The sequence below is a fragment of the Entelurus aequoreus genome, linkage group LG04 (assembly GCF_033978785.1).
Source record: "Entelurus aequoreus isolate RoL-2023_Sb linkage group LG04, RoL_Eaeq_v1.1, whole genome shotgun sequence".
Taxonomy (NCBI): domain Eukaryota; kingdom Metazoa; phylum Chordata; class Actinopteri; order Syngnathiformes; family Syngnathidae; genus Entelurus; species Entelurus aequoreus.
This window is the reverse complement of record NC_084734.1, coordinates 70,028,419-70,172,597: the sequence shown is the minus strand read 5'-3', so window position 1 is coordinate 70,172,597 and position 144,179 is coordinate 70,028,419. Positions and strand designations below refer to the sequence as shown.

General features: G+C 39.7%; 1 pseudogene; it reads right to left on the bottom strand.

Annotated features, from left to right (window-relative positions):
• Positions 1-49,374: 49,374 nt before the first annotated feature.
• Positions 49,375-115,697, bottom strand: LOC133649221 (transcriptional activator protein Pur-alpha-like; annotated as a pseudogene).
• Positions 115,698-144,179: the final 28,482 nt, after the last annotated feature.

The following is a 144,179-nucleotide window of genomic DNA, read 5'->3' as shown; positions in this document are numbered from 1 at the left end:
AAAGTCTATCCTATCCTATTAATAACCTACTTTCTGTGTATGCATGCAAAATGTTTGTCTGTGAAGGCGTTTTCAGATTGCAAATGAAACCAAGCCCCAAACCTTTCCAAAAGAATCAATTTATCTTTTCAAAATATACACTGTTAAATATATATCTTGAAGACGAACATCACCGCCATTTCTTTTGCCAGACTTCATAAACATTACGTATATTTCCCCGGTCACCTCATTAGGTACACCTGCGCACCTGAGACAGGCTCTGCATAAAATGCTCTTAGCAGCATTTATGCCACTGCATGCATGTTTTTTGTTAAGATTTTGCACAAAAACCCCCCCCCAAAACATAAAAGAATGAGCTTTTTGTGTTTTTGTATTACTCCAAAACATGCATCTAATACAGTGGTTCTTAACCTGGGTTCGATCAAACCCTAGGGGTTCGGTGAGTCGGCCTCAGGGGTTCGGCGGAGGTCAAAACATACCCGACTCATCGTGTAAATACAAACTTCTCCCTATCGGCGTATTACGGATACGGCAACAGCTGACTGATTTGCAGGTGTGTAATTTGTTGTGAGTTTATGCAATGTGTTGGTTTTGTTGTTTGAACAAGGTGATGTTCATGCACGGTTCATTTTATGCACCAGTAATAAAACATGGTAACACTTTAGTATGGGGAACATTTCACCATTAATTAGTTGCTTATTAACATGCAAATTAGTAACATATTGGCTCTTAACTAGTCATTATTAAGTACCTATTAATGCCTTATTCGGCATGGCCTTATTATAACCCGAACCCTCTAACCTTGACCCTAACCCTAACCAAATATCTCTAAATTAAGTCTTTATTACTTAGAATATGTTCCTCTAGTGTCCAAAAAAATCTAAATTAAGTCATTGTTTTTTAGAATATGTTCCCCATACTAAAGTGTTACCAAAAACATATAACTTTGTCTTGAATTTGAAAAAAAACAACATTTTATTTTTCACTAAAGAAGGGTTCGGTGAATGCGCATATGAAACTAGTGGGGTTCGGTACCTCCAGCAAAGTTAAGAACCACTGATCTAATATATTTTTGGTTTGGGTCAAATTTTTTTTTTAAATTTTCACACAGTTAAAAAGAAAAGCCAGAAAATAGCCCTGCCAATAAAGTTTATTTTTCAGGAAGTTGGCAACCCTAATTGAGCCCCCAGAGCACACAAGCATTTCATCCCAGATCTTGTGATGGGTTGGCGAGGCCAAATGTCAATGACTCCACAGTCTGAAACAATCTGTTTTCCGAAAGCAAAAACTTTCCAAAAGTTGGACCTGTTACAGGAAACACTGCTAAAAATAACTCATATCGCTTCAACATATTAAAGTGTACAGGTCACTGGTTAGTTTGCGTCTAACTACAAGAGAAAGAAGATATTTGACCTTCTCAATGGATCGCAACCTTCCTGTTAACCTTTATGTTGGAAATGTCATCAAATTTGAGGGTTGCAGATTGACAAAGGTCAATAAATGGTTTGACAGGTGTGTCTGACAGTGTGCAGCTCGTTGATGGAGGATAATATACCAGTAAACCTTTTTTTAGGAACAAACCTGAGAATGTCAGATTCAAACGAACATATGAGACATGGTGTGTTTATACAAATAGCCAGAAGATGGCAGCATTGTACTTTTTCAAAATGAGCCCAAACTGATGTCTCACAGGCTTAGTGCGTTGTGATTTCTTTAGAGCAAAAGCTGGTATATCTGCAAAAGGGGTCACAATAAGTTTTACGTCCCTTTCTCACATTAACACACAACTTTAAAGCTGATGAGCATTTTAGCAGTCAAGCAAGTGGGCATTTTGCACTAATGCACAAAAGAGAAGACACATTGTATGTGCAGTAATTACCTTGTACCCAAATAAAACCCTGTGGCCTCTTAAATCCAAACAACTGCAATACATCAGAAATAAATCATTCTACGTTGAGGGCCGGCACAGGTACATTTTCCAGACAAGTGCAGGTAAACATCTACGGCCAGATGGAGGATGTGCAGGATGAGTTAGGTACAGCGCGGCTTCAGGGAGAGCAGATAAGAGCTGGGCCGGCGCCTCATGAACTCCTCGACTAATGATGCCGCGTTTGATTGGTGCCCTGTGTTCCATCAGCCGCGCCACAGAGCGAAGTATCTTGGTGCGGAGTTATCTCCCCGAGCCAGCTGGAGCACCGTGGCAGAGATAGAAAGTGAGGAGGGAGAACAGTGGACAGGGAGGAGAGGAGAGGGATGACATGAACAAAACCCTTTTTGTACGAAGTTTTTATCATCTGTTTGAGTGGTGGCAGGAGGTTGCTCATACCTGCTGGCGCATACAACAAAATAGCATTTCTTTAATGTCCTCTATCTATCCTCTACTTTTATTTTAATGTTGTTGTTGTTGAGAACTCAAGCTAAACCCCAACACGATTGTGGTGTATGAAATAATGGGAGGAGGAGGGGGTGGGGGGGATGCTTGGATCTTGAGTACAGTAGTTCTTCAACTTACCAGTTTAACTGGTTATGTGATGGTGCTCTTAACTCACATCACTTGTATATCAAATCAACATATCCCTTTTAGATTAATTGAAATATATTGAATCGGTTCTTGGCTCCCCCACAAAACCGAACATTTTTAACCTGTAACACACTACATTGCCAAAAGTATTTGGCCACCTGCCTTGACTCACATATGAACTTGAAGTACCATCCCATTCCTAACCCATAGGGTTCAATATGATGTCGGTCCATCTTTTGAAGCTATTACAGCTTCAACTCTTCTGGGAAGGCTGTCCACAAGGTTGCGGGGTGTGTTTATAGGAATTTTCGACTATTCTTCCAAAATTGTGAGGTCACAGGCTGATGTTGGTCAAGAAGGCCTGGCTCTCAGTGTCCGTTCTAATTCATCCCAAATGTGTTCTATCGGGTTCAGGTCAGGACTCTGTGCAGGCCAGTCAAGTTCATCCACACCAGACTCTGTCATCCATGTCTTTATGGACCTTGCTTTGTGCACTGGTGCACAGTCATGTTGGAAGAGGAAGGGGCCCGCTCCAAACTGTTCCCACAAGGTTGGGAGCATGGAAATGTCCAAAATGTTTTGGTAATCTGGAGCATTCAAAGTTCCTTTGACTGGAACTAAGGGGCCAAGTCCAACTCCTGAAAAACAACCCCACACCATAATTCCTCCTCCACCAAATTTCACACTCCGCACAATTCAGTCTGAAAGGTACCGTTCTCCTGGAAACCTCCAAACCCAGACTCGTCCATCAGTTTGCCGGTGGAAAAGTGTGAATCATCACTCCAGAAAACGCGTCTCCACTGCTCTAGAGTCCAGTGGCGACGTGCTTTACACCACTGCATCCGACACTTTGCATTGGACTTGGTGATGTATGGCTTAGATGCAGCTGCTAGGCCATGGAAACCATTCCATGAAGCTCTCTGCGTACTGTACGTGGGCTAATTGGAAGGGCACATTAAGTTTGGAGCTCTGTAGCAACTGAAAGTCGGCGACCTCTTTGCACTATGCGCTTAAGCATCCGCTGACCCCTCTCTGTCAGTTTACGTGGCCTACCACTTCGTGGCTGAGTTGCTGTTTTTCCCAAACACTTCCATTCTCTTATAATAAAGCCGACAGTTGACTTTGGAATATTTAGGAGAGAGGAAATTTCACAACTAAATTTGTTGCACAGGTGGCATCCTGTGACAGTTCCACGCTGGAAATCACTGAGCTCCTGAGAGCGGTCCATTCTTTCACAAATGTTTGTAGAAACAGTCTCCATGCCTAAGTGCTTGATTTTATACACCTGTGGCCGGGCCAAGTGATTAGGACACTTGATTCTGATCATTTGGATGGGTGGCCAAATACTTTTGGCAATATTTTTTTAGCTGATGGATGACTTAAGGGGCTGATTAAAACAGATTTATTAGATGTGTTTTGGTGTTTTTTTTTGTTTTTTTTTTTAATGTTTGTTGTTTCTTATAGAATATATAATAGCATTGCTCCCATAGGAAGAAAAACCTATTGCAATAAAATATGCATTTTTTGTTTCTGCAACATTCCAGTGCACATGCACTGTTAGTGGCAGCATTTATGCAAACACCTAATTGATAACTGCACCAGTTATCAATTGCATACACAGTCTTAGTAGATCACACACAACACGTCCACTATTAGTACTTGCCATTCTATAGTTTGCATACGCTGTTTAGTAAGTGGTATTAGGATCTTAGCAGATCAGGCCCTTACTTTCCAGCTAGCGATTGGCGCCGCTATAGTGTAATATTTGAATATCCTAATATTGCACAATAACAACGTTCCTTTAGGACCAGATTAATTTAAAATTCTAATATATACAGGTAGTGGGTCCCCGCTCCATCTTCAACTGCATGGGTTTGGGATTCCTTGACGTGAAAAACATGAAAGACCCCTGGTTTAGATGATCAAAAATAGCCCTTTGCATGTTTTTTTTAAATGGTGCATCCATTATTTGAAAGTTTTTTTGACGACAGCTGGGGTCTACCGTACTTAAAATGAAGATATGTTCGGACGATACTACTATATTTTGTAAATATACATGTATACGGTAATATTGAGCTGAAGGCTGGTGGACCTTCCTTGTTGTGTTCCTGCAATATCTGACAAGCATCCTATTATTCTTGCTCTGGCGTGCATTAGTGCAAAGTTTGCATTCTAAGACCTGTGACCTTTGCATCTGTTCTATTTGAGGTAAAGAATCACCGGAAGCTAGAATATAGTGGCCAAATTTATGCGACTGCGGTCTCTGTTCTGCAGGCTATGTTCACGGATGTTCTGGCAGACACAAGTCACGTGACAGAACACCACACTGTAAAACATGAGCGTAAAAACTACGGCAAGCAATTGTTGAACAGCAACAGCAAAACACCTTAAAATTAAAATTGTGTTTATCACAGTAGTAAATGCAGTGGATTCCTGAAAAATAATTAGCAAAATATAACCTAAATTACTATGGTTGTAATACAGAGACCACGAATGACTTTACTGTGAACATATTGAAAACGTGTACAATGCGTTTGCAAATGCAATAATGTCACAAACATGCAAAAAAAGCACACCTTAATTGTTTTAGGGGTTTGTGTTAAAGCATTAGCCACGTTAACTTTTGGCTAGCAACATGTTCTCTTGTATTTCTGTGGCAAGTCGTTTCAGACTTTGAGTGGTTATGTCTAGGTGCTTCATTGTAAACTGCATCAAAATGAACCATGCTGTGTGCTTAAATGTGTTGGAACTAGTTGTAAGCAGCTATTTAACAAATATGGAGCATTTAAGGCTCTTTTTTAATAGCTCACTTAAAGGAACATGTTACGGAAGGCTATGTTGTGTGTTGTCCAGTGAAAGGTTGTACAAATACTTTCAAGTTAAAATCCTCATGTACCCCTCACATATCTCGGAAACACAGGCATTTTTCCGATACCAGTACTGGTGGAATGGCAGCACAGTGATTCAGTGGTTAACGCTTGTGCCTCACAGTGAGGAGGTCCTGGATTCGATTCCCGGGGCGAGAGTTCTCTCTGTGTGTAGATTGCATGTTCTCCCCGTGACTGCGTGGGTTCTGTCTGGGTACTCCAAAGACATGCACCTGGGGATAGGCTGATTCGCAACACTATCACTGGCCCTAATTACTTTTACAGTGAATTCCTGGCAACCACAGCTACCAGTATTTTACCAAAAATTCCATACATACAGGTATTTTTTTGGTAAACAAGTTAACAAAATATAATTTTTTTCATAGTAATTTACCTTAAGCAAAATCAGTTATAACCTGTAAAATTAACAGATTCAACATCAACATACTGTGATGTCCTATACATGGTGACTGGATATTTTACGATGATTTATTGGCAACCACATCTGCCGCTAATTTACCGTAAATTGTGCAGGATTTTTTTTTTTTTTTTACTGCTCCCCTTTAAAATAGCACACAATTGTGACGGACTAAAAATGAAATTATGGCCTTTTTGAGGGAGGTGTGTATTCTTGGAGACAGATCAATTTAATGGTCGAGTGGGTGCCAAAGGCGCTCCCTGAGAAGTCTTTACTTTATATTGAACTTATCTTTAAAAAAAACTGTCCAGAAACCACAAAATTAGAAACCCTAACCCTGTTAATATGACCAAAAGTCCCACCCCACAGAGAATGGTCTTTAATACTAATTCAGAAGCAAATTTGGGCCCCAGAAGTCTGATTCATCCTTTTTCTACCACCCCTCCAGCTGGCTGCCAGTGAATCCATTAAGAGCTTAATCTCTAATTTGGCTCTTTCTCACAGTTTGGGATGGATGAAAAATGGAATTTATGGCAGTAGCCATGCATGATCACTCATGTAGTGTCAATAATGTGTTGGTTTTAAATGCCAGCAATCAGTTATAGTACTAATTCTGATGCTCCATTTCTCTTTTCTAACTTTTTGAAAACTGTAAATACTGAGAATAAAACATAAAAGATGACTTATAAACTTGTTTTTAAAGTAGTAAAGAGTTTGTTGTGGTCAACCGCATCTTTTACAAGTCACTCAGTCTTTTATGTGGTTTGTAGTCAGTCATGTATCTTATGCAAGCATGCACCACATTAATATTTCATTATAAAAGGAGGCCTTAAATCTGAATATTTTTGGATACTAAAAGTCTTATTTTTTAATGTTAAATTGTATTAATGTATTTCCTGTTTTAAATGCAAAAAAAGTGCAATTTTAACAAATTATTAATTTGTTGAAAAGAACTGGCATCTTGCATGCATCAATGCATTTCATTTATTTAAAAAGTCAATGTCCTCACTATAGACTAATTTTCTAATTTTTTGGCATTTATTATTATTTATGTTTTGAGACATTCATAAGCCAACAGTGGGAAACAAAATCATTTGTGAGTCAGGTATATTTACTGAATTAAATGCTTGGACATCTTTCATGTAGTTAATGGATTTGACAAATCCCATTTAAAGCAACTCCGAATAGCTGATCGAAATAATCGAAAAAACACTTTTGGAAAGAATAATTGGTTTCGTGAGAAAGCATTGTCGGCGCATCATGTCAGCTTGTGTTTCTTAGCCTTTAAAAGGAGACATCAATAGAGAGGTTGACTTGAAGTGTCGCGGTTAGCACTTACGGGCTTTTAGAGTCGGAGAGGCTACGGAGGCATCCGCTGAGGAGACAAAAATCAAATTTCTATGAGGATGAAAACAAGTGTCTTAAATAACATAACATAAGCAGCACCCCAGGAGTTGTGGGCCATATATGAATAAGATCACATTGGGCGCCTCTTAATCCTATTTTTTCTTGGAATTGTCCGAAGTTTTCCTCCTATACGCGCCCCAGCATACACATGCAATGACACACACATGAAAAGGAATCAGTACCGGTATTTCTTTCATGTGCAAGAAGTTGCCTCATGCATAATTTTTTTATCAAACAAATACAAGCTGGCCAATAACAGATTTGTTTAAGGAAAGAAGGAGAAGAAAAGAAACTGAGATCATTTGTGTCTCGTATATTTGTGGCATCATCCCATGCGCTACGCAGTTCAAAGTGAAAAACAGGAAGTGTTTAATGCGTTTTGCAATCATTGGTAATCAAATACAAACCCCGTTTTCATATGAGTTGGGAAATTGTGTTAAATGTAAATATAAACGGAATACAATTATTTGCAAATCCTTTTCAACCCATATTCAATTGAATGCATTACAAAGACAAGATATTTGATGTTCAAACTCATAAACTTTATTTTTTTTTTCAAATAATAATTAACTTAGAATTTCATGGCTGCAACACGTGCCAAAGTAGTTGGAAAAGGGCATGTTCACCACTGTGTTACATGGCCTTTCCTTTTAACAACACTCAGTAAACATTTGGGAACTGAGGAGACACATTTTTAAGCTTATCAGGTGGAATTATTTCCCAATCTTGCTTGATGTACAGCTTAAGTTGTTCAACAGTCCGGGGGTCTCCGTTGTGGTATTTTAGGCTTCATAATGCGCCACACATTTTCAATGGGAGACAGGTCTGGACTACAGGCAGGCCAGTCTAGTACCCGCACTATTTTACTATGAAGCCACGTTGATGTAACACGTGGCTTGGCATTGTCTTGCTGAAATAAGCAGGGGCGTCCATGGTAACGTTGCTTGGATGGCAACATATGTTGCTCCAAAACCTGTATGTACCTTTCAGCATTAATGGCGGCTTTACAGATGTGTAAGTTACCCATGTCTTGGACACTAATACACCCCCATACCATCACAGATGCTGGCTTTTCAACTTTGTGCCTATAACAATCCGGATGGTTCTTTTCCTCTTTGGTCCGGAGGACACGATGTCCACAGTTTCCAAAATATCTTCTTTCTCTTGTAGTTAGACGAAAACTAACCAGTGACCTGTACACCTAGTTCAAATTAAAGTTAAAGTACCAATAATTGTCAAACACACACTAGGTGTGGTGAAATGTGTCCTCTGCATTTGACCCATACCCTTGTTCACCCCCTGGGAGGTGAGGGGAGCAGTGGGCAGCAGCTGTGCCGTGCCCGGTAATCATTTTTGGTGACACTTTAATACATTGAAGCGATATCAGTTATTTTTAGCTGTGTTTCCTGTAACAAGTCCAACTTTTGGAAAGTTTTTGCTTTCGGAAACAGATTGTTTCAAACCGTGGAGTCATTGGCATTTGGCCTCGCCAACCCATCACAAGATCTGGGATCAAATGCTTGTGTGCTCTGGGGGCTCATTTAGGGTTGCCAGCCTAAAATCTTATTTTTCATCAGCTAGCTGATGAAAAACAAGATTGTTTTTGTTATTTTCATTGTAAGTGGCCAAAATCACTTATATTAGAAAATAATTAGAACAGGTTACTTTAATGCTGTTTGCGTGGGACAGCATTGGTTAAGGGAAATCCCAAAGGCAGAAGAAAACAGACCACTGTCTTTACTTGAGATGTTGTGTTCATTTTCGTTTTTTTAGCCAGCATGAAAAATCAGGCGTTAATAATTAAGATTATCATATAAAAAATCTGTGAAATATACAGCTTCATGTATTTAATTGAAAGTAATGAATATGAAAAATAGAATGATCCTTAACCTACGTTAATTATGACTGTAAACTTAAAATTATTGTTTTATTTGATGGCCTTCGTGCCCTGACATTTGGCCTTTGTGCCCTCAAAAGGTTGATGACACCAAAGGCCAAGTTGCCTTGCCCCCAAAATGAAGAAATTCCAGGCCTGGCCGTTTGAAATGGTCTATATATTCTCAATGAAACATCAAAGTGTTGGTGCTGCTCGCTTACGGATACTTGCTCACGTCATTTATTGAACAGGCGTCAACTTGCGGTCCACACTTATCTCTTATGTGTGACTGCCATCTTGTTACGGCTCAGGCTCCTGCCGCCTCTCTGCTGCAGGAAATCTGAAATCAACACACCTGACGCTGAGCAGGATTCCGCCTCCTTCATAAGCCAGCGCGTCTTGCGTTCCAGTGCCAGAACGTAGCTACCTGTCTCATTATTGTGAGCCTACACGTCTCTAGCTCTATGTGCATTCGCTCTCTCTGTGTTCACCCTCCTCTGTGCTCATCGTTTTGTGTCCTGTGTCGTCATCCCACAGCGTCCCCCCATTTCGAGTTGTGTGTCTCGTCTCTCCGAATTCCCTCTGGCTCCCTTCCCCGATCTCGACCTCTCGCCTGGACACGGACCTTGACGCCTCGCTCCTGCCTTTGACCTTTCGCCTGCCCACGGACCTCTGAGCTTGCCTTGCCCTCCCTAGACTTCTGCATCTCGCTCAACACGCACCTTCAACAACTCCCGGTAACACTCAGTTAAACACAACACATAGTCAAACCATACTTTTTTGAATTAATTACACACTCCACTTCATTGTGTTTAATAAACACGTCTCATACTATTGATGCCCCTGTCTCAGTGCCGTCTCCTTCTCCATCGTACTGTTTGATTGATTGATTGAGACTTTTATTAGTAGGTTGCACCGTAAAGTACATATTCCGTACAATTGACCACTAAATGGTAACACCCGAATAAGTTTTTCAACTTGTTTAAGTCGAGGTCCACTTAAATTGATTCATGATACAGATATATACTATCATATATACTATCATCATAATACAGTCATCACACAAGATAATCACATTGAATTATTTACATTATTTACAATCAGGGGTGTGGAGGGAGGGGGGGTGGGTGGGGGGGGGGGGATATGGACATCAAGTAGTGGACATAGAGAGAGAGAGAGAGAGAGAGATCAGAAGGCATAAGAAAAATAATCTGCATTTGATTGTTTACATTTGATTATTAGCAATCCGGGGAGGGTGTTAGTTTAGGGTTGTAGCTGCCTGGAGGTGAACTTTTATTGCGGTTTTGAAGGAGGATAGAGATGCCCTTTCTTTTATACCTGTTGGGAGCGCATTCCACATTGATGTGGCATAGAAAGAGAATGAGTTAAGACCTTTGTTAGTTCGGAATCTGGGTTTAACGTGGTTAGTGGAGCACCCCCTGGTGTTGTGGTTATGGCGGTCATTTACGTTAAGGAAGTAGTTTGACATGTACTTCGGTATCAGGGAGGTGTAGCGGATTTTATAGACTAGGCTCAGTGCAAGTTGTTTAACTCTGTCCTCCACCTTGAGCCAGCCCACTTTAGAGAAGTGGGTAGGAGTGAGGTGGGATCTGGGGTGGAGGTCTAGAAGTAACCTGACTAGCTTGTTCTGAGATGTTTGGAGTTTAGATTTGAGGGTTTTGGAGGTGCTAGGGTACCAGGAGGTGCATGCGTAATCGAAAAAGGGTTGAACGAGAGTTCCCGCCAGAATCCTCAAGGTGCTTTTGTTGACCAGAGAGGAAATTCTGTAGAGAAATCTCGTTCGTTGGTTAACCTTTTTGATTACCTTGGTTTCCATTTTATCACAGGAAAGGTTAGCCTCTAGAATGGAACCTAGGTAGGTGACCTCATCTGTCACACATCTACCGGTACATTGTGTGACACTAAGTGATTTACTTTGACTAAAATAGTTTCCCCCCCCATTAAAAACTCTTTAAGGTCAGAAAACTCGATTTAAATACTGTTTATAGACTAATTTTTTTGTGATGTCAAGGTTTTCTATGTATTTCTATGCATCATGCAATATTTAGTTACACCAGCAGAGGGCGCTTGGTGCCGTTGGTATCAGTAGCTGGCGCCGTAGAAGAAGTCTGTCAGTACGTGATATGAAAAGAAGCGGATGCATCAAGCTCCGGTTGTAACGCTGTGTTAATTGTTTTGCAGGTAAGCTTGTTTTGCATATAACACATACAAGCAGTAGTATAATTTATTCTCTACCTTTTAGAGTAAGCAATGTTAAGCTAAGGTCTGTTTTGTGAATGTTATGAGTTAAAAACGAGTCACATTCAGGGTATTTTCTAAGATGGCGGACGTTGGTCCGAGGGTAACCACGGTGACGAAGCAAAATACAGTTAGTTTTAGTTTAAGAGTAAGTTCACGACATAAATCCTCAGAGATACTTGAAAATAGGGTGTTAAATGCCATTTATGTTACAAGGACATGCTAAACGAACTTTTGAGTGTTGTATTGATCATAAGCACACCAGACACGTGTGTCAAAGCTGAACTATTGTTAGTGTGTGCTAAGGCAGTAGATTTACAGTCGCACATAGGACAGTAGATTGAGTACAAGTAATGATAAGATGACATAAATAAATACAATAAATACATATAATAAATACATAAAAATACAATCCATATATTATTAAAAAGTGATTAAGAGCATGATTCAAAGGTAGATAGAAATAGTAAAAAAAAGTTTTTGTGTATATATATATATGTATGTGTATACATAAATATATTTTTGGAATATTTGTAAAATTGTTCAACTCCAGACATTGTATTTTGTAGAAGAAGTCTGTCAGTACGTGATATGAAAAGAAGCAGATGCATCAAGCTCCGGTTGTAACGCTGTGTTAATTGTTTCGCAGCTTGATTCCGAAAAATAAATGTGTCGCACAACGAAAGAGTTGGCCCATCTTTCGAGCCGTGTAACAATTGCACCATGTGCCAAATAAACTTGCTTCGAGGTCAGTAAGCACAACCAAATTAACACGTATATTGATTTTTGAGAAAATGAAAAAATGATGTGCCTTATTGGCCGAAAAATACGGAACTGTACAATATTCAAGAAAGACGAAATGTCTTATTAAAACACATTATTTCTAGGGCCGCGGGCCACATCATTTCATTTGGCACTTCAGATTGACACTTGTGATTTTGATGCATATTTATATTTTTCCCAACATCTCTAATTGTACGACCCCCAAAGGCATACTTGCCAACCTTGAGACCTCCGATACCGGGAGGTGGGGGGCGGGGGGCGTGGTCGAGGGTGGGAAGGGGGCGTGGTTAAGGGCGTGGTTAATAGGGGAGTATATTTACAGCTAAAATTCACCAACTCAAGTATTTCATATATATATATATATATATATATATATATATATATATATATATATATATATATATATATATATATATATATATATATATATATATACTTGACTTTCAGTGAATTCTAGCTATATGTATATATGTATATATATTTATTTTATTATACATATAAATAAAATAAATACTTTAATTTCAGTGTTCCTGGGGCTATCCAGTAGATGGCAGTATTGTCCTGTTTAACTTCTCCTCCGTTCATGACTCGGCCACCGTGTTCAATGGAGAAGTCTGTTCTACAAAATGTACAGGCAACATAATTACATACCCCTTCCCCTTCGAACTGTCCTGGATGAACTGAAATTCTTGTTTCCATTCGTTTTGGAACTTGCAAGCGTATTTCTTCATCTTGCTCGTCGACGGCGTCGCCATGTCTGTAACTTCCTCAATCTTCTGCTTCGTCTCCTTGTTGTGTGCGCAGTTGTGCACTCTACTCTCTAAAAGCCGTAGATGTTATGACATCATTGGGCAGGCAAGCTGTTTATATTGTGGGAAAGCGGACGTGAGAACAGGCTGTCCCCACTCAGGTCCGCATTGAGCTGGAGGGGGCGTGGCCTCCAGCTCCGGCTGAATACCGGGTGTTTGTCGGGAGAACATTTCTGCCGGGAGGGTTGGCAAGTATGCCCAAAGGCATTCCAGTTACGAGGTTCGACTGTTCTTATCATCCAACAAGACTTCCCGACAGAACAATACTAGTTGTGATGTGTTGCTGCTGCACAGATATGAGTTGACACTTGTCCAGGAAACACCTAAAAAACACGTCTTCTGAAATACACACATTAATAAAAAAAACGTCATGCTGACTGCTTTAAAATAGCACAGCCAGCATGTGTGTGTGTGTGTGTGTGCACGGGTGCATTATCCGCCCGTTGAACGCCAGAAAGTTATCTCCACGCAGCCACCTGTTTATGTAAAGGGAGTCAACAAACATTATATGAATTTTAATAAGGCTCACCCTCGCAGTACACACTCGTACTGTTTAGCGCTGTAATCTAAATCCCTCGTTTGAAAAGCTGTGTGTCTGTAAAAGAGACAGGAGGAGATTAAAACTGCTACCTCTCGCTGGTCTTCAGGGTGACGTGCTGAGTGCGGATTTAGCGGCAGCGACTTTTGTATCAACACTGGATCGATCCCAGGATTAATTGGCCTGAGACTGTCTTATTATGACACCTACGAAGGAGCCAGTGTTTGCTGCAGCGGGCATCAAATACTTCAACATTTAGTGTGTGTTCGACAACCATTTTCAGGAAGGAAACAAAACTTTTAAAATGGGAAACGTGTAGAGAATTAAATGTGCTAATCCAGGGGATTAATACAATTGAGTTTGCAGGATTCTGGCAACAGTCTGTTTCTTTAAGATTTAGCCATTAAGCACCTGCTGCTGTCACACTCCACTTGCTCGACAGGAGATTGCCTGCCCGGTTTTAGAGGGCAACGCCTGAAAGCAGAAAATGACTTCCACGCTCAACGCACATACAAACACTTACTAGAGGACGTCAGGAAGTGGGATTCGGCACTTGTCTTTTGGCTTCATGAGTCCAATTACCAGACTCTGTGTGTGTGTGTGTGTGTATATATGTGTGTTTGTTTTGCTTTGGATGTGTGCAAATGCAGCAGTGCAGGCAGGTGGATCAGCGGGCCCTGGCAGTCGGATTTCATGCACCAAAGACTGCGCCGGATGATTGGCCCTGAGCTATTCAGGAAGCAATTCACAAACAAAGACAATTTCGAAGAACCGATTGTGTGCAAGTTAGCGGCAAAGGATGGTCCTTCCTCATCTTAACTTTCAACAAAGCTTCCAAGATTGATCGGAAGTCGAAACGGTACACCGGTTCTGATTAGCATTCATTGTCGATAACAACCTCGAGAGAAAACTTAAACACCTTACTCTACTATTATCTTTTTTCTGATGCATTGGTACTTTAACTTTTGCAAGCCCTACTTTTTGTTTGATTTAGTGTTCAAACATTAGTGCAACCAACTACTCCGTATTATTCTATTAACTTTCATAGGCACTGACTTTATAGTTTAGCACCTCTCTGTGTGCATTTTTTACTTTCCACCCACAATCTGAATGCTTCTGTATATATGTATATAATATAATATTTATTTCCTGTACATAACACGTTGAACATAAATCGTTCTCAGGACTGGACTGTGCACCTTACCTTCCTTTTGCACTATTTTTATTTTTATTTTTTTCCTATGTTTTTCATATTTTGTAGACTGTCGCACAGATACTGGAGTTGTTTTTAATCTCATTGTGCCTGTGTATAGTGACAATAAAAGGCATTCTATTCTTCTAGAATGGATTGTTCAAGCAAAGAATCCCACTTCTCAAAATAACCCACCACCGCGTCAAATATGTTATGATCTGTCAAGGCTGAAGTTAAAGTACCAATGATTGAGATTATCCTCTGCATTTGACCCATCACCCTCACCCCTTGGGAGGTGAGGGGAGCTGTGAGCAGCAGCAGTGGCCGCGCCCGGGAATAATTTTGGTGATTTAACCCCCAATTCCAACCCTTGATGCTGAGTGCCAAGCAGGGAGGTAATGGGTCCCATTTGTATAGTCTTTGGTATGACTTGGCCGGAGTTTGAACTCACGACCTACTGATCTCAGGGCGGACACTCTAACCACAAGGCCACTGAGCAGATACCACATTTTGGTATCAAAATATTGCTGTCGGTACAACGCTTGGTGTGACGTATGTGCAAATGTGACTATATAGTCGCTTACGTGCCCGGACGTAAACTATGCAGTGACGTAGCAAGTGGTGTCCCAATTCCTAGGGAAGATTACAAATCCACCCCGAGGGTCTAGTGGTAGTGGGTGAGTGCTAGTGGTAATGAGTGAGGGGGGTGTATTAGGATTGGGCCTTAGTGGTGTTTCTTTCCAACTATCCATTTTCTACCGCTTGTCCCTTTTGGGGTTCCGGGGAAATGGAGCCTATTCCAGCTGCACTTGGGCGGGAAGGCAGTGTACACCCTAGACAAGTCTCCACCTCATCGCAGGGCAAACACAGACTGTATGTCCGAATTAATTAAAACAGTAATGAGCTTTGAGTATGTACTTTTACTGATTTTTATTGTCTACGTATGATTATATGTATGTGTTGTACAAAACGAGTGAAACATAAATACAGTGTTGTTTTCCCCTATTTTTGCTGAAATCCTGTTCTTTTGTATGTCAAAGTTACAAGGAACCCCTAAAACACTGACCAGAAATTTAAAAAAGGCAAAAATCACAAAAAAAAGCTCGCGGAATCCTGAAGGGATAATAACTAATAATTTCCACCATAGTGTCATATATTGTTAATGTGTCCTTGAAAAGAAACAACACTATGCTAATACCACTTTTAAACCTTGTATATAACCTTTAACAAACAATCCATGTGTACAAAATCAAAACTAGTAATAATCTGACGTTGACGTAATTTGCATCTCCTTCAGACTTTTTCTCCATTTTAGGTATCCGTCCATCTCTGTGACTGATTTTTATGTGAGTAGTAGTGTTCCAGTAAAGTGTCAAACTAATGACTATGTGCTGCAACAAAGCCAAACAAGAAGCATTGCCCTCCACTGTCTCATCTAATTGATTAATCAAAAAGTCCCACACCGGATGCACAGTAAATTAAGTGTGAACATTGCATCCTGCCAACCACACATCCGCTTGCAAGGCCTAAGCAGCAGCAAAACCTATACAATCCTCAATGGCTGCTGAGGCAAGCAAGTGGACGAGGGGGCGGACATAATTTAAAGCGTCCCAGTTCTTCCTGTTACATCCGCTGTCATATCTTCATTGTTCTTTCTCTCTCTCCTCATGCTCATTTATCCATATCAATGGTCATTTGCATGCGTTTTGCGTTGTTTTCTGTGTGTGAAACCACACATTTTCTTTATGAAAAGTGTTTTTTGTTGGCATTTTTGGTTACTTCTTTTGAGAATAATTGTTTCGGTTTTCATACAAATTCAGTTTTCAACAGACCCATTGGAACAGATTGAGGAAAACCAAGGTACTACTGCAGGCTATTCAACTAAATTGTTTTAGGGGCCACATTTCTAGAAAACTAAGGACCAGGGATCAAACTTCTCCCTTCACTATTATTCTTATTTTGAGAACCAGCATTCTCTGTAGTAAACATTCTTTGGGTATATTTATTTTGTCCGAGTTACACATTTAAAAAAAAAGAAAGCCTTTTAATGCAAAACACAAGTGTCCAATGCCCTTGCTAAATTGGGCCCCTAAACAGAATTGTATACTATTTGACTCAAACTTGAATTTAATTAGATGCATATTTTGGACCTAATTAAGCGTTATACAGTGGAACCTCATTTTAGAAATGTATTGGTTCTTGAACATTGTTAGCAAACTGAAAAGTTTGTATATATTATATGATGTTTATAAACTCAGAAAATATGTCCCTGGAAACAAGAGGACTTTAAATATGACCAATGTTTGACCCTGTAACTACTTGGTATCGGATCGATACCCAAATTTGTGGTATCATCCAAAACTTATGTAAAGCAGTGAAACAACAGGAGAATAAGTGATTATTACATTTTAACAGAATTGTAAACGGGGCCTAAGGCCTAGTCTACATTAAGCCGGATAACTCATTCAGCAAAAAAATTATTTAGCTTAAGCCCCGTTTCAGCCACACTAAACCAGCATTTAAGGTTCACCTCCTTGGATATTTTTTTACACGAGTAAGTGCGCCGTCTATTTCTTGAATCTCCGGGTCTTAGCTTTGTATGGACTGATCGTTTACAAAATGAGTTTGGAGAGGAAGTGACGCCAGAAAGACCGCGCCCCACACAGGAAGTGACGTCCGAAAGAATGCGCCACAACCAGCTTCATAATAAACCGGTTTCGTAACTCGGAGCTAACCACTGGAAATATGGAGGCGAGTCATCCAGACATGCCCATGTTTCTCCTTCCGTCTGTTCAGATGCTTGTGGAAATCACACATGAATACCTTGAGAGAAAGCGATTGCAGCTATTTCGGATACAACACTTCTCAGACGGCAAAAGAACTTTCGAATGTCCAGGTCAGCTGTGATTCTACTTACCGAAAAACGTTGTCCATTTGTCGAAGGAGAGACAACGAGAATGCGGGCGATAAAAAAGGTAGCGTGTGCTTTGTATTACCTGGTCGTCGAGGGAAGACTAACTACGGAAAACGGCAAATGCTTTTGGACTGGCAAAGCAGACTGTATCAGTTATTGTCCGCCATGTATGTCGCAGACTCAACGTCTAGGTCCAGAGTATATAGAGTCACCAAAAACGAATGGCCAATGAAGGTGAAGGCAAAAGAGTGAGGAGTGTCCTGACCAGATATATAGATCCCTAGATTTATTTTTGTAAAATGTTCTTTATCACATTGTTTACTTTCACACGTCCATTAAAGATTTGATTCTGATGGCTCAGGTGTGATTCACTACAATAGGGCCCCACACCACACTGGATACCAGTTGACTGAAATACCACAACACTGGATATTGTTCAGATAAGTTACATTTAAGGACTTGCACACAAAGCAACACTGGAGATGACTATGACGTGTGCATTTTCCGCGAATGCGTACTAGGTCGCGTTGCGCCGGCGGGCGGACGGGGTTGAGGGGGTCTTAAACGACCATTGTGTGTGTTTGTGGACAAGGACAAGGTTAGGTGGGATTTACCGTGGATAACCTTATCCGGCTTAATGTAGAAGGGGCCTTGCTGCAAAAACCTTTATAGTCTCTGCCATGGTTTGAACTGAATACCACGGGCTGAATAGCCCTGCTGTATACTGTATACACTGTATTTAGGCCAGCAGGTGTTATCACTCGCCTCCTATTTTGCTTTGCCACTAGAAATGACCCATCTCCTAATTTTCATTCCAGGAATACCTCTGGTGACTCCATTTTCATTTATCCTCTTCATTTCTCTGCTCAACAGCATTTCCATTGCCTTTGGGGAGTTAAAGTAGTAATTAGTAGGCTGATGCATGAGCCTATTGTGTTGCCTTATGTAGTTAAGCAGCTATTCTGTGCAGCAACGCCTCGGCCAGTGAAGAAACACTTGGGTACGTCCTGTTCTGGCCACAGCTAAAAGGTATAATGACAGAAGCTCTTACTATGCGGTCTGAGTCACACCATCGCTGTCTTTCTGTCTGTCTGGCTCCTGATAAGTGCGTGGGGCTCTGTCGTTACATAAGAATCCTCACACTGATTCCTGCTGTATGCACGCTGTTCCAAGCGAGGGAGTGTTACCATGACGATGGCATTAGAAACCAATTTTACCTCAAACAACGCATGCCCGTATGTTTATGCCGTTACACTTTTCTTATTTTTGCATGCATGCAATGTGGATCGGGTCGAACTGTGGCAGAAAGATGTCTGGGAGATAGGAGGGCCACTAAGCAAGGGGATGGGTGAATCGGTTTTAGATTCGTCAGAGGAAAGATGCAAGATGAGATAAAAAGAAGTGAGGATGCAGGCATGGGAGATGAATTAGCAGGATGGAGGCACTTATCGTGGTTCCAGATGTTTCCAAATGATCCGGCGATAACTGCCCGCCCTCTAACTCTTTCTCTCCATGAGGATTCTGTTAGTTTGCCAACGCCGCAAGAAGCATCTTTTGACATGTGTGGGCTTGTGACTCTGGGAGCGCTGTTGCCTCTGAATGTGAGCACACATGTCTGATTAGCCATGTTTTTTCCTCAACAAACGCTACGGGGTGTGAGAGCATGTTTGACCCACAAATTTTATTTCCTGCAAATAAAATTTCACAGATGCTGCCCATACCTATGCTCCTTCAAAAGCTGTGCTACTGGCTGCAAAGCATTGCACTTTCCAAATACAACAATGAGATTCAGGTATTTCTTATGTATATATATCTATATATATATATATATATATATATATATATATATATATATATATATATATATATATATATATATATATATATATATATATATATATATATATATATATATATATATATATATATATATATATATATATATATATATATATATAAAGAAATACTTGAATTTCAGTGTTCACTTATTTACACATATAGTGAATTCTAGCTATAAATATACTCCTATTCTAGCTATAAATATACTCCCCCCCCCCCCACAATCTCCCGAATTCGGAGGTCTCAAGGTTGGCAAGTGCATGTCCCAGCAGCACATGGGCGTTAGGCGGGGTTACACACTGGCCAAGTCGCCACCTCATCACAGGGCCAACACAGATAGACAGACAACATTCTCACTCACATTCACACACTAGGGCGAATTTAGTGTTGCCAATCAACCTATCCCCAGGCGCATGTCTTTGGAGGTGGGAGTAAGCCGGAGTACCCGGAGGGAACCCACGCAGTCACGGGGAGAACATGCAAACTCCACACAGAAAGATACCGAGCCCAGGATCGAACCCAGGACCTTCGTATTGTGAGGCACACATACTAACCTTTATGTTAGTATGTTTTTTACCACCATGACTAGGGAAGGTTGTTTGAATTGTGTCATATAAGTTAATGCTTTGCTTCCGTGTCAAAGTACTTTTAAGGGTCATTGTTCGGATTAACTCACATTGGCCGCATGATGGCAGAAAATAAGTAACTGTCAGTAATTACCAGGTATTGAAGATTAATTTGGAAGCACAAGGGTGCAATTCTTTGTTGAATTCATGATGTCTCGCGGGCCAAATTAAAGAACCTGGCGGCCCGCATTTGGCCCGTGGGCTACAGTTCTGACACTACTGCTCTAGACCTTTGATCGCACACAGTAGCAAGTCCTCTCCCTTCCTGCAGATTATGCATGCTCAGACAACAACTCAGGTCAACAATATCAAAATAAATCTTGATGACTTTGTGGACGTGTTTGCCAAAAACCATAGCAACAGACAAATAAAGCTACTTGGAGGCCTGGTAATCAGATTCAGACTATAGATCCCTGTTGGGAAAGACCTGTTACATAAAGCAAAGACATGATTGTTTCTTTACTTGCTTTTATTTGCAACTGCCACGTCTGCTTTTCCCCAGTAACTGTTTTGTTTGCAATAAATGTACACCTTCTGCCAAATATAATTGTAAAATAAAACACAATTGGTGTGCAACTCAAAATGTTTACTGTTAATAATCAATCAATCAATGTTTATTTATATAGCCCTAAATCACAAGTGTCTCAAAGGGCTGCACAAGCCACAACGACATCCACGGTACAGAGCCCACATACGGGCAAGGAAAAACTCACCCCAGTGGGACGTCAATGTAAATGACTATGAGAAACCTTGGAGAGGACCGCATATGTGGGTAACACCCCCCACACCCCCCCTCTAGGGGAGACCGAAAGCAATGGATGTCGAGTGGGTCTGACATAATATTGTGAAAGTCCAGTCCACAGCGGATCCAACACATCAGCGAAAGTCCAGTCCATAGTGGGGCCAGCAGGAAACCATCCCGAACGGAGACGGGTCAGCAGCGTAGAGATGTCCCCAACCGATGCACAGGCTAGCGGTCCACCCCGGGTCCCGACTCTGGACAACCAGCACTTCATCCGTGGCCACCGGACCTGTGCAACTCCCCCTCCGTAAGGGAGAGGGGAGCAGAGGAGAAAAGAAAAGAAAAGAAACGGCAGATCAACTGGTCTAAAAAGGGAGTCTATTTAAAGGCTAGAGTATACAAATGAGTTTTAAGATGGGACTTAAATGCTTCTACTGAGGTAGCATCTCTAACTTTTACCGGGAGATGCACATTAGATCATTAGTAACATTAAGTATAACACAATAAACCAAAGCATATCACAAGGTGTTTTCTGAAGTCTTTCTGATGGTTTTCTACAGGCCGCTTTACTACAACAGTATAATACAATTCTGAAATTATGGCTTATAGTTTTGGTGTTTTCTTTAGGTGCCACTGCCTCTAATGGCTATAAGGATGACTAGATTAGGTGTTTTGAAAGTGCAAATTTAAATTGTTTTCATTTATTTTTATTTTTTCACTTTTGACTACTCCTGTCACCACAGCAAGTGGATCGCATGCATGCTTTTGGTAGTTTTTTACGCCGGATGCACATTCTAGTGCAAACCTGGCTGTGCAGCATCAAAGCAGACATTTAAAAAAGCATACATGATTTATTCAGCCCATGTGGCCACTTTACAGTGCTAAGCTTGGTTTTTGTTGCTCTTGTTGCACACAGGGATTGCACTTCAGAGACGTGTTTCACTCCTAGAGGCGAGGTGTCCTCATCGAGACAACAAACCGCTTCTGACTTCAGCTTTGACAGGGAATTATCTATCTATGCAAACATGCAACATAATTGCATGAAGTGGACTTGGACACATTAACTTTGAGCAGACGCATTTATGTATGTAGAAATATCACAGATTATGTTAAAACATTTTTGACAATTTAAACATGATCGTAATTAAAAAAAATATATATATATATATATATTTTGTTACTGTATTGCTGGGTATTGTGGCCAAACAGCTCAATTTTTGTTTCATCTGACCACAGAAATTTCCTCAAGAAAGTCTTATCATTGTCCATGTGATGTCAGATGAAACAAAAAATTAGCTGTTTGGCCACAATACCCAGCAATATGTTTGGAGGAGAAAAGGTGAGGCCTTTAATTCCAGGAACACCATTCCTACCTTCAAGCATGGTGGTGGTAGTTTTATGCTCTGGGCCTGTTTTGCTGACAATGGAACTGGTGCTTTACAGAGAGCAAATGGGACAATGAAAAAGGAGGATTACCTCCAAATTCTTCAGGACAACCTAAAATCATCAGCCCGAAGGTTGGGTCTTGGGCGCAGTTGGGTGTTCCAACAGGACAATGACCCTAAACACATGTCAAAAGTGGTAAAGGAATGGCAATCAGGCTAGAATATAGGTTTTAGAATGGCCTTCCCAAAGTCTTGACTTAAATGCGTGGACAATGCTGAAGAAACAAGTCCATGTCAGAAAACCAACAAATTTAGCTGAACTGCACCAATTTGGTCAAGAGGAGTGGTCACACATTTAACCATAAGCTTGCCATAAGCTTGTGGATGGCTACCAAAAGTGCCTTATTGCAGCGAAACTTCCCAAGGGACATGTAACCAAATATTAACATTGCTGTATGTATACTTTTGACCCTGCAGATTTGGTCACATTTTCAGTAGACCCATAATAAATTCATAAAAAGAAAACAACTTCATGAATGTTTTTTGTGACCAACAAGTATGTGCTCCAATCACTCTATCACAAAACAATAAGAGTTGTAGAAATTATTGGAAACTCAAGACAGCCATGACATTATGTTCTTTACAAGTGTATGTAAACTTTTGACCACAACTGTGTGTGTGCATATATATATATATATATATATATATATATATATATATATATATATATATATATATATATATATATATATATATATATATATATATATATATATATATATATATATATATATATATATACACACACACAGTACAGGCCAAATATTTGGACACACCTTCTCATTAAATGTGTTTTCTTTATTTTCATGACTATTTACATTGTAGATTGTCACTGAAGGTATCAAAACTATGAATGAACACATGTGGAGTTATGTACTTAACCAAAAAAAGGTGAAATAACTGAAAACATGTTTTGTATTCTAGTTTCTTCAAAATAGCCACCCTTTGCTCTGATTACTTTTTCGCACACTCTTGGCATTCTCTCGATGAGCTTCAAGGGGTAGTCACCTGAAATGGTTTTCACTTCACAGGTGTGCTTGGAACTCATTGAGAGAATGCCAAGAGTGTGGTATTAATTATCGAGGCTTATCGATTGGAGAAAAATTGGCTATCTTTCCACGATGTACGACACATACATTGACATATTTACATAATCGATGATGTCGAAAAAGTCATATCAAGAGGTAACAATTGGCCACCTGTGACTGCACCCTTAAACCAAAAATGATAGCGTCACCCCCTGACTCTAAAACAATCTTAAATAGTACAAGCAATGCATAGAGTCGGTTCATATCAGTTTGTGCGTCTTACATGGTAACAATGAAAACTGACGGATCGGAGAGTTGTAGTTTGACTTCCAGAGGAAGATCGAGGCAGAGGTTCTGGGAGAGAACAGTGAGTGTGTGGGTGTGTGTGTGGTCTTGCAGTTTTCAAGCTGTCATTCAAGCTTTAGAGGTTTATCTTTTGGAGGAAGGGCAGTAGGCTTAGCTGACTTTGCTATGGGGACGGCAGTTATCTGCATGCACACTCGCTGAGCATGTGACAGCAGGTATCCACTAGGGGGAAGAGATATGACACCGTGTCATTATGTGCACGACATCAAATATTCAAATATACACCTCTATAAGCTCTTGTTTTTATAGCCGCTGTTTTGCAACACACATACAACACACACACACACACACACACACACACACACACACACACACACACACACACACACACACACACACACACACACACACACACACACACACACACACACACACACACACACACACACACACACACACACACACACACACACATGTGCAGTGGACCTTAAGTGTAGATATAATAGAGCAGTCTATGTTCGTTTCGCCCAGTTATCTGTTTCCTTTCAATGCAGCACACTATCACTACATGAGAAGCTTGAAATTATGTGAAGTGAGGACATTTTCAAACAGTTTGTCAGCTTCCTTTTTCGTGCTGCACACACACACACACACACACACACACACACACACACACACACACACACACACACACACACACACACACACACACACACACACACACACACACACACACACACACACACACACACAACACACACACACACACACACACACACACACCTGAAGCCCATATGTTTGCAGCTGCATGGGTAAATCGTTTTGACAGTTGAACACAGATTAGAGGTCCCCAAGCGGTCTTCTCTGAGACAGAAAGGCAACTGAAATTGGGCATCTAGAAGAGATGACAACTCTGACACACGTTACAGCTGTACAGAAAAAAAAAAGCTCCACATTCACATTTCCAAAGCCCACCAAAAACAAATCCTTGTTTGAAATAATGCATTATGTATAATCTCTCTGAGAGAGTTCGTTGTGTGCATGAATCAATGAATGTGATGTATAAAAGGGTTAGGAAGGTGGCAACTTGTCCAGGGTGTCCTCCGCCTTCCGTCCGAATGCGGCTGGGATAGGCTCCAGCCACCCCTGCGACCCCGAGAGGGACAAGCGGTAGAAAATGGATGGATGGATAATGATCTTTTACATGTGGACAAAAAGTTCAATTTCCAGAAGTATTCAAAATTATTTTCATTACAGGCAAGTTACCATGATCCTTCAGAACACAGTTGTCAAACTCAAGACCCGAGGGCCAGATGTGACCTGCCGCATCATTTTAAATGGCCCTCTAAAGCTTGAAAATAATAGCCCAACTTAAAGGCCTACTGAAACCCACTACTACCGACCACGCAGTCTAAAAGTTTATACATCAATGATGAAATCTTAACATTGCAACACATGCCAATACGGCCGGGTTAGATTAGTAAAGTGCAATTTTAAATTTCCCACGAAATATCCTGCTGAAAACGTCTCGGTATGATGACGTTTGCGCGTGATGTCACGGATTGTAGCGGACATTTTGGGACACCATTGTGGCCAGCTATTAAGTCGTCTGTTTTCATCGCAAAATTCCACAGTATTCTGGACATCTGTGTTGGTGAATCTTTTGCAATTTGTTTAATGAACAATGCACAGCAAAGAAGAAAGCTGTAGGTGGGAAGCGGTGTATAAGCGGCCGGCTGCAGCAACACAAACACGTAGCCGGTGTTTCATTGTTTACATTCCCGAAATATGACAGTCAAGCTTTACCATTGCCCTGTGGAGAACTGGGACAACAGAGACTCTTACAAGGAAGACTTTGAGTTGGATACGCGCTACCGTGAGTACGCAGCTGCGGCTTCCAAACATTTGATCGCTTGCCCGTACGTGTGTGCCGCTATGTGCATGTCACGTACGTAACTTTGGGGAAATATATGTGCTGTATGAACTTTGCGGAGGTGAACGGTACTTTGGGCTGTGGGATTGAGTGTGTTGTGCGGGTGTTTAATTTGTATTGGCGGGTTATATGGACGGGAGGGGGAGGTGTTTGTTATGCGGGATTAATTTGTGGCATATTAAATATAAGCCTGGTTGTGTTGTGGCTAATAGAGTATATATATGTCTTGTGTTTATTTACTGTTTTAGTCATTCCCAGCTGAATATCAGATCCCACCCGCCTCTCACAGCATCTTCCCTATCTGAATTGCTTCCACTGCCCTCTAATCCTTCACTCTCACTTTCCTCATCCACGAATCTTTCATCCTCGCTCAAATTAATGGGGTAATCGTCGCTTTCTCGGCCCGAATCGCTCTCGCTGCTGCTGGCCATGATTGTAAACAATGTGCAGATGTGAGGAGCTCCACAACCTGTGACGTCACGCTACTTCCGGTACAGGCAAGGCTTTTTTATCAGCGACCAAAAGTTGCGGAATTTATCGTCGATGTTCTCTACTAAATCTTTTCAGCAAAAATATGGCAATATCGCGAAATGATCAAGTATGACACATAGAATGGACCTGCTATCCCCGTTTAAATAAGAAAATCTAATTTCAGTAGGCCTTTAAGAACTTTTATTTTTGGTTGATTTTGTCGGCGCCAGTGGACCAAAGCAGTAGCGTTTCGCCCCTAAGAAGACCCCATTTCCCATTAGGATCAATGCATAGCACTGTGGGCTCTGTACCGAGGATGTCGTTGTGGCTTGTACAGCCCTTTGAGACACTTGTGATTTAGGGCTATATAAATAAACATTGATTGATTGATTGATTGACTGTAAATTGTCAGAATCTACTGTCACGTACATACAAACTGACACGATAATACAACAGTGATTGAGTATGACTGATCTTTCCACAGTAGGAACCCACATATTTTACTCAAACTTTATATTTGCAGTCATTGCATTGTTTTTTCTTTATACAGTCATTTTGAGTTTGTTGCGTGGCTGGTTGCGTCAGTGTGGAACTGCAAACTATCAAGCTGGTGGCTATTTATTGCTACCACGCAAATTTACGATAGCTGACGTTAGCAATGTCATTTTGATTTGAGCATCGAATGGTACTTACTAGTCCAGCAGGTCCCCCACATCGGCGGTCCTTCCCATAGTTTCTCATTGTTCCCACTGGGCTAAGTTTTTTCTTGCCTGGTTGCGGGTTCAGATCAGAGGATGTCGTTGTGGTTTGTGAAGCCCTTTGAAGCAAAAGCGCTTCATAAATACATTTTGATTGATTGATTGATTTATCTTTTCTTAAGAAAATGTATTTGTTCTTTCCATTTTGACAGAAAATACATGTAATGCATGGATTTGCATATCTTTTAAATTTTAATGTGATTGTGGAGGGGGCGTGGTCGGCGCGCCTGCTGCAGGAGTGGGGTGTGTAAGGACCGGCCTCGAAGCACAGCTGGCAGGTGATTGGATTACCCAGCTGGGGATGATCATCCAATCACCTGCCATGCTTATCAGCAGCGGACGGGACCGAGACACACGAGTGGAGTTGGAGTTCAAGCCAGGCGCTCCGCACACGCCCGAAACCACGCAGAGAGACAGAGACGGAAGATCCGCCAACGAGAAGACTGAAAAGTCGCAGAAAAGTGTGCTGTCCTGGTGCGTGTGCACACAATAAAAAACATTGTTAAACCAGACTACCGGGCTCCCGTGAAAGTCTATTGGGATCAGGAGAACCCACAAGAGGGAAACCTCCACAGTGATATAATAATGTAAAAATATATATATTATCATACATTCCAAACATTATTTTGTTAAAATAAAAACAAGTATTTCAATATATGATTTCAAGCATGGTATGCATCAAATTGTACACAAAAAATGACAATAGATTTAAAGGTAAAACAAACCTGACAGCTCAGTCGCCAGAATTTTACAATAAAAAACAAATGTACCGTTTTTCCATTTACAGTATTACACTGTACAAACTTCAGCCCTTGATTTTATGGTGAACAATTGGCAGCTCAGGCCCAAGAATTTTACCCTAGATTAATAATGGTAGCATTTTTCGATTTACAGTAATAAACTGTAAAAACAACAACCGTAGATTTTACGGTAAAAACACATTTTACTGTTTTATTATTCACAATAATACGGCGTGGCGAAGTTGGGAGAGTGGCCGTGCCAGCAATCTGAGGGTTACTGGTTCAATCCCCACCTTCTACCATCCTAGTCACGTCCGTTGTGTCCTTTAGCAAGACACTTCACCCTTGCTCCTGATGGGCCTGGTTAGCGCCTTGCACGGCAGCTCCCGCCATCAGTGTGTGAATGTGTGAATGGGTGAATGTGGAAAATAGTGTCAAAGCGCTTTGAGTTCCTTAAAAAAGGTAGAAAAGCGCTATACAAGTACAACCCATTTACCATTTTACCATTTTAATAGACTTAAAAAAAACATAGATTTTACTGTAACGAACTGGCCAGAATTTTATCTTACAAAAAGCGTGCATCCGTTTTTCTATATATTTATTTACTGTAAAAAAATAGAGTAAATTTTATGATAACATTCTGGCGAATGGGCCGCCAGTTTTTTAACACAAATTCTGTACATTTTTGTTTTTACAGTATCTGTAAAAAAGTGTATAATCATCAAATGTATAGGCAATTGCTTAATAATATCATGAGGTCATTCCATTTATATTCATTCTCTTACGAGCATTCCTCTAAGGACAGCCATAACTGCGATGTGGCCCCAATGAAAACGAGTTTGACACCCCTGCAAAGTTTAGAATGCTGCAAAAGACTGCATTTAATCAACATGGTTTGATAGGATCACTATAGTGAATACATTGCAATGGTGGATATGTTACATTTGGGCATGGCAGTTGGCGACGTGACCTCAAAATGCAGAGACAGCAGGCAACGTGCAGTTAAAAAGTATTTTAATTTGGTACAACCAAGAGAGCACCAGCGTGCTCGAAGCAATGCACCACGTGTGAATACTGCACGGCAGAAGGTAAAGCAAAAGCAGGAGGCTAACAAGATAAGGTAACATAGTAGTGTTTGTTTACATGCAGCAAATAATAAACTAGATGAACAGCACTGGTTCATTGTTTCATAAGAAGCAACTAAGAAGACAACCAGGAACAGGTGTGTCTCCTGATTGTTAATCAGGAACATATGAGGGAACCAGCGCTCATGTTGTGGTTATCAATTATTTCTGAGGATGTCTTACTATGTAAAGCCTGTTACTTGATTCAAAATGTATGCATAGTCTAGATCAGATTTAGATAAATATGCTTTTGACTGTCGCTTTTGGAAACCATCTGATTGTAGAGTTAAGCTCACAATTTGACTTAAAGCCATGCATGTCTTGCATGTACAGTATAAAACCCACTCCTCCTGCCCAGGCACAAGGAAGATAATGTCACTTTGTATCATCTCAATCTTACATACGCCCTGCAAGCATTTTATAAAAGAAACACAGTGATGAAGCTGCCTCATCTTTTCCTGTTACACAGCTAAGGTCAAAGGCTGTCAGTGTGATGCCTTGCCCAAGGACATTTCCCATTCCTCAATGTAATTCTGGCTTTTGTCAAGTCAAAGCAGCAGCTACAGTGAAGAATGATAGCAGACCATAATATAGAATAGAATGTGTTTTATTGTCACTATTTTATTGTCAACTCCAGTGTCAGTGCAACAGTCTACAAAATATGCAAAACATAGAAAAAAAGGAAAAATAAATGTTATGTTATAATATGAAATGTTTAAAAATTATGTTTTTTATCCCTCAAGTCTATCCTCAATAAAATGGGCCGAATGCAGCACTACATCCAGGACTACGGGATGGGTATTGTTTATATTTTCACCGATACTGGTGTCATATCGCTACTTTATAAATTGTTGTGGTGATCAAACGGTACTTCATAAATAGAAAACATACACATTGTGTTTAAAAGTAAAACCTTAGTGTTTTTACAGATTTGTGTGACATACAAGTTTAACATATTTAGTTCAATGATGTCAAAAAAGATAAAACAATGTGATAAAACATTATACAAATAAAACTCACAAAGAGGTTTGTGAACGCACCTCGTGGGCCGTGATTACGATTGGCACATAATAAGAAGGTATTGCCCTGCTGTCGTGGTGACTGGCAAGTGCTACACCAAAATGGTTTTCCATGTTCAGGTTGGCAATAACGTTTAAAAAAAAAAATGTGTCACACTATGTGTGCTTCTGTTGGTACGCTAAATTCCTTACAAGATTTTACTTGCATAGTATCACCTGTATGTGGCTCAATCTGCATTATTTGAGCAAAACATGAGTCACTGATAGCAACTTCTCTTTTGGTTTGGTTACTAACGTTTGTGTCGACACTGGTGCCATTATGGAAACATGTGTCTGTACTCATTCCTACCCTGGACTTGTTGCCAGTCAATCACAGGCCACATACACTAACTATCAACCATTCACACCATCACTTTCCTTCCCACTTTCCTTGCATAGAAGTATAAGTGAACCACTATGCTATCAGTCACTCATATTTTGTATTTTAGAACAAATGTCCCTTGATTTGTATGTACAGTCACTAGAATTAGACATTTACTGTCTTGGTTACACTATGTACCACATCCTATTGCTTTTTTATCCTGCACTACCATGAGCTAATGCAACGGAATTTCGTTCTTATCTGTACTGCAAAGTTCAAATTTGAATGACAATAAAAGGAAGTATCTCTCTAAGTCTTTGTCTTCATCCATATCGAATATGTAATCGAGGGTTTCAGGAAGAGAGATGAGCAGTCAATCACAGATCTCATGACATTTGTGTTGTACATCAACACAAATGTTATTGGTTGGCCCAACACCTTTTGCAAATCACCCTGTCACAAACCATATGTATCATGCATGTTGATAAGGGCATGACTACTTGAAAAGAAGGTTGTAGTACTGCAAGAGATTAGAACAGCAAAACTCTGACCTTTTCACAGCAGGATGACACCCGGCACAGTCTTTCCAACATATGTCTCTTAAGGATCAATCTATTTGCTTCTCCGTGGGTTCAGGCTCTACAAAAAAGATATTAAATGACACAACGATTCTTTGGTAGAATGTTTTTTTTTCTAATTGCACCATCTCATTACTTGCTTTGTCAATGTTTTGACTATATTCCTCCAAAATTCAATCCTGCCGTTGGACCACAGGAACATTTGTGGCTTCAGAAGTAGTGCATTTCTGTCTCTTAAGGCACAACCTACCCTGATGTACCTCACTATCAGATATTATCAGACAACATGACATCCTAAGTACCATCACAGGATGATTGCATCCAACCTCCACCAAGCTTCAGTCGTTTGGAGAGCACGGCACACATCCCAACTCGTGCCCTCGCAGACACCAAACATCTTCTATGTGAACTTGTCCAAAACTCGAAGGTAGACCATCAATGTCGGCCCCTCCGCAGATCAGAACCAGTGTTGGGCCTTTCTGAAGGCTGTGCCGTACTGCAGCCTAAATCTGCGGCCCAGCTGACCAGACTGTACTACATGTACTGCATGAGTGCTCCAGACTACGTCCATCGGAAGAAATCCTTGACCTGGCCTTCCGTGACGCTGACACAGTGAAGTGGCTACAACGTTTGTAGTAGATGTCGTAAGTGTTTTATACGCTAGAAGAAGATCACAAATTATGAGGTAACTTTTCCTATGGCCAAAATAAGCTTTTTACGTTTTAAAAGTCAGGTGTCGATGATACAAAAGCAGTTCTTTTGAGGGCATAGGGACATTCAGTTTTCAACCAAAATTTGTGAGGGAAACATGCTTGTGGAGCTGCACAAAACCTTGACGTTTAAACCCATCATGCATAATATCTCAAGAGCAAGCATCAAATGACAACCGTTTGACCCATGGACCTATAGGTTGAATCTTTTTAGACTCAAAATAAATATGGCATCCAACAAGTACAACACGAAGCAGGCAATAAAACAGTGTCTAGTGTGTGCAGTTAATAATAAATCAGGTTGAGTCCTAGAAATGACCTATCCCACCTAAAAGTATAAACTAGTATATTCGAAAGAGTTTGTCTCACTATAGACCACGGCAAAGCAGGTGATCGAAGTTTATACGTAGGCACTGAATATATTTTATCTTTCCAACAAAGCCAATCTCTTCCACCATCTGCTGTCATTTCTTCGTCTCCTTCATTTTCCGACCTCTTCAGTCAAGCCTGTTTCCTCCCGGTCCCCTGCATTTCATCATCTCAGCTATCCCTTTTCTTATAAGTGGCCATCAGCTTTTTAACAAGACGCAAGAGGCCAGTAAGGCAAGCCTGGTTAAACGCTCTCTGCCCTCCCGTTTTTCCTCACTTGAGCGCGGTGGTGATGGAGTCTGATGTCTGGAAGCCTTATTTCCCCTGTGGGCACTCGAGCATATTGTAGGGCATTTGTAGTGCTTAGATGGCAGAGCAAGTGAACAGACCTCAGCCTAAGCCTTCCACAGAGTGCTTCTGTTTGTAAGCCTTCAGCCAACAAAGAGATGGAGGACCTGCTATGGATGATCAGTTTTCTGCCACACTGGGTGAGCTGTGGGCTACCGACGTTGGCTGCAGGGCAACCAGTCACTATCTGTCATTAACAAGAAATACTTTCAGGATCCTCTGTCGTTACCAAAATGCTTGTGGCTCAGTACTATGATCTGGGTCAAAAGAAAAAACAATGTGCACATTTTCCTTAAGTGTTTTAACTGGTCGACTTATCCAGGGTGTACACCGCCTTCTGCCCGAATGCAGCTGAGATAGCTGACGGTAAAAGATGAATGGATGAAGGGTTATAACTGGTAAGGTTGCTCAGTAATTAACATGGATAACAAAAAAAAAAATCCTATAGTGAGTGACCGTGTGAGTGTATTGCATGACAAAACTCAAATGTTCCAAAGCAAAAAGCTGTTGCACCAAACTCAACTTAACCGTATTGTGTGGCCAAAATGAGATTACTGTTCCTTTATTTCCCAACAGGCATCCAAAGTCAATATTGTTTGCAATTCAAACAGGAAAAAAACTGCAGCATTTCATTCAAACAAACAAGCAATGTGCTGTACAAACCACAAATTTAGCAGCTCCAGAATAGCTGTTCAAACAGATACGTCTGGGATGGCAGAAATTATGAACGAAAAGGTGTGATGAATCGCTTGAAAGCTTTATATTTACAGATAGCCTTCGGTAAAGCTCTGATGATTAACAGATCGTGTCATCCACTGTAACATGATGGAATAAACATAAACAAACAGTAACTCTGGAGCTGTCAGTTGACATGAGCTGAGGGAAATCCACAGAAAAACAACAAGAAAATATAGCTGTGAGAAAAAAAAAAAGTGCAACTAATTGACATGGACGTCCCAGAGTACTTTTGAAGAACAAAAACTGCTGCCTGAATTGAAGAAATTAAGACTCTGCAATTACAGAATCTTTAGCAGACTAAATATTACTTTTTTTTCTTAATAAATAGAGAATATTAAAACATTGTCATGCAAAGATATGAATACCATTAACTTGTACAACATGTAATGTACAGAAGCATTTATTCAGGTAAAAATATCACAGATTACATTACCACACATCTTTGACAATCAAAACATGATCGTAACATTCCACATTTTGTGTTATTAATGCGTGACACTGGTATTTATCTGGTATTTGGAGCCTATCCCAGCTACATTCGGGGGGAAGGCGGGGTACACCCTGGACAAGTCGGCACCTCATGGCAGAGCCAACACAGATAGACAGACAACATTCACACTCTAGGGCCAATTTAGTGTTGCCAATCGACCTATCCCCAGGTGCATGTCTTTGGAGGTGGGAGGAAGCCAATGTACCTGGGGAAAACAAGCAAACTCCACACTGGTTCATGAACCCCTGTGCCACCATGCTGCCCAGGTAATTAAGGTTTAAAAAAAATAATTTAGAAACGTTTGGCGGACCGTATTTTGCCCAAGTCTCCTCTATGCGATTGTTTAGGGTCACAACCACTAATGGAGCCACATGATCATTAAGGTTTTGGTAAATATTTGAAGGTCTTTTTTTTTGCCACTTAAATGTCATATAGAAAAGGTAAAATCATCAAAGTTAAGATTAAATCAATGTTGCTGTCAAAATATTTGATTACAAGGTTGTTTGGATAAAATTAACAATGTGTAACACAACCTACACCACCTTGCAAAAATACAAAATGGTTACTTCCTTCTGGTAGCAAAAAACCCAGCATGGAACACTTCACTGTATGGATGCGTTGATTGAAGAAAGGTCAAAATAATAAATGTATTTATGGCAGCATTGGTCATAAGTCTCACTTTTGCATCTCATAGCACATAACTGTGGTGCGTTCAATGATCCTTCATTAAAGTTTGAAACAAAGTGGTCACTAGTTTTTTAAAGACAGGGCAAGCTTAACCCCCAGTGGATGGGCTTTTAAAATAATTATACTCATGATAAAAATGGATTATGGTTATGGTATCAATTTATTTTGAACATGCATACATTTACAATACGATACATCATGTAACTTTCAAATTCTCATTTCTCTTTACAACATGTTTGAAAAGGAGGAAGAAGCAAGGCGCCTGGACGCCGAGATGAGCGGTCGCACCCTCTTTCGCTCCCGATCGGGAATCCAAACAACTGCTCGGATTATCCCACATTTCCTCCTTTTTCTACTGTGGATTACGGATTTATATTTTAAACCTCCTCGGATACTCTACCCTCTTGAAAATGAGAGTCGAGAACGCGAAATGGACATACACAGTGACTTTTATCTCCACGACAATATATCGGCGAAGCACCTTGGCTTCGGAGCTAACGTGTTAGCATCGTGCTTGTCTGCACATCGAGACAGAAGAAACATGCCCCTGACTGGAAGGATAGACAGAAAGTCAATAATACTACTATTACTTCTACTATCAGGAGACACTGAACTCAACCCTGGACCTGCAACAACACGGTTAATGTTGTCCCGACTGGCGAAGACTAGCAATGCTACTGCTAGCGTCGCCATCGAAGCTAACTCGGCTACCGGCTCGTCTCAGCTCAAGCTTACCTGTGCTCCTGCGGTCGGCGGCTCGGCGGAGGACTTCGCCCCGTTCATCGACACGGTCGGAGGCTCGGCGGCGGCGGTGGAGGACGACCCGGTCATCAGAGAAGGCAGCGACTCAGCGGCGGTGAACGACGCGGCGGCTGCGGTGGACGGCGACCCAGACATCGGTGATTGCGGGGAACTGCACGAGATGGCGGGGGTCCACGCGACCTCTCCCCGGTCCCGGACGGCCGAGGACGCGCCATACACAGGATTTAGAGGCGCCTTTACACAAACATTTTCGTTATTCTCTTTCTCTTTGTCTTCAAAAAAGCCCGCCAAAAGGAAACCCAACCCATCCCCCAGCAACCCTACCTGGCCTCCTCCTCCCTCTCCCTCCCCTCCCCCTTTGTCTCCCTCCCCTCCCCCTTTCTCTCCCTCCCCCTTCACCTGGAGGACGATCAATATGCCTCTCTCTCCTCTCTCTCCTTGCTCTTCAACTGCAACAGCAATAATAACCAACAATTTTTCTGGTCAGTACCACAACACAGCGGACTCTGATGCTCTTTTTGGTTCCAGTGGACTACACATCATCCACCTTAATGTGAACAGCCTCTCTGGAGCCAAACTCGACCAAATCAGAGAAATGTTCCTCAACACGAAGGTAAAAATCTTGTGTTTCTCTGAAACCAAATTTGATCAAAGTATTTCTGATTCAGAGATAGAAATACAAAACTTTTCGGTTATCAGAAAGGATAGGAATAAACACGGTGGGGGCGTTTGTATGTATATTCACCAGGATATTAAATACATAACTCGCACTGATCTTAACCACAATAACCTGGAATCTGTGTGGGCGGAAATCAAATTTAAAAATGCTAAGCCGGTACTAATAGGGACTGTTTATAGACCCCCTAATCAGAGTGATTTCTATGGGGCTTTGGAAGAATGCTTGGCGGGGACAGACAACATGGAGAAAATTATAACTGGGGATCTGAACACAGATATTCAACGCAAAGATGCGCCTGTCTTCAGATCCTTCAGCAAGTTTTGTAATCTCCACGGTCTTTCCCAGCTAATAGCGCTACCCACAAGGGTGTGTGATTCCACCCAATCAACCATAGATCTCATTCTCACTTCAGACCGGCCTAAAATAAAAAATAGTGGGGTCATGATCTGTGGTCTTAGCGACCACTATCTAACCTTCTGCACCCGTAAAATAGCTAAACCTAAAGCCAATGGCCACATAACAGCCCAATCCAGATCCCTCAAAAAATACTCCAATGACAATTTCAATTTAAAATTAGATGAGTGGGACTGGTCCCCTGTGCTCGCGAGCAACCTGGTCGATGTCGCTTGGGATCGCTTCAAAACGGCGTTCCTAAAGATACTAAATGACATGGCTCCCGTGAAAACAGTCAGGATCAAAGCCCGCTCGGAACCATGGATGAATCCGGACCTATTAGCTGCCATAAAAGACAGAGACAGGAAATACTCTGAATACCAAAAATGTAAAACAGAAGTAGATAAACAACCCAATAATATCAACCTCAAATTACTCCTTTCAACTCTCAAAAAGCAATGCAATAAATTAAGAAATAAGTCAACCAACCTGACTAAATCCTTTAAAAAAAATTACATTAACGACAAAATAGAGGAAAACACGAATAAGCCACGTGAGCTCTGGAAAATTCTCAACAACCAGCTTCCTGGTTGCAGCCAGAAACTTAAAACAAGACTCACCAACATCAGCATCAAGGAGGGTGACTCCCTCATTACAGACAAAATGGAGGTAGCTAGCAGACTTAACGCCTTTTTCACCAGCATAGCTGCAACTCTTGTCAACAAGCTGTCCCACCACTCTGGTCGCTTTGGTGTAGAACACATTAAAGCCTTCTACAGAAAGCTAGGAGTATCCAACAATGATTTCAAATTAGAAATGGTCACAGCTGATGAGGTGTTTAAAAAATTGAGCGCGCTCCACCCTAACAAGGCCACCGGTCTTGATAATATTCCCTCCAGATTCCTCAGGGACTCTGCCTCCATCATTGCCCCGATCATCACGCACATAATAAACCTATCAATTACACAAGGCCAAGTACCAAAAGATTTTAAGATAGCAAGAGTAACTCCCCTCTTTAAAAAAGGAAGCAAATTGGAACCTGGCAACTACCGACCTGTTTCTATTCTCAGCTCCATTTCGAAAGTAATGGAGAAAATAGTTTATGAACAGGTCGATAGTTACCTTGCCACTAATAAACTCATGTACAAATTCCAATCCGGCTTCAGAACTAACCACTCCACTGACACATGCCTTCTCTATCTGACCGACCACATCAAACATGAGGTGGACGCGGGCAAATACTGCGGCATGGTCATGCTGGACCTTCAGAAGGCCTTTGACACCGTTAACCACGCTATACTGTTGGATAAGCTCAGAGCAATCGGATTTAACAAAACCTCTTGGAGCTGGATGCAGTCTTACTTGGAGGGGAGGGAGCAGGTGGTAGAGGTGAACGGCACCGTGTCCCCCCCCCTCTCGGTGAACTGTGGAGTCCCCCAAGGCAGTATATTGGGACCTTTACTGTTCCTAATATACATAAACGACATGTCATCGGCATGTGACTGTGAATTGTTTTTGTTTGCGGATGACTCTGCCCTGCTGGTATCCGGCAAGGACAAGTCACAGGTGGAGAAAATCCTCAGTGCTGAGCTCTGTAGAACTTGCACCTGGCTCGCTGACAACAAGCTATCCATCCACTTGGGTAAAACAGAATCCATCCTGTTTGGGTCCCACATCAAACTTAAGAGAGTCAATCACTTCACCATAAAAGTAGGTGACAGTGTCATCACCAGGAAAGATGAGGTCACCTACCTAGGTTCCATTCTAGAGGCTAACCTTTCCTGTGATAAAATGGCAACCAAGGTAATCAAAAAGGTTAACCAACGAACGAGATTTCTCTACAGAATTTCCTCTCTGGTCAACAAAAGCACCTTGAGGATTCTGGCGGGAACTCTCGTTCAACCCTTTTTCGATTACGCATGCACCTCCTGGTACCCTAGCACCTCCAAAACCCTCAAATCTAAACTCCAAACATCTCAGAACAAGCTAGTCAGGTTACTTCTAGACCTCCACCCCAGATCCCACCTCACTCCTACCCACTTCTCTAAAGTGGGCTGGCTCAAGGTGGAGGACAGAGTTAAACAACTTGCACTGAGCCTAGTCTATAAAATCCGCTACACCTCCCTGATACCGAAGTACATGTCAAACTACTTCCTTAACGTAAATGACCGCCATAACCACAACACCAGGGGGTGCTCCACTAACCACGTTAAACCCAGATTCCGAACTAACAAAGGTCTTAACTCATTCTCTTTCTATGCCACATCAATGTGGAATGCGCTCCCAACAGGTATAAAAGAAAGGGCATCTCTATCCTCCTTCAAAACCGCTATAAAAGTTCACCTCCAGGCAGCTACAACCCTAAACTAACACCCTCCCCGGATTGCTAATAATCAAATGTAAACAATCAAATGCAGATTCTTTTTCTTATGCCTTCTGATCTCTCTCTCTCTCTCTCTCTCTCTCTCTCTCTCTCTCTATGTCCACTACTTGATGTCCATACCCCCCCCCCCCCACCCCACCCCCCCTCCACACTCCTGATTGTAAATAATGTAAATAATTCAATGTGATTATCTTGTGTGATGACTGTATTATGATGATAGTATATATGATAGTATATATCTGTATCATGAATCAATTTAAGTGGACCCCGACTTAAACAAGTTGAAAAACTTATTCGGGTGTTACCATTTAGTGGTCAATTGTACGGAATATGTACTTCACTGTGCAACCTACTAATAAAAGTCTCAATCAATCAATATCAAAGGCTTATTTAAATGGTAAATGGATTATACTTGTATAGCGCTTTTCTACCTTCAAAGTACTCAGAGCACTTTGACACTATTTCCACATTCATCCATTCACACACATTCACTTTCTGTTTACAATATGTAGCACATTTTACATCGATGAGTTCAAAATACAACAGGTCTCTTCATAAATGGTTAAGTCAGAAATAATTTACTTTATGAGATGAATAAAATCTTATTTTTACTAAGTATCATAATTCTTCCTTGTTTCTTGTTGTACATTCTGGGGTAAAAGGTAGGGATGATGTTTGATAAGAAATTATCGAGTTCGAGCCCATTATCGAATCCTCGTATCGAACCGATTCCAGATAGGTTGTTTTATATGGAAAAAAAACACACAATATTTGGTTTAACAAAAGCTCACTTTTATTTTATAAGAAAAAAATAAAATAAAATAAAATAAATAAATAAATATTGACTGTTGTTACCCCCCTAAAAAAATAAAATTAAATAAATAAATATTGACTGTTGTTACCTAAAGTATATTAAGTGGGATTTTTCAGAAAAAACAAATATATACAGTAACACAAAAACAACCTGTCTCTGTGATCACTATAGGTGTATAAATAATAATATAGTGTTAAATAAAATCAGTCCCTTGGGCACAAAACTGAAAATAATACAGCTCTCCAAAAAGTGCACTTCTGCTGCTATTGGAACATCCTTCTGGGGTCCATCAGTGTGGCCTCCTTCAGGAATGACTGTTCGTCCTTGTCCTGGAGGGAAAATGAGGGACAGACACAGCATAGAATTAGGGGGGAAATTAGCTAAATGTGAAGACTAGGGTGTCTGTTATTAAGTCTTTAGCATTAGTATGTGGAATTAAATGATGGAATGGATTAAGTAATGAAGTTAAACATTGTACTGATATGATCCACTTTAAGAGGTTGATCAAATTAATAGTGCTTACAAAGTACAAAGAAGAATTATGAGAAATACTTTCAACTTTATTGAAAATAAGATATTCTTCATCTCAGTATATTAATAATGACTGAATTAATTAATTACATATTACAAAACTGTTGTATATACTAATTCACAGATGTTATTTTATTATAAAAAGATCAGTAAATGATGTACCTATTTGTAAACGCTCTGAAGTGGGAAAGGGGTAGGAGTAAATAAGCTTTACTTCTTCCTACTCCTTTTCAGACATGATGTAAAGTGAAATGATATGAAACTGTTATGTGTTATGCTGTAAGTGTGTTCATGCACGAAATAAACTAAAGAAAGAAAGAAAGCACTAGTTTATTAGACAGACCTGCAAACTCTGGAGTGGTGTAGGCTACAATATAATGTTAACGTTATCAGACACATACAAAAAGGCTAACGTTAACGTTACTGTTAGCCACTGACTATGCTTAGGTAACATTAGTCTAGCTAACATTACTGCAGTCCTGGTTGACATAAGAGGTAATGTTATTTTAGCCTAAAGGCTACGAGCGAGCAGATATGGAAATTAACCGGCAACAGTTAACGTTAGTTACTCACCAGCACTCTCACTGGAATTGGCGCTGCAGCTTGAAGCAGAGGAAGAGGAGCGTGCTTCGTCATCTCTGTCGCTGCTTCTCCACAACACCTTTCTCGAACGTTCAGGTTATGTACGGCCTGAACATGTTTCATCATGCTTGTTGTGCTTCCCCCCTTACATGAGAGTGAAGCCTGGCAATAATTGCAGATAGCTGCTTCCTCTACGTATTTTTTTGTAAAATGAAGCCATGCCTTGGGGCGTTTTTTCCGGCTACTTCTTTTTTTTTAAACCTTTATTTATAAATTTCCATTACAAACAGACGAGAAACAAAAACAGTACAGAACAGTACAAAAACAGTACAAAATAGCGCCAGGGGGTTGTAAATTCAAAGTAACTAAAATACAATACAAAAAAGTATATATATAATAAACCTTGTTGCTGCTTCTGTACCTGCCGCCTAATGACTGAGCTACGTCATTTTCTGGGACGTGTCACAGGGCATTTCCTGTGAGACGGGATTCGTTCCCAGGGATTCGAATAAAGAACCAACTTTTTTTCTTTACTACAGTGGCCTCGATAATGGGAACCGGTTCTCAAAAAGGGATTCGAGTCCATGGAACCGGTTCTTTTTTTATCGAACAACTGGGAGAACCGGTTTCGAACATCATCCCTAGTAGAAGGTTCTAATTTGCTTTGTTCATAATTTTAGCTGCTTGCAAATGCACCAAATAGTTGAATTTCAGTATGTTTGATTCAATACATGAAGGGTTTGAGTGTTTTTTGTATCCAACATTATGTAATATTCTAACTGACCTCTTTTGTAACACGGTTAGTGAATGAAGCGTACTTTTGTAGTTATTTCCCCATATTTCTACACAACAACTTAGGTATGGGGCAGCATGGTGGAACAGGGTTTAGTGTTAGTGCGTGTGCCTCATAATGCGAAGGTACTGGGTTTGATCCGCATTCTCGTTGTCTTTCTGTGTGGAGTTAGCATGTTCTCCCACCTCCAAAAACATGCACCTGGTTGATTGGCACCTGTTTGCTTGGCAACACTAAATTGACCCTAGTGTGTGAATGTTGTTGGTCTATCTGTGTTGGCCCTGCGATGAGGTGCCAACTTGTCCAGGGTTTACCCTGCCTTCTGCCCGAGTCAAGTTGGGATAGGCTCCAGCACCCCCCGCGACCCCAGAAGGGACAAGCGGTAGCTAATGGATGGATGGATGGAACTTAGATATGGTAACACTAGCGAGCAGTAGAGAATATAGAGTGATTTTCGGTCTAGAATATATTTTTCTTTGTTCATTATAGAATTTTTATTGCCACCTTTTGTTGTATATGTTTTAATTGGTTTTCTTGTTCATTTTATCGTCTATTATTACACCCAAAAATGTCATTTCTTTCACCCTTGCAATGTGTACTACGTCTATTTGTTTGTTTGACTTTCACTTCTGCTGTTAACAAATATGAATATTTTAGTTATACAGAGATTCAAAGATAGTCTGTAATTGTCAAACCATATATTTAATTTGTTAATTTCTTCTGTTATTATTTGTGTTAGCTTTTGGGTGTTCTCTCCTGGCCAAAACACAGTTGTGTCGATGCAAATAATACAAACTTTAAGTCCCTTGTAACTTTACAAATGCTGTTTATATAAAGATTGAACAATTCTGGCCCCAGTATTGATCCCTGGGATACGCCACAAGATATTTTTAGGGCTGTTCACCTATTTTCATGTATTGTGTCCTTTTGGTTAAAGGCCTACTGAAATGATTTTTTTTTTATTTAAACCGGGATAGCAGATCCATTCTATGTGTCATACTTGATCATTTCGCGATATTGCCATATTTTTGCTGAAAGGATTTAGTAGAGAACAACAACGATAAAGTTCGCAACTTTTGGTCGCTGATAAAAAAAAGCCTTGTCCATACCGGAAGTAGCGTGACGTCACAGGAGGAAGGGCTGCTTACATTTTCCTATTGTTTACAATGCAGCGAGAGAGATTCGGACCGAGAAAGCGCCGATTACCCCATTAATTTGAGCGAGGATGAAAGATTTGTGGATGAGGAACGTGAGAGTGAAGGACTAGCGTGCAGTGCAGGACGTATCTTTTTTCGCTCTGACCGTAACTTAGGTACAAGGGCTCATTGGATTCCACACTTTGTCCTTTTTCTATTGTGGATCACGGATTTGTATTTTAAACCACCTCGGATACTATATCCTCTTGAAAATGAGAGTCGAGAACGCAAAATGGACATTCACAGTGACTTTTATCTCCACGACAATACATCGGCGAAACAATTTAGCTACAGAGCTAACGTGATAGCTTTGGGCTCAAATGCAGATAGAAACCAAATAAATAAACCCCTGACTGGAAGGATAGACAGAAGATCCACAATACTATTAAACCATGGACATGTAAATACACGGTTAATGCTTTCCAGCCTGTCGAAGCTTACAATGCTGTTGCTAACGACGCCATTGAAGCTAACTTAGCAACGGGACCTCACAGAGCTATGCTAAAAACCTTTAGCTCTCCACCTACGCCAGCCAGCCCTCATCTGCTCATCAACACCGGTGCTCACCTGCGTTCCAGCGATTGACGGAGTGACAAAGGACTCCACCCGATCACCGATGCGGTCGGCGGCCCGGAGACGGAGGAAGTCAAGGTGAGGTCGGCGGCTAGCGCGTCTACTATCCATCTCAAAATCCTCCTGGTTGTGTTGCTGTAGTCCGCCGCTAATACACCGATCACACCTACAGCTTTCTTCTTTGCAGTCTCCATTGTTCATTAAACAAATTGCAAAAGATTCACCAACACAGATGTCCACAATACTGTGGAATTTTGGGATGAAAACAGAGCTTTTTTGTATTGGATCCAATGGGGTCCGAATACTTCTGTTCTCTCAGTGACGTCACGCGCATACGTCATCATATCTAGACGTTTTCAACCGGACGTGTCGCGGGAAATTTAAAATTGCACTTTATAAGTTAACCCGGCCGTATTGGCATGTGTTGCAATGTTAAGATTTCATCATTGATATATAAACTATCAGACTGCGTGGTCGGTAGTAGTGGGTTTCAGTAGGCCTTCAAGTAGCTTCAAGACCAGCCCTCTTATTCCACATTGTTCCAATGTATTTATTAAGATATGATTAATTGTGCAAATGCTTTAGTTAGATCCATAAATACTGCAGCTGCACTCTGTTTACCATTTATTGCATTGGTAATTTCCACTGTTATTTTGATTAATGCCATTGATGATGAAATATTAGTGCTGTATCCATATTAGTTCTCTGCAAGTGTTTCACTTTTATGAATACATTTGTCCACACTGTTGTTGAATAATTTTTCAATGATTTTAGAAAATTGTGGAAGTAAGGAAACAGGTCTGTAGTTTGTATTTTGGCATTTGTCTGCAGTCCTGTAAATCTGTACAACCTTTGCCATTTTAATTTTGTTTGGGAATTTGAAATGATAGTTTACTGATATACGTTAAAGGCTAGGAAATTTTTTCAATAACTTTTTTTTATTGCTTTCATAACTATTCTGTGACAGTCAGATGAGGTCTTGGATTTGCATTTCTTTACAATTTTGATTATTTGCTCTTTTGACACATTATTGAGGAACATTGAGTTGGGATTTTCATCTATGGTGTCTCTCAAATATTTTTCTCGTTACACACATTTTTTCAGTCCGTTTGATTGTTTTTCTTTTTCTTACTACGTTGTCTCAATGGTTGTCATAAAGCATCATACAAGCATTGAAAAAAAATTACCATATGAATCAGCAACATCGTTTTCACTGTGTACATTGTCCCAACTTTGATCACTCAGATCATTCTTAAAAGCAGTCATACTTTCTTCTGTGCATATTATTCATGATGATAATGGATTAGATTTATATAGCAGGTTTTATTTAGACACTCAAAGTGCTTTGTCTTTGAAATGTCTTTTTGTCATTCATGTTCTTCTCCTGAAGTTTCCATCATTGATTGTGAAAATGGGTAGATGATCACTGATGTCAGATATTAGCAGACCACTTGTAGTATTATTATCAAAGTCATTAGTAAATATATTATTAACGAGCATGACACAGTGCCCTGTGATTCTGCTTGGCCTTGTGATCTTAGGATATAAACTCATGCTATACTTATTAGGGTTCAGGAGGTCAATGTTGAAGTCACCACATAAGAAAATTACTTAACTGATTTTAGTAAAGGTTGTCTTATTCAGGTTCTCAAACGTTTTGATGCTTGACTTAGGTGTTGTATATTTACAACTCATTAAAACAGTTTTGCTTTTTTCATGACATCTTCCAATGGTTATACATTGCAAATATTGTCAATAAAAAATGACCTGTTATTCACCTCTTAGTCCAAGTTTTTCATCGTATACACAGCTACTCCTCCGTTCTTGTTGCTTCTGTAGATGTAATGTGGTTCATATCCTTCCTGTTCAAAATATATCATGTTTTTTAATCATCAATCAATATATCTGAGAAAGCAATTACTGTGAAGGGAATGTTGAATTGGTCCAAAAAATATATTATGTTGGTGTAATTTGCATACAAGCTTCTATTGTTGAAATGAATTATTCACAGTTTGTTGTCGGCTTCAATGCTGTCATTATGTTGGTCATCTGTAAAAAAAATCAAAAAATCCTGATGTGGGAAAAATGGTCAATTTCAAATAATTTTTTTATGTTCAATGTTGCAAAAGGTTTCCAATTCCATATTGGATTGAGTGCTACTGGTGTTGTGCATCAAGGATGTGTGCAGTATTATGTTAGTCAACTCCTCCAATTTATCAGGTTATTTCCAAATACAAGGTGTCAGATGTATCTGTCCAATTCCTCTATACATTTCACCATCAAAACTTTTGCTTCCTTCGGTGAGCCATTTAATTTTACAAATATTTTACAGTTTGATACCCAGGTTGTTGTATTTTTCCTTGTTTCCTCAAGTGTGTTGTATTTTTTTGGCATTGTGAGCATTCTTTTTGGTTAGATGTTCTTTTATGTATACATTTGTCCCTTTCAGTTTTACGTCCTGTCCTCACAATTTAGTCTTTTCTGCTCACAAACCTCATTATGACAATTGTTTTTTCATTAGTTCTTTTGTGCAGCAGGTAACACGCCTCAATGCTCCGCTGGGCCAAAATGATTAATTTGCTTTGCAGATATGATGTTACCTGTTGCTCCATTGAGCCTTCATCTTGTTCACTGACACTGTTGTCCATTGCCGCAGCGCGCGTGTACAAGCGAGGTTTCAGTTCCAGCCCTATGATCACCATATGTTTGATGCGATAATATTGCTCCAGGTCATTCACCCGTTGCTCCACATCCAAGATCTGTCTATCATTCTCCTAATTTTGGAGCCACAGCAATTTGACTTTTGCCAGGAGATCGAGGAGCTGCTTTTGCTGTGCTCTGACAGCCGTCAACTTTTTGGCCAAGATGGTTGGGTGATTGTTTTATTTCTTCGATTTCTTAAGATGGTGGGTTCCTTTTTGGGGGCATGCTGGCACTGACCAGTCAGGTGTCGTGAGTCCGGTCCGACAGGAGCTAACACGGCTTTGCTCCACTTGCTTGCCTGGGCTTATCACTGTCCCGACAGCGTAGAAGTCCGTCCGTGATCCAAGACACACCAAAACTCCTGCAAGGGTCGTATTCCAAAGAAGCAATCAAGAGTGTCTATAATTCAAAATCGAGGTCAATATTACAGAAAAATATTGTTGTTTTACAAAAAGCACATACAACAGCGTGACAGTTTGACAGTGAGAAAGAGATAACTATTGCTTGTTTTCCGTCACGTGACTTCTCCCCAGTAGTGGAAAACAGTGGTGGTCAACCAAGCCAAGGTGGCTGTTGTGAAAAGAACTCTATCAATGTGCAGTGAAGTGAAGTGAATTATATTTATATAGCGCTTTTCTCTAGTGACTCAAAGCGCTTTACATTGTGAAACCCAATATCTAAGTTACATTTTTAAACCAGTGTGGGTGGTACTGGGAGCAGGTGGGTAAAGTGTCTTGCCCAAGGACACAACAGCAGTGACTAGGTTGGCAGAAGCAGGAATCAAACCTAGAACCCTCGAATTGCTGCAGTGTCTCATGCAGCATTTTAAGTGGGGTTACGAATTGTTTATTTTACTCCCGTTTGTTTTACGGTGTACCTCTTGCTTGGTGTACTTGCTCGCCCCGGTATTAGCTATTTGCTTGCCTAACAGAATTGCTATTTCAACATCCAGTGGACACATTTAGAACTGCAGTTTCTTTAACATAAAAATGCAGCTCACTTTTACACTTAAACCTGTTTGCGGGCCTAATCCAGCCCACGGGCCACACGTTTGACATCCCTTGTCTAGTTCTTGCCCTCCTCGCCTGTTGCGGAGGCGCCGGTCTGGCACCCACATTCCTCCTCCTCGTCTGCCAAGAATGTGGCCGTTTCATGGACGCCCTTTACGCCATTGGCAGCAATGCCCAGGATCTGGGGACCTTTACGGTGCACCGCTGCCGCTAGCATCCACCTCCTCGTTGGCCTTGGATGTGGCCGTTCCGTGGCTGCAGCGGCCTTTCAGATTTTGCTATTGTTCCACTTGGAATGTATTGATTTTTTTTAATATCACAATTATATAACTTTATCTTTGAACATAGATTGTGCTTGGATATGCATGGGTTTGTATCTGCTATTGTATCCTGAAAGAGACGCAGAGTCTAGCGTGTTTTGTGTCTGAGAGGCAGCTGCACTGTGAGACATTTAGCTTCAGCCTGTTCTCTGTGATTCCAGCAGTAGTCATTACATGGCCCAAAGCTGCCTCCGCACTGATTTAGAGAACAACCTAAATGGAAGGTAACGAGCCACATAGTTTTTCTCTGCTTACACCATGGCAGAGTAGGCCAGCAACCGCAGAGTTACTGTGCAGCAATCCAGATGATCCACCAAAACACAAAATTAATGGTTGTGGCTTGTAAATTGTGAATTCATTACTAGATTTTTGGTTTAACGTGCTTTTACAAATCCTACTTCCGAAGCTACCTGACATTCCCACAATTTCATCAGTATTTTACTTGAGGACAATTGAGTGAAAGGCCTACTGAAACCCACTACTACCGACCACGCAGTCTGATAGTTTATTTATCAATGATGAAATCTTAACATTGCAACACATGCCAATACGGCCGGGTTAACTTATAAAGTGCAATTTTAAATTTCCCGCGAAATATCCGGCTGAAAACGTCTCGGTATGATGACGTTTGCGCGTGACGTCACGGGTTGAAGCAGACATTTTGGAATAGCACAGTGGCCAGCTTAAGTCGTCTGTTTTCACCACATAATTCCACAGTATTCTGGACATCTGTGTTGGTAAATCTTTTGCAATTTGTTTAATGGACAATGAAGACTACAAAGAAAAAAGCTGTAGGTGGGATCGCTGTATTAGCGACTGGCTACAGCAAGACAACCAGGAGGACTTTGAGTTGGATAGCAGACGCGCTATCCGACGCTAGCCGCTGACCGCACCGATGATCGGGTCCTTCATCGAGCCGTCGATCGCTGGAACGCAGGTGAGCACGGGTGGTGATGAGCAGATGAGGGCTGGCGTAGGTGGAGAGCTAATGTTTTTAGCATAGCTCTGTCGAGGTCCCGTTGCTAAGTTAGCTTCAATGGCGTCGTTAGCAACAGCATTGCTAGGCTTCGCCAGGCTGGACAGCATTAACCGTGTGGTTACAGGTCCAGGGTTTGGTTCGGTGTATCCTGATAGTAGAAGTAATAATAGTATTGTTGATATTCTGTCTATCCTTCCAGTCAGGGGCTTATTTCTTCTGTTTCTATCCGCAGTTAAGCACGATGCTATCACGTTAGCTCCGAAGCTAAAGTGCTTCACCGATGTATTGTCGTGGAGATAAAAGTCACTGTGAATGTCCATTTCGCGTTCTCGACTCTCATTTTCAAGAGGATATAGTATCAGAGGTGGTTTAAAATACAAATCCGTGATCCACAATAGAAAAAGGAGAAAGTGTGCAATCCAATGAGCCCTTGTACCTAAGTTACGGTCAGAGCGAAAAAAGATACACCCTGGCGTCCTACACTGCACTCTAATCCTTCACTGTCACTTTCCTCATCCACAAATCTTTCATCCTCGATCAAATTAATGGGGTAATCGTCGCTTTCTCGGTCCGAATTGCTCTCGCTGCTGGTGTATACAATGTGCAAATGTGAGGAGCTCTTCAACCTGTGACGTCACGCTACTTCCGGTACAGGCAAGGCTTTTTTTTATCAGTGACCAAAAGTTGCGAACTGTATCCTCGATGTTCTCTACTAAATCCTTTCAGCAAAAATATGGCAATATCGCGAAATGATCAAGTATGACACATAGAATGGATCTGCTATCCCCGTTTGAATAAGAAAATCTCATTTCAGTAGGCCTTTAAGGTCTTTATACCCACAGGCACAATAAGTGGAAGACAAAATTTGGTGCCGCTGACTCTTAACAGTTTCTACTTTTCATGAAAGATATTTTCAAGAGTGTCTTTGGCAACATTTGTTAAGTCATTTATGAGGTCATTGATAAGGTGTTTGTGTGTTTGATGTCAGGGTATTTTAAGGTTTTCCAAGTAGATCTAAACATGTATCGTGACATCAACAAAACATTCATATACGTTTTCTGAAAAATTCAAAGAAAATAGGAATTTTCAAAGCTGGATGCTTTTTACATCTTATTTTATGTTTAATGTGTTCATCAATCATTTTTTTAAATTTTCCTTTTAAAGTGACTAATTGAATTTATGATGATAAATGTTTGCAATCCTTTTCAAATTCATCGTGTTCGATGGCTCAATTGGCTAGGTGGTGGATTGGGTGCAGCTTGGTTGGGGGATTTTGGCGTGTCTGTGGGTACTTTTTGTGCACATTGAGTGATGCTGCGGTGATGGTCAAAATTTGTATCAATAGTTTAGTGCGGGGGCAGCGCAAGCTTTTTGTTTGGAGTGGTTGCTGTGGCTCGGTTATTTGTGCGGTGGTGTGTTTGTGCAGGTTTAGATTGGGGAGTGGATAATCTTGTTTGCATGTTGGTGTTTGGGCTGGCTAGCAGACTGGAGCTAGTTGGTCCCCATGGTTTTGTCGGTGTGCAGTCGTTTTGATTTGGTGAGGTAGTGCTGGCTGTCGGGGGTTTGCAGCGGTTGTCTTTGGTGCCGTGTGGTGCGGGCGCCCGGGGCTGCTGAGTCCGGTACGAGGGGGTGGCCGCTATGGTGGTCCGTGGCGGCGCCTGCGCGTGGTGGTTGTTGGGGCTGACGGACTTGCCGGCTCGTTTTCGTTTGTCGTCATGTTAGTTGGATATCGGCCTGGGCCTACCCTCACGCTTTGACACTTATTCTTTCATGCCTGATGTCGTGCCATCATCTGGATGATCTGATTGTCGGGGGGTGTCCCTGGTGGGCCTTCCGTAAGGCTGCAGGGAGTATCTGGGCCCCTCGGGGTGGGTTGGGGTGTCCCGTCTTTCTGCCCACGTGTGCTGTCGTCCCTCGCTAGCTTGAGGGCTAGTTGTCTCCTGTTTCTCCCAGGCCTTGTCCTCAGCCGGGCGCATCGGTCTACGGCCTGCTGCTGGCCTGCCTGGCATCACGTTGGGCCTGCCTCCGTAGGGTTGGTGGTCCCTTATTCCCTTGGTACCGCACATGCTGTTTTGGGTTAGGCTTTCTGGGTGGCTGGGGTCGTACTTTGGCACCCACGCATACTGGGAGACAAATATATTGTACATGCAATCATACATGCGCACATACACACGTATATTTATACATGCACGCATACGTACATTTATACATACACACTAGAGATGCACGGATAGGCAATTATTTCATCCGCAACCGCATCACAAAAGTCGCCATCCACCCGCCATCCACCCGAACTAACATTTTATCAAAACCACAACCGCCCGCCACCAGCCACCCACCCGTTGTTATATATCTAATATAGACGATGCAAGGCATTAGTGAGGTTAGAAAGCTTTTGCCTGTTAAAGAAAGGAGACTGATCCAATGCAGCAGACATTCAATGCGTGCCACGCATTGATATCTCTTGGCCACGCATTAGAGGCTAAGAGATATTAATGCGTGATAATATTATTTATCATTATTATAATATTATTGTCATTTCCATTAAGAAAGTGTTGACTATTATTGTTATTTTTTTCCCCTGGTCTTTGGTATTCCCTTGTTTAGTTTGTCGCGTACCACGTTTGCTGCCGGCGTTGCCATCTTTTTCTTTTTTTCTTCTTCCTCTGTTGTGTTGTGTTGTGTTGTGGTGTGCTGTGTCACGCCAAATGTCTTCCCCCTACAAAAACATTTCCCCCCCCATTTACTTCCGTGGTCATGTTTCCTCTTACGTCATTGACAGCGATCGATAGCACTTCGGCTTTGACTGCCCGTCGCTGGAAGGATACTTCGTCTTTGACAGCTGCTGGAATCTGAAGAAATCGATTATTGGTTTTTTTTGTACAGGCGCGAAACAGGACAGTCGCGTGCCGGTTAAGGACCCCCGGCAACTTTGTGACTTTATTGGACGCAGCCCCGAAAGTAAATGGGGGGGTTTGTAGGGGGGAAGAAATTTGGCGTGACAGCTGCAGCAGTGCCTGATGAACAATCGCCTGTTTCAAAGAGTGCTGCTTGTTTTTCGTATGTGGGTAACAACATTTAACTATGTATATATGTTTCCGAATTGGTTCAACCGCCACCCGCCCGAATCTATTTAAAATCTATTTTTTTCGACATGCATCCGCCCGACCCGCGGATTATCCGCGGACTCTGCGGTTGTGTCCGCACACCGCGCATCTCTAATACACACACACACTTACATAAGTACATATGCGCATACATAAGGTTGATATATTCAGCTTAATTTGGGATCCTATTGTGCAAAACCTACATTTATTACTTGTTGTTACCTGTTTTTGTGTATTTGGAATCCCCATTAGTCCCCAAAATCCAAAATCAATGCATGGTGGAGATATTTAGTCACGTCAACAGATATTTCCATTTATGGCCAGTTTATCGTCAGAACTATATCGGATATGAGTTTTGGTCCATATCTCCCAACAGTTAGTGACAGTGTTAGCACAGTTTAGGGATGTTCTCTGTGTTTTAATTGAGATGGCATTGTGTTTATATGTATGAGTGCACATGTGTACTTTGTTTGAGTTTTAATAATGAAATTGTGATATTTAAGAAATGTTTTATTGCTACTATATTTTTACATTTAGTAGCACCAGTGCTACTAGGGATAAAGCTAGGTGTACAGCCCTGCTATCTGTACAAAATAACACAATAAATATGTATGATAACACCGTCCACATCAAAACAAGTTCATGCACATTTTGTCCAAGCCAGAAAAAGCTACAGTATGTTTCCTTTGACTGACTGCTGACCAATCCAGTGTGCCCCACCTCTCTCACCCAAAGTCAGCTGGAATAGGCTCCAGCTTACAGAATAGCGGTATAAAACAGAAATGATTGAAGTTTCAAAGTTGAAGCGGATTTATATATGAATTCTAACGGGAGAACAAGTTTGCAGAACACCATGAATGTAAACTAAATCCTTGTTTAATAACTTCTTAGTAGATACGGGGCATTGGCCCTTAAAAGACAGTATCTACATGCAGTATGGGACTGTCTGCAGTGGAAATTGGAATATAATTCACTGTAACCCCTAATGGCCTTCAAAAGTGAGTAAACCATTTGAAAAGCCCAAGGACATAAGATTATCCAATTTCTCCCCACAGACTCGTAGTTTGCTAGTCTGAACACATACATTTTATTGCATTCTTATTCAGGTCTTTCTTGAAGGTGCAATGATTTAGCTTTTTCAACTGGCTGGGGAATCTCAGCTTCTCTCTTTGTTTCCCCTCCAAGCCCTCTGATGCTTCATTACTCTTGAGTAGATTATGTCCACTGCTCCAGTTATGCTTTTCCCATTGACTGTAACTAATATTCCTTTGTCACTTTTGGGTTTTGTCCATGTGATAATTATTCTTGCTCATCACCAAAAACATCATAATGACCAATCCTATTGCCACTTTAATCGAAAAAATGACATGATTTTGCCTCATTTTAGGCCACTGCTCTGACATAGACCTTTTCTTGAAGTTTGCGCTGCTTCCTCTTCTCACCACATGATCGTCAAAGTCTACTGATTGTGGGGTTTTTTTTTTGGTCCCACCTCTGTAGACAAGACAGCCATCAGCCACTGAAAGGAAAAATCAAGGGAATAACCTTTGTGCTGTCCTTTATTCAGACTTCGGGTCTGCTTGTCGCTATGCCGCTTTAAAAACAAAACAAAACAAAACAAAACAACAAACACTTTTCCACCATAAAACTTAGATTGATGCCCAAACTTTAGCGTTGTAAATGTATTTATCTGACAGGTTGAACGCTGCAATTTTCTATTCACTGGTCTGCTGATCCCTATGTTGCTGTCAGTGTCATAACACAAACCTACAAGTACAGTATATTTATCACAGTTTTTACCTTTGATGTCTTTGTGTGTAAATTTTTTTCCCGATAAATCTTTAAAAACTTTGATCCAAACTACCTGTTTGACTTTGGAAAGCTCTTTGGTTCTGTGATGATATGTAGTACTGCACACTGGTCACTGCACTTTTGAGCTTTTGCTATTCAGATTCATGATTAGTTGAATACTTAAAGTCATTATATCTGCATCTTAATTACCATGGGTTGTATTTTGGTGATATCTCTTTTAAATTACTTTTAAATATGGCAACTATTGGACGATAGTCTGGTTTGACTGAGAAGGTGGGAAGGCCATATGTACAGTAGCTTTTCTCGGCCTAACAACTCCCAGGCATTCCTTCTCTATTCAAGCATATCTACATTTAGGGCCTGATTTACTTAGATCCAAATAATAAGTGGTAAATAGTAGGTTTTTTTTAAATCTTGAATTAATCGCGATTCTTATTTGTAACGATTCTTAATAAAAAAATATATATTTAAAAAAAACATAAATATCTCTCTCCCATATGTATATATCAATCAATCAATGTTTATTTATATAGCCCTAAATCACAAGTGTCTCAAAGGGCTGCACAAGCGACAACGACAACCTCGGTTCAGATCCCACATAAGGGCAAGGAAAAACTCACAACCCAGTGGGATGTCAATGTGAATGACTATGAGAAACCTTGGAGAGGATCGCAGATGTGGGTGACCCCCCCCCCCCCCCCCACCCCCCTCCTCTAGGGGAGACCGGAGGCAATGGACGTCGAGTGGGTCTAGCATAATATTGTGAAAGTCCAGTCCATAGTGGATCCAACATAATAGTGAGAGTCCAGTCCATAGTGGGGCCAGCTGTTATGGTTTGCAGAGGGGAGGTGACGGCTCAGACACCAGAGGGAAGTAATGTTCAATAATCTATTATATATATAGTCAATGTATATATAATAATAACAAACAATACTGCTAAACTATAGATTGGAGTGTGTGACCATAATACAAGAGTGTGTGGTGTAAGACTATGTGTGTAGTTAGCTGAAGTGTGTGTTACCAAGTGTTGACGAGAGCGAACCCGAAGGAACGAGGCAGTCCATGGGGCAGGCAGGTGATCCGGGGCGAGAGAGAGGCGTCAGAGTCCAGGGGCGAGCGAGGCAGTCGAGATCCAGGGCAACGGAAAACACTGCTGAAAGGAACAGATCAAGCCACTGAGAGGAAACAAGGATAGAGCATAAAGCTTGTCGCTTACGGTACACCATATGAGAACTAAGTTCCTGCGAGGATCCTTGGGTCCACTGGTCCTTATGCTACTTGTCTGATTAGACACAGGTGCGCAGATAGCAAATTGTCTCCAGGCGCGAGGAGGCACGCCCGCAGCGGAGAGAGAGCGCCTGTGGGCGTGGCCTGCGGTGCGCTCGTCAGGACGCAAAGATGAAGGTGCTCTGGCCGTGACACCAGCAGGAAACCATCCTGCGAGCGGTCCACCGACTCTGGACAGCCAGCACTTCATCCATGGCCACCGGACCTGTGCCCCCCTTCCACAAGGGAGAGGGGGGCAGAGCAGAAAAGAAAAGAAACGGCAGAACAACTGGTCTAAAAAGGGGGTCTATTTAAAGGCTAGACTATACAAATGAGTTTTAAGATGGGACTTAAATGCTTATATATATATATATATATATATATATATATATATATATATATATATATATATATATATATATATATATATATATATATACATACATACATATATATATAAATAAATAAATGGGTTATACTTGTATAGCGCTTTTCTACCTTCAAGGTACTCAAAGCGCTTTGACACTATTTCCACATTCACACACTGATGGCGGGAGCTGCCATGCAAGGCGCTAACCAGCAGCCATCAGAGGCAAAGGGTGAAGTGTCTTGCCCAAGGACACAACAGACGTGACTAGGAAGGTAGAAGGTGGGAATTGAACCCCAGTAACCAGCAACACTCCGATTGCTGGCACAGCCACTCTACCAACTTCGCCACACGTCCCTATATATATATATATATATATATATATATATATATATATATATATACATATATATATATATATATATATATATATATATATATATATATATATATATATATATATATATATATATATATATATATATATATATATATATATATATATATATATATATATATATATCAAAGGGCCGTTGCAATAATAATGCTTTAACTATAAGTTTCTTTAACAGCGATCATTTTTTTAAAGCGCGATTAACGTTTTTGACCCTTTGAGAAAAAGTGTAATGGCATCCAGTTACTGTTGAGCCACAAGCTCGAAAATACCCAGCAGAACTGCACAAAGAAAGGGGGACCTTATGGAAATCTCAGAAATAAAGCCATGGCAAGTCGTTCTCCGGACAAGACAAGACCATTTTACCTTAAATCGCCATGAGACGACGACATCACTGGAGTGAACGCTGCGGGCGGGCATTGCAGCTTATAGAGCAACGAGCTTCACGTCCGTGTTTGGATTACAGTTGAGTGCATTAATAACATACAAGGTAGATTGTCACTCGAACTGCTTGAGTAAGATGGACTACAAGCTCAGCATAAACAAAGACTGTAGAGAGGAAGTCTAAAGTCACTATTATCGGAGATTTTTGTCAATACATGTCAAGTCTTTTCTCATACCAATAACGCACGTTCGGTTGGCAGTTTCACTATAATAGCCTCTATGCGTCACATTCTGTCTAACCGACAAACAAACATTATGTTTTTATGTGTTATTTTGTGATATTTTACCTAAATAAATGTTTTTTGGCAGATTGAAAGAAAGTGTATTGTTATGGTAGCGGCGATATGAAGGAGGAAGGTGGTCTTTGAACAATCTCGTCTTCTTCTTCGCTACCACTGAGACTAGGTTTAATACTGCAGACATGCTTGCCACTGCCCTCTCTCGGGTAGAATTTTAGTAAACAAAACCAGTTTTATTTTAAGTAAAACTGAAATTTATCAGAGCTGTTTATTTTATGCAGGAATGTAGCGGGACAAGCGGTAGAAAATGGATAGATGGATGGATGTAGTTAATCATAGAACTGGCACGCAATGTTATTAAAAAGTATTGATTTTGAATACCAATCCACGGCAGCTTGCGTGTGCAGCTTGAGTGCGTCGTGATTTATGGTTAGTCTTTTTAATATTTTAGTCCTTTTAGTGTTTTTACAAACATTTTGCCCGAAGGATTGAGGACGCTTTTTGGGTTCGGTGTTTAGCTCACTGAGGGGTGCTGCTGCATCTGGTGGCCAGGTGGAGTCTATCCAGGTCGGAACCTCGAACTTCCTGGGTCCTTTCCGTCCGGGGTTCTGTAGATCCGGCGCCGAGGGCTACTGCTGTCGAGCGTCCTGAGCCCTGTTTGGTCCAGTGTCGTGACCTGCTTCTCCTGCCGACCTGTTGGGGACCACCGCATCGATCCATCTGGCTGACTCCGGAACCCTGGAGCCGACAGTCATTGTGGTTTCCTTACAGAAGGATCTGAAGTTAACTGAACTGATCACTTTGAGAGAATTTCAGGCTATTTTAAAGAATCGAGAAACTGTTTCTATTGGGCATTGTAAGTTGTTTTTTCTGAAACCTTTTGTACATTTCAGTTTCAGTTTATTTTGAACATGCATAAGATACAATGTAATGCATCACATATTTCCAGTTGTTTCATTACAGCACGTCCGAAAAGAAGTAGGAAGAAGCAGAGCTTGTTTAATCCTCTCCCTTTTTATATCATAACAATTTTATCCCATTTCCTTGTTCTCTGTTTGTAACAGAACAGTGAATAAATAAATAATAAATTAATGATATGCTATAAGTGAGTATAAGGTCTTAAGTGTTGTACGCACATACAACTGTATTAAAATAGATTTTCCTCTAAGGTTATAAATCACCTCGTTTGCTGAAAATAATTGTTGTACATTCTTGGATAGCAAGTTACAGTATAGTTTGCTTTGTACATAGTTTTAACTGTTTGCAAAAGCATCAAGTCGTTTAATTACAATATTTTTGATTCAATAAATAAAGGGTTTGTATGTTCTCTATATCCAACGCTTTGTATTATTCTAATTGATCTTTTCTGTAACACCGTTAGCAAATGGAGCACACATTTGTAGTTGTTTCCCCAATATTTTTGCACAATAACTCAGATATGCTAACACTAGTGAGCAGTAGAGAATATGGAGTGATGTGTTATAAAACAAAAAGAAAGAAGGAAGAAGATGTCAACGCTGTGCTGCGAATTCTTGTATAAATCGTCAGACCGTGAGAAACAGGGAACCGAGGATTACTTTTCACACGTAAGAGTGAACATTAAGGGTTTCTCCTTAATGTAACTGATCGTGCTCTTTTATATTACATTTCTACTGGGTTTTTTTTTTTACCCTAGTAATCATTAATAATTGTACACTTTGTCACCATACGATGATCAGAGCCTACAGAGTCGAATGTGCTGTAGGACTCTGCAATGAAGGGTGCGTCTTTCGGTCCAAGTCACGCATTGAAGTACCCTAGGATTATTCGGAAGTTTTGACCAGGCAAATGGTGGATCGCTGTTCTTAGGTCATCGTAGAACCTTTCCGTTTCATCAATCTGTGCCATGTTGGTGAGAGAGTACACACTCATGACCATTGTTACTGGGTTTCCCTCGAAAATCGGCACTAAGAATACTGTTGGTATGAGGTTGCACCCTACGCCTTTCGTGCTCGGGGGCTTACCGTGAGTCTCACGCCACCCGTTGCTGCTTGGGCATTACTACGCCATGCAGATGAGGTGATGAACGTGCACCCCTCCACTCTGCGATAGTTAATTGGCTGGTCCGTGTGCACTCTCCTATGCTCCTGGACTGCTAGGATTTCCACGTCCCTTTCCTCGTGCCAGTTCTTCCAACCTCGCCTCTTCCCTCACTGTGTTTGTGTTGTAGGTTGCCATAATACATGGTAGAGTGCATTGGACAGTGAGCTGTGATTAGACTGAACCCTCCTTCCCTGGAGTAAAGGGTTTGGGGTTGAGTTGTCATAATGCCATCCCGAGGGAGGACCAGCACCACCCTCCGCTGCGTGGCTCCTGCGGACTCCCGCTGCTTAAAGTATAGGATTATCGGTGTCTTGTGTCTCCATGGAAGCTATACATTGCACATTAATAATGACTGTGGGGCGCAGCTCCTCACAGCCATACTCTGGCCGTTTCAGGCTTAAAGCCTTCATCCGCCCTAACTGCACAGCTTCAGATGGTGTACGGTGCGGAACCAGGCGCAATACATGCCTGTGGTTTTGACCTTCTCCTAGATAGATAGCCTACTGTGGCGGAGCCCCATCTGCCCACTATTTACCCGTAGCTGGGCCAGTGGTTGATGGGCTGCTGCTGCAATGCAGTGAACCCCTACTGGTGCTGTTTCCGGTTGAAATAAGACATGAAAACACATGTTAAATAGACCCCCCTTTTAGACCGGTTGATCTGCCGTTTCTTTTCTGCTCTGCCCCCCTCTCCTTTGTGGAGAGGGGGGCACAGATTCGGTGACCACAGATGGGCGCTAGCTGTCCAAAGTCGGGACCCAGGGTGGACCACTCATCTGTGCATCAGTTGGGGACGTCTCTGCGCTGCTGACCTGTCTCCACTGAAGATGATCTCCTGCTGGCCCCACTATGGACTGGACTCTCACACTATTATGTTAGATCCACTATAGACTAGACTCTCCCATTATAATGCTAGATCCACTGGACGTCCATTGCACCGGTCGCCAGGGTTGGGGGTCCCCACATCTGCGGTCCACCCAAGGTTTCTCATTGTCATCCCATTGGGGTGGAGTTTTTCTTGCTCTGATGTGGGATCTGAGCCGAGGATGTCATTGTGGCTTGTGCAGCCCTTTGAGACACTCGTGATTTAGGGCTGTATAAGTAAACATTGATTGATTGATTGATTGATTGATGTTAGAAAAGAGACAGTCACCACCTCACTCACAGAGCTGCTGTTGGAGTTCTAATACCTGGTTTACAAGTTTCTCATATTTTCTTGTTTCTTTCCCTGAAAGAGATTGCTTAAATGTAAACATCTACAATATAATAATGTTAGATCTTAGTATCTTCATTACTTACTCTTGGTATTCCAGCGTTCGATGTTCACATTTACCATTTTTTTCTGCAATTTATTTATTTTTTTAAGTTTTTTAAGGGCCTCTGGTTGCAGGATCTCCAGCACCTCCTCTATCTGCCGAGAGTGGTGTTATAAAACAAAAAGAAAGAAAGAAGAAGATGTTAGAGAATTGTGCTCCGTATTCTTGTACAAATTGGCGGACCGTGAGAAACAGGGCACAGAGGATTACTTTTCACAAGTAAGAGTGAACATTTAGGGTTTCTCCTTAATGTAACTGATCGTGCTCTTTTATATTACTTTTTTTTACTGCTTTTTGTACCCCTGTAATCATTAATAATAGTACACTTTGTCACCATAAATCTGACACTAATTTGTGTCTTTAAATGTTTGTTTTAGCCTTTCTTCCGACAAAATATAAATATATCAAAACAGCCCATGCATACTTTGACTTTTTATTTTGTGGCTCTTGTTGAAAAAGTTGCAACACCCCTGTATAAACATATATTCCAAACATTTTTGTTAGAATTAATTTGCTTGTTTCCCTGACTTTTTTGCAAGCTGTGATGATGTTGATACATTTATGACAAACTTCAATCATTGTCCGACGGTTTTGAACACAGTAGCACCAGCTAAAAACACTTTAGGCTCTTATAAACAACTTTGTCTATAGATGAATGAAGCCATTTCCAACTTTAGGAGAAGCTGTCGGAAAAGCCACAAAATTAGAGGTTCATAGACTCTACTTTAAAGAAATAATAATGGAGCTAAATGAAATGATGAAAAGTGCTCGCTCAGCTTTCTTTTGAAATCTTGTTTTGCGTAATGAAAAAAACCCTAAAATCTTATTTGACGCTATTGAAAATCTTGTTCCACCTCCATTTCTTCAGGTGCCTGTGTACACACACATACTGAACTTGTTTGTGAACTAAGTGCAAGACATAAGGGCCAGTATTAGTCATCCCTTGGATAGTTTGTGCACTACACCAGCCCCTGTGTGCTCATCATGGTCTTCCTTTACTCCTGTCAGCCTACAGGAAGTTCAGGTTTTAGTGGGCAAAATGAAACCCACATCGAACCCTGTGGACATGGTTTGTTCTTAAATGTTTTTGATGTTGTTGGTCCTTGGGTGGTAAAATTGATAAACCTTTCACTTCAGTCTGGCTCGATCCCCAGCTTTTTTAAGCATGCTGTGGTGAATCCCATTCTTAAAAAACCTAATCTTGATACGGTGGAGCCTATAAAATACTGGCCCATATCAAAACTTCCCTTCTCTCTCTGGTAGCTAAGCAGCTAATCTCATTTTTGGAACAGCACAATTTGTATGATAACTACCAATCTGGCTTTAGGTCATTTCATTCCACCGAAACTGCTCTTTTGAAAGTTTCCAGTGACGTGATGATGGCGGCTGACTCTGGTCGCTAGACAGTTTTGGTTTTACTCAATTTGACATCTGCCTTTGATACTGTGGATCACAGTATACTAATATTTCGCCTCAAATCTGAGATGGGGTTTTCTGGTTTTCTGGTGATGTTCTCCAGAGGTTTACTTCTCATATAAATGTGTCCAACCTGTCATATGGTGTGGGCCAGGGTTCTGTTCTGGTGCCTGTTTTATTTTGTTGTATCTGATGCCTCTTGGGAGGTTGATCAGTAGTGTCAAAAATGTTTGTTATCATTTCTATGCAGATGATATTCAACTGTTATGCTCCTTCAATGATTCAGAGTTTAACTTTTTATCTGCGTATCCTGTATCAAAAACTGGTTGTCCTCAAATTTCCTCCAGAAACATTCTAACAAAACGGAAACTCTGATAATTGCTCCCAATAAAAAGATTCCCCTGATCAAGAACTCGCTTGGTGCTCTGGGTGCATCTGTTAAAAGCAGCCTCAGAAACCTTGGGGTTGTGTTTGATCAGTCAATGTCTTTGGAGGATCACTGTCGTCAACTGACCAAAAACGTTTTTTATCATCTCAGAAATATTTCTAAAGTGAGAAATTTGCTGTCAAAATTGGATCTCGAAATGATCATTCACTTGTTCATTTAATCTTGTATCGACTATTGCAATTCTTTTTTCACTCTTTTCAACAAGTCAACACTAAAGAGACTTCAGACGATACAAAATGCAGCTGCCAGACTTTTGACCGCTGCACCCAGAACAACCCATATCACCCCCATTTTGGTTGGGCTAGATTTGGCCCGCAGGTCTTGACTTTGACACCACTGCTTTAGATGAACAAGAACAATACTCCAGACGGAACTGTTTGGTCGTTTATGACAGTGAAGGTACAGATAAAGTGGTGATGGAAGTTAGTAAAAATAAGTTGAACATTAACGTGATAGCTTGAGACATCGACAGAAGCCATCACTTGAGATCCAAATTCAAACGGGACAAGCCAAGAAGAATCATCATCAAGTTTGCCCACTATAACATCGGCTAAGTTTTGTATTGTTTTTAAAACAAAACAACCACTAAGCCAACACATGGCACAGCATAAACGGGCAAACTCTTCAGGCCAAGACTCAACTGTCTAGTTGCACCTCAGGGAGAAACAACACTCCTTTGAGAACAAACATTTACAGATTGTGGACAGGGAGGACAGATGGTACGAAGAAGAAGTGAGGGAAGGTTGAAAATGTCAAGGTTGAAAAACCATCCCTGAACAGAGTAGGTGGTCTGCGACACCACCTGTCTCCCACATACAACACTGTCCTTTCAACCATTCCTAAAAGGCTCTGCAATTTAGCCTCCAATAAATAACAGGAGTTGGAAACATTCTGGTCACCTCCCGTGACCAGAATTCCATTTGTGCAGTTTGTTTACAACTGAATAGAGTGGATTCCGACTATTTTGGACTGGTAGTAGTCGATCCTCTGTGATCGTTCTGCCACCTCAATGCTAAAGAGGGGAATTTACACTTCAACTTCAACGTTGGCTTTGACAGTAGGATTGCTCGTTTGCATCAAAACAGTTATTTTTCTCACTCCAAAACCATCCTTGCCCAGGCACACCCTCCTGGTTTTTGGAGAGTAAATATTTTGGGTTTTGGCACCAACCGATGGACTAGATTACGAACTAATGAAGCCTTTTGGATGAGCGGCGATGTGTCTTCCAAGACAAACCAAGCAGTTCAGTTGCGAACGATTGAACACCCTGAGACATACTTATGGTAACGCGCATCAAATTCAAGTCTTCCTGGTAATTGTCTGTTCGTCCAAGTTTTCCGCAGGCCAAGGGTAAATTCACAAAAAAGGGTAAACATTACAAAGTGATCCATGTAGTGGCTCCGCAGCGAAACAAAATGGACAAGTGGTCTAGGTCAGTGGTCCCCAACCTTTTTGTAGCTGCGGACCGGTCAACGCTTTAAAATTTGTCCCACGGACCGGTGGGGGTGGAGGGGGGGGGGGTGGGGTGGGGGGGGGGGGCAATCAATCAATCATAAATAAATAAATAAATAAATAAATACAATCATGTGTGCTTACAGACTGTATCCCTGCAGACTGTATTGATCTATATTGACATATAATGTATATATTGTGTTTTTTATGTTGATTTCATAAAAAAAAATAAAAAAATAATATATATATTTTTTTTTACATAATTAAATACAATCATGTGTGCTTACGGACTGTATCCCTGCAGACTGCATTGATCTATATTGATATATAATGTATATATTGTGTTTTTTATGTTGATTTCATTAAAAAAAAAAAATACATATATATATATATATTTTTTTTTTACATAAATAAATACAATCATGTGTGCTTACGGACTGTATCCCTGCAGACTGCATGGATCTATATTGATATATAATGTATATATTGTGTTTTTTATGTTGATTTCATAAAAAAAAAAAAATATATATATATATATTTTTTAAATTTCTTGTGGCCCGGTGGTTGGGGACCACTGGTCTAGGTGGCGTCTGACATCAGTTTCCGCTTCTGCCCTGTCCAAGAGCACCTGATGCCTTTTATATGCCCTCATTCATTTAAAGTACAGCAGTCCAGTCTTTTGAAACACGTTGGCGATAATGGATTTCCGTTTCCATGCAGCAGCTCTATATGCTTTTTCGATAGCCAGGTCGAACGCCTTCAGCTTGAAAGTGACATTGTATCCATTTTGTTGCGTCTTTGCCATGACCGTTCGCCAATTTTATTGGTCTGCTGTGATGAGGCAACATTTATTGGAGGCATGTGAAACTCTTGAACCCTGAAAAACCCATTAATTAGCTGCATCTCTGTACAAAGCGCACGGTTCAAAGTGTAGGGTAATAACTTAAATTTGAATAAGTAGGTGATTATATGCTAAGTGCTGATGCCAGCAACTCATACAGTGGTTTGTAGAGATAAATACAGAATTTTCCAGAATTTACTGCAAGCTGCACCCACCAAATTTTAGAAGAAAAATTATTTTTTACATATATTAGCCAAACCGGACTATAAATCGCAGATATATAATGGTACGGAAGATTTTGTAAATATTTATTTACATACCTTAATTGTTTCCAAACGGTGCCTGTAACACAGCAGTAAGATGGCTGTACAAACATAACATAATTCATCGTCATGGAACGAGTAGCTGCGGAAGCTCGTTCTCCAACCAGCCAAACAGACTCAATAACTACACAGGGAAGTTTTGGTGATATTAAGAAACTGAAAAAATATACAATAACGACGCTAACTTGATTACACTGCAATAGCACGTACAAATATGCATGAAAACACTCCTACAGACATCATACGTGGGATGGTTAAGTAAGTATGAACTGTTGAAAATATACATGTTGCTTGGAGTCCATCCATTTTCTACCGCCTGTCCCTTTTGGGGTCGCGATGGATAAAAAAATAATTTCCAGCGAAAACGCTCTGGACGAATACTTGCGATTCAAGGCGCGAGACAGGAATTACATTGTCAACCCACAGCACCTGCAGTGAGCAAACTTTTCCAAAATATGGCATCTTAGCACAAACTATAACACCCTATTCAGTATGTCTGTCGGTATATTTTGAAAACTATTTGTTGAATATAAAACAGTATGACCGTTAGCGAAGAAAAATCCATAAATTAGCCGCACCGTTTTATAAGCCGCAGGGTTCAAAGCGTTGGGAAAAAAATAGCGGCTTATAGTCAGTAAAATACGGTACAGCCATTCTTAATTGTATTCCAATTCAGTGTATGTGTATCTGTATTGATCTGTTTCCTTGTTTTATTGTTTTTGAGGCAACAATTGCTCACCAGTCATTCTATATGTGTGGTGTTATTTGGATGTGATTAGGAGATAATGAAGAGCTGCCTGGTTCACAATAGAAAGCCAGGATGCACAATGCTCGCTCAAACAAATGTGCCACCCTCACTTTTTTTTCTTGCTGCCATAAGCTGACTTCAGGCGGTGTAGATCTATGCAGAGGTTATTTGTGGCAGACGGACTGTGTGGGGCCTTTGTTTCTCTAGTCTCTTTGTTTCTCAAAGAGGAAGGAAAGATTGCTCTTTGATCGCATACTTCACCGGCTTCATAGGAATACAGGGAGGACAAGTGAAAGGAAAGCAGAGGTGGGTAAAGGACAGGAGTTCATGATAGAGGCGAAAACAATCTATTGCTCGACTATGACATTTAATTGTTTTGTCACACAATCAGAATCAGAATCAGAATCAGAATCGTTTTATTGCCATTGTTTGAGAACGGGTTCACAAACTAGGAATTTTTCTTGGTGCAAACGTGCGACATAAAACACATATAACACATATTTGGTATAAAAAGAGCTGTGACTGAGCTATCAGATAGACTTAGAATGGATTCAAGGAATTCAAGGAGCTGCTGTTAGGAGTTATTGTTCATTTGCCTGATGGCCGAGGGGAAAAAACTGTTCAGGTGGCGGGAACTGTGGGTCTGGATGGAGCGTAGTCTCCTGCCTGAGGGGAGAGGGGAGAATAGTGTGTGTCCAGGGTGAGAAGAGTCAGCTGTGATCCGACCCACACGCCTCCTGGTCCTGGAGGAGAACAAGTCCTGGAGGGATGGGAGCTTGCAGCCAATCACCTTCTCAGCAGCACGTACGATGCGCTGCAGTCTATTCTTATCCTGGACTGTGGCGCCGGGGAACCACACTGTGATGGAGGAGGTCAGGATGGACTCTATGATGGCTGAGTAAAACTGCACCAGCATCTCGGTCGGCACCTTAAGTTTCCTCAGCTGCCGCAGGAAGTACATCCTCTGCTGGGCCTTCTTGATGAGGGAGCTGATGGTCAGCTCCCACTTGAGGTCCTGGGTGATGGTGGTGCCCAAGAAACGGAAGGAGTCCACAATGGGGACGGGGGTGGGAGAGTCAATCAGGGTGAGGGGGGATGGTGGGGCTGTGACTTTCCTGAAGTCCATGATCATCTCCACTGTTTTCTGGGCGTTCAACTCCAGGTTGTTGAGGCTGCACCAGGACGTCAGCCGGTCCACCTCTCTCCTGTAGGCGGACTCATCGCCATTCGAGATGAGCCCGATGAGGGTGGTGTCATCCGCAAACTTGAGCAGTTTTACGGATTGGTGACTGGAGGTGCAGCAGTTTGTATACAGGGAGAAGAGCCAGGGGGAGAGTACACAGCCCTGAGGAGTACCAGTGTTTGTGGTTCGACTGTCTGAGACAATCTTCCCCAGCCGTACGTGCTGTCTTCGGTCTGTCAGGAAGTCATTAATCCAACTGCAGAGGGAGTCGGGCACGCTGAGCTGGTAGAGCTTGTCTCGTAGCAGTCCAGGGAGGATGGTGTTGAAGGCAGAGCTGAAGTCCACAAGTCCTCCTTCATTACATAGGAAGCCTTATAGTATATGAAATTCAAAAATGTATTACATTTACAAAAACATTTTTCTTTTTTAAAATGTACTCTATGCATTGGTACTGTCTTTTGTTAAATTTGTGAAAAAACACAAGCACCTTTGTAAATATTTTATATTTTTCAATGTGTCCACCTGATGCTAACAGACGTGTGCAGCCGAAACCTATAAAAAAAATAAGAAAATAAAATTATATATATATATATATATATATATATATATATATATATATATATATATATATATATATATATATATATATATATATATATATATATATATATATATATATATATATATATATATATTTATATATATATATATATATATATATATATATATACGTTAGGTCAGGAAAAAACACAGAGACTATTTTCATCCCTACAAGCCTGTTTGCAGGTTCCCCTGATAAAATTCCCTGAAGAGCAGGCTTGTAGGGATGAAATAGCCTTTGTGTTTTTCCTGACCTAACGTATTTGCGCTCTACCCCGGTATTGAGCACTGTATAACGGATAAACCAGAGAAACCTTGATATATATATATATATATATATATATATATATATATATATATATATATATATATATATATATATATATATATATATATATATATATATATATATATATATATATATATATATATTTATATATATATATATATATATATATATATATATATATATATATATATATATATATATATATATATATATATATATATATATATATATATTAGGGCTGTCAAGTCATTATTTTTAATCAGATTGGTCACACTCTAAACTTGTGATTAATCATGATTAATCACCAGTTATTTTTTGCTTGCATAAGTACAATTTGCGGAAGAAAATACCCCAATATTTGGGTACAAATGCAATTGGGTAGTCATAATGTCATACAGGAACATTTTTAAAAAAATGTTTCACTGAACCGTGAACCGTTTAAATCAGTGGTCCCCAACCACCGGGCCACGGCCCGGTACCGGTCCGTGGATCGATTGGTACTGGGCCAAACAAGAAATAAAAAACAAAGCAAAAAAAAAATAAAAAAATAAAAAATAAAATAAAACCTCAGAGTGTCTAAGACACAAAAAAAGTCTCCAAGACACAAAAAAATGTCTCCAATATCGCCTGTAAAAGTCACTAGATTTGTCGCTTGTAGCTGTTTACAAAAAAAGTCGGCAAGAGGATTGGCAATACTGTCGGTACTTGTTTGGCTTTTAAAATGGTATATAAAACTTGATGTGCGCTGATGATAAAACCGTTCGTCGCTGCAATACCAACAAGTTACCCTAATTTTATCCAAAGTTCTGTTTTGAAGCGAAATATACTGTACCTGTTCACAATCACAGACCGTGTAACAAATGGGCCCGTCTTCCAAGTTGACCCATAACCCGGAAGTGATTAATCTTCATTCATATTTGATAACGTGATAATGTATTTTTATTAATCACGTGTTAACGCGTTAACGTTGACAGCCCTAATACATACATACATATATGTATATATATATATATGTATATGTATATATATATATATATGTATATATATATATATATATATATATATATATATATATATATATATATATATATATATATATATATATATATATATATATATATATATATATATATATATATATATCCATCTTCCTCCACCTATCCGAGGTCGGGTCGCGGGGGCAGCAGCCTAAGCAGAGAAGCCCAGACTTCCCTCTCCCCAGCCACTTCGTCCAGCTCTTCCCGGGGGATCCTGAGGTGTTCCCAGGCCAGCTGGGAGACATAGTCTTCCCAACGCGTCCTGGGTCTTCCCCGTGGCCTCCTACCGGTCGGGTGGCATCCTGACCAGATGCCCGAACCACCTCATCTGGCTCCTCTCGATGTGGAGGAGCAGCGGCTTTGCTTTGACCTCCTCCCGGATGGCAGAGCTTCTCACCCTATCTCTAAGGGAGAGCCACGCCACCCGGCGGAGGAAACTCATTTCGGCCGCTTGTACCCGTGATTTTGTCCTTTCGGTCATAACCCAAAGCTCATGACAATAGGTGAGGATGGGAACGTAGATCGACCGGTAAATTGAGCGCTTTGCCTTCCGGCTCAGCTCCTTCTTCGCCACAAAGGATCGATACAGCATCCGCATTACTGAAGACGCCGCACCGATCCGTCTGTCGATCTCACGATCCACTCTTCCCTCACTCGTGAACAAGTCTCCGAGGTACTTGAACTCCTCCACTTGGGGCAGTTTATATATATATATATATATATATATATACATATATATATATATATATATATATATATATATATATATATATATATATATATATATATATATATATATATATATATATATATATATATATATATATATATATATATATATATATATATATATATATATACATACATACATATAAATATGTATGTTAAGTGTCTTCATTGTGTGCAATTTTTTTTTTTACTAAAATAGGTAGTTTAATCCAGGCTAGAAACAACTATTCATGTTTATGCTTCACTGTATGAACTTTTTGGTTGGCAAAACATGTTCAATAACAAATTAAGTTCGTAAATAGAGGTTCTACTGCATAGGAAATTTCTTGGGAATATGGGTAAAATAAGGGATTTTCCTTTTTTATCACAAATTGTGTCTAATCTTCAGAAAACATAACGGCTTCACAGGACATGAACCAATTTTCCATATCACACTTTTAACAAAACTATTCACTCTCACACACGTGTATAGCAGCTAATGGGTGTAGGCTAGAGTTACGAGTGAGAAACACTCTAATGTTGTGTAAATCCACATTTTTTGCTTATATTTGAGAAATCTTTCAATCTGTCTCATGTAATTTCTTCCTCAATGTTCCAGAAAGTATGAGGATATGTGAGCAGCTGCCTGATCTTCTTTAGGTTAAGACAATAAGTATCCTATTCATCAAGATATTTACGAAAACATAAGAAAAAAAACGAGACCAGGAAGACGCCAGTAATGAAGGACAAAAACGAGATTTCCTGGCAAAAATAGGAAGGTTAGCAACTTAGATTTAGGCGAACCCTTTTTAGCAACAAGAACACATGGTGGACTAGGATTTGATGAGTTGGTCGCAATGTATTTGATTATTTATGATCATTTGTAATCAGTACTATATAGAGGACATATCTATATCAGAGTTACAGTTAATGTTCTCTTTCACATCAGACATAATTTCCTTGAAATTCTCATTAGTGTCCGACTATTCAATATGCAATGAACTCCACCTGTGTCTTCTTCTCCTTTGAAGTGAAGTGGGAGCCGCAGGGGTGAAGAAAATGGATGAATTAGTTGAAATCAGACTTTTAAAGTAGCAGTAAAAATAAGAGCTTGACACCGTTAGCCATGTTGGGAAATACAAATCCATAGATTTGTTTCTGTTTTCAACACCAAAGTGTGTATGTGTCATGTATTGACAAAACCTACAAGCATTTAACCAGTCTTATGTATTTCATACTATGTTTACACTGCAGGCCAATGTGGCCCAAATCAGATTTTTTCAAAAACAGATTTAGTCCATCTGACTGTTTACACTGCAAGTAAAATGTGATCTTTATCAGATTCCAGTAATGTTGTACCGGTACCAAAATGTATTTCGATACTTTTTGGTACTTTTCTAAATAAGGGGGACCACACAAAATTGCATTATTGGCTTTATTTGAACAAAAAATCTTACGGTACATTAAACATATGTTTATTATTGCAATCGAAGAACAAGTTTGTCCTTAAATAAAATAGTGAACATACTAGACTACTTGTCTTTTAGTAGTAAGTAAACTAACAAAGGCTCCTAATTTGGCTGAAGACGTATGCAGTAACATATTGTGTCATTTATCATTCTATTTTGTCAACATTATGAAGGACAAGCTGTAAAAATGGATTATTAATCCACTTGCTCATTTACTGTTAATATCTGCTTACTTTCTCTTTTTACATGTTATATCTACACTAATGAAAAATGTAATAATCACTTATTCTTCTGTTTTTTGGATACTTTATATTAGTTTTGGATAATACCACAAATGTAGGTATCGATCCGATACCAAGTCGTTACAGGATCATACATTGGTCATATTCAAAGTCCTCATGTGTTTAGGGACATATTTCCTAAAGTTTTGTGACAATAAAAAATATCGATGTAATCATAGTAATATCGACTAGATACGCTATTGTACTTGGTATCATTACAGTGGATGTCAGGTGTAGATCCACCACATTTGTTTATATTCAGGGTGGTAGCTTGCTGTTAACGGTTGTGTAGTGAAGCATGTTTAGCTATTCCTCGTCCTGCAGGGATGATACTTGTAAGAAAGTCACTTTATTCGTTGCCATGGAGATGAGGAATAGTGATTTAGAAGTAGCTTAAACACTGCAGACTGCGGCTAGACTTTAGTCGCTAGCTAGCTAGCCATGTCTTAAAGCATCTCTTCCTGAGGGCGTTTCAGTGTTATAACTTCACCTTTATCTTTAGTTTTTAGGCCAAAATGCGTCCGTTCTCCCTTTTCTGTCTACACACTGTCTGCTTGTAAGTACTCCGTGTGTGTGCGCTGCCGAACATGCATCTCTGTTCGCAAAACCAGCAATGACACGACGTGACGACGCTCCGGTACTTTTCAAACAGAGTATAGTACCGTTTTTGATTCATTAGTACCGCAACACTATACCAACCCTCGCTAGCCTCAACCTGAACCTTGGTATTTACCGTGATGACGGACTGGCAGTGTGTCGCGCCTCGCCAAGGAGCAGCAAGAATACCAAGAAGCGTATATGCCAAATCTTCAAAGAGAACGGTCTACGGATCACGATTGAAGCCAACAAGCAAACCGTCAACTTCCTCGACGTCACTTTCAACCTTAGGAATAACAGCTACCAACCATTCACGAAACCCAACACAACACTCCAATACGTGCACCATGACAGCAACCACCCACCCACCACCACGAAAAGAATACCTACCGGAATTAATAAAAGACTATCGATGCTGTCATCTAGCAAAGCTGAATTCGACAAAGCAACCCCCCGTACCAAAAAGCACTTGATGAAAGCGGATACAACTTCACCCTCACCTACGAACCCACGCCAGGAAACCAACCAAAAAGGAGCAGAAAACGAAACAACATTATCTGGTACAACCCCCCATACAGCAAAAACGTCTCAACTAATATTGGCCACAAATTCCTCACCCTGATCGACAAACACTTCCCCAAAGGCAACACCCTAAGAAAAGTATTCAACAAGAACAACATTAAATTGAGCTACAGCTGCATGAACAACATGCGACAAATCATTTCAAACCACAATAAAGCAATTGAAAAGGAGCCGCCCACCACCAGGCAGAACGACTCCAAAATCGACAAAGACTGTAACTGCCGCAAGAAACCTGATTGCCCTCTCAACGGGGGGTGCTTACAATCATCAGTTGTTTACCAAGCAAAGGTAATACGCAAGGACACTAACACATCCGACACATACGTAGGATTAACTGAGGGAGAATTCAAAACCAGATGGAACAATCACAAGGCTTCTTTCAGATGCAAAAGACTCCGGAACACTACAGAACTCAGTAAACACATTTGGAATCTCAAAGACAATAATGTTGAATACTCTATAACATGGCAAATTCTTGCATCCAGCACACCTTACAACAGTGGTAACAAAAGATGCAACCTATGCATAAAAGAGAAACTGTTTATCATATACCGTCCAGACTTGTCATCCCTCGACAAGCGCAGCGAAATTGTATCAGCATGCCGTCACAGAAGGAAACACCTCCTAGGTAACACATGAGTCAATCACCACGCCCCCACGCCTGCCTGTACCCACCCGCTCTGTGCCCTATATAAACCATGGTATGTGAATGCTTCCATTAAAATCTCCTGAGGATTGAGGAAAACCCCTCATGAAACAGGCCTGTAGAGATGAAATAGTCTTGTGATTTTTTCCCCACACATACATATATATATATATATATATATATATATATATATATATATATATATATATATATATATATATATATATATATATATATATATATATATATATATATATATATATATATATATATATAAATCTGGTAGGACAAGATCAGCCTTTAGACTGGCAAAAAATATAGTTTATGTGTCACTTGAAGGCAAAAAAATAAGATTTGGTGTGCAGTGTAAACGGGGCCTTAGGGTGCAGGGAACTCTGGAAAAGTACACGTGCTTATATGATAGACTGCTGAAATACAGCAATAACAGCAAGCTTGTGCACCATCATGAGGATTCCATTACATCATTCTTAAATGAGCAACATTACCAATTGAGCATAGACAACTAACTTAGTGGTTGATGTGACTTGCAAACAGACTGAAGCAATCAATCACTTGAGTGAACGTTAATAACTGCTTTATCACAATTTATCTTGCCAGTCCATGTTGCCATGTCATTTAAATGCAAAAGTCCTATGAGTAGTGCATTATTACTTCTATCTTTTTGTAATCGTCCATAACATATACACCAAATGGTAACTGACGTTGTACCTAACATGTGTATTCACCTATAGGGTTCACGGCATTGAAAGCATTCATTGGAAATGCATTTGCAATAATCAAGTGGTAAAACCAAAGAAGCTTTGTCTTCGATTAACAAACAAACAAGCTGAATCAAAAAGCTTTTTTAGCTATTAAACAGTCAGAGGCAGAAAACATGTTGGCCTTTGTGTCTTTCGGAAATGAAAGCTGTATTGTCTGACAGTAATTGAACATTTTTGACAGACGAAGAATTTACAGGCGAGACAACACAAGGAAGTGTTTCCACTTAAAATATAACATTTTAACCTCAAAAAGCAAAAACTGCTGTCTGTTCCTGTAACAATGTCATACACAGATGAGTAATTTCGCCAAACCGAGTGTGTGTGTGACAATCATTGGTACTTTTAACTTAACTTAACATGCATAACATGTTAAAAAAAGTAACAGGATGGGCTCTCGGGGAGGCTGGGGCCGTAATCTGGCTCCCGCACACACTGGGAGTCAAATGTATTGTACATGCAAATTCACATATACTCACATACATACATACACACATACATAGGTACCTACGCTCCCACATACATATACAAATACAGTACATATTTACACACTCAAAGTTCGTACATCCACACGCACGCTCATTATACAAACATACTGTATACACATACAGTACGTATACATTCACTGTAAAAACATACATATACACATACTGTACATATACACTCACTGTACAAACACACACATACACATACTGTACATATACATTCACTGTACAAACACACACATATATATACTGTACATATACATTCACTGTACAAACACACATATACACATACTGTACATATACATTCACTGTACAAACACACACATACACATTCTATACATATACATTCACTGTACAAACACACATATACACATACTGTACATATACATTCACTGTACAAGCACACATATACACATACTGTACATATACAAGTACATATGCACACATACACTCATGCACATAATCACGTTTCATCAAACATATATTAACGTTGTTGCCCTAGGGTAAACTGGGTATAACACATGGCACACTGACAAAGCTTAACCTATTGTTACTATAACAATCTACAAGGTTAATGTAGGTTGCTTCTCTTTCTTCCCCTCCATTTTTCTGCATTCTTTCGTATCTCAAGTTATCATTACGTATATGTATTGTTGCATTTGAACAATTGTATTGTTGATAATAAAGGAAAAGTATTGGTATTGTTTATTATCAATAGCACTATTTCTATTGGTATTCATATTGCTCCATTTTTAGTGTAATAATGCTCATTGTCATTTCTGTATTATTTTTTATTTTCGCTAACTGCTTATTTGCTATTACTTTTACCATCATATTTGTACATGTCGTATTTGCTGATGTTGCTCTGTTGTTGTTGTTGTTGTTGTTGTTGTTGTTGTTGTCAATCAATCAATCAATCAATGTTTATTTATATAGCCCTAAATCACAAGTGTCTCAAAGGGCTGTACAAGCCACAACGACATCCTCGGTACAGAGCCCACATACGGGCAAGGAAAACTCACCCCAGTGGGACGTCAATGTGAATGACTATGAGAAAGCTTGGAGAGGACCGCATATGTGGGTAACCCCCCCCTCTAGGGGAGACCGAAAGCAATGGATGTCGAGTGGGTCTGACATAATATTGTGAAAGTCCAACACATCAGTGAAAGTCCAGTCCATGGTGGGGCCAGCAGGAACCATCCCGAGCGGAGACGGGTCAGCAGCGTAGAGATGTCCCCATCCGATGAACAGGCTAGCGGTCCACCCCGGGTTGGGAGCAGAGTAGAAAAAAAAGAAAAGAAACGGCAGATCAACTGGTCTAAAAAGGGAGTCTATTTAAAGGCTTGAGTATACAAATTAGTTTTAAGATGAGACTTAAATGCTTCTACTGAGGTAGCATCTCTAACTTTTACGGGGAGGGCATTCCATAGTATTGGAGCCCGAATAGAAAACGCTCTATAGCCCGCAGACTTTTTTTGGGCTCTGGGAATCACTAATAAGCCGGAGTTCTTTGAACGCAGATTTCTTGCCGGGACATATGGTACAATACAATCGTCAAGATAGGCAGGAGCTTGACCGTGTAGTATTTTATACGTAAGTAGTAAAACCTTAAAGTCGCATCTTAGGTGCACAGGAAGCCAGGGCAGGTGAGCCAGTATAGGCGTAATATGATCAAACTTTCTTGTTTTTGTCAAAAGTCTAGCAGCCGCATTTTGTACCATCTGTAATCTTTTAATGCTAGACATAGGGAGGCCCGAAAATAAAAAGTTACAGTAATCGAGACGAGATGTAACGAACGCACGGATAATGATCTCAGCATCGTTTGTGGACAAAATGGAACGAATTTTAGCGATATTACGGAGATGAAAGAAGGCCGTTTTAGTAACACTCTTAATGTGTGACTCAAACGAGAGAGTTGGGTCGAAGATAATACCTAGATTCTTAACCGAGTCACCTTGTTTAATTGTTTGGTTGTCAAATGTTAAGGTGGTATTATTAAATAGATGTCGGTGTTGAGCAGGACCGATAATCAGCATTTCCGTTTTCTTAGCATTGAGTTGCAAAAAGTTAGCGGACATCCATTGTTTAATTTCATTAAGACACGCCTCCAGCTGACTACAATCCGGCGTGTTGGTCAGCTTTAGGGGCATGTAGAGTTGGGTGTCATCAGCATAACAGTGAAAGCTAACACCGTATTTGCGTATGATGTCACCTAGCGGCAGCATGTAAATACTAAAGAGTGCAGGGCCAAGAACCGAACCCTGGGGAACTCCGCACGTTACCTTAACATAGTCCGAGGTCACATTATTATGGGAGACACACTGCATCCTGTCAGTAAGATAAGAGTTAAACCAAGACAAGGCTAAGTCTGACATCCCAATACACGTTTTGATACGCTCTAATAAAATATTATGATCAACAGTATCGAAAGCGGCGCTAAGATCAAGAAGCAGCAACATAGATGACGCATCAGAATCCATCGTTAGCAATAGATCATTAGTCATTTTTGCGAGGGCTGTCTCCGTAGAGTGATTTGCCCTGAAACCAGATTGAAAAGGTTCACAGGGGTGTTAGACGCTAAGTGTTCATTTAGCTGCTGTGCGACAATTTTTTCGAGGATTTTCGAGATAAACGGAAGGTGGGACACCGGCCGGTAGTTTACCATGAGGTCAGGATCGAGGTTAGGTCTTTTGAGTAGAGGATGAATAACCGCTTTTTTGAATGCTAGGGGAACAGTGCCAGAGGAAAGTGACAAGTTTATAATATTTAACACTGATGGACCTAATAATACAAAAAGCTCCTTGATAAGTTTCCCAGGAATTGGGTCAAGTAAACATGTTGTTTGTTTTGTCCCATTTACACATTTTAACAATTCCTCCAATGTTATTTCATCAAAGAGAGAGAAACTATTTTGGAGGGCAGTGTCCGTCGTATATACAGTCGTATCTGTGTTAATAGAACCCAGTTGTAGCTGAGATGCATTGTCTTTAATCTCTTTTCTAATAACTTCAATTTTCTTATTAAAGAAATTCATAAAGTCATCTGCTGAGTGGGTGGAGCTACTGGGAGGAGTCCCTTGTTGGGTTAGCGATGCTACTGTACTAAACAAAAATTTAGGATCATTTTTGTTGAGGTGGATGAGATTTGAGTAATATTTAGCTTTACCTGAGGTAAGCATGCGTTTATAAGTTAATAAACTATCACACCATGCTTGATGGAAAACCTCAAGTTTAGTCGCACGCCATTTGCGTTCCAGCTTTCTACATGATAATTTCTGGGCTTTAGTTTCTCCTGTAAACCATGGGGTACGCCTTTTAGGGGCCCTTTTTAGCTTTAGCGGTGCTACACTATCAATGGTGTCGCGCAGGGCGTCATTAAAGTTGTTAGTGAGGTTATCAATAGAGCCCACATAATTTGGGAATGGTGCCATTACTGAAGGCAGTAGGTCAGTAAGAGTCGTCGTTGTGGCAGCATTAATGTTGCGGCTGCTATAGTAGTTATTATTATTATTATTAGTTTGTTGACAATGAGTCAGAACTTCGAATTTTATAAGGTAATGATCGGACATTACTTTAGTGTACGGGAGTATCGTAACTTTGGAGGTGGTGACACCCCTGACAAGCACTAGATCTATCGTATTATCGTTGCGATGCGTGGGTTCATTTATTATTTGTGTAAGACCACAGCTATCAATTATAGTCTGGAGCGCCATGCATGGAGGGTCCGATGGGGTATTCATATGGATGTTAAAGTCTCCCATTATGATTATATTGTCGGCGTGCGTCACTAGATCAGCAACGAACTCTGAAAATTCATTGATAAAGTCCGAATAGGGCCCTGGGGGGCGGTAGATGACAGCCAGGTGCAGAGGCATCGGTGTGACAAACCTCATAGTAAGCACCTCAAACGAGTTATATTTATTATTTAGGTCTGAGGTAAGGCTAAAGTTTTTGTTGTATATTAGTGCAACACCCCCACCCCTTTTAATGGGACGGGCAATATGCGTTCCCGTATAGCCAGGAGGAGACGCCTCACCCAGCGCAAAAAATGTGTCTGGTTTGAGCCAGGTCTCGGCTAGACCAACGACATCAAGATTGTTGTCTCTAATGACTTCATTAACTAATAACGTTTCGGAAGACAATGAGCTTATGTTTAAAAAGCCCATATTATAGGTAGTGGGCTGTTTTGAGGAGTTTTTGTTGAAAGTATCCGTAGTAACAATATTAATAATGTTACGTTTATTATGTGTAGTGCACTTTAAATAGTTTCGACCATATCTAGGAATTGATATGACAGGAATTTTTAGATTGTTTGCCACCTCAGTAAAATGCATGTCCACCTCTGACGCAGAAAAAACATTATGTGAGTTGTATATTATTCTAAGAGAATTGCTATGTGTGCAGAGATTATCCAGCCTGGCACTGGCTAGTTCTAGCTTAACAAACTCCTTATTAACGCTTCTTTGAGGATTAGCTTTTAGCTTTTTCGTTAGCCCCGCTAACAACAACGCCTTTAGCTTTGTTGTTAGCCCCGCCCGACATCCCCGCTTCTGCTTCTGAGCACACCGCTTACGTCTCTTTCGTTGACGGTCTCCGCTGGTAGTGGACCCCGCTGCTTCAAAGGCCACTGCTGGATGTAGCTCGCGAAGAATTCCCAAGCTAGCGAGTAGGTCCACCGTACACGCATCTTTCAGCCCAAAATGGCCCGATCTCTCCACATCCAGAATCGTAAGTCGGTCGTAAGTGATCACGGAGTGAACACGCTGTGAGCCAGCCATGAAATTGACTGAATTGACGGGTATTTTTGCCAAATCGGTCTACACTTCCAAGAGCGCATGCAAGAAGCTGCCGCCGTGAAGCGCCGCCATCTTGTTTTTTTTGTGTTTTTGTCTCTCTGTCTAATCCCCCTCTTGTCCCCACAATTCCCCCCTCTGTCTTCCTTTTTTTCTCTTTTTATCCCCTCCTGCTCCGGCCCGGCTGCACTAAATGATAATATAAATACATTTAATAAAGTCAAAATACAAATAAGGCAACAAGAGAAGTATCCTACACTTCTCTTTTGTAAAGTAAATCTGAACACCCGATATGGGCATCTACATCAACTATATGATTTGCCTGAGAAGCTGGGCAGGACAAAAAAACAAAAAAACAAAAAACAAACAAACAAAAAAACAAAACAAAAACAAAAAACAAAGTAACAGGAACTAGGCTTTTTTTTTGCCTCGTAGCATTTTAGTTATACTTCTTATTATCACAAATAGAAAGTTGATATATTTTACTGTGTCAATGTCTACTCTGTCTATTTGTAGTCATGTTTGACTGTGTTTCCGACTCTTACCAAATAGCATTATTTTAGTTTTTTATGTGTTCACATCTGTTATTATTTTTGATTGTTTCTGTGTGTTCTCTCCTGAACAAAAATGTGGTCGTATCGTCTGCTAGCTTTAAGTCTTTTGTAACTTTACAGATGTCCTTAATATAGCGATTGAACAATTTTGCTTCCATGCAGTATTAATCCCTCGGGTACACCGAAATATACCTCTAGCGTTGTAGACGGGTGTTCGCCGAGCTTCACATTTTGCTTCCTTTTGATGAAGTAACTTCTTACCGAGTCCAAGACCAACCCTCTGATGCCATATCATTCTAGTTTGTTAATTAAGATATGAAGATTATTGTGTCAAATGTGTTTATTACGTCCATAAACATTGCAGCTGCACAGAGTTGACCATATATTGCATTGGAAATTTAGCCTGTTATTTTGATGAATGCTATCGATGTTGAGATGTTGGGTTGTTAGATGTTGGTTGTCTATGAGACTTCCACTTTTGTTTATGATGGTTTCTGTTGTTAAAAAAAATTCTAGATATTCTGGATTATCAGATCATGAGTTTAGGAGACAATCTTTGCATGCGTCATCAAGTTTGAACATGTTTTAGTACATGCAAACCTTTTGTAGATCAGGCCCTTTGTGTTCAAAACATGTAATTGCTCAGTTTTCTTTAAAAGTTCTATGGAAAAAAATGTACTGTATGCAGGTAACACTTGTTGTTTCATAAAGATATGAACATGCATACAAAAGCTGCTTGGAAAATAGATGTTGTATCTGTGTTTGTTACGTACTATAAGAACACATTAGACCAGAGGTGTCAAACTCATTTTAGCTCATGGGCCACATGGAGGAAAATCGTTCCCACGTCGGCTGGACTGGTAAAATCATGGCCTAATAACTTGGAAATAAAGTCAACTTCAGATGGTTTTCTTTGTTTTACTTTGGCCAAAAATTGAACGAGCTGAAAATGTACATATTACAAATAATACTCTTGGCAGAACAGTTCAAGTTAGTTGCAAATTCTGAGGAAAAAAATGCAGTTTCAAAAACACCATGAAGAACGCTATGAACTTAGACTTTGTTTCAGTGTTTTTACAAAACCATCAAAGTATAAGCACTACCTGTTTAGCATTCTCATGTTGGCAGTTCACAATTAAAGACTTGTTTGGGAAAAACAACCAAGTGTTTCCTCAAACCGCCGCATTGGTGACATCCGCAACTGCCACACATTATTATCATCATTCAAATCGTAAACTTAGGATACAAACAAAACAATTATCAAAATGACACCATAACAGCAATCAAGGTAACATAACTACAAACTTAACCAAGGTGAACATGGTAGATTTTACATAAAATAGAACAAACAACAATTGCAGAAACAAACATTTTTACAATGGAGTTCAGGGTACGCATCGTGCCGTCAACCAATTGCGAGCGCTGCAAGGATCTCTAACTACAACGATGATGGTCATGTTGACTTAAGTCTTTGCATCTTACCGTTTTGTTATTTTATCCGTTGAGTGGGTAGTTTACAATGAAATAAGGTACTGTGCGTCGATACAGCATTAGTCTGCCGCCATCTGCTGCCAACCACAACAAGAGCAGCTGATTGCTTGCAACTGCGTTGATTGGAGTAGGGATAGCCAATCCATAGGGCGCTTAAAATCAGCTGACACGTCATCTATAAGCAGTGTCATGTGTCCCGTGCGTTACACTTCAATTGCTATTGCAACATCCAGTGGACCCATTTAGACAGCAGTTTCTTTTATTAAAACATTTCAACTCATTTGTAAACTTAGAAACCTCATCTTGCGAGCCACGGGCTGTACTTTGGACATCCCTGCATTAGACCCAAATATACCATATTTTAAATGTTTTACACTATCCTCGATACATTTGCATGCAAGTGTCAATGAAGTACAACAAAAATAAGTAAAGTAACATGGTGCGGCAACATCTTTTAAGCCCATTTTTATAGTAAAGGCATCTTAAAAGCCAGAATACCGAGGTCACTGGTGCTGAGATGTTTTAAATCAAACTAACTAAACCAGTAAATTAGCATAAGATGTTAGAGGCGAGGAAGCGACTCGGAATGTTGCTCTCATCACGGGCTGACAGGTGGAAACCGGTTTATGCCAGATCTGCTCGACTCTGATCACTCCCACTGAGGCATGACAGTGACAGGAAGCACTGGAAAACGACAGCTGCTTTAAAATACAGCGAGCTTTTGTCTCCCATTTAGAATGAGATGAAAGCATCCAAGCTAACAGAATGTTTTTGATAAGACGAGTATTCTCCATGAGTTGTCAAATAAGAAAATGTTGAAAACATTTTGGGAAAAGACTGTCAGTACCCAAAGGGGAGGATACAGCACTTAACTATGGATTTGCCTAATTAAATGCTAATATAGATTATGTGATTAAAAACAATGGATGATCATGATTCTATATAACTCAGTGAAATTGCGGTATCACAATCTGAATACAATATTCAATTAGCCATATTCTGCACAATATTAATTAGAGTAGGAAGAACAATGATGTGTCACTAATCTCAAAATTAGTCATTTTTGTCAGGAGCCCAAGCAATGAAAATATATAGGAGACTTTTGGAAAAGCTCCCTTTTCCATAATGTAGCTTTAAATACTGAACTTGTTCAACATGCACACAGAAAATATTATGGCAACGGTGAAATTAGTTTGGTGCTAAATCTGCCTCATTTTGTTTCTGTATGTATGTTTTCTGTGGTCAAGTGATGGTGTCACAGGGTGATTTAACCCTGTGAATCACTACAGTGGACATATATTCGGAAGCCATTTCCTCCTATATGTATGAGATTTAATATCAAAGTTGGGCATCAGTTGCTACAGTGGACACTCGTGTGTCTTGCCATACTGCCGATAAGTTTTAAAAAACCCTTAAAATTGTCACGACGTGGACTATGAAGCAGCTTGCTGCGAGGCTTTCGCGGCTCGCTGCGTGGATTGCTTTCCCTGGGTGCAAAATGACTGGACCGGACAAGGCTTGCAGGTAAGGACATTATTTATTCTTAACTCCAAAAAGAACAAAACAAAAGGCGAGCACTAGGCGGAGATACAAACTTGGATAAGAAACGAAAAACTAGCACAAAGAGAGAAACTATGAACATGAAACAAAACTCGCTAACTGTGACATGAAAAAACAAAACTTACGTGGCATGGCATGAAGCATAAACTATGAACAGGCATGAGTATCAGAAGTAATGTCGCCAGGCCGACTGCCTGGCAACTACAAGCTTAAATAATGAAGAGATGATTAATGACAGGTGCGTGAGTCCGAACACATGACAGGTGAACCTAATGGTCGTCATGGAAACAAAACAAGGGAGTGAAAAAACAGGAACTAAAAGTGTCCAAAAACCAAACAGAACATAGCCAAATAAAACATAATCACAAAGACCTGACAAAAATAAGATGGCCGACAGCAGAAATGGCATATATGTCCATTTTTTCTATTTTACAAAACCCATCATGGTATAAAAAAAAAAGGAGAGAATGGATAATATCAATCTTACATGTTTGAAATATTGATTTAGTGATTTGACGAAATTGTGATTTATAATGTGTCCACTGAATTGGACATTATCCATCACTGGCTATATTTTGAATACTATGAATAGTATTGTTGCGCCTGTTTACTTTTGCATTACTTTTTTATATTTATGTTAAAATGTAAATTTAGTTGTTATCAGAATTGAGCAATGTTTTGTGAAGTACCGTTTCAAAAAAGTCAGTTTTGAGTTCAGGAGGTTCAATGTTTTCACAATACATTTAACAATATTAGCATATGTAAACACGTTGCCGAAGGTCATAAAAACATATTTTATAGTGTTAACATATTTTTTATAAATTTTTCCTAGAAAAAAATGTCAAACTAACACATGTTTTTCCCTCTAGTGGACAGAAATATTGTCAGAATTATGGTTTAAAAAAAACAAAAAGTTAAAAATCTTGAGATATGTTGTCATAATTCATGTATTTAATTTGTGTTACAGAAGTGCATATTTGTATTGAATGATTTTATTTCCTGAGTGGCTTTACTACAGCTGGTTTCAAGTCAATTAGTGTTTCAATTGTGAAGTATTTTGTCTTAAAGTCAACCTTCATGTCTGTGGACTTGCTCCAGACTGGAGACAGTTTCTTATCAAGAATCCTGGTTTGACTTTTTAAGTTGGAGTGACTGTCACCGCCTAATCATATTATTCTTTAATGTCAAAGGAGGTACATAGAAAAGGACATGTCTAATATCCTGTAAGGTATTGAATGTACTGCTATACAACAATGGACAGAGGTAATATTCTCTTGAAAAAAAACCCTGTTTGAACTGTGAGCAGGGACTTAATTTCTTGAAACATAATGTTGTACATAAATGAGCTTTGTGTTCAAACATGCAAACTATACAATATACCACACTGGCCTTTGTGTAATACAAGTCGCTTAAATTTGAAGGTTTGAAGTAAATGTGCTGTCATATCAAACATAAAGATCTGTTAGCCTCGCCTGTTTTGTTATGTTTTTCAGTTGTAGTGAATCGTATTTATATAGCACTTTACATTGTGAGACCCATTATCTACATTTTTAAGGTACATTTAAACAAATGTGGGTGGGCTGAATTGTCTTGCCTAAAGACACAACGGCGGTGACTAGGATGGCAGAAGATGGACTCGAAGCATTAACCCTCAAGTTTTTGGTCTCCGGCTCTACCATTTGAGCCACACCGCCCCATAGACATATTTTAGGGCTAAATAAATAACGATCAGACTGTGTTTGTCAACCTTTGACAAATGATTGATATGTTTTAGCTCTAATTGTAACAAGTTCACAAAGAAGACAAGAGTTGGATCTCCGATCTACTAAGATCCAAATAACAAGCGCTAAATAAAGTGTGCAAACTATAAAATAATGTGTACTATTAGTTGCCGTGTTGCAGGTGATCTACTAAAACTGTGTGCACAATTGATGAGTGCAAAAGTAGTGCAGACCGCCCTATTTAAATTACGTTGTTCAATGTATATCAGCTGTCTCCATGGAGGCTCTCATTTACTGCAAACCTGTTGCATCATATACTGCAGACCTGGGCAAAATACAGACCGCGGGCCACATGCGGCCCATTAAGATTTTCAATCCGGCCCGCCGGACATTCAACATAATTTTTTTTAGACCTTTAACATCAAAACTGTGGCCGCCATTATGATGTGTAGTACTGTTTTTAAATGACCGTAAGTCTTGAACTATAGAAAGTATTTCAATGGTTGGAATCTGCGCTATTGAGTGTTATACGAGTTATTACGGTAATCTACGTCACAGCAGCTCCGACAAGGAACGAAGCAGAGTGGGTGGTGTTTGATTTCAGAGCAGCCAGCCTGAAACACATTTCTCAGGATCAGATGCGGAAGCACATTTTTACAACACATTTTTGCATAAAAGTGATAATATATCATATTGTAGGTGTTTATTCCCCCTAGTATTCATATTTTGCTGTTGGTTACATTTTTGTTGTGTTTTGCTTGATTGTAAAAGATGTCTATCGAGGAGCTGGTCTGAGAAGTAAAAGAGGAGCGATGTTCAAATTTTGTTAATATTCAGTGTTTTATTGTTCATAGTTAATATTGTAAGTCCCACTTTCTTTATTTTAATGTACATTTTGGGTCTCCCATTCAGTAAAAAACTGTAAAATTCCATTCCGTTTTTTGAGGTGGTCTGTCATAGCTTTTTTAGAATACTATCGGACATTGTGACTTTTGGTATTAGTGCTCCTGAAAAAAAGGAACCCAAACATACATACTGTACAGCAGATTTGTACAGCTCAATGTGTACATATAATTCATACACACATACACATTGGCCCCCCCAGACACATTTTTTCTCTCAATATGGCCCCCTGAGTCAAAATATTTGCCCAGCTTTGATATATTGCAACTTTTAATGTTTTCATTTTGTACGTGTCTGTCTATCAGCGTGTGTGCTGCGTGTCAGAGTGTGTGCTCTCAGTACAACAGCCAATCAAATTAGATCTACATTGTTTTCATCACACAGCATTGATCCAATCAAATTGCAGGACAACCATTGAACAAGAGTTGTCAAACAACGCGCCAGTGAGAAAGATTTATACCAAAGTTGGTTTCGTTCGGGTATAAAAACTATGACTTGGTCAACGAATTGCCGTATGCAAATCACGCAGTTCGAATATTACAGACGGAGACGCAACAACTTCCAACTTCGTTCGACATTTGAAGTTGCACAAAGAAGGGTAAGTTTTTAATGTAAGATACCGTTTATTGGCTAAGTAACATGACTTTTATTTGCTGTGTAGTTAAATCAGTGAGGCTGTAAACTCACTGCTAACGTCATAACCATAGACATCTTATAAGGGTACACAGCATCGAGCGCTACTGCCTACTGGCGCAGACGAGACGCGGGGCCGCCATCTTGGAGTGGTGATCCGCTCCACTCAGTGCAATTCATTTGGCAGGAGCAATGAACTGTCAACGCATTTAATTCATTTTACCTCACTGAATACCACTCATTTTCACGCGCTTTTTTGTCATACGTGTAGCTATGATAACGGACACATGTTTTATTATTCATAGTTTGCTTAACAGTAATAGAATATTCTTATACGCTATAAGTGACCAGACGTCCGAGATTAAAACTGGGAATATAATCCCAGAGAAGGGGGAAAAAAACGGTCAGCTATTTTTAAATTGAAGAAACAATATGATTACGTTATATATACATGCTACATAAACAATGTATGAATACATTAGATATCTATACATCTTATAGACCGTATCTCTGTTGCTGCAGCAGCAGAGAGTTTATTCTGTCGTGACACTTTGTATTGATATTTTGTATTACATTCTTCCCTTAAATGATCATGTTTACAGTGATTGTTATATATGTGTTTTTTATGTATGTCGCTTTGGATAAAAGCGTCTGCCAAATACTTAAACATATATAAACACCTGAAAGTCTTTATATCAGCTAAAACCACCAATCTGTTTCACTGGATTCAGAATAAAACCAAATTCTGTTTTACCCAACAATGATAGTATTTGAATATTGTTACTTGAAGACTTATTCCTGGTTACAATTATACTGTTAAGAAAGTATTGTCTTATATTTTGCCTAAAATGAGAATGCATTATAATCAATGGCGGCTGGTGAATTTTGTTTTAGGTGGGGCAGAAAGTTTGTAAACCAAACCCCTGTGGGGGCGTCATCCTCCCCCAGAAGACTTATTTGTGATTTTCACATACAAATATTGAAGATCTTTGCTCCTTCTCAACTCTGTGGTAATGTTATTTTCATAAAATACAACCAATAGTACATTAATGTTAAATCTTACTTGTGAAAAGTAATCCCCCGATTCCTATTTTCAACAGTCCGCTCATTTCAGCAGGAAAACGCTGAACACCAGCCCGGCATCTTTGTTTTCTACCTGTCAACTGTCAGTTTAGGCTACTCGCCGGCTCCTCATCACCACTTCAAGATGCAAATTGCTCGCGTCACAGCAACCAATATTGCGTCTACTTATAAGATGTTTATGGTTATAACGTCATTTCAAACACGGCAATATGTTGCGTCCACTGCGGTTTGCTACCTTATTCATACTTTTTGTCAAGTGATTTTTTAAGCAGGGTTGTATGAGGTACCTACAAATAACGTTACGTTAGTCAATGTATAACACACAGTAACGTAACGTTAGACGGCGGTCAGCAGCACCGCATATTTTAGCCACCTACAAAAAGATAAACATAGTCAAATAAAGGTCAATTAAAATATATACTATATTAAGAATATGTGTACATATTGCATAGGGCCCTGACATCTAAAAAGTACAACTCTGTTCATTGTTATGTTCATGTATTTGTTATGTTTTTCATGTGTACGCACACATCAACACACATACAGTATGAGATGAGATCAATGAGATAAGGTAAGAACAGAATAGAAACTGCTGTGGAACTAGTTACAATGCAATATGCCATGGAAATACAATGTTAACACTTTTGTACAAATAAGTACAGTTGCACTTGTTTTTGCAAATGTGTTTATTCTGTAAAGGAATGAGTTAAATGTTTAAAATTGTTTAAACTATTACAATGACTGGTTAATAGAGCTATTATGAATTGCAATGTCAGTACTATTTTATTTCCTGCTATTTCAAATGCACTTGTTTTAATGAATAAATACAGCGGTTTAAAAGCATACACAATCTGTGTAAAAATATTAGTCTGTGGTCAAAAGGACTTGAAAGGACTCAAAACTCAAAATGCAGGACTTGTGACTTGACTTGAGACTTTCCAGTCTTGACTTTGGACTTGACTCGGGACTTGCCTGTCTTGACTCGGGACTTGACTCGAGACTTGAGGGCAAAGACTTGAGACTTACTTGTGACTTGGAAAACAATGACTTGGTCCCACCTCTGGTTGACACAGTTTCTTAAACAGTTTCTGATATATTGCTAATATATCTTCTGTATTAACAATATCTCCTATGAAAAATAAAACGAACGCCATAAAAAAATTGCAGCTTGAATTAATTTAATAATTTTAATTAGTCCCCTATGTCATCCAGCTCTTAGAAAATTATACCATGGCATCGCTGAATAGACGATGTGTCTAATATAGATATATTGTAGTCCCTGGCCCCCTGCAGATGAACAAGTGGAGGAGCCTACTTTTATGTCCCAATTTTGGCTTGGGTTTCCATGACAACATTTCTTTTCTTGGCATTCCTAATTTGTTGTGTCTTTCTGCACATACTTTAAATACCTTTTTCTTCCCTCCAACGTTGCTTCTTTAAACTCCTAGGATTTTCTATTGATTGATAATTTATGAGCTAAACAGGGCAGCAAATATCTTCTTAATATTAGTACTTAATTTATAAATATTTTTACTCATACTCATATGGCCAGATACTTTTGTCTATATTATAAACTGTGGTGTATTTATTGATCATATTATCAAGTTCTGCTTATTAATAAAGTACCCAATTAAGTCTAAATTGGCAAACGTGGTCGACTGCTTTTGTTGACATAAAATCAGACACCAAAAGAAAAACATATTAATTTTTGTTTACATCAACCATCCAAGGTTTCTCATTGTATCCTATTGGGTTGAGTTTTTTTTCTTGCCCTGATGTGGGATCTGAGCCAAGGATGTCGTTGTGGCTTGTGCAGCCCTTTGAGACACTTTTGATTAAATACACTTTGATTGATTGATTGATCTTGTAGTATTGTCAGCACCATTGTCAACATCATTGTTTCTAAGTGACATCAGAAACATTATTACTCTCAAGTTAAACATCATTAAGCATGCGCACGGTGTCTTCCTGTTTAGTTCAAAGTTATCTTCAAAATAAAAGCATAGCATTATCAACCTGGTTACTACCACAGCAACCAACAAAATGCACCCATATCATTTTTGGGGGGTTGTTAACCACCGGAAGTAAGATTTGCCCATGTACGAAAGCTTTATTGTAATTGCCGTCAAGACATACAACAAAAATATCACATAGCTCTTTTAGTAGATAATATAAAATATCATAAACAAATAGAACAACTTAAATAAAAAATATGCACAAATGCAGGAAAGCTGTACCCAACCAACTGTGGCAGGTTGAAAAATATTTCATTATTGCCTAAAGTCATGAGACAATCTTCAAGCAATGGCTAGTGTCGGTTTCGATGTTGGGTTTGTCTACAACAGTGTATGTAGAGGTCAATCAGCCAGGTGATATTGACTGGGTCCGCTGTGTACCAGTTGAGTCTTGTGATTTATTGTACCAACAAAAATTACTGTGGTGCCTCAGTTTACGAGTGCCCCAGCTTAAGAATCGTTCCGTATTCCAGCTGTCGTTCATCGAATTGTTATGCTTTAGGTTGCGGGCAAACATGGTCATGACCCTGCCCACCGCTTGTTGGCGTAGGTAATGCCAAAGTGAACCCCGTAAGATCAGACGAAAACATCTGGTTTTAACTCGCTGGCATTAGCTTATACCGAATCTATGGTATAATATGCTATAGATTGACATAACTTTGTTTTTCTAACAACTGGAACGAAGAAAGTCAGTGTGATGGACCGTGCAGAGAAGAAGCAGATGATTTTTATTGAATTCAAAACAGAAATTATCAAAAAATGACTTGGCAAAGCAATTTAAGAGTAGCACTGCTAGTATGCACAGTACCAAAGCAGAAGGATTTGTTAAGATAATATCTAAACGGTGGACATTTATCCATAAAAATATTGAGACGCTGCTGATGGTGTGTTTGACAGAAGCACATTGAAGTCCTCTCCAAGTTAAATGCTTTACTTTATTACATTACTTCATAAAACTACTGCAGTTGTTAGTAGTACAATCATTTGTATTGTTACTAAACAATATTTATCTAAAATGTTTTTGTTTTTTTAAGGCATGTACCATGTTAAAATTGTGCTGTTTTTTTGGGGCCAAGCACAAATTAAATTAATTTTTATGGATTTTAGCCGGTGGTTCGCCATACTTGAACTACCACTGTATTTACGTCAAATCCTCAGATCCAAAAGTCTCGATTTTTGGACGGCCAAAAATAAAAGTGGGCACACCGTTTCAAAATGTAAATTAGTTTCCGTGTCATGAAACTGGAATATATTTTCCGCCACAAAACGTAGACATGAAAGAGGTTAGGCAATTACTTGTTAACACCTGAGAGGCGACGTTGATCAGAGAGAGGAGACGGGGAACACGGTGAAGTGGAGAGAGAGAAAGAACAAAAAGGAGAGCAGTGATAAAACAAGACAAAAGTGACTACTTGTAGGACTGCACACTCTTTCATTGTCTTCTCTGGCAACAAATCCTCTATTTATAAGTACATCCAATTTCCACTTAGTTTAGCAAAAATAAATAAAGAAAAGAATACGGCTTAGGCATCAAAGCGTGAAAAATCCCTTTGTAGTAGGTTGAGCCCTGCATGCCATCCGCATTATGGCAGATCTTAATAACCGAGGGGACATTTTGTTGGCAAGATTAGCCCGACTTCATGGAGGGGGATACTCATTAACTCCTGTTGACATCTCACAGAGTGACCATGATTCCACAGAGCTGTAGGGAACAGAACATATGAAGCACAACAGAGGCTCTGGCACTCAGACACGAGCGTCCTTGTACTCAGTCACCATCCATCCATCCATCCATTTTCTACCGCTTATTCCCTTCGGGGTCGCGGGGGGCGCTGGAGCCTATCTCAGCTACAATCGGGCGGAAGGCGGGGTGCACCCTGGACAAGTCGCCACCTCATCGCAGGGCCAACACAGATAGACAGACAACATTCACACTCACATTCACACACTAGGGCCAATTTTAAGTGTTGCCAATCAACCTATCCCCTGGTGCATGTCTTTGGAGGTGGGAGGAAGCCGCAGTACCCGGAGGGAACCCACGCAGTCACGGGGAGAACATGCAAACTCCACACAGAAAGATCCCGAGGCCGGGATTGAACTCACGACTACTCAGGACCTTCGTATTGTGAGGCAGACGCACTAACCCCTCTGCCACCGTGCTGCCCGTACTCAGTCACGAAATGGCAAAAGTTAATTTGCTTTCTGCCAAACACCAGAAAGGCCATTTAAGCAATAAATAAAATTATATTGTGAGTGTGGACCCCCAACTAAAGCATTATCGTTCTATAGCTGTGTCCCAATTCAAGGTCTGCATCCTTCGGAGGACCCGGCCTACGCAGCCTCAGAAGGCTGGACTTTTGGCGACACCTCCGAAGGATGCGTCACCCGTTGTTAAATGGGACAGTCTAGCCTGCGGAGGATTTCTTGGTTGAAAGTGTATTCGCTGCCGCTGCTCTTATTTGCCGCCATCGTCAAAAGGATCCGAGTTGAACAAAGGCGCCCAAAGCATCTTGGGATATTGGAGGCCACGAAGGATAGTCGCGGTGCATCATCTGAATACAGGGAAAAGGAGGGCCTTCGAATTTGAATAAATTGGGACAGCCTTCGCGCAGCGTTGTGACGTAAGCGGCCTTCAAATTCGCCCTTCGAAGGATGCATACCCTGAATTGGGACACAGCTAATGTCTGTCTTCAGGATGGAAATTATTTACCTGCCATTATTGTATTCAGAAAAATACTTACTATTTTATTTCGGGCTTATTAGCTCTAGTGGGACATAAGACCAGTAGAGTACGTCTCCACTCCTGGCAGTTGCGGGAAAGATGTTGTGACTGAGCCCGAGCGAGACCTAGTTCTTTCAGTTCAGAGTCAACGGTTCTCGGCCAGGTGGTCTTAGGGCTACCGGGTTTCTGCCTTCCTGTCGGTCTCCATTGTAGAGCAATCTTGGCTATCTGATCTCATATACCAAGCTGCTGCTACTGGACTTTTTGTAGAGCTTCTTATTTGAGATGATGTCAGGTCAAATTATACCGCTGATCCTTCACGTTCAACTTGTTTATGACGCTCTCGGTAACACTCTGAGCCCTACAGTTGGACTGACTTCACATTGCTGTGTAAATGTGAATCTTGGTTTGCAGGCTGTATTGCTTAAACTTTCAGATTAGGCTAAGTGCAGCAAGTGCTTTTCCGAGACGGGCGAAGATGTATACTGTATTATGAATTGCAATTACTGGTCAGATTGGCTCTGACCAGGAGACATTAAGAATTTAAAGTGATCATTAAGAAAGGAGTGGAGTTGCTGGGCCGTGTATTCAATGCACCCTCCAAAGTGCCAAAATGGAAGAACGTCACGCGCGTAGAGAAAGAGAAAAAAACACATCGCAAACAGAGCGCAAAATGAGTCCGTGCACCGTGTTTTTTTACGCGCAATGATTTTAATAATAATAATAATACCTGGGATTTATATAGCGCTTTTCTAAGTACCCAAAGTCGCTTTACATGTCTTTCTGAACCCATCAGTCATTCACACCTGGTGGTGGTAAGCTACTTTCGTAGCCACAGCTGCCCTGGGGTAGACTGACGGAAGCGTGGCTGCAATTTACGCCTACGGCCCCTCCGACCACCACCTTCATTCATCATTCATTTCACCGGTGTGAGCGGCAACGGGGGCAAAGGGTGAAGTGTCCTGCCCAAGGACACAACGGCAGCGATTTTTGGATGGTAAGAGGCGGGGAGCGAACCTGCAATCCTCAGGTTTCTGGCACGGTTGCTCTACCCACTACGCCACGCCGTCCCACTTTAGCACTGAGGTAATGTCATTATTACCACATCTGGGCTACCGCTTCCTCAACTCTGGAGCAGGCAGTGCTTTCCTCTGTTGTGGTTAGGCAGGGTCGCCTGCTGTTCGGTGGTTTACTCTCTATATTGCCTGGCCTCATCAGGCCTATTTTGTTTAATTTTTAAATATTTATTCATTAAAATATTTAATAAATAATGGTATTTCATTTCAGCTCAAGGTCATATTTTATGGATTTGTTTTATTTTAAATTATTCTTAATTTTATGATGATCATTTGCTAAACCATAATTCATAGGTTTGGGTTTATTGTTTTTGCATTTGTTTAATTTTAGTGTAACCCCGATAAGTGTTTTTATTGATATTATATATATCATAACCTATTATTTCAGTTCCTGGAGGAGGCTAAAGGTGATGGGGCTGGTGTTCTGGGTGGTGGGGATTCCCTTCTTTTGGTTTCTGTGCTTCCCCTGTGACTGGCACATGTGACCTTGTTTTGTTTCGTTTGGGATCCCCCAGCTATCTCCCTCCATACCTACCGGTAAGCTTCATCACTGATGAGGTCCATTTTTTAATCCCCTGTGTGGTCGGGTTTAGTTGCTTTTAGATAGAATTGTAATAAAGTGTGTTTTATTTTTTGGTACTGTCTGAACCAAACTATTTCCTTTTGGCAGATTTCCCGTATTAGTTTTGTTGAGCTTTCCTTGGTTGCTAAAATCTTACTTTTCTTCACATACCGACTGCAATGCATGTTGTATTATCCCGAAACCTTTAACGACTGCCCCATTAACACACAAGAGCACACAGTTCATATTTTAGCTTAAATGCACTTTCTTCTGGCAGGTTTTTTTTCAAACATGCACATATTTCCGACCAAACCTTGCCTTCCAAACACAAATAGCAGAGATATTTTAGAAGTTGGCGTTTTTGGTCCAAGGCCCTGATTAAACAAAGCAGGTAAATATGAGGAGGCTCCTTATGAATTATGCACATCAGACAAACTCAGTACAGTAGTACCTCTACTTACAAGCTCTATTAGTTCTATGACTGAGCTCGAGACACAAAACACTCACATCTCAAATTATTGTGCCCTCTAGCTGCTCATCCGTCGTGTAACAATAGGAACTAGGAAATCGTTGTTTATGTTCGATCTTTGAGTGACGGAAGGAGAGGTCAGTGTTGACAGCAACCGACACGTATTTCTGCATCAAACCCAGTGAGCATGACTGATGCTCGATTGTCAGGTTTGTAAAGTCAGGATAATGAAGGAAACTGAAACAAGTCAGGCAGGCCATTCAGTAACTACTCTATATTTTCAAAAATAAATGTCCGCGGTTTGGACACTGTTGTGGTACAGAAGTTGAATTCTGATTGTCGGGCTACCTCGCCATGTCTACTGCACCGTAGGACATGTTTTTAATGATTTGTTTTTCTGATTCGGTCGGGATGGGGAGTCCTTCTTTCTAACGTTTTTAGTTCCAATTGTTGGAGGGCAGGATTGTGTTAATCTCTGACTGTGGACAATTACTTCCAGCGGCTTGGATGCTCATAACTCAAATGTATGCTCGAAACTTAAAGCATAACAAAAGGCAGAGGGACAACTGGTATCTACTAGGGCTGGGAATCTTTGAGTGTCCCACGATTCGATTCAGAATCGATTCTTGGGGTCACGATTCGATTCAAAATCGATTTTTTTTTTCAATTCAAAACTATTTTTTTATTTTTTATTTTTTTTATTCATTTATTTTTAAATTAAAACAATACACAACAATACCATAATAATGCAATACAATTTCAAAACCAAACGCAATTTTGGAGTTCTGAACTTGTGATTTCTTGCAGTGTTAAGTGGTAAAATTTCACATTTGTCCCATTTGACTTTATACCCTGATAAACAGCCATATTCAGTGATGACATTAACATTATTGATATAGTGTAGAGAGGAGTTAACATGTGACAGGTAGAGAATTATGTCGTCACAATACATCGATAGCTTATTATACTGAGAGCCAATTTTTATAACATGAATATTATTTTCACTTCCCTATTTTTGCAGCTAAGGGTTCAATAACCAAATTAAATAATAATCCAGATGCAGGACATCCCTTTCTTACTCCTCTTTTTAACGAAAAAGGTTCTGAAATATGATTATTGGTTTTGACTGATGTCATGGGCCTTGTATAAAGCATCTTATTCCATTGTATAAAATTATCTCCAAATCCAAATTTACGTAATGTGCAAAACATAAATGACCAGTTTATGCGGTCGAATGCCTTCTCCGCATCAACAGTACATACTGCTGTGGGATAAGGGAGACTTCTAGCATAGTAAATAACATTAAACAATTTCCTTGTATTGTCTGAAGATTGTCAACCTTCCATGAAGCCAGTTTGGTCAGTATGAATTAATTTTCCTATTACATTTGATAATCGTGTGGCTAGGATTTTTTCCCGATTCAAAAGGATTCTCTATTCATTCAATACATAGGATTTCAGCAGGATCTACCCCAGTTTGCTGACATGCAAGCAGAGTACCGTAGATTTTTGTAGAAAGCTTTTATAATTGTAAAGGACAATGTTTTAACAACTGATTGCAATAATGTAAATTTGTTTTAACTGTTAAATGAACCAAAATATGACTTATTTTATTTGTGAAAATATTGGACACATTGTGTTGTCAAGCTTATGAGATGCGATGCAAGTGTAAGCCACTGTGACACTATTGTTCTTTTTAAAAAAAAAATTATAGATGTCTAATGATAATGTCAATGAGGGATTTTTAATCACTGCTATGTTGAAATTGTAACTAATATTGATACTGTTGTTGATAATATCCATTTTTATTTCACTACTTTTGGTTTGTTCTTTGTCGTGTTTGTGTCTCCTCTCAATTGCTCTGTTTATTGCAGTTCTGAGTGTTGCTGGGTCGGGTTTGGTTTTGGAATTGGATTGCATTGTTATGGTATTGCTGTGTATTGTTTTGTTGGATTGATTAATTGAAAAAAAAAAAAAAAAAAAAGTATTAAAAAAATAAAAAGATTTTTTAAAAATGAGAATCGATTCTGAATCGCACAACGTGAGAATCACAATTCGAATTCGAATCGATTTTTTCCCACACCCCTAGTATCTACACATACTTGTAAAATGGGGTGGTACTGTTTTTTTAAGAAAGGAACTCAAAACATATAGAGTGCTTTTACCTCTTTGTCATTTTCATTTTCCGTAAATTTAATCATTTTTTACATGTAATATATTTATTCATCATATATGTATGTTGTGATGAAATGATGCCGTATATATCAAATAGTGATACAATGTGACCTAATTAAGCCACAAGAGAGACATCAGTCAAACTCTAGTTCCTATGATCCGTAAGCTTTGATTCTTGTGATAGTAGTCTCTGGAGTTCCAGTATCAGAAGGGCCGTGCTCCCTCTTCCCAATCAAACACACAGAATATATTTAATATAAACCTAATGTCAATAAAAAAGGAACAGCTACAGTACAAGATCTAATACAATTGAACCTCGTTTTTCACAGGATTTGGTTTCTGACAAAAATGTTCGCCATTATTGCAAAGCTGTGGACGTCTCTGTGTAGCTGACCTGGCTGAGCTCAGAAGAAGATCCCCTATTACTATATGTTGGCGTCCCGATGGACTGGACTCCACATGATCTATTAATGTAACAACCTAATACTTATATTCCTTCGACATGCATTGCAGCCGATAACCCTAGAAAGGGGTCCCTACATGAGCAGTCCCTTCACAAGGTTTCTTCTTTTATCCCAGGTGGGGTCTTTTGAGTTTTTCCTTGCCCGCATGTGGATTTAGATCAGGGGATGTCCTCGATAGTTTGTAAAGCCCTTTGAGACATTTGTGATTAAGGGCTATATACAGAATATACCTTTTAAGTGATTGATTGATAAATAAGTCTCTGTTTTCATACACCGTTATCCAACTGTGTTCCTGACGTGTCTTTATTGCAAAACATGCCTGATAACCTTCCCTGTTCCCAGCGCTGTCGTCCCTTTATGGAATCAACACTGATTGACTGTTGTTTTATCGTTAGTAGTGCAGTTACACCACAAGTCGGTGTTTTTTTTTTTGTAGTTATTGAGTACGACAGCAAAATAAGCCGCCATGGGCCCGATGAAAGTTACAAAAAAGTTTTTTTACATAATTTCTCATTAACCAAACATGGATTCAGTTTTTGTACGATTTGGTTTTTGATGGACCTTTTGGAACAGGTTAAAAACAAAAAACAAAGTATCATAGAATATTCTACCTCATATCAATGCTGTTTTTAGTTGTAAGCTCTAGAGAAGTACATTCACCAAACATTTTAATATTTTTTGTTAGTAAGCAGGATAAAAGTTTCACACAAAGTAAGATGTTTTAACATTCAAAAAGCTGATTCAAGGATTCAATTACTTTTGTCATATCAGCACATATAAAACACATGAGATTGCACACATTTTAGTCCCCAATTTCCGAGATTTAGCCTAAAGCAGGGGTCCCCAAACTTTTTGACTCGGGGGCCGCATTGGGTTAAAAAAATGTGGCTGGGGGCCAGGCTGTGTATATATATATATATATATATATATATATATATATATATATATATATATATATATATATATACATTGTCTTTATAATCCGTTTTGTCATTTAACATCAATTAACATTGATGTTCATCAACATTTAACATTGTCACGTTATCGATGGGAAAATTCATTTTTAGACAACATGATTTGCCTGAGCGACTAGGAGACACCAAGAGTAACAAGCAGTAGAAAATGGATTAGAAAGGAAAGATAAAAAAAATAAAAAAATAAAATACTTTTTTTTTTTTTTTTTAAACTTGGGACTTCCTGTGGGCCGGATTTTGGATGCTGGGGAGCCGGATTCGGCCCTCGGGCCGTAGTTTGGGAACCCCTGGCCTAAAGGGTACCACAAGAACAGTAGTATAGAAATACAATTTTAATGGAATAGGATATAAATAGAGTTGGTTATAGAAAGCTTTGACTTTTGCCTTAACTTTTCAATGAAGAGTGCATATGGAACTTGTAAAAATGTAATTTCCTTTTTGTGTTTTTGGGAGCTGCATACTGAAAGTCTCTAAAATTTGGAATCAAACCATGGAGACATGGCGCAGATATTTATATAAAAAAAGCTTGCTTTCCTTCATTCTTTCACCAAACGAGCCGTTTAAAATTTGCCCAATTTGTGACGTTTTTACCCTTGGTGGCATCAGCAGATACCTCCATACTGTATATGGTAAAGTTTTACCCAAAGAGCTTTGCGCGAGTACTATTGAATTGTAATATTGCAGTCCGACGTTGTAGTCAATAAGTTCCTTCTTTTGCTCTATCCTCTTGTTGTGGAGTCGACTGGCTCGTACATGCACAACCATCCTTCGCTGTTGCCATTTCTAATACAAAGTAGCGTATAGTTTTAACTTATATCTGTCAGTAGAATCCATATGGGAGCACTAAAACCTATAATATGGCTGACGGTGAAAAATGCAGTCGAAGTGGGGGCATGTGAATAAGACCGCCCATAAAACGACACATTCTAAAGAAAACGGCTTGAAGATGGTCTGTAAAACATAACATATGCAACATTTTGACCAAATAACCACTTTACACGGTATTTGGACCACAATAAAGTGTTTTAAATGTAGAAAAAAATCATAATAGCACCCTTTTAAGAGGTTGTATATTATAGCATACAAATATTATAATTATACATGTAAAAAATAAACAAATACAAAATGAATGGTAATTAATCCTAATTGTGATTTATTAATAAATAAAAATGTTTTTAACTGTGCTAGAGAATAGTAATTATACACTACCGTTCAAAAGTTTGGGGTCACATTGAAATGTCCTTAATTTTGAAAGAAAAGCACTGTACTTTTCAATGAAGATAACTTTAAACTAGTCTTAACTTTAAAGAAATACACTCTATACATTGCTAATGCGGTAAATGAATATTCTAGCTGCAAATTTCTGGTTTATGGTGCAATATCTACATAGGTGTATAGAGGCCCATTTCCAGCAACTATCACTCCAGTGTTCTAATGGTACAATGTGTTTGCTCATTGGCTCAGAAGGCCATGGTTCTCGCCCGGAAAAGGGTGGAGTGCCATCTCCGGGTTGCGGAGGAGACCCTGCCCCAAGTGGAGGAGTTCAAGTACCTCGGAGTCTTGTTCACGAGTGAGGGAAGAGTGGATCGTGAGATCGACAGGCGGATCGGTGCGGCGTCTTCAGTAATGCGGACGCTGTATCGATCCGTTGTGGTGAAGAAGGAGCTGAGCCGGAAGGCAAAGCTCTCAATTTACCGGTCGATCTACGTTCCCATCCTCACCTATGGTCATGAGCTTTGGGTTATGACCGAAAGGACAAGATCACGGGTACAAGCGGCCGAAATGAGTTTCCTCCGCCGGGTGGCTGGGCTCTCCCTTAGAGATAGGGTGAGAAGCTCTGCCATCCGGGGGGAGCTCAAAGTAAAGCCGCTGCTCCTCCACATCGAGAGGAGCCAGATGAGGTGGTTCGGGCATCTGGTCAGGATGCCACCCGAACGCCTCCCTAGGGAGGTGTTTAGGGCACGTCCGACCGGTAGGAGGCCACAGGGAAGACCCAGGACACGTTGGGAAGACTATGTCTCCCGGCTGGCCTGGGAACGCCTTGGGATCCCCCGGGAGGAGCTGGACGAAGTGGCTGGGGAGAGGGAAGTCTGGGCTTCCCTGCTTAAGCTGCTGCCCCCGCGACCCGACCTCGGATAAGCGGAAGAAGATGGATGGATGGATGGATTGTGCAATCATGTTCACACATCTGAAAACAGTTTAGCTCGTTACAGAAGCTACAAAACTGACCTTCCTTTGAGCAGATTGAGTTTCTGGAGCATCACATTTGTGGGGTCAATTAAACGCTCCAAATGGCCAGAAAAAGAGAACTTTTATCTGAAACTCGACAGTCTATTCTTGTTCTTAGAAATGAAGGCTATTCCACAAAATTGTTTGGGTGACCCCAAACTTTTGAACGGTAGTGTCAATCTTTTCTATTCAATGCTTATTCAAATTAAGATTGCACAGACATTTTTGTTACATTTTTTGTTGATTAAGAAGTGGTTCTAAAATGTTATGGAAACTAAAGACAGATGTTCAACTGGCTTTCTGATTCAAAGCGGCCAAAAGACAAGACCTTAAGCAACATAATTAAAATGACTACTTATAAGAGCCATGTTCATAGACAAATGGTTGAAATAGGGAAACTATGATACAGTTACCTTGGCAACAAAAGACAGAGATGTCTGGGAGCTACCGACTGTCCGGTGTGATGAGCTCGTTGCTTTATGAGAAAGAAATCTGCTTTTAGGTCTCGCTTCAACAAAGAGAGAATGCATCATTTTACATATTCATTGATAATGACAATAATGCAGTAAAAAAAATTTTGGCACTTTCAATATCTATGATAATGAACCGGAACGTATTGTTCAAATGTTTTTATTTCATCAGTTGCATTGCATGAAAAAATTTAATCAATACAAATTGCACATAACTTTTCCGTCAACAGAAAGTCTTCACAGTAGCATACGAGTGTGGACTACATCCGTATTAAACAATCTGTCTAATTGATTTCCCAATTCATCTTCCACCTCAATGATTAAGCTCATTAAGGCGCTTATAATGGGACAATCTCTTCCAAGTGATTGATATTTTGGGAGCGGTAGTACTGTTCCTCAGGGGCCAGGCTAAACTGGAGTTAGTAAAAACGGTGCAATTAAAAAATGTCTCCTCTAAACATGGACCGAGCCAAAAAAAAAAAAAGACAAAAGAGTGTAGTCGATTAGGAATTAAATAATCAAGACTTAGGAAAGCAATTCAAAAACAATTTACTTGAAGGCTATATGCTATACATCACATGCAAATGTTTATATTATTGCAGGTCTCCTCCTGTGGTCAAAACATATGCAAGTTTGGTGGATACTTAAAATTGTCCATAAATATGAATGTGAATGTTTCTTTCTATATGTGTCCCGCCACTGACTGGAGATCAGTCCAAAGTGTGCCCCCAAGATACCTCACCTTTCGCCCAAAGTCAGCTGGTATAGGCTTCTTCTCCCCCATGACCCTGAAAGTGTAGAAAATGAATGAATCAAATCTGAGCCCTATTACCTTGGTACAGACTGGACTGGTGATACATATTTTATATTGGATCTTATTAGGTTGTGTCAGAGTATCTGATGGATGTTTATGTTACATCACATAAATACAATCCCTGTATTGTGATCTTCATGTGTTATGGAATTACCGTGTCTTAACTATATTTCCCATGGCCAAGTCTCCTGGCATTCTCTTTGCAGAGATGTGTATGTGCATTAAATATTATATTATATAAATTATATTATAAATGTTATATATTTTATATATTATATACAAATATAATATATCAGTATATATCATATACTGTATATATAATATTACATGTTATATTTTATATTACTACTACGGTACATTTTTAGTCTACTTTATACCTGCATTATCCTTTCCGTCCTTGCACCTTCCATTCTTTGTAACTGAGCTACTGTGTGGAACAATTTCCCTTGTGGATTATTAAAGTTTGTCTAAGTCTAAGTCTAAATGCATGAAATAACATGGTTGGTTGTAAGACTCATATCTCTTGATTGATTGATTGAATGAAACTTTTATTAGTAGATTGCACAGTTCAGTATATATTCCGTACAATTGACCACTAAATGGTAACACCTGAAAAAGTTTTTCAACTCGTTTAAGTCGGGGTCCTCTTCACCAGAGGGCGCTGTCTTTCACATTCACAAGCTCACCTACGTAGTCTTCTCCAGAGAAAGATAGTTGAACTTGAGGTAAGAGAACACTTTTTTTTTTCAATATTCAGCTCCTTGATATTTGTCTCCCAAGTCTTTACATAAGTGGTGGATGCTGGTATTTCAAGTAGGGAAATCAAATGTTTTACCTACTTTGAAGTACAGTCTCGTATAACACATAATATATGTAGAGATGCTGGATTTGACAAAGAAGATATCACTTAAAATATTGTAACATTCCCCATATCAACTCGGAATGAAACTTGAAAAATGCTTCAGGCAGTGTTTTATATATCAAAATAGCTGATTCGCTCATTTGGCCGTCAATCAAAAAGGGACTCGGCCTCAGACTGATCATCCAATCATCATGCGGTAAGGTCAGCGTCCAGGCCAGCTGAAGCCAAATCAACATTTCTTACATTACCAGAGACACTGAGTGTCCGGTGAACGGGACAAGCCTAGAATTTATCCAATGACTCTCTTGTTTGCCTGCAGTGGAACAACCCACTAAATATTCCCCCATTGGACTCAATGGACGCTCGGCTTCAACACTGTTTAATGCACTGTGACGCTACCACAACAAATGAGAAGAAAGTCACCTGTCGCAAAAATAGCTGATTGTGAAGAAAAGTCGAAGTTGAATTTCTTTAGTCAATGAAATGTAAACACAAAAGGTACATATTTGATCACTTTTTTTGAGATTTCAGTGGGTGTGGAGCTTCCCTTGCAGTCATTGAGCAATCACCTCTGATTTACACCATGGCTTTATAACAAAACAAGTGTTACCCTTGGAACGTGAGAAGGGAAAGCTAAAGACGCTAAATAGCTGGGCTATTAGGAGTGGGAGCAGGTTTGGTGCAGCGGCTTTGCCCAAGAAGTCCAAACAATGACAACTGCAAGACCGATGACAGCGGCAGAACCAGCAGCACATGACACATTAAGTTATGCATTTATCAACTTGCCAATGAAATTAATCTTTCAAATTCAGTCCTGCCTTGTCTTTAAAACACTTTTCACATTAAAACAAACAACCCAACAGGGTGTGACAACCATCTCTGTGATGGGGTTGGGTCTCACAATGTTTAAGCATCACCTTGACACTTAATCTCTTTGTTGAAATAATTCTAATAACGAGAGCCGTACACGTTGAAAGCCAACACCATAAGCCTCAATTTAATGTAGGAATACGTTTTGAAAGGTGTTTTGATAACGAGCAATTAACACAAAAATAGAAAGTGTGACAGCTGACCCGTTCTCTCCTCACCAGAGTAGTTTGTGTGTAGGCACTTCAAAAAGTCAGTGTTCAAAAACAAGAAAAAAAAATAAAACAATTAGGGGCATTTTACTTGAACTAAGCAAAATTATCTGCCAATAGAACAAGAAAATTTGGCTTGTCAAGACTTTCCAAAACAAGTAAAATTAGCTAACCTCAATGAACCCAAAAATACCTTAAAATAAGTATTTTTTTACTAATAACAAGTGCACTTTTCTTGGTATATGTTGAAAAATATTCTTAAATTAAGTTAGAGTTAGAGTTAGAGTTTATTTCGAACATGCAAGCATACAACATGATACATCACAATTTCCAGTTTCTCTTTTCAACATGTTCGAAAAGGAGTAGGAAGAAGCAGAACTTATTTAATCCTACCCCTTTTCTTTACATAACAGTTGCTGAAACTTTTTTATTTACTTCCTGTTCTCAATTTATTCACAATAAACTCCATAGGTAATCACAATAAAATTAAATAAATAAATAATAGTAAGAATTTAATAATAATAATTGGTGAAGTAAGTCATATTTCATGTGATGAGATAAGTAAGATTACTTTAAGAATGAATGAATGGATGGATGAAATAAATTGAGAATGTTTGTCATGGTTCTTCTTCTTTGTACTTTGTAAACACTTTAAGTTTGAAGAGTTTCTTGAAGTGGATCATATTAGTACATTGTTTGATTGCTTTGCTTAATCCATTCCATAATTTAATTCCACATATTGATATACTGAAGGTCTTAAGTGTTGTACGTGCGTACAAATGTTTTAAATTAAATTTTTCTCTAAGATTATATTTCTCCTCTTTTGTTGAGAAGAATTGTTGTATATTCTTGGGTAGCAGGTTATTGTTTGCTTTGTGCATAATTTTAGCTGTTTGCAAATTCACTATGTCGTGGAATTTCAGTATCTTTGATTCAATAAATAAAGGATTTGTATGTTCTCTATATCCAACATTATGTATTATTCTAACTGATCTTTTTTGTAACACCGTTAATGAATGAAGTGTACTTTTGTAATTATTTCCCCATATTTCTACACAGTAGCTCAGATATGGTAACACTAGTGAGCAGTATAGAATATGAAGTGATTTTTTGTCTAGAACATGTTTTGCTTTATTCATTATTGACGTGTTTCTTGCTACTTTATGTTGTATATTTTTTACGTGAGATTTCCAGTTCAATTTATCATCAATCATTATACCTACAAATTTGGTTTCATTTACTCTTTCAATTTCTTTTCCGTCTATTTGTATTTGTGTTTGACTTTCTCTACTACTGTTACCAAATAGCATTATTTTAGTTTTGCTGAGATTCAACGGTAATCTATTTTTGTCAAACCATCTTTTTAATTTGTTAATTTCTTCTGTTATTATTTGTATTATCTCCTGTGTGTTCTCTCCTGAAGTAAATGCTAATGCCATTATCTTGACATAATGATATGCGCTCGGCATTACATTTCTTGCATTTTCCCATCGATAAAATGACATCATCGCGCCAAGTGTGTGCTCTTTCAGTCAATTAGTGTGCAAGGAATATATATATATATATATATGTATATATATATATATATATATATATATATATATATATATATATATATATATATATATATATATATATATATATATATATATATATATATATATATATATATATATACCACCGTTCAAAAGTTTGGGGTCACATTGAAATGTCCTTATTTTTTAAGGAAAAGCACTGTACTTTTCAATGAAAATAACATTAAACTAGTCTTAACTTTAAATAAATACACTCTATACATTGCTAATGTGGTAAATGACTACCGGTATTCTAGCTGCAAATGTCTGGTTTTTGGTGCAATATCTACATAGGTGTATAGAGGCCCATTTCCAGCAACTATCACTCCAGTGTTCTAATGGTTCAATGTGTTTGCTCTTTGGCTCAGAAGGCTAATTGATGATTAGAAAACCCTTGTGCAATCATGTTCACACATCTGAAAACAGTTTAGCTCGTTACAGAAGCTACAAAACTGACCTTCCTTTGAGCAGATTGAGTTTCTGGAGCATCACATTTGTGAGGTCAATTAAACGCTCCAAATGGCCAGAAAAAGAGAACTTTCATCTGAAACTCGACAGTCTATTCTTGTTCTTAGAAATGAAGGCTATTCCACAAAATTGCTTGGGTGACCCCAAACTTTTGAACGGTAGTGTATATATATATATATATATATATATATATATATATATATATATATATATATATATATATATATATATATATATATATATATATATATATATATATATATATATATATATACAGCCCGGCCCCTGACCAAATGTTTTTTTATTGTAATTTTGAAGAGTTTATCTGAATGTGCATGAACTATTTCTGTTCAAAATTGTTTGAAATGTTAAATGTTTAAATATTAACTGTCAGTTTACTGTACTGTGCCAACTGTACTACTACATGAGTACATCTTTTCTATTGTTTCATTGAAAATAAAACAGCAAAGTCCATTTGGCTGTCATCTGTTTTAATTATGAGACAAAATTGTCATGATTTTTTTATTCCATGCTTGAAATAAGAAACGATTACTTTGAAAAAGCAGTTTAATACTCGTGACTGTTGATGACACAGCTTTGCAACAGTTGATATTCTAGTTTCAAGCATGTTTTACTCAATATAGGTCATAAAGTCTTTGTAACAAGCTGTAATAACTTACTGCGATAATTTAGGACCAAAACCCTTAAAACAAGTAAAAGACTAACATAAAATCTGCTTAGTGAGAAGAATGATCTTATCAGACAGAAAATTAGAAAATATCCCCCTTATTTGAGATATTTATTCTTACTTAGATTTCAGTTTTTGCAGTGTGGGCTGGATATCTACAGGAATTGTTTTCTGCTATTGTTTTTTCTATATACTATTATTTATTATTATTCTATGCACATATATATATATATATATATATATATATATATATATATATATATATATATATATATATATATATATATATATATATATATATATATATATATATATATATATATATACATACACGCCAGCACGCTGCTGTAATTTATTGTAAATTAGTTTAGTGGATGAGTATTGGAGCAAGATTGTATGCAAATAATTTATTGCCGCAATTGCCCAATGCACATTGATTTTTAATTACAATGTTGTGCTACGTCTGCCCATATCCACAGTGACCTAAAAGTTCAAGTAAAAGGTAATTTGATATTAATATGCCTTGATTGTATTCATGAAATAGGGAATTATTAAACATAGTTCAATAATTAATTCCACAAAAAAGCTATTAATGATTCTTAAGGGTGATGATTTGAATCTCTCATGATTATATCAACAGCATCACAAAGGAATGTGAGTATGCATGTCTTTATAAATAAAGCTAGATGCATCAACGCCGTTTTAGCCTGTATTTTAATAAAACTGATGCACTGTATATACATCAACATGGTCTTACAGCCATACAGCCCACAACTGGTTCTTCGCCAGTCTTAACAAAGAGAAAGCCATTGTTGTTGTTGTGGAGTGTGTTTTATAGGTACTCCATAAGACTTTTCAAATCATAAAGTGTTGTCAATTTTTTCCTAAATGCTTGATTATGAGTATGAAGTACATTTGTCCCAAAGCAGCTCCGATGTCACCGTTATGTGTGGCAGTGTAATTACTATAGGTAGCAACAACAATGGAGTCTAGGGTCACTGACCAACTTTATATGAGTTCAACAGCAAAATCTTACATGTGTTTTTTATATTACCTTGTTCAAAAAAGGACACAATGACATTGATGTCATAGTTTCATAGTTCATTTGCATGAGTCTCCAAAGAAGATGTGATCACACTTCACCATCCTAAAGGGCACATGAGAAGAATATGAATAATAGGTGGCATCAGAGATATGACACCAACGGTGTATTCAAGGTGTATTGGCCAAAATCTGGCCTTGATGCAATAATTTAGACATTTTAAAAGTGCTTTTAAGTAAGCCCTGATGGGAATCTGTGGCAATTAACATTGTTGCACTACAAATGGAAGAATACAAATACAAACTGAAATAACAATATTGATAAAGAATAATACTAATTACCTATATTATCATTATCTGTAGTGGCCCTGCGAAGAGGTGTCGCCTTCCGCCCGAATGCAGCTGAGATAGGCTTCAGCACCCCCTGCGAACCCAAAAGGGACAAGCGGTAGAAAATGGATGAATGGATGGACCTTTATTATCAACATTGCCATTTCCTAAAATGCAAGTATACATAACTGTAATGAATATTTGTATTACAAAAGAAAGCAGTCCCACTGGGAGGAGGCCCCGCGGCAGGCCAAGGACCAGATGGGGGGATTACATCTCCTCTCTGGCCTGGGAACGCTTCGGGATTCCCCAGGAGGAAGTCGCAAATGTTGCTCTGGAGAGGGAAGTCTGGGGGTCTTTGCTGGAGCTGCTGTCCCCGCGACCCGATTCCGGATAAGCGGTTGAAGATGGATGGATGGACAAAAGAAAGCAGACAAAGTGGGGCGGAGGGGGAGAAAGAGGAGTGGTCAAAATTAAACTTTTACATTGTTATGGTAAAATAGGTTAAACTTTAGCAGTGTGCCGTGTTTCAACCCGGTTTCTGTTAATATACGTTTGATGAAGCGTGGTTGTATGCATGAGTGTATGTACAGTATGTATGCATGTTTAAACAGTGAACGTCGGTGTGGATGTATGTGCCGTATGTGTGTGTGTGTGTGTGTGTGTATCTACACTACCGTTCAAAAGTTTGGGGTCACATTGAAATGTCCTTATTTTTTAAAGAAAAGCATTGTACTTTTCAATGAAGATAACTTTAAACTAGTCTTAACTTTAAAGAAATACACTCTATACATTGCTAATGTGGTAAATGACTATTCTAGCTGCAAATGTCTGGTTTTTGGTGCAATATCTACATAGGTGTATAGAGGCCCATTTCCAGCAACTATCACTCCAGTGTTCTAATGGTACAATGTGTTTGCTCTTTGGCTCAGAAGGCTAATTGATGATTAGAAAACCCTTGTGCAATCATGTTCACACATCTGAAAACAGTTTAGCTCGTTACAGAAGCTACAAAACTGACCTTCCTTTGAGCAGATTGAGTTTCTGGAGCATCACATTTGTGGGGTCAATTAAACGCTCCAAATGGCCAGAAAAAGAGAACTTTCATCTGAAACTCGACAGTCTATTCTTGTTCTTAGAAATGAAGGCTATTCCACAAAATTGTTTGGATGACCCCAAACTTTTGAACGGTAGTGTATGTATGTATGTATGTGCATGTGTACGTATGTATGAATGTGAATATGCATATTTGTATGTGCATATGAATGTATGTTTGTGCATATGGATATACATTTGTATCAATGTATGTTTGCATGTATGTATGTATGTTTGTTTAAATGTAAATCCAAATATTAAATCTAAATGTTGAATCTAAAAAAAACATTTTAACATTTAGATTTAACATGTAGATTAATATTTAGCAATTAGATTGCACATGTAAATTTAACATATGTATTCACTATTCATTGTGTGCTCCAAATGTGAAGAAAATGAGTTAAATATGTGAAAAGCAACCTCAATGTGAGAAAACTGCCGCCCTCATTGTTGTATGAAAGTGAATGAATTAGTCTACCTGTGACTGCTGTGACTTCAAATGTCGCTTACCACCATCTTGTGTGGAGTGAATAAGTAATGGGTTCTCAGTGTAACTTGCTTTGAGTCACGTGAAAAAAGCACTATTTGAATCTTATTCATTGAAAAGTGGGCTAAATATTTAAAATATAGGAGCTAGAAAAGTGTGATTGCATTTTTACATCCATCACCCCACAGTCAGGCACACACATTGCTTCCCCAAGTAGATTTTGCATTAAAAAAAAGACAATACACTTTCTTTGTGGCACACTCATCATTAACACTTCGCAACTAAACTTGAAACAATGTGTGTAGATGAACTAATGCCAGTGTAGACATTTAGCATGAGCTTCTTCCCAGGAGAAATCACAAATTCCCCAAAGTCTTAAGAGTTTCGTATAGAGAGAAGAGCTATGTCCTACTTGAGTATTAAGGGTGGAGAGGAAATGATTCCTCATGTTTAATTCATGACATCATTTTTCAGTAAATAATCTCTGCCTCGGTAATAATAACCACCCCCCCCATCATGTTCGCGCTACCTTATGTTTCTGCTCAGATCATTTTTAGAATCCATGGCCTCCTCAACTGAGCTAAAATCACTTTAAAGGATTAAAAATCAGTCAGTCTCTTGCTTGTTTTTTTTTTTTCAGTTCCTGCATCCGTCTTTGTCTCCCCTTTTTTTTTTACATCCTTCCTGTATGGATTTATTCTTATCGATTCATTCCTCCTCCTTCCCTCTCGCTCTTCTCTCTGTTGCTGCTCCATACCATACTTCCTCATATGTTTTATCTTAGATATGCAAACCTTTCTCCTCTTCACCCCCGCGCACTTATGGTTCTCTATTGCCGTTACAATCTGTTAGAGGCATCATGGCAATGACTTTCACGTCTCCTAATGAGCTAATTAATCTCGGGGGTTGATGCACGGCACTCTGGTAAAGCCATTTGCAGCCAATGCCAACAAATTACAGGACAGTTTATCTTCATCTTCCTGTATTCGCCCTGCCCTCAGCTGTTTGATGCTCTCTGCATATTTTTGCATCGCATACTGCCACGAGCAGCTCGCACAAGTACTTTGATGTGCGACCATTTTGTTAGATCCTTGCCTAAAAACCTGTTTGTGTGTGTACGTGTGTGTGTGTATCCCACTGCTCTTACTTTCAACTTCCTGCGACATCAATACCCGTCAGGCTGCGTACAAGCGTGAGGTTTATGGTTTTGCTATAAGCTAATCTATTTTGGTGTTCATAAGCTGGAGGCCCCACTGACTCTAGCTCCAGCTGACACTCTCAAGACTTGTCTCCCAGCAGCCTGTTGCCATGGTTACCTCAGCTCAGTGGCAGCAGGATGCAGCGCTGTAATGTACCAGCTAATGTATGTGCATCCTCCCTTCGCTAAAGACTGGTGCGTAAGAGTTGCTGTGTTTGGCCACCTCCTCCATGACTTTCCCTCCCCCCCACCCCCCCCCCCCCCACAGTCACTGGACTTTTTGGGCCTCCTGCACAGTGTTAGCAGTGTGCCGTGGACAACAGGAAATGAGCACGTGCACGCCTTTCAGGGAAGATTGCAAGGTAATGTCAGTTTAGCGCCGCTTGACTTAAACACAGTGAGCGTAACCTCTGTATGTAAGAGGTCTGTGTGCTTCAAATCTTCACCAGTGGGAGGAAGATACTGCCCTGGTGTGTGTCCTTGAAAAGCATGTATCGGGAGGAAGGTCGGTGAGATTAAAGCTGTACATTCAACAGCAGAGAACAATTGATGTTTGTCAGCCGCAAACATGATGGAGGTCACTATGCATCAGGTGGAAAAATAAAGATTCCGCGACAGACCGATGATTCCTCTCAAGAGTGAGGGGTTTTGTTTTCATCACTATCCGTTGGTTAGTTAGAGTAATATACAGGTACAGGTAGTTATTAACACCGTTACTGTTACTAATTACTTTTACGTACGTTACAACGACATTACCGATGTGTTTGATGTAGCGTTGGCACACTACTTTTGATGTGGTTGTATGGCAAAAAGCAGTGGCGGGCCGTGCGTTTCCCATCTAGGCCTTCAGTGATGTCCTACTCAGTCCGACTTCAATAAATACCTCTCAAAATACCATAAGTTATGTCGTCACATGACCACGGGTTGTAAAATACCATACAGAAACACACATGCGCACTACTGGGAATTGAATCAACTCAATTTGTCACTGGTGTACAAAAAGGGCTATTTTTTGGCGCATTTGAAAATCAATAAGTGATACTGTCAAAACAAAAATAATTGAAAAAAAACATATTGAATGTGAAAAAATATATTTGAATTCACAATACGACTCGTAGTTGGTTGGTTGATTTGAGTGGAAGTGACAGGTAAACCGTTATGTCTGCCACCTAATCAACGTTTTGCTCTGCTACTTTGTTGGTTAAAAAAGTGAGTACCGCTGATTTCTCCGCTGGCCGGTAAGGCTGAAACGACGCGTCGACGTAGTCGACGTCATCGGTTACGTAAATACGTCGACGCCGTTTTTGTGCGTCGACGCGTCGCATATTTACGTCACACTACTGTCATGGCGGAGCGCAAAGCAGACTGTGCGAGCGAGGGGAAAAACGCACGCCAAAAGTCGTCAAAAGTGTGGGAGTATTTCAATACACAGCCTAATAATGTTGTTGTATGCACACTGTGTCGAGCGGAAATGGCCTATCATAGCAGCACAACGGCTATGAACGAACATTTGAAAAGAAAACCATCAACCATCAACTAGTCAATCGTCCGCGTTAGCATACGTTGTCATCATTACACAAAAACATGAATGTGTCATTTGTATCTGCTAGGGGTGTAACGGTATGTGTTTTGTATTGAACCGTTTCGGTACGGGGCTTTCGGTTCGGTACGGGGGTGTACCGAACGAGTTTCTAAGCTAAAGCTAACTTTAGCTGCTAAAGTCTTAACAAGTTGCTTTGCTCCTCTGCCTCTGTCTCAGCACGCAGCATTGTCCCACCCACACAACCATCTGATTGGTACACACGAAGCATTATCAGCCAATCAGCAGTGCGTATTCATAGCGCATGTAGTCAGCGCTTCAGCGCCGAGCAGATAGGTGTTTAGCAGGTGAGCATCAGGCAGCGGACTCTCCCCAAATGATAATAAACACCTCCCAGTCAACTACTAGTAACATCACTATGAGCCCGTTGACCTACTAGAAACTTAAACTGCAGCTCAGCTCACTCGCAGTCCTGGTTTGAGGTGAAGGCTAATTACCTCTCAGTTCCAGCCACATCGACCCCTTCTGAGCGCCTATTTTCAGCTGCTGGGAATATTGTAAACAAGAAAAGAAGCAAAGCAAGTAGACATGCTAACCTTTCTTCATTACAACTGTTAGTCACTCACTGGAATGAGTAGAATTGGTTATTGTGTACTGTGTTGGACTGGATGTTTATTTTGCACATTTTAAAAGCAATACTTAATGTTTACAGTGCTCCAGAATATTTAGATTGGCACTTTTTTGTATTGGATGTTTATCTTTATTTTTGCACATTTTAGCAAATAAGCAATACTTTCACTTTTGTTGAAATGTTTACACTGTTGTTACAGAATATTTCGTTTTGCACTTTTTTGCATTGGATGTTTATCTTTATTTTTGCACATTTTAAAGCAAAATAAGCAATACTTTTACTTTTGAAATGCTTATACAATTGCAGAATATTAAGATTTGCACTGGATGTTTACTTTTATATTTGCACATTAAAAAGCAAATAAGCTACTTTTAATTTTGTTAAATGTTAAAAGTTTTAAATGTTTACATTGTTACAGAATATTTTGTCATGTTGTTGTCAATGTTGACTGAGTGGCCATACTTTTTTTTTTTGTAAATAAAAGCCATGCCTTTTGAAAAAACTGGCCTACTTTTATTTTTTCATCTTCATTTTAAATAAAATAAAATAAAAAATAAACAGTAAAAGGAAAAATAATCTATAGATGAATCGAAAAAATAATCTATAGATTAACTGATTAATCGAAAAAATTATCTATAGATTAATCGATAGAAAAATAATCGTTAGCTGCAGCCTTACTGGCCGGGTATGGCTACGGTGCCACTTTCTGCTTCCGCAAATCACAACTTGTGATTGGATACCTGGGAGTGACAAGCGAGTATCCAATCATAGTCACATTTAACGTAAGGCTAATGTCAACAACCTGTGATCTGATCGGCTATCGCAACTGTCTGTTAACTGAATGTCCTCCATTGGTTAAACTGCACATAAAGCACTGGCAATAAGCAAGCTGAATTCTGATTGGATAAAAGCTCTAACTTAAAAGAGCAACACTGGAGGCTAGTATGACATGAAGAGAATGTGATGAATACTTATGGAAAGTCAATTAAAAATAAAATCCACTTTTAATAACTATGATCATCTGTGATGAGGTGGCGACTAGAGATGTCCGGTAATATCGGACTGCCGATATTATCGGCCGATAAATGCTTTAAAATGTAATATCGGAAATTATCGGTATCAGTTTCAAAAAGTAAAATGTATGACTTTTTAAAACGCCGCTGTGTACACAGACGTAGGGAGAAGTACAGAGTGCCAATAAACCTTAGAGGCACTGCCTTTGCATGCCGGCCCAGTCACATAATATCTACGTCTTTTCACACATACAAGTGAATGCAAGCATACTTGGTCAACAGCCATGCAGGTCACACTGAGGGTGGCGGTATAAACGACTTTAACACTGTTACAAATATGCGCCATACTGTGAACCCACACCAAACAAGAATGACAAACACATTTCGGGAGAACATCCGCACCGTAACACAACATAAACACAACAGGACAAATACCCAGAATCCCTTGCAGCACTACCTCTTCCGGTACGCTACAATATACACTCCCCGCTACCCCATAACCCCCCCACCTCAACCTCCTCATGTCCCAAATTCCAAGCTGCTGTTTTGAGGCATGTTAAAAAAAATAATGCACTTTGTGACTTCAATAATAAATATGGCAGTGCCATGTTGGCATTTTTTTCCATAACTTGAGTTGATTTATTCTGGGAAAAACTTGTTACATTGTTTAATGCATCCAGCTGGGCATCACAACAAAATTAGGCATAATGTGTTAATTCCACGACTGTATACAGGTAAAAGCCAGTAAATTAGAATATTTTGAAAAACTTGATTTATTTCAGTAATTGCATTCAAAAGGTGTAACTTGTACATTATATTTATTCATTGCACACAGACTGATGCATTCAAATGTTTATTTCATTTAATTTTGATGATTTGAAGTGGCAACAAATGAAAATCCAAAATTCCGTGTGTCACAAAATTAGAATATTACTTAAGGCTAATACAAAAAAGGGATTTTTAGAAATGTTGGCCAACTGAAAAGTATGAAAATGAAAAATATGAGCATGTACAATACTCAATACTTGGTTGGAGCTCCTTTTGCCTCAATTACTGCGTTAATGCGGCGTGGCATGGAGTCGATGAGTTTCTGGCACTGCTCAGGTGTTATGAGAGCCCAGGTTGCTCTGATAGTGGCCTTCAACTCTTCTGCGTTTTTGGGTCTGGCATTCTGCATCTTCCTTTTCACAATACCCCACAGATTTTCTATGGGGCTAAGGTCAGGGGAGTTGGCGGGCCAATTTAGAACAGAAATACCATGGTCCGTAAACCAGGCACGGGTAGATTTTGCGCTGTGTGCAGGCGCCAAGTCCTGTTGGAACTTGAAATCTTCATCTCCATAGAGCAGGTCAGCAGCAGGAAGCATGAAGTGCTCTAAAACTTGCTGGTAGACGGCTGCGTTGACCCTGGAAAAAAGAGCTGGACTGCTGCTGAGTGGTCCAAAGTCATGTTTTCTGACGAAAGCAAATTTGTATATCGGTATCGGTTGATATCGGAATCGGTAATTAAGAGTTGGAAAATATCGTAATATCGGATATCGGCAAAAAAGCCATTATCGGACATCTCTAGTGGCGACTTGTCCAGGGTGTACCCCGCCTTCCGCCCGAATGCAGCTGAGATAGGCTGCAGCACCCCCCGCGACCCCAAAAGGCACAAGCAGTAGAAAAAGGATGGATGGATGGATAATTATGATCATGATTTATGTTAAGCCAGCAGAGAAGGCATTGCTGGCCCTGACGGCACACCACTGGCAAAAAGACAGCGTGGGAAGTACAGCAAGTTAAATGCAGGAAGTAACTTTTTACAAATGAAAGAAACAACCTAACCTGACTCTCGGCAGACCCTTATAATTTGCTGAGCTCCACACAAAGGTCTGGTCTCGAAGGCAATGCAAACTCCTTCAAGATAGCAAAAAATAATGAACCAATCAGGATCGCCGGGCGGGATTTCATAGATGTGACGTAGCGCCAAAGGGACTGTTTAATTCAAACAACAATGGCGGCACGCAGCGAGGAGTCGTTTGCTGACATTGATTCTGCTTTTGCAAGTGTTTTGTCCAATCTATCGAATATTAATTATTTAAAAGATGAACAGAGAACGGTTTTGAAGGCATTTATTGGTGGCAAGGATGTTTTGGCTCTTCTTCCGACCGGGTTTGGATTTCCCAGCGTCGCTCTCATCAGCGTCACGGGTTGATTTCGATGTGAGTGGTTGAAGTAGCACGTCATTCAAGATAACGGACATGTGGTTTATCCAATCACATACAATTGTTTTTTTTTACAAGGCCCCGCCTTCTGAAATACGTCTCCTATGGGTGAGGGCGGACCTACGTCACTTCCGCCTACCAAACCCCTAGCAACCGGGAATTCGTTGAAAACAAACCAGCTCACAGCGAACACAGCATTGACAGAAAAAGCATTTAACGAGCGTTGTGGCTTGGAAGTCGGCGTTAAATCCTTCATTTACGCATTTTTACTTATTCGCATATCGTGTGAAAAAACGAAAATGTATTATTTGCGTCAGACTCGTCTCAGTGAACTTTAAAGCTTCTCATGGCTTAGCTTAGCTTGCTAGTTAGCTTAGCCTGCGCGCTACTAAGAAAGAGACGCGGAAGTTATCAACAACTTTGTGTGAACACGCCGTACTTGTTGGAGCCCACGTCGAAGAAGAAGCGCTTGTTGTCCACAGTCATCGGCGGGCCCTCCGGCAGCTCCGCGGGCTCCTCGTCCACGCCGTAATCGTCAATAAGTTTGGCCAGAGCGTCGCGGAACTCGATAAGTCCCTGCGCCGGGAGCGCGATGGTCTGACCCCAAGCCGGGCCCCCTGTTCACGGTCTGCCGGATCCTCAAGAACCGTCCCCGCTGGTTCTCTTTCAGGTCCATGTTGTACTTCCGATTCTCCCGCACTAGGAACTCGCTTTTCAGGGCCCGCCGCGGCTCATCCTGCACCATGCCCGGGTTGCTGGGACCCAACTGGGCGTAGTGTTCGATGAAGTCCCCCAAGTAGTCGCGGAACTCGACCGCCACCGACATAGACAGCGTGAGGCGGCTCTTGTTGCCAACCGGCCCCGACTTCGGCTATCTTCAAGAAGCGGCCTTTGGCGTTCTGCTTGACGTCCAAGTAGAAGCGTTCATTTTCCCGGTGTAAAGCTGCGAGCCATTTGTCTCGTCTCTGTGGGCTTTTATCACGCTTTGGCAGAACAAAATACAACCTTTGTTTTCCCTGTTTCCAGTTGTGGTTAGCACAACCACAAACATAACAGTTTTTCGGCATTTTGGAGGCAGAATGACGGGTTGAACCAGCGTAGGTCGACAGGTTAAAGAGTAATGGCAACGGTTTGTTTTCAACGCCATTTTGGTTGCTATGGCTCGAAGAACCCGTATGTAGCTCAGTTGCCCGGATGTCGGCCCTCACCCATTGAGAACTCCCAGATTATTGTGTGGAGCTCAGCGAACTACAATGATCTGGCGAGAGTCAGGTTAGCAACAACCAGCACCACCCTGAAAGGAACTTGATATTAAAGGGGAACTGCACTTTTTTTTTTAAATTTTGCCTATCATTCCCAATCCTAATGAAAGACAACGGTGCTACTGGGAGTAATCCATTTGCCTCTAAATCACTCATGTATCAGTCACGACCCAACTAGGACTCTGGATGATGCAGGATTTCTGAAAACAGTTTATTCTCAGAAGGGGAGGGGTCCAAAACGGGAGAAACAAAACAGGCTATCAAAAACCGAACTAACCTTACCTCTAAACTAACAACAATATCAATAAACTCAAAATGCTCCGGCTACGGAGGGAAAAAAGGTGCTATGAATACAATATGCAAAATACAACAAAAAGCGCTCCAACGGAGGAAATGCTAGGAAGCTAATCTTACCTGACAAAAGGTCTACAAACAAATGATCTCCCTTATATATGGGTCAAAAGGTACAAAAACGTGGCAATGGCTGTGAACAGGACTGTGGCAAAGGAACGCTGGAGGTACGCACAAGACGATACGAAACACTCTGGCACAGGACGAGAGGAGGACGAGACATTTATACACATAAGGGAGGGTGACACAGGTGGGCGCAATCAGGAGAGACATCAGACCAGTGAAACAGGAGGAAGAGCAAGTGACCTGAAACAAGAGGGAGAGTTAACCTTTCAAAATAAAACAGGAAATGACAAAACAACATGAAACCAGACGAAATCCAGACAAGACTTTACCCAGGTGTGACAGTATCCAAAAAGCACCAACAATACTTCATTTACATCTCGTGACCTGAATATTAACCAAATATTAGCAATATTTTTAGTATTATGCAAACTAACTATTTTTATCCGTGCCGTGATCACAGAGCGCTAACTATGATGACATACTGAGCTGCTGATCATGATCGCCTGTTAGCTGGTGAAAGGTAATTCTAGATTGTAAATCATACATCTCACCTGGATAGAAATAGGTTGTGGACATAAATTGAGAAGTTGGTCATCCGTGACATTCAACTAATACCCAAATATAGCAAGAAATACATAAAAAAGATGTTAGTTTGCGGTACCGTCTTTTTTTTTTATCATTCGCAAAGATTATGAATAATTTCACATTTAAATGGCCATATTTGATTATCCCATCAGTCGAGATCCTAGTGAAAGCAGAGATTGTACAGTAAGTGATTATTTTTTTATGTTTGTTGTCTCATGAAGTCTGCCATGATTGGTAGTAGTGTTGTTTAGGGATGTGCGTATCGATCCTGTGGTATCGATATTAGCGATACTCACACGCTACTCATTTGGCATCACTTTTCTGAAAAAAGTATCAATATAAACCAAAAAACGGCGTGTGGGGGGTGCAAGCATCACTTACAGATGTTTTTGATGACTTACTTAACTTACTATGTGCTGGGACACCCCTGTACCTGGCAGAGTATAGAGCTGGCCCAGTCACGTGACAGGAGACAGTGAATGAGTGTCGTCAACGTGCAACACACACACAGCCAGCCGACAGAGATGCAGCCAGGCATATCCAGTGTTGTCCAATTGTTGACTTAAAACAGGCATTGTTTTTTTTTTTTGTTAGTAATGTTTACTGTATATTTTTGTTTAAATGATTATCCTAAATTCAAATAATTTCCACACAGGGGAATTTACTGTTAGTTGAAAATTGCTTGAGTTTTTAAAACAAGATAAGAGATACAATTTGGAGATTCTTCATCTTTGCATTACAGTTTTATTTTTTTCCAAGAAAATCTTGAATATATGATTGAATGTGATTTTGGTTTTAATCTGTAACATGATTTCTTACATTTCGAAAACATTAGCCTACAGTATTTCATATTTCATTAATTGCTAATTATATCACAAACTTTAAAAAATAACTGCAGCTTCTTGCAATTCGGATTTGACTGTTAATTTGAAAGCCCTAATATTTAATTATTATTATATATAATATATAGTTATTATTATATATAATATTTAATTTATTTTTCATATTTATGTTATTTATTTTAATTTTACTTTTATTATATATTGACCATAATAAATGTGGTATAAATGGTCTGTATTTGTCTTGTGATTTGTCTTAAATAATAACAATAGTAATAATATTTTTGACTGACAAAAAATTGCCAATAAGAAATTATTGGTATCGGTATCGGTATCGGTATCGATGAAAATGCAAGAAAAAGTATTGGTATCGTACCGAATCCTAAAAGTGTGGTATCGCCCATCCCTAGTGTTGTTGTCGAATGAAAAAGCGATCGTTGTGATGCGTTTATGAAATTAATGAAATGTTGTATGCCTAAAATGAGCAAAATATGTAACTATTACATGAATGTGCCTGTTACTACATTCGTCGTCGGCGGTCACTCGAAACGAGTATGACTGTCCTCCAAGGGATGTTAGGGTGGATTCCCTATATGGAGGACGCCTGTGCGTGGAATCTTTTAATGTGGGGAGACTGGTGCACGGTCAGCCACCACACAGTCCTTGGCATTGAGCGGGCCAGGGTCCAGTGGCATGGAAACCAAGACGACTGGGGACCCGTCTTTGCTGCAGCCTTCATCCGCCTTCCCAGCCGTTGTGGTGCATTCCGCTGCCGCCATCTTCCGCCTGGTCCACCGTTGAGGCGGTTTTCACTATTCGCCCATAGCTGGGGTTATTTACCCATAGCTGGGACAGGGGTTGACTGGGCACCAGGGCATGTCCACACACCGGTGGGCCTGCATGCCCCGTCTCTGGGGCCCCCTGCTGCTCCGAGATCCCGTACAACTTAGCCTGGAACCGCGAGGTTCCAGTTACCGTGTGTGGCCACGAGGAGGCATGTACGAGTCTTGACAATGGAGAGGCTATGTACCGGCTGAGGAGGCTTATGCACTCGGCTCCTCTTTTCGCCCTCTGAGACAGAGGGCTAGCCGGCGGCACTAGCTGAAAGCAATGAGTATCAGGCAGAAGCAGCATGCAGCATAGCAAGCAAAAGCGGCATGCAGCATGCACTAACTACAGGTACTACTACTCCAAGGCTACTGCACTAGACGCATCACATCGCCCTGTGCGATGTTTTCTGCACACACACACTGTTACTACATTACATGTATACTTACAGCGTGTGTATATAAAACATTGATGGAGGCTTTTGGATGTTTTTAGAGTACTTTATAGGCGGAAGAGATTGATTCCCATTGACTCTATTGTTAGCTGACATTAATTTACGTTTATTTATGACTTAGAGTGCATTAAAAAAAATAATATGTGTGCTTATCTCACATAAAGATTGTGAATGGGAGGCAACATTTAAAAAATGTGCTGTTACTCTTTAAATAGGAAGTGGCCAGGACTGGACAATTATGGCACACATAATAATCCTGATTATTTTGATTGATATTGAAATCACAATTAATAACACGATTATTAATTGATTTGAAAACAGAGGTATTTATTGTACCACCAAAACTCAACGTTAAAGATAATTTCAAAGAACAATGGATATAAATGCAACAAATAAACAAGTAAAATATTAATATTATCAACAATAAATACAAATAAAATAAAACATTACAATTTATATTTTCCGTTGACATTTTTTAAAATTCAGTTTTTTACCTTTCACACTTATTTTGTACCACCATAGAATGTGTGCTTTTTGTGTCATAAATAATGTGGTGCAATACATCTTTGGACAATTTTGACCAATATTTTAAGTCGAAGCATAATATGTTTTTAAATGTAACAATAAAGTGCTGTAAGTACATTATGCTTGTGTAAGATACTTTTTTAAAACCTCTATTTTGTTAGCATGTTGAACACTCCGCTGTTATTTTGAAGGGGGAAGAGTGCTGCTGTTCTGAGCTTGACTGTTAATAAAACGACTAGAAGCTGTTAAAAAAAAAAAAAGATAAAAAAAAGAGCGAACCTCTTAAAGAGTACCGATGATTGTCACACACACACTAGGTGTGGTGAAATTATCCTCTGCATTTGACCCTTCACCCTTGATCACCCCCTGGGAGGTGAGGAGAGCAGTGAGCAGCAGCGGTGGCCACGCCCGGGAATAATTTTTGGTGATTTAACCCCCAATTCCAACCCTTGATGCTGAGTGTCAAGCAGGGAGGTAATGGGTCCCATTTTTATAGTCTTTGGTATGACTCGGCCGGGGTTCGAACTCACGACCTACCGATCTGTGAGACTGCTGTCTTTTGTGCGTTGACCTTACATCTGTGACATTGTTCACCACAACACAAGCAGATGAGATGTGTTGTCGGTGTATGGATTGTTTGTGCTTGCTTTAGCTTTGTAGTTTAGTCGGTGTTTCAAGTGGACGTCTCAATTTTTTTTTTAGTTGAGGACGTGTTTTGGCGATGAATAAGCGGTACTGGACACATTATTTTGACGAACAAATGTTCCTCACAATGACAGCATTTCACGTTTGTCAACGGATTCCGCTTTACTGGACAATTCTGTCATTCCGTCCGTGGTTATGGTAACGTGGAAATGCCATGCTATTTTTGTTGAGTTTGAGTGATTATTGATTAGGCATATCAGCGTTGGGTCAAATAAAAAGTAGCAACCATAGTAAGATCCCACACTTGTTGTAGACGTAGTCATTTTTTTCATTCATACGCTCACTCATTTTTTACTTGCACTTTGCAAGGCCCATTTACACAATATGTTTGGACAAAATAATTGCCCAGTCCTGCCTTAGTGTGTATTTCATTTTCTGCATTTTTCTCCCTTTTGTATTTTTGCATCGCTTGATGTGGCACACAAGTATTTGCAACTATTTGCCCAACATAAATCGCGACATGTTTGACTGTCGATGACACCAGAAATGTCTTCCCCATGATGCATTGCAGCAAGAAGCTGCCCCGTAGCTGTGACTGTTGAAAAAACATGAATTATCAGTGATCTGACATTATAGTAATTACCTCTTACGTATGAATCCGAATACAAGCATGTCATGTTAGGGTGCACTGAATGGACATCATAAATAAAAATGTCCTTTGGAAATCATCCGTGTAATAGTCGATGGAATAAATACACCTGAATCCAATTATTTGTATTAAAATCTGTGGCGTTCTCAAATTTGGATAATGAGGACACGTTATTTTTAGTCACTGGCGTAGTAGTAGCAATAGTACAACAAGTAATAGGTTCATCTTGCCATGGGTTAACATACGGGAGAAGAGAAAAAGGCTCTCTTGCCCCAGGCTCGTTGTCATTTGTAACAGTTTCATGTAATATTAACATGTCAGAGCAGAGGAGCAGAGACGCTCCTGCTGCATGTAATGATCGCCAACGGTTAGGATTTTTTTTCCACTGAGGGGAGGAGGAACACTGTGAATATCCTGCCTCCTTACCCACTGGCCTACATTTATACCCAGGTGAACCTCGTGCCTCCTCCACAGCTCTGTTTGATCTGTTTAATGTCACACATATAACTTTAATTCATGATAATTCCCACAATATGTTGACATTTAGGGGGAAGATCAAAGTAAACATGCAATTCTAATTAAAGTGTCTATACCACATTTCACATTTTTGTTGTCTATTTACATGTTTACATTTCTTGAACACCGGAATAAAGTGGCATGTGTGCATGCCCGAAATGCACCTAGTCAATGACTCAAGCAATAATTAACTTTTATATGGATTTTTGGTCCATATTGTTGGTCGGTACTATCAATTCATGTAAAATCAAACAGTTCCATATTTTGATACCGTTTGTTACATGTGCTGTCAGGACTGGTTACAGACTCAGCCGGCTTGAGCACTTGGCACACAAGCACTAAAGCAGCACTGAGAGTGGACTCAGTCGGTCTGTCTTTAGGTAATGAATGTTACAGTTTTCCATGCCAACAAAGCAAGTATGCAAGACATAAAATACTTAAATGTACACACTAAAGTTCCAATTTTCAGAATGTGCTAAACTTATGAGATGCGATGAATGTGTCTATTGTTCATTTTTTCAAAGTTTTTATTTATTTTTTTATAAATGGCTGTGATGATAATGTCAACGAGGGATTTCTAATCACTGCTATGTTGGAATTCGTATTAATATCGATACTGTTGTTGATATTATTAATTTTTGTTTGACTACCTTTGGATTGTTTTGTGTCATGTTTGTGTGTCCTCTCAATTGCTCTGTTGATTGCTACTCTGAATGTTGCTGGGCCGGGTTTGGTTTTGGAATTGGAATTGTATTGTTATGGTATTATTGTGTGTTATTTTGTTGGATAAAAAAAAAAAAAAAAAAAGAATGTGCTAGCTTGATGCTAATTTACGTAGGATTTGCTGTAGTTATTTTTGATTAGCAATAGTGACTTCACGATGCGATTTCAACACCTCCACATTAAGTAATGAAAACTAAAACTAAGATGAATGTTACATTTAACAACAGGTGTTTAATAAGTACAATGCTTACAATATAAACATTCTATAGGACGCAACAAAAGACTAGATTCAGCTTTGTAGCAAAGACTATTCCCTGACTAAGCAACACACCATGCTCTATACAAAACCGCCAACAAACATCTTGGAACGGCAACTGCATGCAAAGTCTACTATATGATACTTGCAAATGAGACCAAAAAAACTAAATATAGCAACTAGACAGCAGAGTTATTATCAGCTTCCTGTAAAATGTAAAAACAATATATACATATTATTTAACAAAAGTAGCATTTATGAACAGACACAGAAGGATTTCCATATGCTGATATTGATATTGTATTGATTCAAAAGTGAAATATACCCATTTGTACTTGGGGAAGCTATAACACAATCAATAATGAAAATATTGAATGTTGCATATGTTGAGTAATAAGTTATAACAAAGGGGACACCACCATATCTGTTGGCAACACATTTCCTTATTTAATCGTTCGTAAACCTTATGTATGATACTTAGACCATTATGTCCCGTGCTTTGTTTTAATGTATCAGTTTTATTTTTGCATTTTTTGTCCATACAACAGTATAATGTCATTTTAACAATATAATGTACTGTTCTTCAATTTCTTGTCTTTATTTATAATTCAGGTCGCGGTCAAACTGCAGTGATATTGTAATGGGTCAATAATTTCCAAAAACAATTTTTACATCTCCACCAAATATTGGGAGTCGTGTTTGCCTTCCCACCAAATTCAGCTTCAGGTGTGAGCTGACCTATGGGTAATTTCCTGCTAATTACACCACATGCTGCCATTTACAAAACATGATGACATTTTCTTCTCCAGCAATGCTCTATAAAATCACAAGAGCCAACTCGTATCGATCAAAGTGCGGCAAGCACACTGATGTTGTCAGAAACATAGTTATTGCAAGAAGATTTGCAGAGGTTTTTTTAAAAGGCATCAACAGAAATCAAACAATAATGTACAGTATTTGAAATGTCAAAGAACATACAGAACAAATTGAAAAGCTCTTCCAATTCATCCTGTTCAGTGGAGTAGGACTTTGTATAATATGATTTATTTTGATCAAATATTACATTTTTCTTTCTTCAACTTGATGTTAAAAGAATACATTGCCTGTCAAAACACACAGCCTGTAGGTAACCAAACAGTTATCTAAAACAGTGTTTTTCAACCACTAGTGTGCCGCGAGATATTGTCTGGTGTGCCATGGGAAATTATGCAACTTCACCTAATTGGTCCAAAAAATCAATAATTATAATCTGCAAATAATGTGCCGTTGCTTAGTGTCTGTGCTGTGTAAACCTTGGCACGTAATACTCCATGTCAGTAGGTGGCAGCAGGTAGTTAATTGCTTTGTAAAAGTCGGGATGTGTTGGGTGAGACAAGGATGGTTTGTTGTGATACCAATATGCAGACCACAGCGGGAGGCAGCGTGAAGGTAAAAAGGTATGTAATGCTTAAACCAAAAATGATCACAAGGGAAAGGCAAAGGAAAAGGCATTGGCTATGCAAAACAAAAGTAAAACTGAACTGGCTACAAAGTAAACAGAAACAGAATGCTGGACGACAGCAAAAACTTACGGCGTCCACAAAGTACATCCGTACATGACATGGGAAGTCATGAAACTGCTACAGGAAAACACCAACAAAACAGGAAGGGCCACCAAAATAACAGTGCAAGACAAGAACTACAGCACTACACACAGGAAAAAAAAAACAATAAACACAAAATAAGGCATGACGACTTGGCAGAGTTTAATTTTTTAACGTTTTCTGCTGGTGGTGTGCCTCCGGATTTTTTTAATGAAAAAAATGTGCCTTGCCTCAAAAAAGGTTGAAAAACACTGATCTAAAACAAACTGTGTTGGGGTATAAAGTTACAAATCCTTTGAAGTTCAGTGGCATCTGGAAAGTAAACCAATTTTTTAGGAGTTATTGTTGATGAAAAAATTAACTGGTAAACAACGTTCTCAACTTGTGAGATGAAGGCTTGTGGCTCTGATAATTGTGACTTTTTGGAGGAGGTGGCTTTAAAAGACTTTCAGGTCTTAACATTTCATGTGTTTTGCTTTACATTGCGTATTGTTTTTTCATTTTTTTTTCATGTGTGTGTGTGTGTGTGTGTGTGCGTGTAAGATATATAAATAAAAACCACAGTATTTGTACTACAGTATGATGACATATTATGTTGTATAGTGAAATCATTATCCGAATCAATATCATCTGGTTTACAAAGAGAATAGCCAGTTCTGTCCCTGCCATGGAAACCGTCACCATCACCTTATTTAGTTTTCCTCCAACAATGGTAGACACCTGACAGCCCTCATGATGCCTAAGTACCAATTGAATTGGACAGAGTTGTGTGCAAACTTTGCCAGGCTGTTAATGTATATAATATGGTATACATTTATGTTTAACTGCATCCATTTTTATTTGTATTCCTATTTTATTTTTCCCTAGTCAGCTTACACCGTGGTTCAGAGAGAAACATTTTTAGATTTCCCTGTATGTCCAAACCCAATTGACAATAAAGATGACTTTAAACCTCTGTCTTGCAGTTTCTACCACTGAGATATGCAACGACTGAGACATTAGTTTATTTTACTCATTTTTTAAGCGTCCTTGACAGTTTGTCTAATCTGCAGGTTAAAATAGTTTGAATTAATATCTAATGAACTAATGGATCAGTCAACCCAAACATTAGTCAGTGATCAATGGTGTTTGTCCTAAATATGTCCTAAAAAATCATAACAGATGGATACACAAGTTTTTAACAATATTTATGTCTCCTGTCGTCTCTGTTTTTTGGACCTTGTTCAGAGGCAAGAGAGGGTACCATGACAACAGCTTTATTAATCACATCTATCATCGGCAATACCACGGTGACCATTGGGAGCTGTAATCTCCTCCCAACAAGCTAACTATTGTGTTTCTGAAAGACTCGTTGTAGTGTCCATTAACTTGATGTTTGTGTGTGTCCGTTCATTAGTGTGTTGGGGGAATTTGGATGTACTTAGTGAAGGAAGTTCTTTGATCGTACCGTAGCAACATGTGTTGTTATAGCGTCAGAAGTGGGTGTAACATAAAACAATGGTGTCAGAAGTGGGATAATATCAGCTATGACATCATCCCTGGCATATTTAGGGACAGGTAGTGTGATGTAGCAAACCTTTGCCATACGCTATGATTTCTTGATTAATCATCTGCTTTAAAGGCCTACTGAAACCCACTACTACCGACCACGCAGTCTGATAGTTTATACATCAATGATGAAATCTTAACATTGCAACACATGCCAATACGGCCGGGTTAACTTATAAAGTGCAATTTTTAATTTACCGCCACACTTCCGGTTGAAAACGTCTAGATATGATGACGTATGCGTGTGATGTCAACGGTTGATACGGAAGTATTGGCACCCCATTGAATACAATACAAAAAAGCTCTGTTTTCATTTCAAAATTCCACAGTATTCTGGACATCTGTGTTGGTGAATCTTTTACAATTTGTTTAATGGACAATGAAGACTGCAAAGAAGAAAGTTGTAGGTGGGATCGGTGTGTTAGCGGCTGGCTGTAGCAACACAACCAGGAGGACTTACTTGGATAGCAGACGCGCTAGCCGACGCTAGCCGACGCTAGCCGACGCTAGCCGACGCTAGCCGACAACCGCACGGATGATCAGGTGAAGTCCTTCGTCCTTCCGTCGATCGCTGGAACGCAGGTGAGCACGGGTGTTGATGAGCAGATGAGGGCTGGCGTAGGTGGAGCGCTAATGTTTTTATCATAGCTCTGTGAGGTCCCGTTGCTAAGTTAGCTTCAATGGCGTCGTTAGCAACAGCATTGTTAAGCTTTGCCAGGCTGGGAATTATTAACCGTGTAGTTACATGTACATGGTTTAGTAGTATTGTTGATCTTCTGTCTATCCTTCCAGTCAGGGATTTATTTATTTTGTTTCTATCTGCATTTGAGCCCGATGCTATCACGTTAGCTCAGTAGCTAAAGAGCTTCGCCGATGTATTGTCGTGGAGATAAAAGTCACTGTGAATGTCCATTTCACGTTCTCGACTCTCATTTTCAAGAGGATATACAAATCTGTGATCCACAATAGAAAAAGGAGAGAGTGTGGAATCCAATGAGCCAGCTTGTACCTAAGTTACGGTCAGAGCGAAAAAAGATATGTCTTGCACTGCATTCTAGTCCTTCACTCTAACGTTCCTCATCCACGAATCTTTCATCCTCACTCAAATTAATGGGGAAATCGTCGCTTTCTCCGTCCGAATCGCTTTAGCTGCATTGAAAACAATGAGAAATTTTGAGGAGTCCTTCCTCTGGTGACGTCACTCTACTTCCGGTACAGGCAAGGCTTTTTTTATCAGCGACCAAAAGTTGCAACTTTATCGTTGATGTTCTCTACTAAATCCTTTCAGCAAAAATATGGCAATATCGCGAAATGATAAAGTATGACACATAGAATGGATCTGCTATCCCCGTTTGAATAAAAAATATTCATTTCAGTAGGCCTTTAATGTTTTAACACAATAAATCCATCTGCCGTGCAGAATTATTTATTATCCCTGCAACGTCTCAAGCAAGGCAATTAGTTTTGTTGTTCCAGCTGACCCGAGAGTGACAAGCAGCAGATATAAACGACTCAATATGGAAGATGCTAAACACTCTCTTTTGTAAAGTAATGCTGTACAGAAAATATGGGCATCTACGCTGGGTCCTAGGTTCATTGGCCCATTTGAGATTGAAGCCATCATCAGCCCAGTCAAGGTAAGGCTCAAACTTCCTTCATCCATCAAAGCATACCGTTTCTGCCGTTTATTTTCTGCTTTGCCCCCCTCTCCTTTGTGGAGAGGGGGGGGGGGGGCACAGATTCGGTGACCACAGATGAAGCGCTAGCTGTCCAAAGTCGGGACCCAGGGTGGACCACTCATCTGTGCATCAGTTGGGGACGTCTCTGCGCTGCTGACCTGTCTCCGCTGAAGATGATCTCCTGCTGGCCCCACTATGGACTGGACTCTCACACTATTATGTTAGATCCACTATGGACTGGACTCTCACAATACTATGCTAGATCCACTTGACGTCCATTGCACCGGTCGCCCGGGGGAGGGACCCCACATCTGCGGTCCCCTCCAAGGTTTCTCATTGTCATCCCATTGGATTGAGTTTTTTCTTGCTCTGATGTGGGATCTGAACCGAGGATGTCGTTGTGGCTTGTGCAGCCCTTTGAGACACTCGTGAATTAAGGCTATATAAGTGAACTTTGATTGATTGATACCCTGTTTTCCATGTCTCTTTGTTTAAGCATGTCTCTCCTCCTCCATGCATAATTGGTGACCAGCCAGCATATACAGTCAAATATATTCTCAATTCTAGGGGGAGGGGTTTACAGTTTCTTGTGGATTGGGAGGGTTATGGGCCTGAGGAGCGTTCATGGGTTTCTCGTATCTTAAAGCCAAGCCTTATTCGGGGCTTCCACTCACTCTGCCAGGGGGTGTCTGTTAAGGGGGGTTCAGTGACTTTGCTCCCTTTTTGTATCTTGTTTTTCACGGCAATTCTATGTTTAGTCGCTATTTGTTAATCACTTGGACTTTTTGTTTTTTCCCACCTGTGTGCTTCCTTTGTTAAATATTTTTGTATTTTTGACTTTTGCCTGAGTCTCTGCTTTGGGGTCCAAATACGCCGCCAAACCAGCTTATGACAGTAACATTTTCAAAAGGTTTAAGAATATTTCTCATCTCCCGAGAAAATATGCAATGGGAATGATTGAGTGAAAATCTGGCTAGAGAGGAACATGCAACTTTTCTCTGCCTACAATTGAACATTCATCTACAAAAGACAGGAGCATCTACTATGGCAAATAGGTGCCAGCTTTTAACCACAAACTTAGTCACTGCTCGGTGACAATCTATCATGGCATGCGTCATTGTACTCTTCCCTGCTGCGGTGAAAGGAGAAGCTAGAGAGAGATGCTTATCTAAATGAGAAGGCATGTATTTAAATTTAACAGGTAATGGCAGCTTTGACAATTAGGCAAATGGCACACACATGATAGGCGGTGTTAGTTAGTAACTGTTGTATTTGCAGCAGATGACGTGCGATTGTTACTGCTGCTGGGATGAGATCGTAGCAGTTAAAAAAATTATATTTATTGCATGACGTGTGTTCAAATGTTTCAGCATATTGGTCCTATTTCCTCTTTTTGATGAAATATATGAGTACAAGTAGCGCTGTTGCAATCTTTTCTTGTAAGATGTAAACAAAATTTGGAGCGTTCTGCTGCCTGGACGCCATGTTGCTGTCTGTCGTCACGATGCATTGTGCGTCGTGACGTCATTCTTTGGAACCGGTTTTCGATTCAGATCCCTACTGATAAAGCCCTTTAACAAACATTCAAAAACTGCCAGCAACGCACCATGTACATGTGACCTGCATATTAATCAAGCTATAGCAACATAGTTATTCTAAGAGATAACACAGAGGAACTACTTTTCTGACGTAGTGACACATCGCCTTGCTCACACTGCTCTTCAGACCTCTAGCGAGTAGCCGGCTACTAACTGGATTGAGCTGATAATATTGGTTGCTACCCACCATAAAATTAAGAAAAATAAGGAAGAGCTTGAGCTGCTTCTGTATTGCCTTTTGAGTTCGTAAAATGTAATGTTAGATTGTAAATCATACATCTCACCTAAATAGTACAAACCCCGTTTCCATATGAGTTGGGAAATTGTGTTAGATGTAAATATAAACAGAATACAATGATTTGCAAATCCTTTTCAACCCATATTCAATTGAATGCACTACAAAGACAAGATATTTGATGTTCAAACTCATAAACTTTATTTTTTTTTTACAAATAATAATTAACTTAGAATTTCATGGCTGCAACACGTGCCAAAGTAGTTGGGAAAGGGCATGTTCACCACTGTGTTACATGGCCTTTCCTTTTAACAACACTCAGTAAACATTTGGGAACTGAGGAGACACGTTTTTTAAGCTTCTCAGGTGGAATTATTTCCCATTCTTGCTTGATGTACAGCTTAAGTTGTTCAACAGTCCGGGGGTCTCCGTTGTGGTATTTTAGGCTTCATAATGCGCCACACATTTTCAATGGGAGACAGGTCTGGACTACAGGCAGGCCAGTCTAGTACCCGCACTCTTTTACTATGAAGCCACATTGATGTAACACGTGGCTTGGCATTGTCTTGCTGAAATAAGCAGGGGCGTCAATGGTAACGTTGCTTGGATGGCAACATATGTTGCTCCAAAACCTGTATGTACCTTTCAGCATTAATGGCGCCTTCACAGATGTGTAAGTTACTCATGTCTTGGGCACTAATACACCCCCATACCATCACAGATGCTGGCTTTTCAACTTTGCGCCTATAACAATCCGGATAGTTATTTTCCTCTTTGGTCCGGGGGACACGACGTCCACAGTTTTCAAAAAAAATTTGAAATGTGGACTCGTCAGACCACAGAACACTTTTCCACTTTGTATCAGTCCATCTTAGATGAGCTCAGGCCCAGCGAAGCCGACGGCGTTTCTGGGTGTTGTTGATAAACGGTTTTCGCCTTGCATAAGAGAGTTTTAACTTGCACTTACAGATGTAGCAACCAACTGTAGTTACTGACAGTGGGTTTCTGAAGTGTTCCTGAGCCCATGTAGTGATATCCTTTACACACTGATGTCACTTGTTAATGCAGTACAGCCTGAGGGATCGAAGGTCACGGGCTTAACTGCTTACGTGCAGTGATTTCTCCAGATTCTCTGAACCCTTTGATGATATTACGGACCGTAGATGGTGAAATCCCTAAATTCCTTGCAATAGCTGGTTGAGAAAGGTTTTTCTTAAACTGTTCAACAATTTGCTCACATATTTGTTGACAAAGTGGTGACCCTCGCCCCATCCTTGTTTGTGAATGACTGAGCATTTCATGGAATCTACTTTTATACCCAATCATGGCACCCACCTGTTCCCAATTTGCCTGTTCACCTGTGGGATGTTCCAAATAAGTGTTTGATGAGCATTCCTCAACTTTATCAGTATTTATTGCCACCTTTCCCAACTTCTTTGTCACGTGTTACAGGCATCAAATTCTAAAGTTAATGATTATTTGCAAAAAAAAAATGTTTATCAGTTTGAACATCAAATATGTTGTCTTTGTAGCATATTCAACTGAATATGGGTTGAAAATGATTTCCAAATCATTGTATTCCATTCACATTTACATCTAACACAATTTCCCAACTCATATGGAAACGGGGTTTGTAGTAGGTTTCTGGCACCAAGCCAGGAAGTTGGCAAGCTTTGAAAATCCATCCACTGCAAATTTGGCTCACAACAAATGGAATGCAGCATACAACCACACAAAATAGCTGGAAAGCATTTGTTGTCTGAGGAGTGAGGATTATTCTAAATTTACCATTTTAAGCAGAGCACGAGTGCTAAAAGAAACAACCCTCCATCAGTCGGCATAGCCGTGAGAGCGGACATTGTGTGTCACCGTTTTCTTCTTTTTTGAAACATGTTGCAATAGTGCTACACGACAACACTCCAAGGCTCCCATGAAGTCTGTGATGAGCAGTAGCAAACACAGAAAGTGCTCTTTTTACTGTTGTTGTTGATGGAAGTTGTGTTCGTTGTTATGCACTCTGTAAAATCAATGTGCCCGGGAAAGAAGTTATGGTAATGCTTAAAATGACCAAAATACTGTAAATATGTTATCATGAATGTGCCTGTTAGTACTGTAAATTACGGACTATAAACCACTACCTTTTTCCTACACTTTGAGCCCTGCGTCTTATAAAAGGGTTAGGGTTAGGGTTAACCCTAACCCTAACCCTTTATAGATTTATTTTCACTTAATACCGTAAAAGCTTTGTGTTTAATTTGTTTCATTAAAATTCTAGCATAGGACCAAAATGGTGTGTTATTGTTTGTGCTACGCCGCCATCTTTTGGATACATTTGGTCACTGCTGGTTCTGCAAGTTGAATATGTACCTCCTGTTTTGCCTTGAACTGAAAGTAAAACTGTCCACAGCGTTTCTGCTCGAAAGGATTCTTCATTTATCACGGCAATCAACGTTTGTAAGTTTTACAATTTAACTAAAACAATTCATACTTACTAAACCGTCTCATGTGTGATGCAAGTAGCAGTGTTTTCATGCATATTTGTACGTGCTATCATAATGTAATGAATGTTAGCATCAGCTAATATGCTAACACAACTACGAGTGTCTGTGTTAGTACTATTAACTTACAATCTTTTTGTATTGTTTCATTTTCACAAATTCCTCAGTTAATTCACCAAAACGTCACCGTGGAGTTATTGAGTCTGGTTAGCTGATTAGAGAGCTAGTTTCCGCAGCTAGTGGGTCCATGACGGTGACTTCAGTTTTGTTTGATCAGCTGTTTTACTGCCGTATAACAGACACCATTTAGATGAATTAAGGTATGTAAATTAGCGTTTAGAAAATATTTATGTGTGAATAATTCATTTCACAACGTAAATATCTGTGGCTTATAGTCCGGTGCGGCTAATATATGGAAAAATATTTTCTTCTTCTAAAATTTAGTGGGTGCGTTCTATAGTCTGCAAAAAAATGGTACATTATATACATATTTACGGAATGTACTGTGTATAAAACGGTGTGGGGAGGCTTTTGGATATTTCCTTTTATCGGTGGAATTGATCATATCCCCATTGTCAGTATTGTTAGCCACCTCCAATCAATCAATCAATCAATCAAAAATTCCTACTACCGGTAGCAGTTTTTTCAGTATTTGGTATGCACATAAACGGGAAAAATGTGTGTTCTTGTCTCACATAGAAATGGTGGGCAACATTTAAAAAAGAGCAGTTTTCCTTCAAAGTAAGATATTTATAACGCAAAAGGAGTAACAGTTTTACATGAATGTGGATAAATGTTTGTGTATAAACAAAAAATGTTGTTTGCAAAAACATGATGTTAAATCGGTTTTAGAAACATGTTAAAAGAATATGTATTCACTTTTTTTCTTGAGTCTCCTTGCTCATGCTAAACACAATTAATAATATCAAAAATAATATACATGTAACTGAGAATAATCAAAATGAGCCCACAGCACCACTTTGAGAAATCTGATTACAATGTCGTCGTTTGAGACCACTATAATGTAATCATGACCATGCAGTCTTACGCCCAAATATGGGCATGGGATTGTTTTTACCAATGCTGATTTTTAAAGTGGGATTACATTTTGTCAAAGAAATGTAGATTTCTCCCTACTCGCTGATGTCAAAATTATACAACCAACCAACTGGTCCAGATGACAAAACAAAATAAGCCAGAAGTTATTCATTCTTGCATCCGTGCAATGATTCAGACTCACATAGTTTTGTCAAATACCTCCACACATATTTCTTCACTGCAATGTAAATGTTTTGCCTTCAGTGTGAGTCAGTCCATGCAATACTGATTTTTACACGTCTTTGAAGTTCCCATTTCACGGAAGCAAGTAACATTTGCATATCATCCGTTTGTGCTGGTGTAATTCCTTGGCAAGCGTACAATGCCTCATTAATAAAGGATAACGAGACCGGCATCCCTCACGACGTGTACAGATTGAAACGGGCAGATGGTTCATGATTTCTTGATGCAGCAAAACACTAAGTACGGGATTACCTGTGGCACAGAGGTAAAATTCAAAGTATTGCATCGCATGTCTGGTCCAAATGTGATCGCTATGTGAAAGGGCCACAGCACTATGCTGCACATGAATCGTGTTTAAAGTCAAGAGAATTAGCTTCCTGTGAATAATTATAAAGAGATTGCTTTGTCGGGGTAGTGCCCAAAGGAATCGCGCATAGTCAGACGAGAAAAGTGAGAATGAAAGGAAAAGTTGTTCTAATCACTGCAGGACATCTCTTTGTTTCTCTGCTGTGAGTTTAGCCTGCTGTCACATGGAGGCCAAGCCAATTCTGTGGCACCATCAGATAGTGTATTGTCTGGGCTTCTTGTTCCGTCTCAACACGTGTCTCTGTTTGACTCAATAAAATAATAAAACAGCTGATGTATGCACTTTTATCTGTAGTCATTCATTTGGTCACAAATGTGTGTTCAGCATAAAAGCATGGAAATGTTTGATCATAAAGTGTAAATCTAAAATTCCAAGGCAATGACACATTTGTTGCTAAGCATGTCATTGAAAATTTCACCTTGGCTTAACTAGGTGAATTTAAGTCAATTGTATCAATGCAACAGAGTATTTCGAACAATCAATCCATCAAACTTGATTTATATGGCATTTTTAATGCACGTTGCAAAACCAATGGCCTGATTTACTAAGGACAGCACACGGTAAACTATCTGTTCAGTTTCTTTCTTCCACAGTAAGAACAATGTAGGAGTTTTGTGCACTGAGAGGCAGAGATGTGGGCGCGGCCTTGCAGCCGAGAGCCCTGGCATTGGTGGAAAATTGGCATCCTATGAATATTCATCTTTACCCATGGCACTTTACAATGAACCGCTCAAATGTAGATTGGGATTGAGCATTTAGGTTTAGATTTAACATGTAGCGCTCACATTTAGATTCAAGGTTTAGTTTTAACATTTACATTTTGATTCAACATTTAGATTTAATATTTAAATTTATTATTTAGATTTAGATTCAACATTTAGATTTAGATTCAACATTTTGGTTAAGATTTAACATTTATGTTTGGATTTAACATTTAGGTTTAAATTTAAAGTACCAATAGAATGGAAATGCAAGTTGCCTCTATATTGAAGCTATTATCACATAATATCTGATGTATGACACTGAAAGACATCCAAAATTTGCGAGTAAATAGATATGATCAAAGTAGTATTAAGCTAGCGTGACGTAGAGGTAGGAACCTCAGATATCTTCATCACCAACAACAATGCAAATCATGCAGACTGTGTGAGAGTCCACAGGTGGGGGCCAAAGTGGCTAAATGTCGCCTCGCTGTGGGTCTTTATTCTGACATTTAATTACATTTTCCTCTGTGTTATCTCTTACAATAACAACGTTGCTGTAGCTTGATTAATATGCTGGACACGGCATGTAAATGGTGGGTTGTTTGCAGTTTTTGAATTATATTTATGACATTTATTATTTTTCAGTTCAATAAAAAAATATTAAGTTGAACCAACATGAAGTGATGTCCGGTGACCTTTACACCATTTATGCCTTTGGAGTTTTGTTTGGTTATTTTTTTAACTTAAATTCATATGCACTAATTACTGTTTATACAAAATGCTCATTAAAAATGATAATAAGAAAAATAAGGGCGTATTTCACTTTCATAAACATTATATGATTTGATAAAATCAAAAATTTTCAAAATCAGAATCAGAATCAGAAATACTTTAATAATCACCGAGGGAAATTTAGGATTTTCAGCACAATCCCATTCAAGAGCAGACAAACATTACAGGGAGACAGAACAGGATCGCTGATGGGTCTGCCAACTTCCGGCGCCCCTTACAAAAAAGGTGAGAAACAGGTAAACGCTGGGGGGGGTTAGAAAAAAAAAAACAGTCTGAGCCTGGGCCCCTGGACAGGGGGTCCAGACTGAGGCCAAGGGAAAAAAACCCTATAGCCATCACACACATAAACATGTGTGTAAGAGGGAAACATCAAACAACACAAAGGACATTAAAGACATTAAAAGAGCAGAGCTGATGCAACCAGCCACTTCTACACACAGCCACAAAAGTAAAAAAAACACAAAAATAACCATATACACTGTGGTGACCTCTGCGGTGTTCCACGCCATCGTCTGCTGGGGTGAGGGGAGCATGGCCAGAGACAGGAGCAGACCCAACAAAGCAAAAGCAACTTTTCTTACCTTCTGGTACCTGCTAAATTCTGAAAAAATGACGCCGTAGTCAATAAGATTTTTCTTTTTCTCCATCTTCTTGTTATGTGACATTCATCCTATAGTTCCTATCTTGTAGATATGACTTGAACCATCTTAAAACTGTGCCCTGAGATCCCCACCCAATGTAGCAGAGGTGGGACCAAGTCATTGCTTTGCAAGTCACAAGTAAGTCTCAAGTCTTTGCCCTCAAGTCTCGAGTCAAGTCCCGAGTCAAGACAGGCAAGTCCCGAGTCAAGTCCAAAGTCAAGACTGGAAAGTCTCAAGTCGAGTCCCAAGTCCTGCATTTTGAGTTTCGAGTCTTTTCAAGTCCTTTTAACCGCAGACTAATATATTTACACAGATTGTGTATGCTTTTAAAACGCTGTATTTATTTATTAAAACAAGTGCATTTGAAATTGCAAGAAAAAAAATAGTGCTGACATTGCAATTCATAATAGCACTATTAACAGTAATTTTAATAGTTTAAACAATTTTAAACATTTAACTCATTCCTTTACAGAATAAACACATTTGCAAAAACAAACATTAACATACTATTGGTTGTATTTTATGAAAATAACATTACCACAGAGTTGAGAAGGAGCAAAGATCTTCAATATTTGTATGTGAAAATCACAAATAAATCTTCTGGGGGAGGATGACGCCCCTACAGGGGTTTGGTTTACAAACTTTCAGCCCCACCTAAAATAAAATTCACCAGCCGCCACTGATTATGATGCATTCTCATTTTAGGCAAAATATAAGACAATACTTTCTTAACAGTATAATTGTAACCAAGAATAAGTCTTCAAGTAACAATATTCAAATACTAACATTGTTGGGTAAGACAGAATTTGGTTTTATTCTGAATGTAGTGAAACAAATTGGTGGTTTTAGCTGATATAAAGACTTTCAGGTGTTTATATATGTTTAAGTATTTGGCAGACGCTTTTATCCAAAGCGACATACATAAAAAATACATACATAACAATCACTGTAAACATGATCATTTAAGGGAAGAATGTAATACAAAATATCAATACAAAGTGTCAAGACAGAATAAACTCTCTGCTGCTGCAGCAACAGAGATACAGTCTATAGGTCCCTAAGATATATAGATATCTAATGTATTCATACATTGTTTATGTAGGATATACGCATGTATATATAACCTAGGGATATATAAATAAACATTGATTGATTGATTGATTGATAATCATATTGTTTCTTCAATTTAAAAATAGCTTACTGTTTTTTCCCCCTTCTCTGGGATTATATTCCCAGTTTTGATCTCGGACGTCTGGTCGCTTATAGCGTATAAGAATATTATATTACTGTTAAGCAAACTATGAATAATAAAACTTGCCAAAACATGTGTCCGTTATCATAGCTACACGTATGACAAAAAACCGCGTGAAAATCAGTGGTATTCAGTGAGGTAAAATGAATTAAATGCGCTGACAGTTCATTGCTCCTGCCAAATGAATTGCACTGAGTGGAGCGGATCACCACTCCAAGATGGCGGCCCCGCGTCTCGTCTGCGCCAGTAGGCAGTAGCGCTCGATGCTGTGTACCCTTATAAGATGTCTATGGTTATGACGTTAGCAGTGAGTTTACAGCCTCACTCATTTAACTACACAGCAAATAAAAGTCACGTTACTTAGCCAATAAACGTTATCTTACATTCAAAACTTACCCTTCTTTGGGCAACTTCAAATGTCGAACGAAGTTGGAAGTTGTTGCGTCTACGTCTGTAATATTCCAACTGCGTGATTTGCATACGCAATTCGTTTTTTGTTGACCAAGTCGTAGTTTTTATACCCGAACGAAACCAACTTTGGCATAATTGTTTCTCTCTGCCGCATTGTTTGACAACTCTTGTTCGGTGGTTGTCCTGCAATTTGATTGGCTGAATGCTGTGTGATGAAAACAACGTAGATCTAATTTGATTGGCTGTTGTACTGAGAGCACACACGCTGACACGCAGCACACACGCCGACAGATAGACAGACACGTACAAAATGAAAGCTACGGAGCGCTCCCAAATAACTTTTTAAGCTTTGTGTTTTGGAGAAAGTAGCAAGTCATGTCAAGTCAAAAGGCTCAAGTCCAAGTGAAGTCACAAGTCATTGATGTTAAAGTCGAAGTCGAGTTGCAAGTCTCTTTACATTTTGTCAAGTCGAGTCTAAAGTCATCAAATTCATGACTCGAGTCTGACTCGAGTCCAAGTCATGTGACTCGAGTCCACACCTCTGCAATGTAGATTAAGGAATCTTTATTTTACTTTTATATTATAGTGTCCCCCCTGAGAGATTGCCCCCTTCATGTGTTTAGGAGCTGCCAGTAGGAGCTTAGTCTTCAGGTGGGACACCTGTACAGGTGTGAAAGTAGAGGCCTGACATAGTGCAGTCCTCTTCTCCAGGTTGGAGTTGGACACACAGGTCCTGATTTACTAAAGGTTTGCTCATCACCTCATCGCCGTTTAGTGAGCTCTAAAATTCTATGCATATCATACGGCACACTGCAGTCTACTAAGTTCAGAAAAATGCCAAATGTTGTAAAATACTTATAGTGTTTTTATTCTTCAATCAGTTAATTTAAACATATTTGACATTAAATGTGTTATCAAACGTAATAGCGTATAAAATAACACAATTAAAAATAAAGTCACGGTTATTAATTACTCTTACTATGAGGTTACTGAGTTACTAACTCAATTACATTTTCTGAGAGGTAATTTGTCACTGTAAATACTTATTTTTTTAAGGGAAGATAACCATCACTGACTTACACTGACTAAGAACTTGGTAATAGTAACAGTGTTTTTTCAAAGGATGAACTGGAAGTAGTGCTTAAGAAAACCAAAAATCGGAAAGCAGCGGGTTTGGATGACATCTCCCTAGAAGTCTGGGAAACTGGCAGCTTCAATGATATTTTCTTAGATATCTGTAATTCTGTTTATCATCAAAAAGAGATACAAGTTTGGAGGGAAGGTTTTATACTTCCCTTCCCCAAGAAAGTATCCCACAGGAGTTACACTCAGTCCAATCACAGCTAAAGAATACGAGGCAATGCTCCTCAATCGTATTCAACCAAAGATTGAAAAACTGCTCGGGAAAAAATCAGAATGGATTAAGGATAAATCATTCGACAACTGGCCAAATTCTCACAGTCAGGAGACAAATCAAAGGTGTTAAAGGTGTTATAGCTCGGTTGGTAGAGTGGCCTTGCCAGCAACTTGAGGGTTCGATTCCCGCTTCTGCCATCCTAGTCCCTGCCGTTGTGTCCTTGGGCAAGACCCATTACCCACTTGCTCCCAGTGCCACCCACACTGGTTTAAATGTAACTTAGATATTGGGTTTCACTATGTAAAGCGCTTTGAGTCACTAGAGAAAAAAAGCTATATAAATATATTTCACTTCACATTCATTCACTCCACAGTCACACCTGGTGGTAGTAAGCTATATTTGTAGCCACAGCTGCCCTGGGGTAGACTGACGGAAGCATGGCTGCCAGTTTGCGCCTACGGCCCCTCCGACTACCACCCATCATTCATTCACCAGCGTGAGCGGCACTGGGAGCAAGGGTGAAGTGTCCTGCCCAAGGACACGACAGTGATTTCGATGGCAAGAGGCGGGGAGCGAACTTGCAACCCTCAAGTTTCTGTCACGGCTGCTCGACCCACCACGCCATGCCGCCCCAATAAAGGCAGAACGGTTCACAGAATCCATTATTCAGAGTTTTCGGTTCTGTTTGGTATATATCTGAGTTATTTTTAACACCCTAGAGAACCAAATACACCAAGAACAAACCATTTTCATTCATCAGTTGTGGTTCTTACGAATATTTTGTACAACATTGTCTCCCAAGGCTCTGACTCTTGAATTAAATGCAACAATCTTTACATTTATTGATATGTCATTGGACAATTTTGCCCAGTATTTCAAGTCAAAGTTAAACTATGTTCTAACATAATGATAGAGCAATAACTGCTTTAAATTGAAATGTTTTAACGTAAAATAAAGCACACACAAGGGTACATCAGTTATTATTTCAACACTGGCTGTCAAACTGAAGTATTAGAAGTGGTCCCGTCTACAACAACAGCTAGCTAGTGAGCAGCATTAGCATTAGCACGATGGTGTTCTATGATTTTTACTTAAGTTTGTGCGACAAGTAGATTAGAATACAATAGAATAGATGTTTATTGACATTCGTACAGGTACAGGACAGTACTGATACAATGTAATTCTTGTGTGTTCCTCCCTGATTCAACTTCTACAAAAACAAGAGTTAGAAAATAGAATGGCATTGTAAGAAAATAATAACATATCACCCGACACGTATACAGAAGTCATTTGGGAACTGTTCGGCTCTTTTGAGTAAGAGATGAGTTTTGCAATTTTTTTTTCCGCACACTTGTGTTTGAAGTTCCACTGTACATTTTTGTTTCGCTAATTCCGTATTTATGTCCAACCTTCTGCAGAAATCATAGGGCCCTATGCTCCAAACGGATTAATATCACGAACAAAAAAAACATGATCCAAACAACACACACGCTCTAAACTCGGTCAACCAAACGGTTCAGATTTTTTCAACGTTCTATGTTCAATCCCTGATATACAAGTCTTAACTGTAGAGTAGAACCCCGTGAAGAGAAAATCAGAGCTACGTTTTGCATTAAAACCACATTTTGTATGTGTTTGTAAAAGCTAATGAAAAACATTCTTCATTGACACAACTAAAGTACAGTCATTATATATTTCTATTGCTCTAAATGTGGGGTTATTGGACAATATGGGCTGTAAGAAGAAGGTTTCTGTTACTGATAATTGCTTTTCTTGGTATTCATTTCCCTGAAAGCTGAGCAGTATACATTTACACATGCTTCGGGGTAATCAGATGATCTTAATTCATTCACAGCTTGGATATGGCAGAATCACTTTGTTGCCCTAATTGGTGTAATACAGATGCAAACGATGATACTGGGAGTAATGAGATGTCACCAAATTAATGGCGTGTCATCACCACCATTATGTAATAAGTGAGTTTATGTTATATTAGCTGAGCGTGTCCAGTGTTCTTTGACCTTATTCTCATCCAGAAAGTGTCACATAGGGCTTCCTTATGTTAGTACATCCTCATTACAGTGCTAAACTATCTGGTACTTGTAAGTTATTATCGCAGGCTTAACCTTTTTCTTGCATCTCTTAAACCAGAGTGGATGGCAGCTCAGAGTGGGTGTGTATGGCTTAGCAGTGACACTTCTCGACCTGAGTGCTCTTCAAGGATCCTTTAAATGCGTCAAACTAAAAGGCTTGTAGAGCCATGGCATGGTTGACATGTGTATTCAGATTAAACATCACAAATTAGTTCTGTTGCCCTATAACACTCAAGTTAACAAACTGCCATGTTGTATTGGTGTGTAGCTGTTACTCCCAGATGCTGGTGTGTGGGGAGACAGGCACATGGTGAGACAAAAAGACTAAGAAGTCATGTCAACAAATCAATAGTATATTACAGCTTCCAGAAGGCATACCAAAAAAGTAATGCTACCCGAACATTGACAGGGAAAATAATCTGTGATGGTCCCACTGTAGTTAGCTCTGGAAGTATGGCACAATAAATAACATTTAGTACCGTCATGAGTGTCTGGGTGATATGGAGGAAATCTGTTATTCCAATGATGTTTGGAATTTTATTACGACGCATTAAAATGACAACTCTGCGGTGCCATGGAAAGACTTGAAATGCATACTGCAAGACAGCTGAAGTCTTTTTGGAAAAGGTTATTATTGGATTGTTGAATACGCCGAGTATCAATCACCACTTTTTAGTACTTCCACAAGGAGTTCTGTGCATAATTCTTCAGATGTGCAGGAAGTACGGTGTGAATGTCAACAGCCTCTTAGAAAAAGTGTGGAATGGAGGACAACCAGTATTATTGTACTTGTTAAATCTCAATCTTTGACGCCGTAAGAATTCACACTATAGTCCCTTTTCCACCATAAGTTTAGGAACACTCTATTCCTGCAGACTTGTGTGGTTTGCGTTTCCACCACATTTTACAGTTCAGGGTAGTGTTGTCCCGATACCAAAAATGTATTTTGGCACTTTTCGGTACTTTTGTAAATAAAAGGGACCACAAAAAATGTAATTACTGGCTATATTTTAACAAAACATCTTAGGGTACATTAAACATTTGTTTCTTATTGCAAGTTTGTCCTTACATAAAATAGTGAACAAACAAGTAGACAACTTGTCTTTTAGTAGTAAGTAAACAAACAAAGGCTCCTAATTTAGCTGCTGACATATGCAGTAACATATTGTGTCATTTATCATTCTATTATTTTGTCAACATTATGAGGGACAAACTGTAAAAAATAATTATTAATCTACTTGTTCATTTACTGTTAATATCTGGTTATTTTCTCTTTTAACATGTTCTAGCTACACCTCTGTTAAAATGTAATAATCACTTATTCTTCTGTTGTTTGATACTTTACATTAGTTTTGGATGATACCACAAATCAATCAATCAATCAATGTTTATTTATATAGCCCTAAATCACAAAAGTCTCAAAGGGCTGCACAAGCCACAATGACATCCTCGGCACAGAGCCCACACAAGGGACGTCGATGTAAATGACTATGAGAAACCTTGGAGAGGACCGCATATGTGGGTAACCCCCCCTCTAAGTACAGTCCCTAATGTGGGTATCAATCCAATACCAAATCGTTACAGGATCATACATTGGTCATATTCAAAGTCCTCATGTGTCCAGGGACATACCGTAATTTCAGGACTATAAGCAGCTACTTTTTCCCCTCGTTCTAACGGTGTGGCTTATAAACGGCCTGTTCTTCTCCGACACCGACGAAGAGGATTTGGGTGGTTTTAGTACACAGGAGGAAGACGATGACACAATGATTAAAGACTGACTTTTCATATACCGGTAGGCTGGTTATTTTGATAACGTACAGGCGAGCACTTTGTATTACTTTGCACCGTTGTATTATTTGTACTCTGCATGAATGCTGTTCGCCATGTCAAAGATGTGAAAGTTTGATTGAATGATTGAAAGATTTATTCTTAATAAATGGGACGCTTTGCGTTCCCAAACAGTCATCTGTGTCCCAACAATCCCCTCCGTGGTAGCAGGAACCACTATATACTACGGTAATTACACATCAAAACCCTGCGGCTTATAGTCGGGTGCGGCTTATATATGGAGCAATCTGTATTTTCCCCTAAATTTAGCTGGTGCGGCTTATAGTCAGGTGCGGCTTATAGTCCGGAAATTACGGTAGTTCCTGAGTTTACTGTACAAACATAATATAAATAATAAAATCATAAAAAATAAGATTTTGTGAAGCTAAAAAATATCGATGTAATGATAGTAGTATCGACTAGATATGGCTCCTGTACCTGGTATCATTACAGTGGATGTTATGTGTAGATCCATCAATGGTGTTTGTTTATATTGTAGCGTCCCGGAAGAGTTGGTGCTGCAGAGACTTCTGAGAATTTGTTCTGTAGTGTTTATGCTGTGGACTCTAGAAAGAGGTTCCGCAGCCTCCGTGGCAGAACCTCCAGGTTCTGTAACAGCTTCTTCCCTCAGGCCGTAAGACTCTTGAACGCATCATAATAATCCTCTCAATTCCCCCCAAAAATGGATTAACTCCCTGGAATATAAAGACAATATAACATACATCCACAAACGTGGATGCATATGCAAAAGTGCAAAATATTTATCTGTACAGTAATCTATTTATTTATATCTGCACCTTATTGCTCTTTTATCCTGCACTACAACGAGCTAATACAAAGATATATCGTTCTTATCTGTACTGTAAAGTTCCAATTTGAATGACAATAAAAGGAAGTCTAGTCTAAGGTGCAAATATTCTCCCAAAATATGTTTGTCATTGTTGTTTAGAGTAGTTTCACTATATTTGTGATTTTTGGGGACGCCGTGGCGAAGTTGGTAGAGTGGCCGTGCCAGCAATCGGATGGTTGCTGGTTACTGGGGTTCAATCCCCACCTTCTACCATCCTAGTCACGTCCGTTGTGTCCTTGGGCAAGACACTTCACCCTTGCTCCTGATGGGTGCTGGTAGCGCCTTGCATGGCAGCTCCCTCCATCAGTGTGTGAATGTGTGTGTGAATGGGTGAATGTGGAAATACTGTCAAAGCGCTTTGAGTACCTTGAAGGTAGAAAAGCGCTATACAAGTATAACCCATTTATCATTTATTATTTATATGGCACATGCTTATGACAGTGTTGGCCCTTCTTTCACTTGTGTGTAGTGTGATCAAAGTTAAGATATCTGTTTAGACGGTTAATGATCGGACATATTGCAGTCTTTTCTCGGCCAACTTTAGACCACTTTTATCGCATTCAATATTATGATTCCGATGTGCTGCGGTCCTACAGGGATGATACTTGAATTAAATGTACTTTATTTGTCGCCATGCCATGTCGTAGTGGTTAAGAAGTAGTTACAACGCTGCGAATAGACATTATCCGCTAGCTAGCCAACTAGCGGATAATGTCTTAAATCACCTCTTCCTGAGGGCGTTTAAGTGTTATAACTTCACCTTTATCTTTAGTTATTTAGCCAACATTTGTACGTTCTCCCTTTTCTGTCTACACACATCGTCTGCTTGTAAGTACTCTGTGATTGTGCACTACCGCAAACATGTTTGTCGTCGCGAACATGTTCGTCTGCATGACACGACGTGATGACGACGACAACGGGTGGGGGACCGGTACATTTTAGAGGCGGTATAGTACCGAATGTGACTCATTAGTATTGCGGTACTATACTAATACCGGTATACCTACAACCCGAGTTCAGGTTAGTTTATACAAACCAGGCTGAGTGATACAGTATATTTTTGCATTGATACCATGTAAATAAACAGACAATATGAGCTCTGGTTTAATTTACTAAAGTGTAATATAAAATACAAAGCAAAAAGTTACACAACGATATGATTAAAAACCAAAGTGTACCAAATTTTACATAAAAAGTCAAGCTTTTGTCCACCATGTGCAACAGTCAGAAAGTCATCCCCTCAGCTGTAAATAACAATATATAAATAATATCATGATGGCCTCCAAAATCATGATGGCCTCCAATGCTGGTAAATGTACGATACTGATTCTTTGACACTGTTGATCATCATCAAATCCTTGTAGACCGGCTGAGGGACTGGGTGAGCTTTTCCGGGACAGCCTTCCAATGTTTTAAAGCATATTTGGCAGATAGATCTTTCTCTCTGGCTTTTGGCCCTCATAAGTCAGAATCCGTCCATCTCCTCGTGCGGGGTGTCCCAGGGTTGAGTTTTGGGGCCTCACCTTTTACCCTATACATGCTTCCACTTTGGGATGTCATTAGGAATTTTAAAGGTATCTCATACCACATGATGACCTTCAGTTATTTTTTCTCCTTTAACCCTGTTAGGACACATGAAAGTAATATGTTAAATGATTGATTAAAGTTAAAGACTGGAAGGCTAGTAATACTTTTCAGCTCAATGCTACCAAAACAGAGGTTAATTATTTCCCCTGACACTGCACCTTCAAAAGTAACCAGCTGCTAAGGGTCACTTGGCCGGTCTGAGAAATCTTGGTGTCACATTTAATCACTCCATGCATTTTGATGAGCACATCAAAAATATAACCCCCCTCCTGCTTTTTCCACTTCAGAAACATACTCAGATCCATAGCACAGTATCTTATTCCAAACTAGAAATGCTCATTCATGCTCTTGTTTCCCCACATCATGACTTTTGTAATGTATTCGTCACCTGTCTCAACCAAACGTCAAACCTGCCGATAGCACATAATGCCGCCACTAGGCTTTAGTCATATTACTCCTCTTTTATCATCCTTACACTGGCTACCTGTTCATTTCAGGATACAATGCAAAATGTTCTTACTTACAGGGTCCTCAATGGCGAAGCGCCAACCGCTACTAACTTGGTAGATCTTTTGTCTTTTCACTGTCCTGTTAGGTCACTGCGGTCTGCTTCTGCTTGTTGGGCCTTGTAAAAAAATTCAAATAAAGGGACAAGCGGTAGAAAATGGATGGATGGATGGGTAATAGAGACTTTGAGTAAGTTGTCCTTAAATGGTAGAATGCACTCAGCTG